General features: G+C 37.7%; 2 protein-coding genes, 1 long non-coding RNA gene and 1 other non-coding gene across 4 annotated transcripts; 2 read left to right on the top strand and 2 right to left on the bottom strand.

Moving 5' to 3' along the window:
* Positions 1-3,504: 3,504 nt before the first annotated feature.
* Positions 3,505-48,491, bottom strand: LOC139728472 (proteasome assembly chaperone 1-like). Its single transcript, XM_071639411.1, has 7 exons — positions 48,341-48,491; positions 27,476-27,570; positions 26,340-26,469; positions 23,813-23,894; positions 21,146-21,341; positions 4,503-4,639; positions 3,505-3,634 (listed from the first exon to the last, which is right to left on the bottom strand). Exons 1-7 carry the CDS (start codon positions 48,433-48,435, stop codon positions 3,557-3,559), a joined length of 813 nt encoding a protein of 270 aa, XP_071495512.1. The 5' UTR covers positions 48,436-48,491; the 3' UTR covers positions 3,505-3,556.
* Positions 39,479-43,448, top strand: LOC139728471 (uncharacterized). Its single transcript, XR_011710811.1, has 4 exons — positions 39,479-39,765; positions 40,369-40,475; positions 40,893-41,041; positions 43,339-43,448. It is a non-coding gene; the product is annotated as an uncharacterized lncRNA (long non-coding RNA).
* An 8,530-nt stretch (positions 48,492-57,021) lies between the features above and the next one.
* LOC139728470 (protein fem-1 homolog A-like) lies at positions 57,022-59,613 on the top strand. Its single transcript, XM_071639410.1, has one exon. The coding sequence runs from the start codon at positions 57,022-57,024 to the stop codon at positions 59,002-59,004; it is 1,983 nt and encodes a 660-aa protein (XP_071495511.1). The 3' UTR covers positions 59,005-59,613.
* A 57,749-nt stretch (positions 59,614-117,362) lies between these two features.
* Positions 117,363-117,436, bottom strand: Trnat-agu (transfer RNA threonine (anticodon AGU)). Its single transcript has one exon. It is a non-coding gene; the product is annotated as a tRNA-Thr (tRNA).
* Between the last annotated feature and the right edge of the window lie 4,460 nt (positions 117,437-121,896).

Genomic DNA, 121,896 nt, shown 5'->3' with positions numbered 1-121,896 from the left:
CAATCAGTTGTCTCACAGCACAGGATACTATTATTTATTAGATACTTTATAGACAAAAGGTGTATTTCTTCTCAAGAGAAAATGAAAGCATGTTAGAGAATACAGAGTGCATGGTGCCTGTTGACAACTAACTTGTAAACAGACCCAGTCAACCTAACATAAGTTACATTATAAGTGACATTGCGTAAGCACACTATTAAACCACTGATTAACTTTAGTATGAGACTTGTGACTGCACACTGCTTTCATTTTATTCCACAGGTCTCTGTCTTGCAGTCAATTTTCACAACATTTGCAGTCAATTCTCTATCTAGATCCACTATGGCACACATGTTCATCAACAACTTCAGGGGATTTAGTATTGATGGAGATGAGGATTGGGCTTCTAACTTTCTGCGAGATACCAAGAAACCACTTATGAAATAATACAGAGCATACCATTCTTCTCATTTATCAGATGAAAATTGGTTTTGGAATGGCTGAGACAACTAAAAACAAAGTAAAACAAAATGATCCTGATAAAAGGTGAGACCCACCTTTTATTAGGATCATTTTGGTTTACTTTGTTTTTAGTTGTCTCTGTTTTGGCTATCTCAGCCATGAAATAATACAGAGCATACCACTCCAAGAGGAATTCAAAATTTATCAGATGAAAATTGGTTTTGGAATAGCTGAGACATCCAAAATCAAAGTAAAACAGAATAATCCTTGTAAAAGGTGGGTCTCATCTTTTATCAGGATTGCTCTGTTTTGGGTATCTCAGCCATTCCAGAACCAATTTTCATCAAATAAATGTTGAATCCCTTGTTGAATTACATGCTCTTCCATACTTCATAAAGGGTTTCTCATTATCTCTGCAAATAATGTTAGAAACCTGAAGTTAGGTCTCAACCAAAACAATATTATGATCCCTTTAATACATTAAAGTTAGCATATCCCTCAGCATGCATGAATTTTCTCCATGTTTTTTCATATCCAGTGCACACTGATGTAAGTAATGCTTTACCATACACATATTCCCATTTAACACAAGTCCTCAACTTGTCTAGGAATTGTGATTCCTTCATTCTTACAGCACTAATTTTGAGAATCAGCCTAATAAACACAGCAGCAGCTTTCATAGCAACTATAGTACTGTAGGACCATTCACAGCCAAAGATTTTCTTGACATTCTCATGATATTATGTACACTTAAAAATGTTGTAAAGAAATATAAACAAACAGGAACACGCATTCATCATTAACAATGCAAAAAAAAAATCTTCAGAAAAGTTTATTTTCATTTTTTTTTTCTTTTTAAAATTTCTTCCATATTCTCCATTAAAGGGGAAAGAAACCGTATCCGGGCAATTATCCCCAGAGGGCAATTACCCCCCGGCTAAATACTGGTTAGTGGTAAGGTTAGAGTTAAGATTAGGGTTAGGGTTAGGTTTAGTGTTAGGAGTTTGGGTTAGGGTTAGGATAAGGTTCAGGATTAGGATTAGGATTAGGGCCAGGGGAAGGGCCCGGGGTAATTGCCCAGGGGGTAATTGCCCTAGACCCAAAGAAACCTCAGGCGAACTTCACATAATTATGAGAACTCATGGCTAGTAACTGATCAGTGGGAATCAGTGGGAATGCTGGGGATGGTTGTTCCAAGCCTTGTGGGATTCATTTACGAGTACATGTACATTATATATTTGTGTGAAAATTATTTGCTTAAGATAAATGGTCTCATATTCAAGTAATGTGCAGTTCAATGTTTCCAGGTTATCATGGCTGTACAGTGACGGGGCGATTGTTAACAGCCTGTTAACCCGGAAACATTAAACTGCACATTACTTGAATATGAGACCATTCTGAAGCAAATAATTTTCACACAACAATAGATACATAATGTATTCTTAAATATGAATCCCACAAGAATTGGAACAATCATCCCCCAGCATTCCCACTGATCAGTTACTAGTCATCCCCTTTAACCCCAAAATCTTTCATCATTTCCTTGTCTCTTTATTGATTGATTCTATGATGACAGACAGGCAAAACACTACATGCATGATGCACCCATACTTAAGTGCAAAGCATTATCAACAACACTCATTTGTCACTCATGTATAATACATATCCTCACACCACTCTTGACTATGATAGTATGTCAATATTGCATTAGAAGCTGAAAGAGAAGATTTTGCCTTGTTATGTTTGCAGTTTCCAATATGCCTTTTGCCCATTAGAAAAAGAAACAAAAACGAACAAATTCCTTTGCATGAGAAAAGATAGCACTGAAGTAATAAAAATGAAGATTTGGTTGGGAGGAAAAGAGTTTTAAACATTCACCATGGTGTTTCTAAGGTGATACAGGTAGCTCTTAACCATTACTTCCTGTGTAAATAGAGTGAACCTTCACCACGGCAGAAGCAAAGGAGTTACATAGGATCCTTTCGATATTGTGGCAGAAATACCTTTTCAACAAATACAATTCAGCAAGACTTTAAACATCAGGATGCTAGTGGTATCAATAGTGCCATGTCATACCATTCTGACTCTTATCCTCAATAGAGTGACAGACATGAAAACACATTATAAGTTGATATTTATGAATCTCCTAAAATGATGGTGGTTCAAAGGCCTTGGAGATCATCTCATCCTGGAAAATCTATTAATCCATAATTCTTCCAGCATAATGTTTAATGCATCCAATTTCCTGTGGAAATATCAGATCCACATAAAGCTGTTAACATTGAGGGACACTATTAAAAGTCTCTCCCTAACTCATCTTATCAGCTGAATTTACTAAATGTAACATCAATCACTGTTAAACGCTCAAACACTGTTTATATGCATATTAGTTATCAGGTCAAATGACCAAGAATACCATAATCATAATTATATGCAACAAAGTCTAGTCAGTTTATACACTTTCTGATATTGCAGCAAAAGCGATGAAAATGAAGTTTAACCTGACTGGCTACGAGATATCTACATGCGAGATGTACTGCCCAACTACTTCCACACAGGGCTCGATTCTACTGAAACAATTTTTATGTCTGGGTGAAATTGGGCCTGACAGTTTGGCTGGAGGAGACTGGTAGATGAGACTATCAAATTTACAGAACTGTATTCCCATGCACTTGACTGGCTGATATGCTGAACTCCACAGGAGGACAGATATCAAACAGTCAATTTTCCACGCTGAAAAAGTGAAAAATAACCGGCAATTTTGACTGCCATTCTCCCATTAGGCACGAGGTGCGGGGGAGGGGCATTATTCTTAAGTCCCCAATCACCTGCTTCCTTTCCTACTGCCCGGTTAGCTGCCTCCTTTCCACGGCATCAATCATCGGGATTTACCCGATACTTTTTTTGCCCGACAGCAACCTGCTCGATCCCCCTCGTCGGGTCCATAAACAGGTCCATAAACAGGAAAACCAGTGCGAATGAAAGTATCCGTATTGAAGTAAAGTAGCCACAACAGGCATTGGAAAACCAATGCGGGTGAAAGTAAACGCAGAAGACAGACAAACAGACAGACGGACAGATGGACAGAGATTGAGGACAGGAGAGAGATATGCCATCACAAGTAGAGAGAGCCTGTGTCTTTCATAAATGAGGCCAATTTCTTGTGTTCCGCGGCAAGCTGTTGGGACACGTCCTGTGAACAGAAGTGGGGGAAAAAAAAAAGGAAATAAGAAAACTGATACATGACAAATGACCAAGCTCACGTTTCACAGAAATGCCACCGGGCAGCTCAGCTTGCAGCATTTCTCACTTGTTTGTTAAACTTTTGATGAATATATTTATTCACAAAAAAAACCCACCTCAGAATATTGCTGACCATGAAACATTGATACCCAAGTCTACAGTGTTCCTATGAGGACTGGAGTGTGGTAGTGGAAACACTTGGGGCAGAGAGACAGAGAGACATTGGGGAGAAAAAAATAAGAGGAAAAGACGACCCCAAATCAATCTGCCTTGGGCAGTCTTATTGGCAGCTCTATGAAAACATTTCTAAAAACCACAATGAGAACAAACTCTGTAAAGAGCATACCCTCAATAGAGGACAACCACATAAAAATCCTACCGACCTCACACGAGCTAGTACATGTATTACGATACATTGAGAACAGGAAGGTGTTAACTCCATGGACATTGCACAGAATTTGTGTCCTTTTGGTTCTAAGGTACGGTGTAATGACAATTACTTGAATGAACATTGCAGAGGTTGCTATGAGCAGACCTTCTATTGCCTAAAGGTGACAACCATCTCACCTCTCCTTGATCATGATTGCTTCGGAAAGAAAACTTTGTAGGCTGTTTTCTCGAAACGCTGATTTCCTAGACCACTCGACATGATCTCATAAAATCATGCAACCGAGCACTTTTATGAGTAGTGTCAAATAAAAAAGTACAGCAGAAGAGTAAGTGCATAATGTCATGTCATTTTCAGAAAATCGACCTCCTTCGACTTTTCAATTCTTTTCTGGTACATGTAGCAGGTCACAAATAATCAATGAGCTCACCTGTATGTAGGGCTGGATGATTGAGCAGGCGAGGATGGGTGTGAAGGCAGCTATGAGCTGTGTCAGCGGGTCTCTGTCCGATACGTAGGCCACGTAGAGCACGGCGGGCACATGCTTCACTTCACAGTGCGTCAGAACTGAAGGAGGAGGCAAAGCAAAGAAAAGGAAATTTTGACATTTCATATTCCTTTCTGGTTTTTTTTTTCTGTCTAAAGCAACATGATAGAGTAGAGAGCATGAAACAATTCTGCATGACCCTACTCAGTCGCACCTGGAGGACATGGCATTTCATCTGAGGAGTCTGTCAAAAAACAAGCAAACAAACAAACAAACACTAAGCAAAAAACAACAACAACAACAACAAAAACGTCAAAGTATCACTGTCTTGAAATTTAGTTCATTTTATATGGTTGCTTGGGTAGCAAACCAACAGCTTTTTTAAATTCCTTCTGAAGGACTGTTCATATGAGACATAGAAAAAAATCAAGTTTTTTTTTCCCTGCACAAAACAAGGAGTGAGGAAAAAAAACTTACAGAAAGAAAAAGAATGACATTATACATATGTACACTCCCACTCCCCATACTATTAGGATGTTGAACATAAAAACACACAAACAGTGAGCGATTACTTGTCACAAGAAACTCTCATTAATTTGTAAATTTACGAGTTGAATAGTCAGAAAATATTTCTGTCGACCTTTCAATTCTTCACACAATTCTGACAGGTGTTTGAATTCTACGTAACAAATGGACGCAGCCCCTCCCCCCCCCCCCCAACCTTTTTGGGTTTTTAAAAGGACAAATAAGCCAGTTCGTAATTAGCTCATGGGCACGTTGGTACAAATGACCTTTCTTTTTTCTCAATTGGTTAGGCACTTTAATCGTTTTCAAAGAGACATTATTCGTACCTGGAAGCTTAATACCAGACGTAACAATTCATGGAATTCGTGTTCAAATAATAAATGAACTTGCATAGATCAGGTGACCAGAATGGTCCGTCAATCAGCCATCGAATCGGGGAAGCATCCATTTCATTGTTTTGCTTTGAATGCATTAAAAAACTGTTTTATTCATATTGCCAAATACCATGTTTACTGTCAGGTGGATGTACTGGCAGCAACATTTACAAGGATGACATGAATAATCATTATATGACAGATGCTTATCTCAGTGAATTTAAAAACCAACATGCCTCTTGGTACAAATGACCTTTTACTGCTCATGCGCAAAGTGGAACTACGAACTGGCTTATTGAAAGAAATCACAACACCACAGATTTTCCAGAAGGTTCTGTCATTAGATTATTTCCATATAAGTGGGGTGGTACCATTGACTCTTGTTCCTTGGCCCAAGGGAATGATCTGTGGCCCCTGCATCATATGTGTATAATTAAAGCATTGTTTCTGTTTATCTTCACAGTGCAGTTAGCAGAGAATTCTACCTGACATCAGTGCAAAGAATTCACATGAACTTGCAATGTATGATGACAACACTCTATATTAAACAGAATGAAATTCTTGTTCTATGATTTCATCTAAGAATGTTCCCATGGGAGGAATGCTTCTTGTCTTGTGAAGAATTTGATTCAAGTACCATTACAATTGAAATGTGTTTATCCTGGCGCATACTTGAGGCACAATGCAGACGATGCGATTTTCACTCTTGTAACTGCATGGTTGCAGAATACATATTGTATGTCCAAGTACGTATATGAAATGTTGTATAGGAGTGCTTGTTGTTCTTAATGTTAGTGTAGATAACATACTGCACAGAACATGCACTGGTATGAAAGATCTTATCTTCAGTTATTATTAAGGTAACACCCCCCCCCCCCCCCCTTTCTCTCTTTGTCGTTCTCTTTTTGTGGTTTTCTTTTTCTCTCTGCCTCTGTCTATGCAACCAGTATGATGATTGATTGATATACATCATGTCTACCAAAGTACATTGTACAAATTTTGTTGTAAATTCAAATCTTGGCCTAGATAAGTTCAAGTCTTAAGCATTGGCACACACACACAGAAAAAAAAAATCCTTACAAGGAGCAAAAGGTAAGGTAAAGTCAGAAAAAAATGAAATAAAAGCAAAATTAATTTCATCAAACTATTTTTTCCTTTTTCCTTTATAAAACCTATACTGTGATATTTGGAACTCGATTGTCAATCAAAAAAGATTACATCAGAATCGAAGCAATATTGTGTCAATCCAATGTATTACCTTCCTTTCATCAATTCATGAGGTATTGCAACACTAGTATGTAAGGTGGGCTGTCTGTCTTATCACAGGGCATTTTGGTATTTTTATTGCTGCTCATTTGTTGCAGTTGTTGTTGTTTTGGTTTTGTTTTTTTTTTTGGGGGGGGGGGGGGGGAGGGGACTAAATGAATGCTTGTGAAACACATTGGCAGGTGGTAGATTAAAGTGCCTGTTTATGAGCACATGAAGGGTAAGGATTAAAGAAGGGTTGGGGAAGGGGGAGGGTTATGGCCAGGTTGATTGCTAAGGAGAGCCCACTGTGTTTGGTATAAAGTGGCAAAAAGATCACCACCCCACCTGCCTGCTACATCACCTTTCACCATCGATATCAAACTGACATGACATGTATCTCGATGGCGAGAGAGCTTCCACTCCATCTCTTGCTTAATTTAAACATACCAATAACATCTCAGCAGGAAATATTGAACTGCCGCTCACATTCTACAGTCATCAAAATGGTACTTGCACTTTATAATGACTTGGTTTTCTACTACCTGCAATATGAATTAAATTGACTGATAAAAACTGGTGGGGGGGGGGGGGGGCTTCTGTACCACCCCCCCCCCCCCCCCCCCCCGAAAGATCGGCTGTCGGATTGTGGCGAAAATTGGCATGCACATTGCCTATCATATAATCTTCAAGAATGAATCATTAATTTTTTTTCAACAATATGATCGTTGGTTTTTTTTTTTCTAAATTATGCAGATTATGCTAATCTACAGTATGCATTTTTTTTTTGGTGCATCAGATTTTAAGCTCTAAATCCATACACAAAGCTTCAAACGGGCTAATTTGTTTTTTCTCAAAAGATTTCTTTTGCAGTATCATTAATGCATTTGCACAAAAAAAAATACAGTATCAAAATGAATCTCTTACGTTTTTCATTGTTTTTTTTATTTCTCATGTATTTCTTGGTTTTTAATTTGTTATGCATTTCTTTGTTTTGTTTTTCATTGTTTCTCTTCACCTAGAGAAGTGTATGATAACAAAACAAAAAAAGAATGCTATCTATAACTGAGAGGAAACCATTGATCTCACACTTCTTGCAAAACCCATAAGCCTACATTGTACACACAGAAGTCATTGGAATCTACAGTTTTTGATGACATTGGTCACATACATGTGCCATATCTCAGAAAGCATAGCATCTATTTTTGCAAATAAGGTCCTCACAATGTTGGTAAGATGTGACAGAAAAAAAGTAATGAAATTTAAGCTCAATAGACTCCCACATTAAGAAAAAAAAATTATCGTGAAAAAGGCTACCTTTCATGGCACAGAATAGATGCCTTGAATACCCACACTTCGAACCCTCAAGTGTGAGCAACCTCTGGCGGATGTGTAAGCACACGCTTCTTTACACTCTTTTCTTTTCCAATGTACTATCTCTTTCTCATCCCCTCTTCATCGATGTTGTTATCCTCCCAAAGCAAAATGTATTCAGAGTCAGCACCGAGTACAAAGATTGTATGATGGATCTGACGGCTGAAACAGACACCATCCATTTTCCGCAATTCCCCCAGCAGCCCCCTGGGGACGGTAAGTGGCTGTCGGCAACAAGGAGTCAAACGCTCCCTAAGGCTATCCCTTGAGCTGCTCAGGTGGGCCACAACTTCACCTCTTGGCTTGGTGCATTCACATCGTGCAAACTTTCTCAAATTATCTTTTTGTTGCTTTTTGTTTTGCTCCATTCTCCTTTGTCGACTTATAAAGTTTCCAGCCTCTCTTCCTGCTTCAATTCAAGCTCCTTGCACACAAACACACAGACAAACAGACAGACACAAACACACTATTCAACTTTATAATTTTGATAAAAATGCAAAATATCTAAATTTGAATCATGGCAGAAGACTAAGTAAACACATTATGAATTTTCATCTAAAATTCACAGGAACAGGAGTATCAAATGCCTTGAATTTTCAACAAAATCACAAAAATACCACAAAGCACCTAAAGATGAAATAAGATCTTCCCATTTGCACAATGCCATTGACTAAGACAAAGTGTGCATAATATTCAGTACACTGATGAAATTACAGAATGGTAAGAACATATTTTGACACTGGCTAGTGAAACGTAAGTCACATTTTTAATAGTATGTAAGTTTTTTTCTGAGCTAGAAACCTATCAAAGTTTAAAAAAGAAGCCAGTTTCCTTTACATTGTATGTACAACATTGCCCGGAAAAATAAAGGAAAGTCTGTCATCATCCTTTCAGAGGAAGATATTGTACCTTTAAGAAGTGGGTGGCTCAACAGATTCCATTCAAACTTTAATCTGCTAATTAATGTCATATCATGCTATAAAACTGACCCTGTGAAGAGGTTCAACTCAGTCTTAACATTTTTTTTTTTCTCTCTGAAATAAACTCTGGTTTGAGAACCAACCACTTTGCCACAGTCAATTGTAAATTGTTGATTTAATAAAGATATTCATACTGTTATTCATACACCTACATGTATTCATTCATTCATTCATTCATTCATTCATTCATGTCTATGTATTGTTTTCTTGATGGTTTGTTTGTAGGAGGAACATTGTCCGTTAAATAATTGCTTTTTATCATATCGTCATCGACAAGTAATGTAAAAACATTTACATTCCTAACACATAGTCACATGAAGCTGGATTCCTGGTCATCAGTATCCAAAATGGCACAAGATCATTATAAAATTATAAAAATATCATGGAAAATTGAAGGGCTGAAGCTGTGATAATCTTGGAGTGATAATCTGATAGAAAACTCTATCTTCGTGATTAAAATGTAACATCCAATGAGCAATCTTTTTTTCCCATGTTTATAACATGCTTCAGTGCCCACAATCAAATTGTGTTTGACACTTACACTAAGGGGATGGCTAGTAACTGATCAGTGGGAATCAGTGGGAATGCTGGGGGATGATTGTTCCAATTCTTGTGGGATTCATCTAAGAGAACATTATTGTTGTGTGAAAACTATTTGCTTCAGAACGGTCTCATATTCAAGTAATGTGCAGTTTAATGCCCTGTCACTGTACAGGCATGCTAATCTGGAAACATTGAACTGCACATTACTTGAATATGAGGCCATTCTGAAGCAAATAATTTTCACACAATGTACTCTTAAATGAATCCCACAAGGATTGGATCAATATCCCCCAGCATTCCCACTGATCAGTTACTAGCCATCCCCTTTAAGCTTTTCCGGATTGCATTTCTCGAGTTGTTTAGTTTATTATCTCTAACATAAGTTGAGAGGAAGGTCTTGTAACTGCGCGAACCCATTGTGCAGATTGACCCAAGGAGCAGAGATTGTGAAGTTGGTATGGGCAGGCCTGAGCTGTTAACACGTTTCTAATGACTTAATGCGTTTATAATCTCCACAGAATGCATTTCAGGCTCAAATACATAATTTACAATCACACATTTTTTCTACGTTCCAGAAACATGTTTAGTAACTAACCCCAATGATAAAAACAGCTTTGCGATTATCAACTGTCCACATTTCCCTGAAAGTACTTTGGAAACCTTGCGCCAGCAGTGAGTGAATAAAGGCACACAATGTCTGGTGTAAACTCCCTCCTCATGAAATGAAACAGGTGGCAGCACTGCTAAAATAGCCAAAAATCCCTATGAGAGGGGAATTTGTACTCATGATGGATGGGGCTCAAAGAGACAGAGACAGACAAACAGACAGACAGACAGAGACAAAAACAGACGCTGAGTAGGTCGTGTGCTGAATGTGGGGGTGGGGGCAGGGTTAATGATGGCATATATGAAATGTTAGTACGTTGTAATTGCTGAAGACACTTTAACTCCCTATGTGCCACGTTCGCACGTACGACTCAGTCAACAGCGTGCCAACTTCGCAGATTCTGCTTTATCCCACAAACCCGCCCAAACCGATCAACAAATTGCCAAATGCCGCAGTACGTGTACAATGAAAGCTTTTCTCACACTTCCGTTCGTCTCACATTTAGCTTGCATTTTATGTGATGATTGACCATCAAGCAGGGTTCCCCATCAAAGATTTGTGTGTAAATTTTAAGTTTCTGTCACTGTTTTGTCTGCAGAAGTCATGCCTTTACAGTAATGTAGCTACTGGTCATTTCAAAGGAACACAATCATCGATCGATATTTACAGATCAGCAGTTGCGATCTTAACACATTTGATTTATAGAGGGAGACAAAGTGAAGAAACTCACACCTGAATCATCGATTTGTCATTCGATTTTCATCATAAGCAAAGCTTTGCATTTTGCTCACTACAGGTCCAGCTTTAACAGAACTCTATAGAAGTTACATAGATTAGGAAAAACAGAATGTTTTCTCAAAGCATGACTACAGTGGTATCTCAGAATAATGTGGCACACAGGGGGTTTCCACCATGGTGCATAACGAGTTAAATATCTGCACTCTTTCTCAGCTGGCGCATACATGTACCAATGTTCTCCCTGTAATAGTTGATTGTGGATGACCACCTGCCTTTCCTCACTTCAATGTACTCTAAAAGCTACAAATGTCTGCTGCATGAAATTTTCGTGAATTGGAGCCGACAGCATTTTTCACAGCATGAAATTTTCGCGAATTGCCACTGGTATTCGATACACATGTAGTGTAGACAAGAATTTTTACATGCATCATAATTTCACGAATCTACTTGGCTCTCAGAATTTTGCAAAAATAAAGTGCACGTGAACGCTTCTAGTTTGACAGTAACACTTATGCTAACAGCACTTATACATACCCAAGTACTTGTGTATTTGATTGTGAGAGTGAGATAGACAGATAGAGGTAAAGGAGACATGATATAAATACATAGTAGGCCTACATTATAACACTGAAAACTATCAAAAAGCAAATTGCAATGCAATTTAAAATGATTATTGCACACCATCAAAGAACATGCTTGTTGATAAATATTCACCCTATGAAACTTTCTCATATTAAACTATGTACACTGTAGAAAAAGGTAAATTCATTTTGGCCTACTGTTTGCAGGTTTTGAGCTGCCTGGGCAGTCAAAATGATGAAATCAGTGATATTCCTGGCAAAGTGAAATTTACAGGTGTCAGCCACAACCCCTCCCCCCCCCCCCCCCCCCCCCAAGGAAAAAATAAATAAATGTGTGTTACTCTGGACTATGTGGGCCATATGGAAGTCAATCACAAGTTAACTTTTACTATCAGAGAATAAACTGTGAGAACTCTGTTTGCAATCATATCATACATAGCTACATGTATTTGCATGAATCAGCACTTTGCTTATAAATGCCTTTTTTTATTATGTTTATACTGTAGGTGTGCCATGGTATGTGACATTTATGATCTCAATAGGTCTTATACCGATGGATGAACTCGCCATGAGGCAAACACTAATGAGTGACCTGACAAGTTTGAGCAGATGCATGACCTGTTACCAGGGGCAACATCAGCAATCACTCTGACTGCCATTTCAGAACATCAAAACCATTGCACATTTCTTCTGTGTGTGTGTGTGTGTGTGTGTGTGTTTTGTATGTCATTTGCTTGCTTGTAATACTATATTAAAAACCGTATACGCAACATGATGTGGAGAAATATGCAAAAGCTATCGACCCCTTTATGTCCTCTCCCTGTGGTGAAACTGGCTCTTTTGAAGGGAATGAAAGAAATATAACTTGAAGAAAAGAAGAAAGAGACAAGATATCAGACAAGAATTTTGCACACTTACAAGAACAGGAAACAAATGTCTGTTTGTTGCAAACTGGCTAGATGATTGCAAAAGAAGAAGAAGAAGAAGGAAATAAATATGACATTCAGGTGGAGCAGAATTAAGAGTTCCAGAGTGAGGACTAGGCATGTATTCTAAAAATCAGTCATTATCTCTGTGGAAAATTAGAAAACATATTTAGAGATGAAAAGCAGTCAGCTCTTTAGCAATGATCTTGATTTCACTCTTCCTTCCTGCTGCCCACCCCCCCCCCCCCAGACTCCACTGCCAACTATCCCATTAAATTTGACTAATAACATTCTTCTTCAGTTTTCTTGACTAATGCAATAATCATAATTCATTAAATAACAAATGTTTTGAATAACAGTGACCTTTATATATGACTCACTGCATGTTCCTGATGACTAAAGGGACTGTACAGTACTGGTTGAGGTGGGGATTCAGGTTTTTAACATTCCTAACCGAGATCCAAATGAGAAACCTCTTATGAAATATGAAAGAGCATGTAATTTTAAGAAGGATTCAACATTTAGTTGATGAAAATTGGTTTTCAAATAGCTGAGATATCCAAAAAAGTGATAATAATAAAAGGCGACAGGCCACGCCTTTATTAGGATCTCTTTTGTTTCACCTTGTTTTTGGATATCTCAGCCATTTCAAATCCGATTTTCATCAAATAAACTTTTGATACCCCTTAGAATTGCATGCTCTTTGACATCTCATAGAGTGGTTTCTGAATATCTCGCAAAACGTCAATAGCTAAATCCTCACCTCGACCAGAATTGTACACACCCTTTAAGTTCAATCTCTTTGTCATGTTTTTTTTTTTTTATTATGAAAGAGAACATTAATCTCTGAAGTATATCAATTGATGCCTTTCATGTGTTTACTCCATACAAATCTGTACAGTCTACATTTCACTGATATTGTTGCAACAGCAAACCACAATGTTAATTGAACTGAATTGAAAATAGCTTGGATGAAAGAAAGGTATAAAGAATCCAGTTTTAGGTAAAATAGTCATGAAATTCAGATGTGGTCAAGCAGAGGAAATAATAACAAATGCATGATACCCAAACTTTCTACTAATATGAATTAATGTAAATTACTTCTTTTTTTCAAGTCAATCTCTTTTAATTTTTGGATGAGTATTTGAATCTCACCTTCCTTTTAAATAGTCAAATTACTGTGAATTTCTGTGTTTAAAAGAACAAATGAATTTTTATTCTTTTAAAAAAGCACATTGCTTTGAATTTTTGAATGAGTATCATTCATTTTCACTTCCACAGCCAAATCAGTATGCATTTGCATTTTCAAATGAATGTAGATCTTGACCTTTTTTTTTCAAACCAAATCACCACGTTTATCGCTGGTTTTCTGGGCAGCAATTTCTGCAACTTTGTCTGGCTAACTAAGGGGACGAGTCCAGGCCCTCCTGTTTACTTGTTTGTTTGTTTTGTTACCTCCCCCAAGGAAGGAGGAGGTTAAGTGATCATTAGCATTGGTTTGTCTGTTTGCAAAATAACTCAAAAAGTTGTAGAACGGATTTGAATGAAACTTGCAGGAAAAGTTGATAATGACACAAGGAAGAGATGGTTCAATTTTGGTAGCGGTCTGGGAATTTGAAGCATTTTTGAAGGATTTTTTATCTTTTTGAAGATAGGGTCAATGAACCTGGAAGTTCAAGCTGCACGTATTTGAGGTTTGCATACACGCTCTAAAGCGTGTGCTCTGCTTAGGCGAGGTGCCACCGCGTAGTTGGAAACTGATGACGTAAAGAGAAGAAGTCCATACTAGTACATGTACAATGTACAATTGTATTAGATTGGGAATTGGGCAATTTTCAGCATGCGTGTATGTGGGTGGAAATGAGCTGCTTGCCGGAGGTCTGCGCTCTACGAGTGCTTTTCTAGTTTCGTTTTTGTTTCCTGTTTTTTTTTTTTGCCATTTTGTTGTTGCTGGTTTGTTTGTTTGTTTGCTTGTTTGTTTGTTTTGGGATGGGGGGGGGGAGGGCATTTCCAATGCTTTATTTTTAATCTCATATCACTACAGTATTACACTTGCTACACCTTTGCTACTTTTTTGTACACCAAATATTCAACAGGAAATGCTTGCCCCATATCACAAATATATAAAAAAAGATGTATATGTACATAGCATCTCGCACAGCAAAAAGTAAAAATCTAAATTCCAAAAATCACACTTCCAGCGAGTTGTAATTGATCCACAGTGCAGTTTTATGACACACAAGTGTAAAATGATAGCAATTGATTTGAGTTGTGTACATGTATTGCATTCTTCTGAGCCTCACTAATACTAGTGATATGAAAAAATCTGTGAAAACTTTGAATTTATAGCTAAAAATGATTTTGCATAAATGAATGCTTCTTGGCCTCTGTGAAGGGTTCATTTTTAAAGAGGTCAGATATTCATAAAAACAAAACATTACCCAGGGGAAATATAAAGTGAAAAAGAATACTTCCTGATAATCTTGTTTTTAAGACTGAAAATGATAGCTTGTTTCAATTGCATAATATTGCATTGCCTCACAAACAAATTCCAATTAAAATTTGACATCTTTGTTTTATTCAAAGTGCATTTTTTTGGTGATAGTGTATTTATAGTATTCTGAGAATACATATGTACGGTGCACAAGTGCATACTGTAGCTTCAAGGCATTGTTTACCATTTGCAGATGAAACAAAAACCCAGCTTTAGTTGCTTCAAAATGTAAAGTTAGGAATAAAAACAACTGTTAAAATGATAATCAGGTATAATCAATGTCAAGAATTGTTGAAGTTAAACAAAATGTGAACAATAGTTATAATAACATCGTTTCTAGAATATACCATAGAGGTTACGGTTTTTTGAGAAAAACAGTGATATCTCCTTATATCTTAGGCTTTATTACGATTTTTTTTTTTTTATATGCAGGATGTTTTGTGACACCACTGACCTACATATATGCATCAAATGTGGTAACTCAAAAATTTATCAAAATCACTGCTCCTAATGGTAAACAATACCTTTAATAATCATTTGAACTCGTATTTCAAACATTCACAATCTAAGGGGAAAAAAAGAAAACGTTCCTGTGTCATATAATATATATATATATTTTTTGTAAACACTGAAATATTATAAAAACAACACCATATTTTTGTATATTTGATTTCCTTGAAGGTGCTGATGGCATTCACTATTAAGTTCACCTGCTGTACATGTGTAGGTTGAAGTCACATGGAAACACTGACGTCTGTTTTACTTTAAATGTAAAATAAAAATCATTGAATGAAATGAATGTTCTACACAGGATGTTATCAGCATATCAGTGCTTAACCCTAAATAGGGCGGGCTATTCCGGTAGATGATAGAGCTGGGGGGAGGGGGGGGGGGGGGGGTGTCGATAGCGTGATCGCAACGAAAATTACATGTAGCACACACATTGCCTGTGATGTAATTTAAGAAAACTGTAAAGTTGATTTTTCAAAAAAATTATCATTCATGCTAAATTATGCTAATTTATGCATAATGATGCATGAATATCAGACTATTTGTGACCGTGCACCACAAAACAAACAAAAAGTCACACCCCTTGATTTTACGTGAGGACTGAAAACAGGTGAAATGGGTCAACTATGTCAATCTTGAGTTTTTCATTTTTTCTGAAAGAGCTATCTTTCTTCTACATTATTCTTTAGTTTGGGATCATAACACGAATGGGAAAGTGTGTTCTCAGCAGTTTTTATACAACCCTTTTTGGGGGAGAATATGGAATGATCAGGTATGTATTAGAGGCCCCTTTTCATTTCTTGAAATCCTTTGTACATTCTTCACTTTTCGAGTCTAATAACTTTTGAAAGGATAATGCTACTGCTTTGTTAGTTGGCATTAATCATGGACAGAATGTTTTGATAGAACATGCTCAATTTCAGCTTAATCTGATAATCCCTTCATTGTTGTTGCTCCAGTGGTTGACATCCTGTGTTTTGTCCCTTTCATCACACAGCTAGCACTGCTTGGTGAAAGATTAAGCGCTTGAATAGACCTTGTACTTCAGAGCCTCTTTTCTCAGTTCACACTTTTCCAGAGTGTGTGCTTTCTTTCCAGTATTTGTAGGTAGGTTAGGGGAGTCCATTTGAATTGAGTTATACATCATTTTAAAGCTTAGAGTCTGCTCTTTCAGAATCTGCCTTCAACTAAAAATCCATGTCTGGCGACGTTGGTTTTGAGATGCAGTGTCACATTTGGTATAAATCACTAAATAAATCTCAACAGGCAAATTTTTTGTGTAAGTATTCTTTCTTGTGTCCTTAGCAAATGTAGATGAAAAAAGACTTTGCCATTGTTTTTTTTTAATTTCTTATGCATTTCTTTGTTTTTTTGACTTTTTGTTTTTTATTGTTTTTGCAATGAAATTTGTCCGCCCCATTGTTCCGAACATGAAAATGTGTTTTTCATTGATTTTAATCTTTAAAACCCCAAAATAATCATGTTTTTACAAAATTTGACTGTAAGCACAGTTTGCATTGAAATTGTACAAGAATTCATGTTTTTGAGCAATTTTGGGTCTGACATGCATGTACATATTTATGCGTAACTTTGGAACCGCATGCCCGGGCATCGCAAATTTTGTGTCAAATGATGCGGGAGACCCAAAAGAAAAAGTCATGAAACATCGCGACTACGATTCATCACGCCGAATGTCGAGGGGGGCCTCTGAGGTCCCCCCGGCCTAGTTAGGTTTAAGCTTTAGAACATTCTTTGATATCGAGTCCATATATCTGTACTTCATATTATACTCAAACTCATTACATACATTGTACTTGTGACAATATGATGGACAATTTCAGTGACTGAAGCAAGATGACCAGCTGAACTTGTGTGAATATATACAACTGTACAAAGTAGTTTATATGTGACCCTGTACCTCAAAACAAACAAAAAGTCGTGGGACATGAATTTTTAGTTAAGACCATATTCTGAAAGAGCAGATTTTAAGCTTTAAAATGATGTATAACTCAAATCAAATGGACTCTCCTAACCTATCTAAATATTGGAAAGAAAGCACAAACTCAGGAAAAGTGTGAACTGAGAAAAGAGGCTCTGAAGTACAGTGTCTATTCAAGCGCTTAATCTTTACCAAACCGTGCTGGATGTGCGATGAATGGGACAAATAACAGGAAGTAAACCACCAGAGTAACAACAATGAAGAGATTATCAAATTAAACTGAAATTAAGCATGCCTCATTAACACATTCTGTCCATAATCAATGCCGACTTTCAAAGCAGTAGCACTTCCTGTTCAAAAGTTATTAGAGTTGAAAACAGAAGAGTGTGGACAAGGTTTTTCAGAAATGAAAAAGGGATTCTAAAGACACACCTAATCACACTATTCTACCAAAAATGTTCGAGATAAACTGCTAAAAAAACACAGTTTCCTGCCCGTTTTATGATACCAAATTTTAGCATAATGTATAATAAAGAAGACCCGCTCTATCAGAAAATATGAAAAAGTCAAGTTCGGCTAGGTTGACCCATTTCACTTATTTTCAGTCCTCACGCAAAATCAGTGTGTGCGACTTTATGTTCGTTTTGAGGTGCACGGTCACATACATGTATATGCCCTGCACTGAGATAATCTAGTTGAAAACACAGATTCTGATGGGTGATAGCATTTGTTTTTTGTAATAGTAGGGGCAAAACAAGCAAACAAACAAAACACACACACACACACAGTGCTATTGCTGCCCCTGAGGAATCTAGTGGCTTGAAATAGTGCATGATATTGTCGGCTGAGAATGAGAAGGGTGTTCAAGTTGCCTCAAACGCTATGGCTTTACTGGTCCACTCGACCTGCCAACTGCTGTCTAATGGCATACTGTAAAAGTGGAAATTTTCGCGGTGTTGAAATTTTCGCGCATTTCGTGCAACCAAAAACTAGCGCGAAAATTAAAGCACGCGAATATTTTTGCTTGCCATATGTTCCTGTGCGTGATGTCTTTATTCTGCGGAATTAAAAACACGCGAAACTCTTCTTACCCGGCCAAGCGCGAAAAATTACTCGCGCGAAAATATCCACTTTTACAGTAATCTTGCCAACCCAGCTATGTACGTTTAGCAGGCTTCTCAGCACAAAGGCCTAGGCCATTCATATACACGGAGGGCAGGTGGAGGGTGCAAAGATATCAGAAGCATTACTCCAAAAGAATTTAGCTTTTAGAATAGTCATGTTTAGAATAGTCATGTTTCTTGCCTCAAAACTCTTATAAAACTTTGAAGCTACAAAACGATAAAGAAGAGCACTGACACTCTTGGTGCTCATTTTGTGTGTACACTGTTTGTCAACTGATGACTTTCTGATTTTGATAAAGATCAAGGCTCTGTTTAAGACATTTGAAGGTTTGAAAGTGAGATATACTGCCATTATAATTCGTGGTATCGTCAATGCACGGAAAACTTTTGCGCACGCTACAAAGCCCTGTCACAGATGCACTACGGGATTCCTTGATGCCATTGTCGCTTCTGGCTGTCTTGTGCGTGTCTTAGTTCCCATGTGATTCAATGCAATTTTTGTCTGCTTTTCTTTCATTGCTGCTTTTTTCTTTGTTTAGAATTCAACTAAAGAAGAGTTTCAAATTTAAAAGAAATTTAATGATTTGCAGTCAACAGAGTCATGGTTCAGTACTGCAAGGCTTCAAAGTGCTGGTCACATGATGGAAAGCAAAGAAATCTTCAACAAAAAATACCCCTGGATAAAGACTGAACATGACCTGATGAGTGCATATGTGACCCTGCATCACAAAACCAACAAAAGGTTGCGAGACATGACTTTTAGTTAAGGGCAGATTCTTAAAGAGCAGACTCTATAAAGCTTTAAAATGGTATATAACTCAATTCAAATGGACTCTCCTAACCTATCAAAATAATGACAATAAAGCACACACTCTAGAAAGTGTGAACTGAGAAAAGAGGCAGTGAAGTACAGGGCTTATTCAAGCGCTTAAATAAATTGCAATCTTTACCTCACTGCTAGCTGTGGTATGAATGGGACAAAAAAAAAACAGGATGTAAACCACTGGAGCAACATCAATGAAGGCATTATCAGATTAAGCTGAAATTGAGCATGCTGTATTAACACACTCTGTTCATGATTAATGCCAACTGTCAAAGCAGTTAGCATTATCCTTTCAAAAGTTATTAGAGTTGAAAGTAAAGAGTTCGCAAAGGATATGAAATGAGACCTCTAGAAGACATAAGTGTACCTCATCACACTACTCTAAAAAAAAAAAAAAGGTTGTAGAAAAACTGCTAAAAACACACTTTCCCATTCATTCTCCCCCTCGACATTTCGCGCGATTACTCTGCAACACGCAATGCTCTCGCCGCGATGCTCAATGACTTTTTTCTTTCGAGTTTCCCCCACACAGCCCATTTTGACACCAAATTTGTGACGCCCAGGGGTACGGTTCTGAAGTTACATAACTTTTTGTACATGCACGTGAGACCGAAAATGGCTCAAAAATGTGATTTTGTGTACAAAGTCAATGCAAATTGAGTTTTTTCACATGGTTTATATTATGCTTATTTTTACTCTCAATGGCTAAAATTAATTTGTTTTAGGAGTATTATGCTTCAAAAAGTGTCTGCCACAAATTTTGTTTTAAAAAAACAACAAAAACAAAAGGTCAAAAAACAAGGAAATACATAAGAAATTCATAAAACAATAAAATAAATAAGAAATCAATTTTGATACCGATTTTTTTTTTCAAGTACATTTGCTAAGTTACATAACTTTTTGTACATGCACGGGAGACTGAAAATGGCTCAAAAATGTGATTTTGTGTACAAAGTCAAAGCAAATTGAGTTTTTTCACATGGTTTATATTATGCTAATTTTTACTCTCAATGGCTAAAGTTAATTTGTTTTAGGAGTATTATGCTTAAAAAAGTGTCTGCCACAAATTTTGTTAAAAAAAACAACAAAAACAAAAGGTCGAAAAAACAAGGAAATACATAAGAAATTCATAAAACAATAAAATAAATAAGAAATCAATTTTGACACCAAATTTTTTTTTCAAGTACATTTGCTAAGAATGCCACAAAGAATAATTAGACCAAAAATGAGCACTTTTGGAGATTTATTTACTGATTTAGATCAATGAGTCTGATTTCTCGCATAAATTAGCATAATTAATCAAAATAAAATAAAGAAACACTATTTTGGAAAATTTAAATATACGATCTTGTAGATTACATTGCACACTACCATTGTGCAAATTTCCGTGACGATCGCGCGATCCACGACCAAGATCTTAAGGGGGGGCCCTTTAGGCCCCCCCGCAGTTTTTCGAGCTACCAAAATAGCCCAGTCTTTTTAGGGTTGAGGATAATGTAGAAGAAGAATAATTCTTTCCAATAATATTTAAACTCAAGACTGACTTGGCTGACTGGTGCCACCTTTTTTGAGTCCTCACATAAAATCAAGGGGTGCAACTTTTTGTTCGTTTTGTGATGCACGGTCACAAATGCAGCCAAACTGGGGCAAGCTTGTCCCCTGTTAAAGCTATCCCATATTGCATCTAAAACGTTGCTCTGCGCATGGCACTTACATTTAATGCCGATACCAAGAATTGTCCCCAGTCTGTCTTTCCCCAAAGCAGTATGGATGTCAACTGGAGGAAAAATTAAGCACACTTACCCTCAGCACTGAGTCCCCCTATAGTGTTGGGTGGCTCTAGGAAGGGGCAGCATGGCTGGGATGTGAGGGCAGATGACCGCAGGGCATACAGTGGGAAGAGATCTCCGCTGGTCAGGAATTCTGACCCAGACTTCAGCCGGCTAACATTCTGACTATCGAGGATTATGACTGTGCTGGGTTTGATTGTTGAAAACAGCTGGAAAATAAGACAAAGAAAACAAATTTTAACAAGAAATAATATTAGGGTACTTGTATGTTTCAACAGTTTTGCTTTTGTAGCTTACAAAGCACCTGATATTGGGTGCTCATTTCATTGAGGGCTGCAGCAAGCCCACCAAAATGTACTTCAAATAGCATGATAGATTGGAAGCATTAATTATGTAAACATCCATTTCTCCAATACCTACATATTAAACTAAATGTTGTATGTTTGTGACAATTGAAATAAAAGAACATTCTTAGTGCATTATCCTGAAAGACGGAGGCAGCAAATATGCTAAAGATTGTCATGGTTTCTATCATACCCTCTTCTTACATGTACACAGACACAGCCAACAATCATTAACCCTTGCAGAGCTTTATTTGCTATTAGGCACACACATTAGTGTGATTACGTGTATTCCTTTGGCATATGGTATCATTAACGAATAGAGACTGACTAATCCCCCTAATCTCTTTTGTGTCACCATGGCAATGACAGCAGCTCTTGCTGGAATGGCAATTGTTACGGTAATGACAAAAATCCTGATAGACTGTTGCTATGGGAAGTTGCTATTCCAGCAAGAGTTGCTGTCATATCAACTTTTATAAAATGGGGCCCCGGTTGGACAGAGTACTGTATACGCCATATATTTCGCGAGTCTAAATTTTCGCGAATCGGGAATTCCCGACGATTTCGCGAGTGGTTAAATTCGCAAGCGTGGAGTCCGGTACTGAACGGAAAAATGTACACGCATACGTAGCATTCACATCGGGGTCAGAGTCAATATTTTCGCATGTCTTTAATTTCGCGAATAGCACCTGACTCGCAAAATTCGCGAAAATAAAAACCTCGCGAAATATTCGGCGTATACACTGTACAGTATACAGTGTACATTGCTTCACCCAAATTAGACCTGCTAATCTGCAACACTATGGCCCAAATTCACGAAGGTGGTACAATTGAAACCATGGTTTAAACCATGGACAAAGACCGTAGTTTTTTATGGGGCGCCAAGTGTCGCATGGCCTTTTTTTTTTAATGAAATCAGACATTACGTCGACAAAATTACCATTTCGTAATTACCATTACGAAATGGTAATTTCCCTGCAGAACTGACTGATTTCATATTAACGAAATAGGCCATTCGACACTTGGCGCCCCATACAAAACTACGGTCTTTGTCCACGGTTTAAACCATGGTTGCAATTGTACCCCCTTCGTGAATTCGGGCCTACAAGTTGAACATCAAATTTGAAATGATTATGGAATGCTGACGCTTGACAAGCTAATCTAAGTGCTTGGGCATGCAAAGGGTTAAAGATAATATAAAGTTTTGGTACCTCAAAAGTTTCCCTGAGTTTCCTTGTCTTAGTTTGTGTTTCAGGTTAAAGTACCTTTCATATAACTAACACTGTGAGACTTACTCGCCCCAAAGTGCTCTCATGTCTTAGTAATCATGCAATAATGGTTTCGTACCAGAGCAGGAGAGCGGGCTCTGAAAAATTCGAACGAGCCGTTAGTTTGACTCGACGCGGTACCGCGACAATCAATATACACATATTGTACGAAACCATTATGCATGATTACTATTACAAAAGACATGAGAGCACTTTGGGGTGAGTAAGTCTCACAGTGTTAGTTATATGAAAGGTACTTTAACCTGAAACACAAACTAAGACAAAGAACTCAGGGAAACTTTGGAGGTACCAAAACTTTATATGTGACCGTGCATCTCAAAACGAACACAAAGTCGCACACACTGATTTTGCGTGAGGACTGAAAATAAGTGAAATGAGTCAACCTAGCCGAACTTGACTTTTTCATATTTTCTGAAAGAGCGGGTCTTCTTTTACATTATGCTAAAATTTGGTATCATAAAACGGGCAGGAAAGTGTGTTTTTTTCGAACATTTTTGGTAGAATAGTGTGATTAGGTGTGTCTTTAGAATCCCTTTTTTATTTCTGAAAAACCTTGTCCACACTCTTCACTTTCAACTCTAATAACTTTTAAAAGGATACTGCTACTGCTTTGAAAGTTGGCATTAATTATGGCCAGAATGTGTTAATGAGGCATGCTTAATTTCAGTTTAATCTGATAATCCCTTCATTGTTGTTACTCTGGTGGTTTACTTCCTGTTTTTTGTCCCATTCATCACACAGCCAGCACGGTTTGGTAAAGATTAAGCGCTTGAATAGACACTGTACTTCAGAGCCTCTTTTCTCAATTCACACTTTTCCTGAGTTTGTGCTTTCTTTCCAATATTTAGATACATGTAGGTTAATAGGAGAGTCCATTTGATTTGAGTTATACATCATTTTAAAGCTTAAAGTCTGCTCTTTCAGAATATGGTCTTAAATTAAAAATTCACGTCTGGCGACTTTTTGTTTGTTTTGAGGTGCAGGGTCACATATTATCTTTAAAATGTTATAAACCTGAACATGAATGCAAGATCTGTTGATCCCTACCTGATCGACCCAAGAGAAGGACTGCTCACTTGACACCTTTTCTCTGCACTGACACAGGGCTACCTCTGGCCTCCCCTTGCGTCTGTGAAAATCATAAAACAGTTAAAGCCAAATTTAAGAAGAAATCCACTCCAAAATTCTGTCAATTTCATAAGAAAGAGAAAAATTTTCCCTGCAGAACGGTGCAAAAATGATCGAAATCGGATAATAAGGAAGTTATGACATTCTGAAATTTCACAATTTTCCGGAAATCACATCTTGACCGGGCGCTATGGATATTCAAATCATCAAGTTGACGATGTCGTGTTCTCACACTTTCCTATTCATTTCAATTACATTATACAGAAATGACAAAAATCTCATACAATTTCAGCTGATGAATATAAAAATTGTCTTAAAACTACACAAAATAGAAAAGAACAAATATTACCTCTTATATATTTTAGTATGAGAATAATGCATTTATTTCAAATTGTTTTTTTATTTCATATTGAAAATGCAAGAAAACTTGTGAGGGCATGACATCATCGTCACTTAAATTTGAATATTCATAAGCACTTATCAAGAATTGTTTTCCGAAAAAATGTGAAATTGCAAAATGTCATATCTTCCTTATTTCTTGTCTGATTACTGTCCTTTTTGAAACATTCTCTTCTGTATTTTTTTGTCTTTCTTTTAGAAGTTAATAATTTTTTGGGGTGGATTTTCTCTTTATAAAGAAAAAAAAACCTAGAAATGTCGCTATGGCGACTGGTATGCTTCCGCTATAATGCATGATTCTCCTAATAGGTCTATAGGACGTCTTGACAATGTGTGATGACAGTTTAAAATAATTAGCAAGATATTAAAATGACATGATTGTCACAAATGTGTTGAATGTTCACTTTCCTTGAACTAAGTTTAATTGGATGATTTGAGGAATTTTACTTGACTTTTGAGTCTTGATAAGTTTTATATGCATTGAGTAATTTTCAAGGGATAGAGAAAGAGCATAATTTCAGTATTAAATAGTAAATTGTTAGCATTTTAACCTGGCCTTTGACCCTTGACCTTTGACCCTAATATCCCAATAAAATTACTGCCAGGCAGAACATGCATAAATATGTACTAAGTTTCATGATGGTACCTTGAGGCACTTTCGAGATATGGAGGAAGAAGTGAAATTTACCACTTTCACATGACCTTTGACATTTTGACCTTTGACCTTTTTAGTGAAAGACTTCCCAGTGAATCTCTATTGTGTAATACATGTATACACTAAGTTTCAAGAAAAATCCTGCAGGCATTACATAGATATGAGGGGAAAAAGTAAAACTTTAAGGAATTAACCATGACCTTTGACCCCATGACCCCCAAATTCCCTACATAATCACTTCCAGTCAGTACATGCATATAACTTATAAGTTCCATGAAGATACCTTGAACCACTTCCAAGATATGGAGAAAAAAAAAATGTAATTTTAACATTTTCACTTGACCTTCGACCTTTGAACTTTGACCTCTTGACTCAAAACTCTGTCTAGAGAATCTTCATTTGGTAGTACATGTATTCACTAAGTTTCAAGAAAATATATAGGTATTGCACGGACATGGGGGAAAAAGTGAAATTTTGAGCATTTGACCTTGACCTTTTGACCTTTGACCTTGAGCATGTGCCTCCAAAAGTTGATAAACACAACTTCGCCCACTCATACATAATGTACACAAGCCAAGTTTTATTAGGATACCTCAAACGTTTTTTTAGTTACGCTGTCCACAAAATCGATTACGAATGGAAGGACGGACGGAAGGACGGAAGGACGGACAGCCCGAAAACATAATGCCTCCGGCGACACTTCATGGCAGAGGCATAAAAACTGCACTGTCTGCAATACATAACTACCACAATTTATCATCGCTACTTTCATCAATGCTGCCAAGGTGGTTCTTTTCCTAATTCTTGGCAATTGGAGCACCACAATATTCCCCAACATTGGTGCTATCCTCTAAAACTCAATTTACCAGTCACAACTTGCCGATTCCATATACATAGCACAGTTTGAAATAGTTCTGCCCACAAAAATTCAACGTTGGCCCAGATTGTATGCATCATGTTTTTATACCAATTCATCCTTTTCTCCTACTGGAAAGTTTAGATTTCAGGCAGATAGTATTACAGCATATTACTCTTTCTTTAAAGAGAGCACCGAGGACAAATTCATAACTACCCACTAGTATACCTTAGGCAAACTTCATTTTTGTGGGCACATTAGGCATGACTTAACCCGTTGAGGACGGTTGGATTTTGCTACAACACGCATTTTCCATAGACACCTGCCCGAGTATACTCGAGACTCGTTCTCAACAGGTTAATATCAACAAACCTGATGCTAAGAATGTTGAAATAGTATATTTAAAGGTACAGATTGAGAATAGAACAGAATACGCTTGGTACTCCTAACTGACAGTTTTTTGGTTGGCTCTCTTTTTTTTTTCATTTTTACGACTTTTCTTCTTTATGTAAGGTATTGTTTGTCCTTCATCTTACCGCCAGACGAAGCAGGAAGAGTCTGAGGGCGCTGTTTGACTCCAGCTGCTCAGGAGAGTGCTGCTGCCCCCACAGCACACGCTGCATAGTATCTCCCTTTCATCCGAACAGAACAGACTGTCTACAAATGCTGGATACAATCAAGGAAATGGGATAGAGCAGAGAGGCAAGATCAGATATGGACTGGGTCAGAAGACATTAACAATAAAGTGCTCTCAACCTGGATGAAACATAAGCACTGTCTTTAAATCATGCTCATGATAGGGACAGGGTACTCACTTGCGCATTTGTCAATTATATTTCGGAAAGAGAGTAACAACACATAAGAAAACACACTCACCTTTCAGTTATCCAACATCACAATACTTCTGACATCTAGAAAATTCAGTTCATAATCACAATTGAATAAACTTTTAAAACTTGACTCAAAAGAATGTTCAAACCTTCCTCTATGACCCCTCCCCTCCCTATAGCAAACACCTGATGTACCGCTGTTACATGTACTTGTGTTCATGAGCTTGCTCTTTGAACACAACAGTCATAATACACTTTCAGAATAAATTTTGTATGCATATTTCACGAATCAAGAGTTGTCTTAACACAATTACACCAAGAGCTGAGGGATAATATTTGATATTTGAAAAAAAAATAAATCAAATTGACTCGCAAAATTCACAATCATTTCACAACATTTAAGTTTGATGCATAATTCCTCAAAAATGAAAGTCTAGAAGCAAACATCATCATCATACAGGTGTGAGCAGGTGAACTTTCACTCCTCTGAATAACATCTTTCTTTCATTTAATATGCCTTGTCCGCCTTGGACTACTAAACATAACAGTGTTGGAATTTCGGAGCTTGGGTATTTGTTCCAAGTTCACCGTGTCACTGCCGGAAACCAGGGACAGCCTGGGGGTAGTGTTGCTGCCCGGCAAGCAGTAGATGACAGGTTGAGTCCCACTGGTCTCTTTTTTTTCTGACATGTTTGTTAATTCACAGATCAGCAGACTACTTTGCAATCTTAACAAATTTCATTTGTAGAGGGAGACAAATTATTGAAGAAACTCACATCTGAACTTTCACCCCTCTGAATGATTGATCTTTCTTTCATCATCATCATGTGTGGCTCACTCACCTGCTGCTACCTGACCCACTGCGATGATGAGACACTGGCAATTCAGTTTTCCCTCTCCATCCAGGAGTTTCCTGTTCCACCTTAAGACAGGAATCCTATGGGAAAGAAGTGCAGACAGCAGTGAAATTGAGAACAATTCACAGAGAAAGGGAGAATGAGCATGGCCATAAAAACGTAGTTGAACATAATCATGTGATCTCTCACTAGACCCACCTCCTTAGGTGCATGTCTGTCCTGGGACCAAGCTACCTGGAGAAAACAGGACCCAATATAAACTGAAGTCCTCCTGTTCTGGACAAGAACAGTCACTGTTAAACTGCAAAATATGGCCAGGGTCTAGTGTACCGTATGTCAAAAAAAAAAAGAGAGAAAAAAAAACTACAACAGGAACTCAGCAATAAAACTTTAAAAATAGTGAATCAATTCAAACACAGTTTCAGGGTATGACACTATAACTTATTACCCACATTTTACAGAAAATCTCATCTGATTTGCTTTAGTGGTCAAAGAGAATTATGAGGAATTTTGTAGAGCATATATCAGGAATCCCTTCCCTCCAAGTTCTGCCCATTGTGTTCACACATGTTATATGCAGTTTCCAAGAGCATCAAAAGTGCCTAACTTGGATGAATCAGACCCATGACATGCATTACAATGATCCACATTCCTTTGTGACCGAATGGGGTTGTCTGCATACGGTAATATACATGTAGCTAAGATGTTGTATTTTAAGACCCTGAAGTAGCATTTAGATGGTTTAATCATATTGGCAGTTATCAATGCAAAAATCTGATTGTGTTTTTTTTTTGGGGGGGGGGGGGGTTGGGGTTTTTTTTTGTGTTTTTTTTTGTGTTTTTTTTGTTTTGGTTTTTGTTTTGGTTTTTTTTTGGTTTTTTTTTGGTTTTTTTTGGTTTTTTTTTTTGGTTTTTTTGGGGTTTTTTTTGGTTTTTTGGGGGGTTTTTTTGGTTTTGTTTTGTTTTGTTTGTTTGTTTGTTTGTTTTTTTTTTTTTTTGGGGGGGGGGGGGGGGGACATACTGTACACTGTACAAAGGCTCTGTCTGCATTGTATACCCCTATCTTAGATAATCCGTCTGTGCTGATTAATGTGGCTATTAAAACAATACATGTACATTCATGTTAGATTTCCAGTCACACAAACACACACACCAACACACATAAGCACCAGTCAAGACAGTCTAGCAATGTCAGTACACAGTAGACTTCAGTGTCAATTTACCTCAATAACATAAAGTTAGATATAATTGATCTAATCTAACAATACTAAATAGTTAGACAAGACTAGAATCTAGAGTAGATAGAGAATTCTAGACAAGATCTTGATCCTATTCCTACATCCTAGATCTTTGATCTAACCATTAGAGTTCTACATCTCTCATCTGATTTATTCTAAAAAGTTGTGAAGACGTGGGGTTTTTTTGTGTGTGTGTGGTTTTTTGTTTTGTTTTTGCAGTTTTTTTGCTTTGCTTTGGCAATTGAGAGCCACAATTCAGTTGGCAGCATAGAAGTTGAGGACCTTTTTTTATATTTTTTTGCTTGTCAAAATGGGAGGACAATTGGGCACCACAATGCGATTGGGCACCACAATTCAACTTTATTTTTATTGGTTTTTTGCTTGTTAGCCAATCGGGCACCATAATTTGTAGAGGTATAGCAAAAAGAAATGTGAGGACCTTGTTTTCTTTTCTTTTTTTTGCTTGTCAGCTGATGAGGCACCACAATTATTTGACTAGATGTGATATAATTTCATGGCAATTTAGCATAATTTCAGGCCGCTTCAAGCACAATTCTGTGTTTTTCACTGGTCACACTGCCTACATGCAGCTTGAACTCCTGAAGTCCATAGAGTTAGACCCTTTGATTATCTGCATAAAAGGTCAAAATCCTTCAAAAATCCATAATTTTTGGATCACTACTACCCCGACCAGACGCCATGCGACACCCTTGCGAAGCACGGCGTCAGACAGGCGGAGCCTCGTCATCACATCAGGGAACCACAACACAACTGGGTAATTCCATGAAGTTGGGGCAGTGTCCATGTAGCATCGTGATATTTAAAAAATACATTTCAGCATAACTCAATATTAATTATGCTATACATTTATTGTTTGTAGGCTTTACATTTGCATTGAGGCCACACATTTTCCTGGAAATTTTGTGCCATTCAGACTCAATTTTGATGAATTTATTAAACAATAATGTAGCAGTGTCCTGTAGCATCGTGACGTGTCCATGTAGCATCGTGATATTTTAAAATTTGGTCCTAAGAGACAAATTATGGCAATTAGCTTGACCAAAATTTGATGCAATATATATGCATATTTACGAGATATGAATGAGATAGCTAAATATCTCAAATTTCCTGTACACAGTTTTGATTTTAAAAGAAAATTACAAAATGTATAACGATGCTATGCGGTGTCCTTTTTTGTGACATTTGGTGGACACCGCGTAGCATAGTGACACATTGTGTAATTTTCTTGTAAAAGTAAAACTGTGGAAAGGAGAGTTTAGATATTTAGCTATCTGACTAATCTAGTAATTATGCATATTATATCAAATATTGGTCAAGCTAATTGCATTAATTTGTCTTTTAAGACCAGATTTTAACTATCACGATGCTACATGGACACGTCACAATGCTACAGGACACCGTTACATACCGTTTTAATAACTTCATCAAAATTGAGTCTGAATGGCACAAAATTTCCAGGAAAATGTATGGTCTCAATACAAATGTAAAGCCTATAAACAATATATGTATAGCATAATTAGTATTGAGTTATGCTAAAATGTCACACTTTGTGCCCCAACTTCACGGAATTACCCAACTACAAAATTTATAAAAATTTATACATTACTTATAGAAATTTATATGTTACTCACGTAAAGTGTATGCTTACAGATGTATATTACAGAAGGTACACAGGTCAATAGAGAGCTCTCGCAATTAGTCTATGGAACAAAAAAAATGGCACTTTCTAGCGCAATCCCCGACCGTCGGGGTTCGTTGTTGCAGAATTCAAAATGGCGCATTAACCACTCTGTAAATTATGCGCGCGCCTGCATGGCTGGAAGTGCAGTGATCTATTGCGTGCGTGCGCAAGCACGGTCGACAACATGACCTTTAAAGGCGCATAGTCCCGGTAGTATAGAGGGCGCTGTTGATGATAATGCCGATCACCGTTAGCATTGATACGAAGATTGCCAAAGTTGAGCTGTCATCAAGAGTAAAGCGCGTAGGTGTTGCAAGGTAACGTCGCCTTCGTTGTCTTCTCTGCGCATCATGCAGTCTGTGGTAATGGCACATGCCAGGGTGCATGCATAGTTATGTGCTTCTTATGCACTTGTCAATGTAATGACGCACCCCACTACCCCCGGACATGGGTGCGTCATGGTCATTTTTTGACTGACCACACAGGGTTTTTGACGGACACCACAGTCACTTTTTTGACGGACAACACGTTGAAAGTGACGCACACCTCGGTCACTTTTTTGACGGACATCCTCGGTACATTTGACGCACCCCCGTAAATACTGAAACGATTTTTGCATACATTTTATTCAAGCAATTTCATTTTCTTTTGGTTCGTAAACATAATTTGTAAAAGTTTCGGCAAGTTTCCCTTACCATGGCCCTGTAAGCACCGTACCGTCATTCACCGTACATCATGCTGCTGCTACGATATTCCGTACAGTAGTATATATTCTGTGCATGCAATCCATAGTATGACAATCACATGTGTGCAGATGCGCTGTGTGTGCGCGGCCATTGTTAGTGCGGTGGATGCATACTGCTGCAGCGCAGGTACACACCACGCCACGGCATTCCCGCGAGTAACTACATACAGCCTAGTCGCTGTACGTAGAGATTCGCACAGCTAACAGCGTCGCGCGTCGTCTGGTCGGGCTATCCCGCGAGCAGAAAATGGCATGCGTCAGGCTGTTTCTTCTGCTGCCGCTTCTTTTACTGTCAAGAATTCGCCTTTGTCACCATAGATTTCATGGGTTTGTTGGAGGGAAAATGTAAGGAGAAAGGGTGGCTTTTAAATTATGTGCTTGCCAGATTCTAGCAAGCATTTTTCCCTCTTATTCCAAAACACTTCCCGAATTTGATTTTCACTTGCCGCGGGACAGCGCTCACTGTAGTTTCACTCGCGGTACGGTACGTGTATCCGGTACTGGTAGCGTGCAAAAATGCGTGCAGTTTTCCATAGCCAAGTGACGTACCAGGACGCACCCCTCGGTTTAAAATAATGCGTGTTATTTTCCATAGCCAAGTGACGTACCATGACGCACCCCTCGGTCAAAATTTTGACCGACAATGATGGGATTTTGACGCACCCCTCGGTCAAAAATTTGACGGACAAAGCTGGTAAAATGACGAACACCTGGGTCACAAATTTGACGGACCAAACGAGGAAATGACGCACCCATGTCCGGGGGTAGTGGGGTGAGTCATTACATTGACAAGTGCATTATACATACATCACAAAAGAAGTTTGCTAAAGCTGTCATCCACCTCAGCCAAATCATGAGCCGAACTGTGATCGGACCACTGACTACAGTGGATCAGACTTCTTCGGACTCGGCAAAATGGGTCACAGCGTAGGCACTAAAGAGGAGTCGATAGCATAGGTTTCTATTATAGGAAACTTGCGCCGTGCGCCCGCATATATGCATTTGACTAAACCATCGGGACCATGTGCCTTTAAAAGTGCCATAAGTATCTTTTAGGTAGAATGAGCACTTTATAAGAGTCTCTCTATTATTATCTTTATTAATAGAGTCTCTCTATTATTATCTTTATCCTGTTGTTGTCCATTTTCCATCTGTGAAGATGGCTGGATAGCCCATATTCAGCTACATGTGTATAAAGCTGGTCTTCCATGGGGTCCAGTTGGATGTGGGGTGGGACCACTTCACCGGGTTAGACACCCTGCTCTTTGCGATGAATGAATGAAGCGGGATCTTTTATGTGCATGAGCTGTGACTCTCTCATACACGGGACCTCCATTTTATGTCCTATCGGAGGGACAGAGTGTTTTGCCTCTTGCTAGAGGGGACGGTATGTTTACACACAACATTGGCTCTTGCTCAGTCCAGACTCGGCTTCGAACCCGGGCCGCGTGATCGTGAGGCAGACGCGCTACCGACTGAGCCCACTCAGATGCGTTGTGAAAAGTGTATCAATATCGATAACATAGATATGTACATAGTGTCATAAATGAAGATTAATGAATTTGAGGTGATAAAAAATGATGTCAAGTATCAAAACTCAACGCGACTGTAAAATTTGCGCTGAGCTTGCTCTGTGTTGTGGGCCGCTCCGGTACAGCCCTGTCGCTATTTAGATCTATACAGCGACTGGGCTGTGTATAGTTAGGATCATTACTCTAACAGTTAGACACTACCATTAGTACCAAGGCAAAAGTTCTTTGTGTCATTCAGATTTTCCTGCATGTTTCATCCAAATCTGTCCACAATTTTTTTTTCAGTTATTTGCACTCAGTCTCAGACTGACAAATAAACAAACCAACCAACGGCAACAAAAACATGTAAACCTCCGCTCCCGGCCTCCTTCACCTTCCTTGCTTGGCGGAGGGGGCCGGAGGTAGAGTAAAGTTACAGTAGATCCGTAGTCTGGTTAGATCGAACTGTTGAGTGTTGTTACAAAGATAGGTCTACTTGTAGACATTATACTATGTTAACTAACACTGTAATGTTCATGTTACTACAACTGTAACATTAACGTTACAGTGTAACGTTGTTACACTTTCTGGTTAATAGACTATTCAACCGGTAATTAGACATACAGCCTTACAGGTATACACCCATAACTGCGATTTGTGAATGAATGCTCTGTAGTTTGTGCAGTCTCACCTGAACAGTTATCCAAGGAGCTTTTAATGACCCACCTTAAAGGGTGTGTACAGTTCTGGTTGAGGTGAGGATTTAGCTTTTAACGTTTTGCGAGATATTCACAAACCACTCTATGAGATGTCAAAGAGCATGCAATTCTAAGGGGTATCAAAAGTTTATTTGATGAAAATCGGTTTTGAAATGGCCGAGATATCAAAAAAACAAGGTGAAACAAAGAGATCCCAATAAAAGGCGTGGCCTGTCGCCTTTTATTATTACCTATTAGGCAGTGTATACAACCACACGCGTGTGTCTTTACCATCCAGCCACATGAGTGTGGTTGTAGCCATGGCCTGAGTCGCTGGATACAGCCACACTCGTGTGTATATTGTACATGTACTAGGGATATACACACACGGTACGCTGATACGGGAGAAGATGATCGCCGTGCGTGCATGTCAAACACGTAAACGCCACACAATCAGCCTGCTCACAAAATGATGAAAGTAACCCCATTTTCATACCTTTTAATATTGTTATTTTACAAATAAATTTATATTTTTCGCTCCGTTCTCATCGTGTTTGCTTGATTTTATGGATTTAGAATTAATAGCAAAGTTACAACTGCCGCTAAATTGGGGGACTTTGGATTGACATCGCTAAACTGCTGGTGCGTTGTGCAAGCGATCGCTCAGCACAGTTGATTGTGCCACCCGCCCGCCCCAGCGGGGACTTGGACCCGCGCGTCGGCTGCCTGTGTACGCTGGATCGTGGATGCGCGATTTGCGAGTACCCGAACGAACGAAGGCGAAGTCTCAATAACGACACAATGTATCAAAATCAATTGTAACTTTAAATTCACCTCATCAAATCAAGAAAATGACAATAAAGTTAAAAATGAAAAAGTAAAATTGTCTGACAGTTAGATGGTGTGATTAAATGGGATTCATATAGGAGGCAGGTTCATGTTCATCGCTTTGTTACGCCTTTGCGGTGGTGCATGATCGCGTGTTGATGCGGCCGGCCACACACACCTTCCCGCTACGCAATAGCTTTTTCGTGTGTTTGGATATGTACATTACACACGAGTGTGGCTGTATCCAGCAACAAGGGCCATGGCTACAACCACACTCGTGTGGCTGGATGGTAAAGACACACGCGTGTGGTTGTATACACTGCCTTATTGGCATCACGTTTTTGGATATCTCAGCCATTTGAAAACCAATTTTCATCAAATAAACGTTGAATCCTTCTTAAAATTACATGCTCTTTCATATTTCATAAGAGGTTTCTCATTATCTCACTTAAGAATGTTCAAAACATGAATCCCCACCTCAACCAGTAGTATGTACAGTCCCTTTTAAGCCCACACCCGGCACCCCTCATCTCATCGTGCACACAAGTTTAAAATTTTATTCATCATCATCATCATCATCATCTGGTACAGGAATAAGGCGTTGGCCTGTAATTCCCGATCACTACTTCTTGTTTGGCCTGTGCTTAAACTGAGTGCGACAGAGTACGACATGCGCAGGAGTGGAGTCATGGGAGATCAAAATGATGCTCCCACCAATATTTGTCTATATAAATATCTTTTAAATTTTTCAGTTGTTGGCAAGACCACTATATGTTCCGGCAAGCTGTTCCAGTCCTGTATTATACGTTTGCTGAAAGACTTGCTTCGAACATCCAATCTGCAATGTTCTCTCTGGATCTTGAAACAGTGCCTTCTTGTGGTTCTACTTGTAGGTTGGGAGAAGAAGTGGTCCTGTGAGATGTTGAGAAGTCCGTGCATGATTTGATGGACAGCAATCATGTCTCCTCTTCTTCTTCTGTAGAACAGAGAGTACATATTCAGATGCTTAAGTCTGCCTTGGTATGGGAGGTCCTTGATTTCGCGAACCAATTTGGTTGCCTTCCGCTGGACTCTTTCAATTTTCATTGCATCTTCTTTGTACCTGTTGTGCCATAGAACACTCCCATATTCTAGGTGTGGTCGAATTAGGGTCTTGAACAAAATTGGTAGAGTTGTCTTATCTAGTTGTGAGAAAGTTCTCTTTATAACTCCCAGTAGTTGATATCCCTTACTAACCGCTGATGACACATGTTGATGGAAATTCAGCTGGCAGTCAATTATCACTCCAAGATCCTTTTCGGCTTTTACTGGTTGCAGATTTTTCCCTTGCATGTGGTAATTTCCCTCAGGGTTTCTCTTACCGATGTGGAGTACTTTACATTTGTCCTCATTAAAAGGCAATTGCCATCTCTCAGACCATCTATGTAGATTGTTTAGGTCGTCTTGGAGGTCATTGATCTGTGTTGGTGTGTTCACTGTACTATACAGTTTTGTGTCGTCAGCAAATAGGGCTACTTTACTCTTCCTCACGTCAAGTGGTAGGTCATTAATGTAGATCAGGAAGAGGACTGGTCCGAGTACACTGCCTTGCGGTATCCCGCTTGTTACTGGTGACCAGTTGGAAAATTCTCCATTTACGAAGACTCTCTGTACTCTTCCTGTCAGAAATGCTCTAATCCAGTGTAGGAGTTTACCTCTGATTCCATATGCCTCTAATTTGAGTAACAGTCTTTCATGTGGGACACTGTCAAATGCTTTTTTGAAGTCGAGATAGAGAACATCAATCACCTGTCCTTCATCCAGCAACCGTGTCCATTCTTCTAGTACATATAGTAATTGAGTTGCACACGTTCTTCCAGGGGTAAATCCATGTTGACTATGTGAGAGTAAGTCATTACTAAGTAAGTGAGTAACTATCGCATCTCGAAGAACTTTCTCCATTACTTTTCCTGCAACAGAGGTGAGGCTTACTGGTCTATAGTTAGAGGCTTGTGTTCTGCTACCTTTCTTGTGAAGAGGTATTACGGTGCCCTTTTTCCAGTCCAGTGGGAGTTTACTTTCTTGCATAGATTTACTGTAGATCAATGTCAAAGGTTCAGCAATAGTCTCCGCCAGTTCTTTCATCACCTTAGGATGCATCCCATCTGGACCTGCTGACTTGTTAGCGTTGAGCGTTTTTAGTTTGCTTACGACATCATCCACTAGTATTTTTACTTCACTGAGAATAGATGAGTCCATTTGTACAGGTATTTGTATGTCAGATATACTTTGCAGGTCTTCTTGTGTGAATACGCTAGAGAAGTATTCATTCAGAATGTTTGCAATTTCACTGTCGGTTTGAGCAAGTTGACCATCCTCATTCACGAGATTCACAATACGACTCTTACTCTTCACCTTACTGTTGCCGTAACGCCATAAGGCTTTGGGATTTTTGTCAATGTTCTCTACGAGGTCTGCTTCAAAGTTACTGCTAGCTGCTCTTGTAGCTTTCCTCAGTTGATTTCTTGCTTGTTTATAATCCTTTAAATCTTGTTCCCTTTCCTCTCTTGTTCTATTCGTTTCCAGCAACGTGTCTTTGTCTTAGATAATTTCAAGATGGGTCTTGTTATGTAGATATTTCGTCTTTTGTCTTTACTTAGCCCCGGAGACCCGCCGCTCTGCGGCGGGGTCCTGGCGGCTACCCCGCAGTTTCGTTCAAGTGAGAATCACGAACAACTCCCTATTGCCACATATACGGCAACTTCACAAATAAACCATGGCTAAATGTCCATCATAAACACAGTGACAATATAAAATGAAATATACACTACCCCATTGCCTTGGTCCTTCTCACCAATTTATCTGGAAACTGCATAATTTTCCACATTTTTTAGGAGTAGGCGGTCTGCCCAATAGTAGACCAGCCAAACCTCAAAAAAGGCTCTAGATAAGGATTCGACGGCATTTTTTGTTAATGCTCCGTTCTCATACTGAAAGTCTTGCAAAAATACTAAGGAATAGCGTACGGCCGGATGTCACGCGCGTTTTTGCCGAAAAATGTCATTTTTAGCACAAAATTCAGAAGCATGTCAAAAATCACGATTTTTATTTTTTGCTTGCATTCAATTGATATTTGAAAGATCATGAGTTTCAATTGTCCCTTTTAATGAAATTGCAATTTAAATGTGTTTCCTTAGCATTTTAAAAAGTCATTTTGTACAGCCATATATGGGGCTCTCAAATGTTTGGGTGTTGTTTTCTCGAAATAATATTCACAGATTACTTAACGTTCTGCAAAGTTTGCTTTTCCAAGCTAATTAGATGATCTTCCAAAAGTACTTTAATGTTTTATAAAACTACAAGTGCTTCTTTAATTGAATGTGTCAATATTATTTCTAGTTTTCTTGAAGAAATCTTTACTTTTAATCAAAACTCTGAACTTGCAGGAACTCAGAAAATGCATTTTCCGAGCATTTTCCAGTAGCCCCGCGCAGCTTGTGTGCGCGCGAATACTTAATACGTGTGCGTACGTCTACCACGCACTACCCCTACGATCTAGCTACATACAGGTAAAATCTCTCGCGCGAGAGCTGCATGTTTCGGTCGTTGAGTTGGAAACGTGGTGACTGCATGGAAAAGGGACTATTTCCTTCGAATGTAAGTAACTTAGTAAATAAATACATAGTTCCTTATTGCACTGCATAACGGAACTTAAAAATCTGTTTTGATCTATTAGTTAGATATACAACTTTGATCTGAGACTTGGTTAATATCAAGGTTCAAGCGCTAGTACTACGTTAGGCCGATGTCTTTAATTACTGTATTTCGCATCGATCCCGTGGGCGCGGGCATGCCTACCAACCCCCGGGCCGCCACCCGACCGTGCCGGCGGTGTTTGTTAGTGGAACAGCGATTATTCCGTAAAGCACGTCTTGACACGGTGCGAAAAGAGGCCTAACAAACATTAGGTCTACGTCTAGATTTAGGTGTCTTGTTAGTTCGATCTAGGTTTGTAATTTATGGCCTCATCACATGCAGTTGGACTGAATCCTCGTCTACTGTTAGGTCTAATCTATCTAACGGTAATACACTCTCTCTAACTGTTAATACTAACGTTAGTGTTAGACATTCTAGCTAGTAGGGGTAGTGTTACTCTAACGACGAATGTTAGTGTTAGTGCTAGAATGTACGGCTACGCCTGTTATTATGCCAAAACAATTCAATCGGGCTAGGCCCTATGACACTAGTAGTATAATCACAATGAACTTAACACCTAACGTTAGCACATTAGCAGTTGTATAACGTGGACAGTACAGGTCCACTACTACTAACGTTACTGCGCTGGTTAGATGTATTTCTATTTGTAGGGCTAGAGCCAGGTCCAGGGCAAGGGGCTGTAGACTATACAGAAGATGTAGATGTACCTACCAACGTTTAGAGTCTAATAGTAATATACTAGACCTACAATATAAAATCTAGGGCCGGGGTCTGAAGCATAAATAGCTGGCGTCTGGAATTAGGATCTAGGTCTAACCGTAGTCAAGATCTGGACCACTGATTCTACCTAACGTTAGAGGTTTCTAGTAATCTACTACTCATATCTAGGCAGTTTTGTTGTAAAGACCCAGCTTACTAGGCCTAGCTAGACCTAAGTTTAGGCATCTAGAGGTTCTAAAATCTATGCATAATAATTATACTATATATGTAGGCTAACTTTGATCAAAAAGTTCATGTTAGATCTAACATTAGAAGATCCTAACATTAGCTCTAACGTGAATCATCTAGGCTAATATTAGTCTCTAGAGCAGAGGTCTAAGGTTGATTCCACTCTTTCTGGTATTTGTAGACCTGTGGGTTCAGAAAAAGAGTCTAGGATTTAGGCCTAGGTGTTTTATATAAAAGCGAGTCTACAACCAAGTGATCTTGCCATTCGAATATGCCTGAAAGAGAGAGAGAGAGAGAGAGAAAGTGTTCAGTCCTGACTGCCAACCTCTCCTAATCTGTGAATCATTTACATGTACTCTTCTAGTTTACAAATAGATCTAGTCAAAGAGAAACTATTTAGAAATGTCTTTACTCATAAGTACCAAGTTCTTATGTTAATGTCTCAAAGAATAAAGGTTCATTTGAAAAAATGTAAATATTACATTTTTAATGGATCATTTATATCGACTCACTGAAACCTAAATATCTTCTTCTTTTTTAACTTTTTAAAAAGCTAAAAAAAAAAATATAATCTTAATGAAAGAGATATATTTTTAGTTATAATTGATTTGCATGGGAAACAAAGAAAATTATGTCAATGTCAAGATGCCTTTTCAAAACAATTAAATTTCAAATTGATTTTATTTTTTGTTCACTATTAGCTTATAATGCTCTGCTTTAAAGATGAAAAAAAAATTATTTGAGTCATGTTGATTTCTGTTTTCAGCTAGATGTACCAACAAGTGGACAGACTGAGTCTTGTCTTCAAACTTCACCAAAGAGAGAGACATATGCCTATTCTGACTTGCCAAAATCTAATTGTAAAGACTGAGCTCTTTCTACCTGCAACAAATTGCAGAACAACCAGAAGGTAAGAAACGGTAAATGTCTTAAATAGCGGTCTAATTTGAAATATCTTTTAAATACTAACTTACTAAGTGTTTGATTATCAAATGTATCACTTCAGTGCCCAGTTGAAAATAATGCCAAATCTAAATACATTGAGTATCAAATATTCCTATTCCATTTGAATAAATTGTAACAAGCATGTTTTCGCTTTGACAGTTGCATTACAATGCAGTGTACAAATACTTTGCAAACAAAGAGAGGAGAATAATCTTATACACGTGTATCTCCATTTATATAATAAGGGGAGCAAATCTATGATCGGATGTGTATTCTTGTTTTCTTGTAAATTCATTGCATGTTCTATTGTAGAGGATCATATGAAAGAACGGTATTCTATCTACTGAAGATGAGATCATATAAAAATCAAACATAAATGTAATCAAGTAAGATATTATATGTAATGAAATATTTCTCAACCATGTCAATTGGCACAAGTGTTTAATGTGTGCACAAATGAAAATACGTCTGTAGTCACAGATCAATTAACTTTCCATTGTTATTATGTTGCGTTAAGTATGACGTAAGGGTGATATGCTGTGATGTATTGTTCTTTATTTTTATCAAGGTGTCACCAACAAATGGACATGCTGAGTTTGAGATCACATCCACTAGAGTGAGGGGGAGATAGAAAGATGTCTTGACTGCGATGTGAATGCCCTTTCCAGCTCAGAAGTAAGTGTCATCGATTTGAAATTAGGAATATCATCTCATGAATACAAATCGATTTATGCAAGGAAATCATATCCTAATCCACATACAAATGAGAGCATGATACAATCAAATATTTGTGTACAGGAATTACAGGTGTCAAGATGACTTCCATCCTACATAATTCATTTTCAGTAAGATATGGCTTTAGAGCATCAAAGATGATAATAACAATGACATGATTAATGTATTACATGTAAGACAAATTAATGTTGACAGTGACCTGAAGATCCAAAATCTCATACTAAGGGATTCATGAGATCGTGATGATTAATTCTAATTCATGATGAATGTGTTTGTTTATGTTGCAGTATGATTATCCTGTTTCACTCATAAAAATGATAACTTATTTAAGTTTTTGTTAATTGTATTTTCGACCAGAATTAGCACAAAGTGGACAAAATGGACCCTGCAAACCACAGCCAACTACGGACAAGAGAGAGAGAGAAAAAAAAGAAAGAGAGAGATGTCCTGACTACCAACCTCTAATCTGTGCATCCTGCACTCTATTTCGAAAGGAAATGTGGGAGGTAAGCAATAATACATGTACATGTAAAATGTAAACCCCAAATATGTTGGAATATTTTGTCAAGCCTTTGACATCTTGACCAAATTTTTGACTGTCGATCGTTCATTGGGCAGAAAATTAACGCATGTTTTGCTAAATGAATGCAGTACTGCATATGCATGTAGTCAATCACTCCAACAACGAAGATTTACATGAATTAACGCTGATTATTATTTTTTTTTTAGCCTCTGTCAAAGATGGTTGCAGGAGTTTTTATGTTGTTGCAGTCATCATTCACACGCACATCTGTCCTATTCTCATCTTGCAATAACTTAAATTTACTCAGCAGATCATCTTCAACTTTGGTTTTATACAGAAGAGATGATTACCTGCTGAGCCTTGTACAAGTAGCATTTTAGTTATTGTTGTGATTTTGCTGCTGATTGTAAATTACAGGGAAACCCTGATTTTTATTGACTGTAGAGCATTGCTACCATGACATTATATTTACCTTCGGATGGTAAAGTTACCATAACCTCTAAGCAATTTGACTTTGATTAGTTATGAGGGTATTGATGTGAAAGGTCACAGGGACATTATATGCACGAAAGTGATGAATGTATCCAGTTGCAGTATCAGGCAAGCACTACCTTGAAATTCTTCTGAATGGAATAAAAAGCTTAATGGAAAGAATTGGATATTTGGATCATGAAAGTTTCCTACATCAGGCAAAAGTCGCAAGAGCAAATTCCCTCCTAGGAGGGGTACAAAGATTTTGACCATTATTTTTGTCGATTTAGTTTTTTTGCAGAAATCGAATCTTTGGTATGTTTTCTACATCTACATTAAATTTCATAGCATAAGACTAAGTTTTTCCTATCGAAAATGGAATTTTAAGCACCCTATGTTGGATCGCACTCGTCAGTTTCGAGCTTCTTTCGAATGCCGCGCCAATATCCCCAGTGTTGCTACGGCGCACGGTCTCGCATGCGATTGGCTGGTGCGTCGCATACATTTACATAATTCGGCTTTCGGAGACACCAGTTGCAGCGTGTGGGGAATGCTTTGTCCACGCGTGCACGATTACATGCTCCATTGTTCTTGCTATAGTGGTTTATACGCTCGCTCGCTCGCTCTGTAGTGCGTGCTCTTCGTGTGGCTTTCTGTCCAAACTATTCTACCGCAATGTTCGACAACGGAAGTGAAACAAAAATCGTGTAGCATGACATAATCGTGTGAAAAGAAAACTAAATATTCTCAAATGTGTCTACTTGTACATGTAGTAAAGATTATGACAGCAGACTGACTCAATGGAAGGCAGATAAGAGGAAAGGAGCAGTCACATGTGACCAATTATATTCAAATACTACACGTCAAAATCGCACCAAACTAACGAGTTGTGTTTCTTTTTTATTTAAGCATGACCCTTGCCAGCACTAGCAATTCTGCTTTCAAAAAAGGGTCGCCAATGATAAAGACAAATTAACCACAATGAAAACGCGATTTGTAAATGTGTGGATTCGCCACCGCTCCTGTTACATATGCACATTGCACAGTCATGGCGTGTGGATGCCATTGCGTATACGTGCACCATACACGTCATGTACATGTACACCATACGTGCAATTATCGTATTCGCCATCTTGAAAGATGTACTGGTAAACAAACCCGAGCGAAACGCATTGTTTTTCGGCTCCATACGCTGAGCTCCGAGGAAGGTGCCCGGGAAATTTGACTCTCTCAGGGAGCCAATCAGAAGGCGATGTGGTTGCTAAAGGCGGGGCTTAACATCGATTGGCACCATCGTACGGATGGGTGATTCTCCCCTCTCATCGCCGCTCGGACATTGTCCTTGAGAAAGAGGTGAATCTTCAAAGCCTGTTTTCTCGCTATTTTGTGGGGCTAACAACTTAAAAAGTGCATTTTATTTCTCTTTCTATGCCCACTTATGGTGCCGAAGAATACAAGTGTTTTATATCAATGCAAAGCTTAGGAAATGAGCAATGTGATTCAGTGAAAAAATGAATTTTCAAAATTCCCGACTTTTGCCTGAAACCGTTGTCGCCGGTCACATTTTATATTTCATCGTGTACTCACGGTTAAATTGCTACAATTAGGATCTACTGTATAAAATAATATACTTTACAGTTTCAAGGAAACACTACATATAGAGGAAATCAAGTAACCGTATGTCTTTATTAGCCTATATGTCACTGTGTCTTCACCAAAGATTAAAATGCCCATGTCACTTTCCTCATCAAGTAAAGACAGATACACCATTCTTTCTCTCTCTCTCTCTCTCTCTCTGTCTCTCTCCAGAAACAACCCTGCCAGGCTATCCGGTCCGCATCCAGATTCCGTATGAAGGATGTCATCAGAACCTGAACTTACATGTGGAATGCATCCATGTAAACTTCTGAAATATAATCACAATGTGCTTTCAGAACTATTATAGAAGTTGAATATATAAAAGACATGTGTATATATTAGACATTTCTACTAATCCAGATTAAATGCTTCTTTTCTAATGTTTTTTTTTCTTTTTTTTTCCCTTAGTGATGAAGTAAAACAAGACCTGATATCAAAATGTGCACAACACTACTTGGCAAAGAGCATTTACAATATGATTTGATGTAGATCTACTTCCAATTTTGATGGCAGCATTAAAGGGATGAGGGATGGCCTACTTTTGGTTGAGATGGGGGCTGATATGGAGATTTTGTAAAATAATGAGAACCCTGTTACGAAATATTAAAGAGTAAACAATACCAAGAGGAATTCCAAATTTATTTGTTAAAAATTGGTTTTGAAAAGGCTGAGATGTACAAAAACAAAGGGGTCCTAATAAAGGTGGCACCCACTTCTAATTATTATCATTCTGTGTCACTTTTTAAAAAAATTTCTCGGCCGTTTCAAAACCAAGAACTTTAATCAAACAAACTTCAAATTACTCTAAGAATTTGATGCTCTTTCATATTTCATAAGTTGTTTTTATTTGCTTGCAAAAAGTTAAAGTCTGAATCTCCATCTCAACCAAAACTATACCATGCCTTTGAGACTCACAGTTACAAGCCGCATACTAGTAGTTCATGGAAATTGATCCTGTTATTTCCTTTGAAGCCCAAACGCCAACATTTTAATCCTGTCAGATTGGAATGTCTTTTGTTTTTGTTTTTATGGGGGGGGGCAGCAAAAGGGAAGTGAACTTTGCCTTTCTTCATCAGATGGAGGAAAATATGTGACATGTTAGTCAGAAAAAAAACAACTGCACGTTGAAGTGCTTAAAAAGAGAAAATTTCACAAAGTAACAGTTGGTGAATCTGAAGGGAAATAGCATAGAGCATGTTTTTTCTTTTCTAGTTTAAGATATAAAAGAATAGTATGTAGCTTAAAGGAACGAACATAAGTAAAATGTTTCAATCCAAACGCCAAGTACAAGAAGTAGTGAAAAGAAAATGTACTGGTCAAGATGTATGTTTTGCCAGGTTTTCTTTCACATGTGCCATAATTGTCATGATGTTGGTAATACTGTAATATATGTTAGCTATTCAGGGCCCCAGCAATGTATTCTGGTACTTGGAATGAGGGAAAGTATTAGAGGGAAATACCGGTACCATGCATTTTGGAGAGGTGATTTTTTTTTCTTCATTGAGAGACGAGTATTCAGTACAGATACCTTATCACACTGGTCTGCAGAACACAAAAATAATATCAGACTAAAAGTAGATTTTTAAAAATTTGGCAGTCACCATTCTAATTTAGTTGTACATTGACGAAAGTTCAATGCAACAGCGTACAGTCATAATTAGCTAGGATATGTAACCACAAATTTTTAAAAAGATAGAGATATTGAAATATTGCTTAAAGAGAACATTTTGTTTTTCTAACTGGTGTAACGTTTGTGATGCTGGACACATTATAGTATATGTCACATTAAAAAAAAATTGAGGCTGTCAATGCAGTTACTGTAGTCAGCGCAATTTGTATTGTTTTTCAAACTCTTTTGATGTATATCACAGAGATTTGTTCATGAAAGACATTTTCACTGAGGACTCATTCTTTTCTAAAGCTTTTAATCATTTAAGAAGATTGCTTTCAGATGGATTTTTTTGTTTGTTTTTAGATGTCCACAAATGGAGACTGAGGTTCTTTACCTTTCAAAACGAAATACTGTTGAAGAGAAATAATTATATATATTTTGCAGGATTCAAGCATGTTCTTACTGTGTATGGAATTCTAATCAGCATTTTGGTAACCAGCAACATAGATGTCAAGTGCTGCTATTCTAGTAAATGTACGCTAATGGCAAATCATTGCTTTAAAAAAGAGAAATTGCCTCGTTTACTGTTTACTGTATTTCATTCGTGAACGCTGTTTGAGACGGTGGTTGCGGGCGTGTGCACATTGTGTAGTACGTTTTGTTGGTTGACTGGGAATTTAGAGTGTTGGTGATAACTGAAATGATTTTTTTTTTCACAAATTTGTGATAATATAGAAAAAAAAATCGAATTGCAAACAAACAAGTTGTTACATGTCTGCTCCAAGGACATAGAACTTGGCCAAGGATTAATATAATCTGCAATATAGACTCGATGATATAACCGACTTAATGATGGGAAGGGGAAATAAAGCTGTTATTGCATTGTACGCATTTCACTTCTACTTCCTTTTCGCTTCTTATTTTCTCTTTTGAGGGTGATATTTGCCTTACTTTTTCACACAAATCCGGGATACATAATAACATTTTTATGTCGCCGACTAAGTGTGCGTTCCAAACAACGTTCATGTCAACAATCAACCATCATAAAAGAAACATTTAGTATAAGTCTTCTGCGGGAGAATAAATCAAAATAAAATGCAAACACCTCGCCTTAGAACATTACAAAAGTAAAAGTGATTTCGTGCCTATCCCTTGCAGGGCTCCGTTTCAGGGCCTGAGAATGCAAACTATATAGCATTACGAATTCCAAAGCATTCTCGGGGGAAGGGGTGAGTATGCAGGATGGGAGATTTGGTATCGTAATTTTTCCCAGTAACATGTGATTTGTTATCACGGTTTCCATGACAACCATTTCCGAACATAGTAAACAATTTTATATAACTCTTAGGTTTCATTGTTAAACATAGATTAGTTAGATTGACACATTTTTCACACACACACAAAATGTTTCAACACTTTCGTACGTTTTACAATTATGAATATTTGAAATTTTCAGGGAGTGACCTAATGATGATCAGTTGCCATGGTAACAACACTACTGATTTTATTTTTTTTGGGGGGGGGGGGGGGTGGGGGGGTGGGGAAGAAGCACATTTCAGTCATATCAAGGTGCCACAAAGGGTTTTGCAGTCAGCTATCCAACCTGTCCATTGACTTCGCCAATTATGTAAGATAAATACCTACACGCACTATACCATGTACAATATATATGGGCTTACGCTATACATTCGATTTTTCATTCAAAATGCGCGTCCGGTAAAAATACATCGTCCCATTTAGGATAACATAAAACGAGTTATCTTTCGCCTTATCTTGTAATTTCTTTGCTGCATAAGATATCAGAATATATATTATATTTCGGAATAATAAAAACTTTTGAATAGATTGATTTAGGTAGTTTAAAAAAACTTTGAAATATTGGTAGATTTTACAAAGTACAATTTTGAGTAAATCAAGTTTTTATGTTTCATTGCGCCATATATGTGTGTGTAAAAATTCTACATTCAAATGCATATTAGTCAGGTTCTAAACTTGAAATGGAAGATAACACATTTCTAGTTTGAAAGGTACTTATCAACCATTACTTATTTCGGTAAAAAAATAAAATCGTGATTTTTTACATTCTTTCAAATTTTGTGCTAAAAAAGACATTTTTCGGCAAAAACGCGCTTGACATCCGGCCGTACGCTAAACTTGAGTATTTTTGCAAGACTTTCAGCTGGAAAACTTAGCATTAACAAATTTTGCCGTCCAAAGTAAAAAAAATCGTCTTGGCTGGCCTACTACAAGTGGAGAGCTTTGCTGCTATTTTGAACGTGTATATCCATCAGTACACATCTACGCATGCGTAAACAATGACGTCAACGTTACGGACGCAAAAGGATATGAATAATGCATCATCGCACGGTGAATATGCATCATGTAGCGAGTAATACAGCTGTCAATGCACTGCACTGAATGCATTGTGTGCGCATGTGCAAGTGATTGTGAGTTTTAGTGAGCATCGGTGAGCTGAAGATATTTGCCTTTTTCTGCATCATAAGCAATGAAATGCATCAAACAGTCGCCGATGTGAATCATTTAGGTTTAGTCGACCCATGTAAGTATTCCCAGTAGTTTTTGTTGAAAAATTAAGGAAATACAGCGCCGGAACGGCACCCGTTTGGTACAACATTAAAATATCGATGCCAAAACGGCGCAGCCCCAACACTGTACGTTGTACGTTGGGGCTGCTGGTCGCAGTTAGTCTTTACTGTGCTTCCGTACAGGCACATGATTATCAACACACTCCTTTGTTTTCTGTAGAAATATATTCCATGCCTGTTCACAGCTCGTTTCTGTAAGATCTTTTTCCCAGTCCATTGTCTCCAGTGTTTCATTCATAGTTATGTAGTCTCCTTTCTGATAGATTACACGTTTTTTCCCCTTTGTTGTCTCCTCTGTTTTCTGCAGAATGTCTAACACTGCTAATAAACACACATGATCGCTCAGTCCTAGTGGAGGCAGATGATCAATTGAAGTAATCATATCGGCAGTACTAGAACTCTATAGGTAAATGCTAGATCAAGCACATTGGCACTTTGTCCATTTCTAAAACGTGTAGCCTCGTATACATGCTGGTGAAGAAACGATTCCTGTGTAGCAGTGAGGAACATGTTTGATGAGTTATTGAGAGTAGAGTCCACATGTGCTCTCTTCCAATTAATATCAGGATAATTAAAATCCCCCATCTTCGTGATAGGCTGCATTTTATAGCCCTTTGAAGATTATAGAAGAAGAAGAAGAAGAAGAAGAAGAAGAAGAAGAAGAAGAAGAAGAAGAAGAAGAAGAGGAAGAAGAATGACATTTAAAAATGCGGGACTGCGCCCCAGTCGGTTCTCCAGCACCGCTACCCCGCTGTGATCTGATCTACACTAAGTACCGTACTATACAGTAGGCCCGCCCTGACCGAAAACAGCTTCCCTTTTTAACTCCGTACCGGTGCGTTGAAGTGAAAGGGCAATCAATTAGCCATTCCGTCCGCGATAAAAATCCGCGCACAGATTTTTACGCCATAACCGTCAGGCGGCGCTGAAGATCATATGACTTCTTTTGACTTACGATTTTGACTTCTGAGTGCCTTCATTTTCTTCGTCAGAATCGTCTTCCGTTGCGGCCCGACTCTCCGGGAGATCATCTTCATTCAGACTATTCATTTTCCAGCAGAATGCAGAAACAGCCTAGCCAGAATCGGGGAAGGCCAGGGATCTTGTTGTTGTTATACTTTGACTTGGTGTGTAAATGACTGACAGCAGCTGCAATTATTAAATTTGGTCGCTAGAGGGTGTTCTCACTATAGTATTTTCAGAGCCTTGTAATCAAAGAAAGAGTATAGCAGCTAGCGCTTGTAATACGGGCTCTGAGTATTTTCGTCACAATTTTTATCTGTTGTTGTTGTTGCCCCTCCTCCCCCCCCCCCCGAGTTTCTGTTCTCTCACTGGTCAGCGAGGATCGAGGCAAGTCGTTCGAGCAGTTTGTCTGTAGGCCTACATGTATTATAAAGTTTTGAGTATACTTTCTGACATCACAACTTTAAAGGATCTCAGCCAACGAGAACCTCCAATAAGACAAACAGACAAACAAACAAATATAATTGCACATTTTGATATATAATTTAGCTATGTCTGATATTGCTGGTTGCCATGGCAACCGTAAACTGACAACCATGTTCGTCAGATTTTGCGTGATTTTCTGTTCCAATTTCAATTAACAATATAATAAAGGATGAAATGGGATTTTTCTTGGCTCTAAAATTTGCCGAAGGACCAAATGGTGAAGTGCTATTAATGGTTGTGATGTACCCTGAAATGGTCTTCTTATTATTTCCTTTATTTTATATATGACATAGGCATCACACAATAGATGTAATAGAAATAATCGCAAATACATCATCTTTCAAAACTATACCCTTTTATTTTGTGTTATCTTCACACAAGCTTTGCCTGTAATATCTATTATCATTCGTTTATCATATTATCAATCTGCAAACTCATAATTCAATATTTTGGAAATATGAAATGTGATACCAATATCATATACCCATTTCAAGCAATATGTCATATAGGTTTCATTATAATTATTTCTTTATATTGTAATGAATAGCGCCCCACATGTTGACCATGAGAAATTTCAACCATAACTAATAGTCAAGGTTGACTTGCTTTTCCTTTGTGGTGAATATCAAAATGATTGATATAATATAAAAACATATATACTGGGGATAAAGAAATACAAAGAAAAAACATGATTTCAGCGTATTTCCTATGTATTTCTTTACATTTTGGTAAATAGCGCCCTCAGTGGATGACCTTGAGAAATTTCAAAAGTTGGGTCATGCAGAGTATGATTTGCTCTACCCATGTGCCAAATATGACGGTCATAAATCATATAATAAAGAAGTTATATAGGGGGGCACAATGTGCCCCCCCCCCCCCCTTGGGCCTGGAAGGGGTCAAAATAGCTTGGGCTTTATAGGGTTAAGAAATCCAATGATCCCACACAAGCCTGTCGAACTTATGGAAAGATACTGAGTCTAATATAGGCCTAGACAATCCTGTCAAAAAGTAAGGTAATAGCTAGTTGTGAAAAATCAGCCATTCAACATCGCGCGTTATCTTCTGAATTCCAGGGCATAAACTGACACTGAGCTTGATTGCACATCTAATTATAGGCCCTATTATAATTAATATGTCAAAAAAATGTAGGCCTAGTTCAGGGGGGCGTTTCATCAACGTGTTCGTCGGAGGTTTTCACCGACAAATTTGCTATCAGCCAATCAGACCAAGGATTTCATTAGCTTTTAACAGTTGTCAGTGTAAATCCTTGCGTCTGATTGGCTGATAGCAAATTTGTCGGTGAAATCTCTGACGAACTCGTTGATGAAACGCCCCCCAGGGCCGATGTGGGAGCGTTTTCAAAAGTTGGGGGCCACTTCCGGGTTTCATGAGCTAACAAGCAAAAAAAAAAAATCCTCAGCTCATCTTTCCCCTTCCACTTCCGGTTTTCTTCAGCTGACGAGCAAAAAAAAAAAAAAAAAAAAAAAAAGAAGAAGTCTTTAGTTCATCTTTTTCCTTCCACTTCCTGGTTTCTTCAGCTGACAAGCAGAAAAAAAATCAAAAAGATCTTCAGCGGAAAAACATAACCTTAAAGCGGTCACACTTCAAGACCTCTCTTTTTAGTGCCACTTACGTAAAAAAAGTGAGGGGGGGGGGCAAAGTGATGACACCTTACATGTATGTATTCCTTTGTATGGTGCACAAAAGGTGAGGGGCGAGCCCTCCTGCTCCCCCACCCCGGTTCCGCCGGCCATGTAGTTAAAGGTCTGTAGCAATGACTGCAAGTTCTATTACATAGGCCTACTATTTAGCTACGCTTTTGTATAGATATTCATCTGTGTTCATCAACTAATGCGAACACAACATCTCATTAATTTTATCCGATCGTTCGTGACGTTGTTCCGAAGGTTCGTTTTTTCGAAGGTTTCAGGAAATGAAATAAGGTTCCTTGATATAATCCGATCGTTTAAACTTTCAGGCGTTATTCCAACTGGTTCGTTCTTTCTGATTAAGGTTCATTCCAGAAATGAAATGAAGTTTATCGTATAATCTAATCGTTTGTGGCGTTATTCCGAACTTCAAGGTTCGTTCTTTCGAAGCCACTTCAATAATCCGGAAATGAAATAAGGTTCGTTTAGTCATTTCTGGGGTTTTTCCTATAAGGTTCGTTTTTCCGAAGGTTCGTTAATCCGAAAAAGAAATAAGGTTCGTTCATCTGAAAAATAACAAAAAGAAGGTGCGCAATTATTGAACCTTCGGAATTACAGACCTTTTATGTCGTTTTAAGATCAACGAATCTTCGGAATAACGAACCATATTTCATAATATTTTCGTTGATCCTATAAAAGGACATACAGGTTTGTAATTCCGAAGGTTTATGTGTTTGTGGTTGTGTCTTTCAAATAGTTCAGGAGGGTGATCTTTTTGTTTGCTTTAGATTTTGTTTTTGTTTTGTTCTTACAGAGTTAACGTGTTTTGTTTTGTTTTTTGTAAAGAGTAGTCAAACATTATGTAAATTGATAGCAAGTACATTATGTAATATACTTATTGTTTAAAGTATATTAATAATAATATTGGAAAAAAAATTAAAGAAAACCCCGGTAACCACCAGTAGTTTTATTTTCCACCAATCGTGAATATCGGCGCGCGGTGATTGTAACGGACTATATTATGTTATCTCCATTTTTTATTTTTCGTTCCAAATACCCATGGTTACTCAGAGCACATTAATCAGACCCTTTATTTCAAAAACTTTTTTTTTTGTACCCCTCTCTTTCTCCCTCTTTTCTCAAAAGCAGCATCCTATACAAGATGTTTGATTTTGCAAAATCATTTTGATGAGTTAGGAACATCCAATTTTGATGAATTGTCATCAGAAATCTCTTTTTTTCTAAACATGTTTCTTCAACTGAAACAATCTTATCCAAGAATTTTGCACAACCATGCAGCCTTCTCAATAATGTATTTTAGAAATAACGATTAACCTTACAATTTAGTGATATAGTCAACTATATCTATGAGAATTAAATGACTTAGAAACAAAAAGAAGAAGAAGACTTTTGCAATCACAATGACATACACAATATAAAATACGGATGGACATAGTCAACTACTTATGTGAATGTTAGTTACATCTATCCACCAACAACAGTTAGTCTTGCATCGACAATGGCATTTTGTTGCCGTGACGCTCTGAAAAATCGTCGGTTGAGAATTTATGGGCTGCAGAATTACCCCTGCTGCGGCCTGCATGCATGCCTGCCTGCGAGAATAAGCTCGCTTTCCTTTCAATGATTATTATGAAGAGATATCGGTATAGTTGTTGTTTTTTTTCTTTATAAAAAAAAAACAACGACTATACCGATATCTCTTCGTAATAATCATTGAAAGGAAATGTTGTTGTTTGAATAATGATATTTGGCGTCCCGCTCATTCCCCTACGGAATAATGTACGTCAAATCTTTATCATACAATTTGTCTCAAAATTTGAACCTTCGTATTATTATTAGTTTTCATGGGGTATACCCCCACCCTCACTGTGGGTACCCTTCACCTCCTCTTTCGTGTTTACTCTTTTCCTTTCATGACGTGACACAAACTTTCAAAGTATGATAAATGCATCTAATGGGAATGCATCTACCAGTACGATACAATAATGTAATTTCCACAATCTGTTGGCCAACCAGTCGCGTCATTTTTTTTTTTTTTTTTTTGCTTTTGCGCGGCGCGTTAGGCCCAATAGAACAAATTAAAAACAGGTCAGAATCTCGACTAGGTGTATACACACATGGACGGTACTGATAATGCCAGAAGAGGTGGGAACACCACCCTGATACTTGAGTATTCAACTTCTCGCCACGCATGCTAAATCCCAAAGTAAATAAACAGCGGATGCGTCCTGACAGCAGCGCATGCACGAGTAGCGAGCAGCTGCTTTGATACACAATTCTATACTCTTGATTTTTGCTTTACCACCGCAGGCACAGTAGAAACCACTTGATGGTACACATGCGGCTGTAGAAGGTGTGCGGTGATCGGTAATGGTGAGTACCACCACTGCACTTAATTTACTGGTACTGATTGTTCAGCGTCCTAAGCTCGCTTAGGGTATAGAAATAATGAGGCCAATAATGATTCTGGCTTACCCACATATTAATTGCAATATCAGTAAATGACTCACATTTTATTGGAAGATATAACATGAGTATTCTAGGCCAGTTGTCATCAACGTAGATCTAGAACCTTTTAGTCCATGACATTGAGAAAGCTGTTAGCAAGTGGTTAGTGTTAGTTGAGTAACGTTACAGTTAACCGCAGCAGCGACCCCATACGGACAAATACGTACCGTAAAGGGTTACTATGTTACAGCGCCCCGCGACGGGGTTACGTTACAGTAAATGTTCTGTTGTGCGGAATTAAGATAGATTCTAGCCAAACAACGTACGTGGTATCTGCATCCAACCTCATATCCAGTAAATCGAGCTTGAGTTTTTCACAAACCTGCAGCTCTTTTTCTGTTTCCGTTCAACACTTAATATAATCTCTTTCATCCCTACCTCTACTTGGCTCTAGCTCTAGAAGGACCAACAGTAAAATTATGCAGTATCAATCAGTATGGTTGGGGCACCACCTATCAGCAGGGCACCTTCCCATCGGCACCCTGCGTATCATGGCTGTTTGCGTATAGAACGAAAAAGTACGCGCGGGATTAAGTGTCATTAGCTATAAAAACAATAAAAACGAAGAAACGAAAATCAAACTCAAACAAACCAAGCTAAAAATTACACATCCGCTCAGTAATGACGCATGGCTGTGAAATTCACGTGTATTACCTATGGCCTGTGAAATTCACGTGTATTACCTATGCTGTGAAATTCACGTGTATACCTATGGAGGGGAGGGGGTGCCGATCGCAAGGTTCCCTTTTTAGCTGCGCGAAGAAAACGGAACGCACGCACTAAAATTGCGCTATTTTAAAACGGAGATTCATAATCAACGAGACGGCCACGACATTCAAAACTGCAGTATTTATGGCATATTTGAGGTAAGAATTAGGCGGATTTGTATTCTCATATTTTTAGAATAAACAAGCTACAGATCCTTAGGGTGACGATACGTGGTACCCCCAACCCTACCAGGTAAATGTAAGGTGATTGTTTCTGCAGCAGTGCATGCAAATTGATTTCAACAGACCCTTTGCTTTTATTTTTATTAATTTGCTGCATTTAATCATTTACACTGTATGGTGCTCAACCTTGCTTTGCTGTCTCAACATACACTGTAACCAACATTCTATTGCTATTGATACGGCAAAACAATGTAAAGGTCTTGAATACTGGCACACACATAAAAATGTCAATATGCGCTCCCTTCTTGTGCAGCTACCTGCGACCAGCCCGAATGCAAAGCGTATCGAATGTAGATACATTGTTTTGCCAATAAAATTTATACAATTCCCACTGGGAGGGAGCATCAGATCTCAGTAACAGAATGGGCTCTGATTTCAAGATTTTGTCGAGAGTTTAGCCTACTAAATTAAGCTGAAATATGTGACATAGCGTGTTAAGTCAATTTTCATGAATTTTCGGCATACATTGTTTTGCAATCTCATGGCCGAATTGTGGTATTAGATCACTGTAAACCCCGGGCCGCCAGCCGGGGTGCTGTTACAGCCTGACACCGTGGACATGAACGCGTGCTGGGGTTGCCGGTGCGGTTAGCTTACAGCTATCGACAATGGTCATTAACACACATGTAAACATCACAACAAATGAAATGGGCTGTACTTAGATGCAGAGAGTGATTGTACAATTGTATGCAGTCGTACTCAGATTGAGATCCTAGTTCCTGTTTCCATGACGTGTTGAATCAACACTCAGAGTCAGACAGCAGGGATGGCTGGATGGCAGTATGGTAACCAAAATCTCACCAATACAAGCACTTGAATTCTGGAATTTCTGGTAATTATTTATTGCCAGAGACTTCTGCTTAAATGAAGTATTTAGTATTTTGTGCTATGCAGCAAAATTTCTGCTACATTGTTTAATATTAATATAAAACAAGGTACACTGTATTAACTTCAACTAGGTAAATCAAGGTAAATATAAGTGACCACTCTAGTAAAGCTGTTTTTACTTTTTGTGTTCAGTCCCTTTTGATACATCCTTGTATATGAAAGTCATGTGACAATGTATTGTTTGAGAGAACAACATGCCCCCCTTTTTTTTTCGTTGAATTTATGTGGAGCTCTCGATATACATGTAAGCATGGTCCCCATAGATTTTTATTGAGCATAAGTGTCAGTTGCAACAACACTGGACCAGTGATAAATCTTCCCCAGGTGATTAAAGGCAATTGTTCTGTAAAAAGAGGAATTAATGTTCGCATGCACTGTAATTTCTTAAATTTTGTGAGAGTCAAGATTCATGAAATTAAAATGCATGCAAAAGTTCTTGTTTACACTACATTGTACAACCTTAGGCTTGTACATGCATTGAATGCCAGTAGGCCTACAGTAAAAATTCATGAAAATTATATGCCATGACAAAGGCTGTCGGCTCCGATTCACAGAAATTTAAAACCATGAATATAGTTTGTTTTACAGTTCATGAGTGATGTACATCTGTGATAATAATAATAATAATGATAATATGATACATATAATTGTCCGTTCTTAGTACGCATGATACCATAAGATAGTCTCTATGCTTGTACAAAATTAATGAAAACAAAATCTATCACATATATCTCTATTCAAACATATAATGTCATGTCATCGATAGGCTAATTGTGACTAGCCCGAACATGCAGCCTTCCAGTGGAGGCAATGGAATGCCTAGGGTTAGTCATACAAGTACATGTACAACTGTAGGCCAGATATGGTCCGTACACAGTACACTGGGGCCACCATAAACGGGGGCAGATCCAGGAATTCTGTAAAGGAGAGGTGCCTTTGCAAAATTTAATGGGGGGGGGGGGCACACGCCCCCTTTTTTATTTTTATTTCTTTTAGAAATAAAGAGGGGGCGTGCGCCCGGTGCGCCCCCATCTGGATCCGCCACTGATAAAGATAATAGTTTGGATGGCCTGATTGGGCCAAAAAAAAAAATGTTTCTATCATTTGTACTCATAAAAAGAAAAAAGCTGATAATAAATTGTGGCTCAGTGCTTGACAACCACACTGGCATTTCAGCTAGCTGCCACCGACCAGGGTTGCTCTCTGTGTGGATCACCGCCTGTCTTCATGGGCAAACACAGTTCATTTGATAGCCAAATTCAACCAGACTTTTTTTTTCTCCCTCAGGGCATAATTTCGTTGCCAAATACATACTATCTAAAAGTAGAAGTATGTATGGTTGTAGTTAATCTCATGCTAGAAAAATCCAAGCTCAAGCAGTCCCAAAGTAAAGTATTGCTTCACTGGCTTAAGATTTTTTAAAAAGCAATGTGTTTTCAGTTTCAGACTAACTTCAGATTCAGATTCATTTATTGTCCATTTAGGAAATTCTTTTTGTTGGCATGTAGGTGCACACAGGAATATCTACATACATACATACATTGTATACATATTCATGTACATAAATATAGTATACACAATAGATAACTTTAATTGTGCAGGTTTTCATACTCTAGTTGGTTGTACAATGGTATTTAAAGTACATTGTACTTTGTCATTTACTGTACGGTACCTGCCAATTTCACACACAAGCAATTATCGTTTCGGGTTGTATGATTTTTCTACTGCATCAAATAATTATTTTTTTATTGGTTTTCTTTTTTCATGACTACCAAATTTCATTGTCTGGCCTTGAAAAAAACAAAATCTTATTTGATGATGTTTGCACATGGCTTAATTGGTCAAAAAAAGAAAAAGTTTAGCATGGAGCCTTGACACTAAAGTGTCATGTTGAAGATCGTGAGGAATGATGGCTTATTGCTTGCAATATTGTCAAATAAGTTTGCAGTATTGAGAAGACAGCAAGCTGACACTTGCGAACAGTCATTGTACAGTGTGCAACTACTTTTATGCAAGTTATATTTTGAACAGTTGTGATACATATGTGTCATCTATGTAGCATAATTGGACAATGTCTGTGAAAAAAGATTGTTACGTAGCATAATTGGACAATGTCTGTGAAAAGATTGTTCTTATGTTTTCTGTCTTTGTCTGCCATTATTCAGACAAAGATGGCATCTGGTCGTGAAGATAACCTTGGTCCTGCCGTCTTTGATGCCGCAGCGTCGGGGAATGTGAGCAGACTGAAGGAACTTGTCCGTTTCAAGCGATTTTCCAAAATCCGCAGATGTCTGTCATGGCGCGATGCATTTGACCGCACCCCTCTCATGGCTGCGGCTGCTGCCGGCCATATGGAAATTGTGAAGCTGCTTGTTGGAGAGTACGGTGTCGATGTTGAGGAGTCAAAGTTCAGCGAGGAATTGGGGGAAGAATTTACACCCCTGGTATACTCCGCCAATGTTGGGCATCACAAGGTTGTCAGTGTCCTGCTTCAGCATGGTGCAAAGGTTACTCATGCCTTCCCGCTACACAGGGCATGCTTTGCCAGCTCGGAGGGGAATCTTGAGTGCGTGAAACTCCTCGTCGATCATGGTGCTGATGTGAACCAGAAGTACAGGAATGGGCGTTTGGGGAGCGAAATGACTGATGAGGGTACTGCCTTGGCAGTGGCCTGTGAAACCATCTGCCCTCAAATCGTCCAGTTTTTGCTAGAGAAAGGAGCTGACCCTAACATTCCAGACAAGAAGGGTAACTGTCCATTGCACTCAGTCTGTGGAGCTACCTGGAATGCCCATTCTGAAAGGAAGTGTCGTGGAGCTTGTGTGAATGATGGCAAGAAGATTGTGCAGATGCTTCATGACCATGGAGCCCAGCAGACAAAGAATGGCATGGACCTCACACCTTTCATGATTTTGGCCCTAACAGGCAACCTTGCATGGTTTTCGGAGGAAGAGTCGATCTTCAATCCATCGGCCACAGAAAACGTTGAGGCACTAGAATTACTGGCCTCACACTTCTTGCTAGGGTCAGGAGACAATGTCCAGAAGGGATACAGAATTCTCTTCAGAGCAAAGGAGCTGTCTCAGTCTCATCCCAGTTCTGCAGTAATAAGTGAGACTTCTCCGTATGGTGATTACAAGGAACCATCAAATTGTCAGGAATTGGAAGAGTTAAAGTCTGGTTGGATGCACTTAAAAGTGGTGGCTCTGATGATACGTGGAAGACTGCTGTCCATGGAAGCCAAGAAGTACTATCTTTGGCAAGCGATCCGCGCATTTGCTGATCACTGTCCTCGCACTCCAGAAATGAGACAGCTAGCTCTCAGAGCCCTGAAGTACGAGACCGAACTGGAAGTAGAGTCTGGCTTCTTTTGTGGCTTTGCAGTGGAGAGCCTGCTTCGCCACCTAGATCCTTCACAGGTCAGACTTGCAGACAGCGTCTTGGAGGATGTGGTGATCTTATTGAAGTTGGCTGCAATCAATCTGTCACCGTATGTCACCGAAATGGATCCTGAGAACAGGATGGAGGCCATCTGCTACCACAGGTTCAAGACAACAACCATTGCACACTTACTCTCCATCTATGCCAACTACCCAGGACTTCCCGAAGAGGACAAAGAGCCAATGTTTGTGTTGATCCAGCAGTTTGTTAGTGCATTCAACATGGCTTCAGATATCATCATAGAACATCGCAGGGAAAGAGGAGAAGCTAGTCCCTCTCTTGGCTTGACACTGTTCACTGTTTACTTCCCGGTTGTTGCACGACGACGGCCTGGTGATGAGGGGAACGTCACTGAACGCATGATAACAATCCTCCTTAAGTGTGGAGTTGATCCATGCCAGGTCACTCCAGACGGCTACACTGCCCTTCACTACTACGTCAAGATGTGTCCAGCCTCTGGGCAGACGGAGACCTTCCGCCAAGGGATCGTCGTTCCTCTTGTAGAGTGGGGCTGTCCAATCCTGCACACGAATCCACACACTGGCCAAAACGTCATTGATGACTGCAGGAACCCTGAAACCAAGAAGCTCCTCATGGACCTGGTCCTTCCATCGCTCCTGCAGCTGACAGCCAGAGTAATCCGGAAGAAGCGGATTTCCTACAAAGATAGACTGCCTGCTTCTATCACCACCTTCCTTGATATGAACGTGTGACTATTGTAATATGATATCTGACTAGCCCCTGAAGTGCCATATGCAGATGTGTAATAATGTTTGCGCTGGCCATGCCTTTGAGCTTTTGTATTCCTCATTCACAGAAATAACAGTAGCGTGTGCAGTACTTTCGTCTGGAGAGGCAGTCTTCATATTTTCTGTATCGTACACACAAGTATACAATAGACATCATTGGTGGAAATTGTCACTGCTATGATTATTTTTCGAGACTGTCCAGCTGTTCACATGTACAAAATGTATCTGTTTTGGATGTCTGTCTTTGCATCTGAATACATACTTCAGTACAGTACAGTGTACCTCACTAATAGTGTCAATAAGTTTATATTACAGGTGTAAATGTAAAGATTGTTGTCAATTACTAGATTTCACAGATTATGCAATAACTGAAGAAGTGATTTCATGCAATAACAGGAAAGGTGATTTAATATCCTCAAAGTTGGTGCACAGTTGTACTATGATAAGGCAATTCTTAATTAGATGTAAGGAAAAGTATGTTGATGGCTATAAGAGGTATAACTGAGGCAAACCGTGTTTTACGAAGCTTTGTGACTTCTGAGATGCCCCAACATTGATTTGACACTGATCTTGAGATATAGAGAATGACCTGATAGATGACCCAATAGATTTGAAGCAAAATGTGAATGCCAGGACATCAAACTCAACAGTAAGAAGAATAAAAGAAAATTATCGATATGAATGATTGTTCTGTTATTGCAGCAAATCAAGCTGTACATGTACACAAACTCATCAAACACTAAAGAGGGATGTACATGTACAGTAGTTAACTGATGAGATACTGGAGGATTAGCTACATTGATCCTTTGAAGGTGAGAAAGTGGGATGTTAGAATATGATGTTGGAAGCAGGTTGGGAAGCATGAAGGTGACTTTGTGTGATACTGTTCTCTGGTTCTTCTCATGATTTTCCCTGTTTGTATGATGAGGAAAACAGTTTTATATTGGGGGATGCTGTCCTTTTCCTGTGAAACATGGCCTTTTCATAATACACATAGTGTGCTTCTGAAATAGCAATTTTTAAAGGCGCTGAATTCAATGCGTGTGTCTGAGCAAAATTTAAAGAATTGAGGGCAGTCCTTGAGATGTGTGGAGGCCAGAGTCTTCCCTATGTGAACTCTATACTGTACAGACATTACTTGATTAAAAAGTGCGGATGTCAAATTCTTTCTTAAAAGTGCCTCCATCCTCCAATATGAAAAGTGAGGACTTTATTTTGTGTTCCTACATTACTTAACCCTGTACTCTTGTTCTGAAGAAATCTTTGCTTGATAATATACAGTAAGTATTAATCCCCTCACAAAAAGCTATCCTCAGCTGCCTTGGATTTCATCAGCGATAAGTATGAAACCTTTGCCGTATTATCAAGATACATGTGACTGATGATATAGTAGTACAGTGGAAACTCGATATAACGAGATGGTCGGGACCGAGTCATTTTCCTCGTTATAGCCGATATCTCGTTATATCAGTAGGCATAAAAGAAGGCATAAAATAAAGACATTAATTTGCACATGTGGGACTACCCATCATATTTCAATCAGTACTGATAACTTGATATTGTGTGTGAGGGAATTACTCACCTTTATGGGTAAGAAGATGTTTTTCGCCAAGGAAATCCGGCATTCCAATATCAAGAATGTGTTTCTCATTAATTGTAGATGTTTGAATTTGTAAATTCATATAGCTTGCGATTGTATCAAGATCGTCTGTGGATTGGTATGTGGTTATCGTATGGGTGTGTGTTGTGTGGAAAGCTTGAATATGGTCTGCACAATGCTGTGTGTGTATGTGACACATTCTGTATGTACATTATGACTGCGTGTGTGTGTGAAGACGGGGAATTCCCTAAGTAGAAGGCCAATCACGGCATCAGATTGCCTCACACCTGCTAAACGTCATTCGATGATGTCATGTATACACATGGCCGTCCCACCACATTTTCTGCATACAGTGTGCATGCACACACACACTTCACACGTACAACATGCAGTGCTAGCTGGAGTGCACGGAAGAAAATGATTATGTGTGTACAAGACAGTTTTTGGCGCATCAAGCTTTACAATCTCGGAAGATGATAGCACAGGCGAAGTAAAGCTTTACCGAAGGCATTTTGCTTTACCTCGCTATAGCAGGTTTGATTTACTATGTTTTTCTTTGTTTGGAAGTCACAAAATCTATCTCGTTATAGCAGTTATTTCGTTATAGCCGATCTCGCTATAAGAGTAGCATTTTACATAGACTTGTGTGGAAGGAAATTTGGGACCGAGAAAATTTCCTCGTTATAACCGATATCTCGTTATAGCAGTGTTCGTTATACCGAGTTTTCCCTGTATAATGTGTGTACAATGCGAGAGTGAGTGATAGCAGAACAATTAGGCTATTTTAACATGTTACATACATTTCAATTCCTGATGAAGGAATGTCCATTGTGAAACTTGTGTTTACATGAACGGTAGCATCCATCTCTTTGCCTAGTGTTTCAATTGTAAACATAGACTTGATTCAGAGTCATCAGTTATAAGTGTTGTTGTTTGTGTTGTTGTTGTTGTTTGTTTGGTGTTTTTTTTTAATTGGGGGGGGGGGTTGTGAAGCCCCATGGGTGTCTTTCACTCTCGTTACAGATTGAAAATGTTTTGTAATGAATGACAACAACATTGTTTGTGGTGCAGTGTACTATATACAATGTATGCTGTTTACATGTACAACTGTATGTAGGGTTATCACTTTCGGCTCCAAAATTTTGTTTGTGTTGATTTTCCTATCTAGAATGACGATATAATGTATACAGCTGTAGGTGAAAAGTACAATACAAATTTGTAGGGATTGAATGTTGTTAAGCAAATGTTACCTTTTAAATTTTTTTCCTACAAAAATATAATACATCAGTGGAACTTGTAGTATTTGCATAATTTTGATGGAGAAACAAGTTTCTTTTTGTTGATTCTTACAGAAGCTTTAAAGAAGGGGGCAAAAAGAATGCAACGTTAAAGGAGATACATGAGAGAAACTGGCCATTATTTTTTGTTTTGTTGGATATTTCTCAGCAGTTGACTTGGTACAGTGTTACTTTCTATTTTCTTTTAGTGCAAGAATCAGCAATGTCTAACAAATTTGACAACAACAAAAAAAGAACAATAAGTTTGTACACTCTAAATTTCAGAATAATCATATCAATGAAAGTGTACATAATTATGTTTGATGAGCTTTCACATGTGCTGTTACCATGGGAATTATCCATTTCCATGAAGAGTTGTTGAAGTTTTTGTTTCAACTCACATTTCTTGTCTCTTCCTATTACACAATGTACAGTGTTCATACAAATAACGTTTAGAGGGGAATTTAATATTCCTTTCACATAATTGCCAAACCAAGAGCAAAATTAATGTTTTCAGAAATTTATTCAGTAATGTAAAAAGAAGTGTCTAAATGAGGACTTTGAAGCTGTGTTTATACTGATGGAAAAAGTATGAGCTATTCATAGTTTTACCTTGTTTCAGTTGATGATACAAGTACATTGTATGTGTAGTTTGTCTACACCATATGATTAGCATAGTTTGCGTTCAAAGTACAACGTACAATATTTGTCATTGTGTAGACTGCCTCTCAAGATTGTTGTGAGAATGGAATTATTCCTCAAATTTCTCACAGGTTTCTGTGAGTGTTTTTGTGTAGAAGTGTTCGTTAGATTTGTTAACTGACGTTATCTTGATACATTATGATCTCATGTGCAAGTTTCTGTAGATCCTTCAGTGCAAAATGCTCAGAAAATTCTGTTTAACACACATTTTGGAGAAGGCCTATTCACACACATCTCAAAGTGATGGTTTTGATGAATTGATTTTTGAAATGCGATGCAAAAACCATAAACTCTCATGTTCAACTCCATGACGTGAAAATGATTCCATTTTGATTTATTTCTTCTTTTTTTTAAATCTCAAATGAGCCAAAATCTCAAGTGAGCAATTGCTATCACATCACTCATTGTCCTGCATCCATTCCGTCGTCCGTAAACTATTAATATTTTCATCTTCTTGAAAACCCAAGATGAGTTTTCATCAAACTTGGCAGGTAGCATCCCTCGGGAAATAGGGTCTCAATTTCTTTAAAACGGCACCATCCATGCCCCTACCCCCATCCATCCCAATTAAAAAAATCTTTACAAAATCTTCTCTAGATACAGAAGTCATGGAGATAAGTTAATGCTATGAGTAAGTATATCGATGAGTGTAGTTTCATTTTTTCTTTAAATGATGTTTTAAGATTATTTTTATAACGATCCAGAAACAAAACAATAATTCTTGTGTGTAAGTGGGTCTAGAGACTTCAGCAGATATGCCATGTACAAATGCATGTATAAATACATGTACTGTACCATACACTAAGTAGCTCTACCTGCCGGAAGAATTATTGTAGTTCCATCTCTGCCGTGAGAAATTTGTTAAACATTACACTTCTGACTTTTTTGTATTTTGTGATGGATAGAAGCAATTCGGATTTCTGCTTCTTTTTTTGGTTTTATTTTCTCCTGCCATTTGGGTCAACTGCTTACCACTGTTTCTCTTTGTTGATGGTTTAAAAATGTTCACATGGTAGAGAGCTTTACAAAATGAGTACACAATACAGTAGCGTTCCTTAAAAGATTTTTTCCTTCTAATAGCATTATTGTGTAGTGTGTACAATAGTTGTACAAGTATATGCATTTATCATAGTATCAACTCTAACATTTCTTGCCACTTTCTAAGTTGATCGGTTTTGCACATTAAATCCACATGTGCAGTAGTTTCTATTATATTGTAGGAATTCCAGTTGTAGATAGCGAGTTACTTTGTCAGTACTGTTTATATTTTGCATGCACAATACAATGTATCCTCGTGCACAATAGTTTCTGTTGAAGAATTCCAGTTGTAGATAGCGAGTTGCTTTATCAGTACAGTACTGTTTATATTTTGCATGCACAAGGTCATTCATACTTTCTATTGTTGTAGTACAACTTTTCTGTCCAACTATACCTTGAGTCTAAGAAGCCTTGTTAGTCTTTTGAAAGCATGATTCTGTTCATTTCTTTGCAGCAAGCTTCTGCTTAAAACAAGGCAGTCTTCCAAGCATCTTACGAGTCTCGTGGTTCCCTCTTTCCAACATGTTTGTTGAATTATACATCAGCAGTTGCGATCTTTCAAATTTCATTTGTTGGAAGGAGACAAATTAACGAAAATCCACAGCCAAAGCAATCTTAGATCAAGAGTTAATTTGCTTCAACGTTTCCATGGTAGAGGATATTCATGAATATTTTGAGGATGTATTTTTTTATACGTACATATACATGTATAATGCCATCAACTTGTACCAGAGTTTGAATAATCATCCAGCAGATACTGACAAAAATAACTGGTTTTTAATGATACTAAATGACATTCCAAAATTGTACTGTTCATTTAATAACACGAAAAAATCTCGTATTTGAAGCTTGACTTCCAAAACCCCACCCTTAAATACATTTATAGGCACGAGTAGTTGCACCAATAACACTTCACCCGTTACCAGCAAATGTTCTATAGTTCTGGATGAATTCAAATCTTTTGTAGGAAAAGTTTCCATGAAAGCAAAACAAATTCATAAGAAATTTACCCCAGGCTTTACTCAGTGTCAGTCATAGTGCGCTTTGGAGACCCACCTCTTTTTACCATCTTTCTTTTGCGACTGCTAGTGTGTCAGCTTGTTTGTATGACAGTACATTCTGTGCAGTAATTACAGTTAGAATTGCTGATGTTGCTGTACCATGCCGTTATATTTGTTACTGTATTTCCAAAATGTACAAAAGATGAAAAAAAAAATTTGAGGAAAAACCTGTTGACCTCATCATTAAAACGAGATGCGTTATGTTTACTTGATCAGTTTCAAGAGTCTGTTTCTGTTGAATACTTAATGTGTGCAATGTTTCTCTTGTCTCTGCCTGCAAATCAACACTGTGTATGCAATGATGATAGGGCATTTTTTTTTTAGGTATTGCATGATACATTTATGTGTGTGTGTTGTGTTGTGTAGTTCAAGTTGAGATTCACACTTTTATTATCAAGCTTGAGTTCCTCCAGATTTTGGTGAAGAATACACGCAAGCAACATTCAGTCAAAGTACGAACAATTACCTAGGTTTTATATATATATATATATATATATATATATATATATTTGTATGTATATATATATATGTATATATATATATATATATATGTATATGTATATATATATATATATATATACACATAAAGTTGTATATGATACATACATTATACATGAATACGTTATCATACATACTTTCAGAATTCATGATTTTATATCATTGCTCATGATAGTCTTTACAAATATTTTTTTTATTTACTCTATTGAGGACTTTTGAAACACTGGGTAGGAATTCAAATCGGGGGGGGGAATTGCTATTTTTGTATTAAATTTGTTTATGTGAATAGAATAATTCATACTATTATACTGAGACTTTGCTAAATTCTGTTACATTCTATTGAAAAAGGTATGATGAATTAAAACTTAACAGAACTGAATTATGTGAGAGTGTTGCTTGATGATATATTATACAACCGACAAACACCGAACATTGTGCTACGCCGTTGTCAATGGAAGAAAACATTCGTCAAGAAAATGCTGATAAGAACTTATTTTGCCGCATGGAGCTCGGAAGAGCTTCCAATCTAACAGCTATATGAATCGTGAATCGTAGATTACAGAAATGCTAGTAAACAAAAACACCGATTACTGTCGATATCGTGAAAAAAAAATAGTGTCAATACCATTATATCGTTTACGTTATCAAACGTTATTACCTCTTCAATCCCCATAATACCATTATGATATTCCAGCATAGTGTTTCAAGAAACATACTCTTAAGACTCTTAAAAAAATGTGACCGGCGACGACGGTTTCAGGCAAAAGTCGGGAATTTTGAAAATTCATTTTTTCACTGAATCACATTGCCCATTTCCTAAGCTTTGCATTGATATAAAACACTTGTATTCTTCTGCACCATAAATGGGCATAGAAAGAGAAATACAATGTACTTTTTAAGTTGTTAGCCTGACAAAATTGCGAGAAAACAGGCTTTGAAGATTCACCTCTTTCTCAAAGACAATGTCCGAGCGGCGATGCGAGGGGAGAATCACCCATCCGTTCGATGGTGCCAATCGATGTTAAGCCCCGCCTCTAGCAACCACATCGCCTTCTGATTGGCTCACTGAGAGAGTCAAATTTCCCGGGCACCTTCCTCGGAGCTCAGCGTATGGAGCCGAAAAACAATGCGTTTCGCTCGGGTTTGTTTACCAGTACGTCTTTCAAGATGGCGAAAACGATAATTGCACGTATGGTGTACATGTACATGACGTGTATGGTGCATGTAGTACGCAATGGCATCCACACGCCATGACTGTGTGCATAGAAATATGTAACAGGAGCGGTGGCGAATCCACACATTTACAAATCGCGTTTTCATTGTGGCTGATTTGTCTTTATCATTGGCGACCCTTTTGAAAGCAGAATTGCTAGAGCTGGCAAGGGTCATGCTTAAATAAAAAAAAAAAAAAAACACGACTCGTTAGTTTGGTGCGATTTTGACGTGTAGTATTTGAATATAATATTGGTCACATGTGACCGCTCCTTTCCTCTTATCTGCCTTCCATCGAGTCAGTTTGCTGTCTTAATCTTTACTACATGTACACGTAGACAAGTTTGAGAATATTTAGTTTTCTTTTCACACGGTTATGTCATGCTACACGATTTTTGTTTCACTTCCACGGTTGTCGAACATTGCGGTAGAATAGTTTGGACAGAAAGCCAAACGAAGAGCACGCACTACAGAGCGAGCGTATAAACCACTATAGCAAGAACAATGGAGCATGTAATCGTGCACGCGTGGACAAAGCATTCCCCACACGCTGCAACTGGTGTCTCCGAAGCCGAATTATGTAAATGTATGCGACGCACCAGCCAATCGCATGCGAGACAATGCGCCGTAGCAACGCTGGGGATATTGGCGCGGCGTTCGAAAGAAGCTCGAAACTGACGAGTGCGATCCAACATAGAGTGCTTAAAATTCCATTTTCGATAAGAAAAGCTTAGTCTTATGCTATGATATTTAGTGTTGATGTAGAAAACATATCAAAGATTCGATTTCTGCAAAAAACCTAAATCGACAAAAATAATGGTCAAAATCTTTGTACCCCGCCTAGGAGGGAATTTGCTCTTGCGACTTTTGCCTGAAACCGTTGTCGCGGGTCACAAATAGTCAGTGATAACTGCCAAAAAGCAATGTCGCTATACTTTGAAATAACATCTTGCATAAGTGACTATAATCGATTATGAACCATGAACATACAGTAGAAAGGTTTAACAGACGATTCAACCACAGAGGTGCAAGATTAATGTTTTGGAGCTGCTATGTTTCCATAGTAACGCGAAACATTCTATGATAAGCACAAAGCATAACGCTAAAAACAAGCAGGACATTATGAAAAATCACCTGTTGCACCTATGGTATACGTATGAGGTGTGTGTATAAGATGGTATCAATATTACCATAATACGGCAGTGCTCTTTGCGTTTTTGAGCGTATGTCTGTGCCATCGTTCAATGTTTTAAAGCCATTTGAAGAAGACTCTACTTGCTAATAATCTGTAGACAGAGCGCACGGAGGGATATCAGTTTAATTAAACGCAGAGACTTTTTTCCAGTTTCAGTTTCATTTTTATTTTATTTCCGCATTTTGCTATGCAAATCATACATGAAGAAACAGTAAACACAGCCATGTATTTGAACAGAAATATACACGATGAATTTACAGCATAATGATCACGGTATTCTTGTTTTAAGTATTTTGAACAAATAATGAAATTGAAGAAGTCAGCGATAAAATACAAGAGTCTGCCATCTTAAGCAGGTGAGAGTTGATAATAGTCTCAGAAAAAAATACAAGTACATATAGGACGTGAGGAAGACGTTAGCTTCCTGTTCAGTAATGTCTCATTGAAAAATACTTGACGATGGCATGTCAGATTTCATATTAATTACAGAGATGAGCATATCTGAAAAATGAAAGGGTGTTAATTATAATCTAACCTGGAGAATCCGCACATCGGAATTAATGACACTGATAAACAGCACTTATAATCCATCATTATTCTCGTGTTACTATTGTGAGGATCAGACGGATACCAACATGAAAAATTAATAGCCATGTATCAAAAATTAATCATGTGTGAAGGAAAAGATTTCTTTTTTATATAGCTGCCCTATAAATGCACCGTATGAGCTTATCGAAAATTTCATATCGGGAGGAGAGCGGATTCAACAAGACAAGAGCAGCTGCTGCAAATGCTCACACTCTTCTTCTGTTATATCCTAAAGATTTTATTCTTTGTCGAACCAACGGACTATACTCCTCCGAGATTGAAGATTTCGACTGGGTACATCATTCTGAAATTAAATGAGCTAAGGTCTTGGGAGCAGAACCATTGGCAAACAGCTTTCCAAGCCAATAACAGAATCTGAGATTTAATTCTTTGACAAACTCAGGTAACCCCTGCAATATCGTTTAAGAATGGGAGTGATGAGAGAGAATTTAACGACGTTTTCTAAACACTGCTCTGTCATTGAATATACGTATACATACAAAATAACCTAAGTTTAAATCTAAGTTTTGTTAAAACGCACCCAAATCCCCCAAATAAGCCGATTTCACACAAAATCAGCCCATGCAACTTTTTCTGCTGTTTTTTTTTTAAGGAATCGACATCTCCTCTTTTATGTATTTTCTCCGCAGAGTGAAACGAAACTAAAAAACCATACCGTCTAAACATGGAATAAAGAAAACATAACAGAGTTGTCACTCTTTTTAGATAGGCAAGTATCGTCTACTCACAGGTGTTAGTAAAGTTCGTAGAATTTCACAGGACTAACTTCTTTACATTACATCTTGCCCATATAATCCGTTTCCTGCACACTCTGATGGGCCATGTCATCCGTTCCATGTGCGGTCAGGTCACATTCCACCAGCTTGGGCTAGAGAATAAAAAACAGGCGGTATGAACTATAACAGAAACATAGGTGCTTGTGCCCGACAGAGAGAGAGAGAGAGAGAGTGAGAGTGAGAGATCCCACTCTTCAAAATATTATACCTGCCCCCATCCCCCCCCCCCCCCCCCTCCCCACGAAAGGGAAATTTGCTAGATATGTTCAATTAATCATCATTTGGGCTTACAGTGTAGATTCAAAATGTAAAGTAAGGACGCCTATCCTTGTCAATCAAGAAACGTCCTCGATGGCGGATCGGGGGGGGGGGGGGACCAGGTGCGCGCCCCCTCTTTATTTTTTGTTAAAGCAAAAGAAATAAAAACAAAAGATCGGGGTGCGCTCACTCCCCTTTAATTTTGTAAAGACGCCTCCCCTTTACGGAATTCCTGGATCCGCCCCTGGTCCTTGCAAAAGCAGCAACAACAAAACAAGACAGAAGAATGCAAGAGATGAGTGCTACTACTTTTTTGTGTGACAATCTTGTCAAAGTTTCTAGACGCACAGCGCCATCTCTGGCGAGGTTTGAACAGTCAACCAGTATTTTTGATAGTCAAAGGCGTGTATTAGGGAATTACATTACGTTACTGTAAAAACACTAATCAGCTTCAATGCTGATACCTATAGACCTATAATTATAAAAGGCATATTAGGGACTATATAGCATTCTCTAATTTTAGTCTTTAGTGCTAATAAAAAGGCGTATTAGGGAATTCCATTAGTGTAAAAACACTGATGATATGTTTAGCTTTATAGTGCTTATAATCTTATCAATTGCGCATTGAGAAATCACATTATATACAATGTAAAATATTAATTTAGCTTAAGTGCTGATACGTATATCAAAGGCGTATTAAGGAATACATTAGACATAATTGTAAAAACATTAATAAACTTAAGTGCTGATACTTTCATCAAGGGCTCTTTATAGAACAAAAACCTAAAATAAAACATAATACTATTACCGTAAAAAAAAAACACTCGACATTGATATAACCTTAGGGCTAATATCTCTATCTAAGATGTATTAGGGAATTACACTATACATAACTGTGCAAAGGGGTGTAAAAACCTTTGTATTTAACTGTGCAAAATTAACTCAGCTTCGGTGCTAATACATAATTATATCAAAGGCGTATTAGGGAATTGCGTTATACATTAATGCTAATACATTATACATAACTGTGCAAAGGGGTGTAAAAACCTTTGTATTTAACTGTGCAAAATTAACTCAGCTTCGGTGCTAATACATAATTATATCAAAGGCGTATTAGGGAATTGCGTTATACATTAATGCTAATACATAATTATATTAAAGGCGTATTAGGGAATTGCGTTATACATTAATGCTAATACATAATTATATCAAAGGCGTATTAGGGAATTGCGTTATACATTAATGTAAAACATTAATTAATCTTAAGTGCTGATACCTTCATCATAGGCTAATATCATGGAATGACATTACTACTGCAAAAACATTAATATAGTTGTAGTGCTCATCGTAATACCCAAAAATTTTCATTTTGTTTTTAGCAATCAGTCGATTTTTTTTTAAATAAATATGATTAGTATTGGCAGGGCAAATGATATCAAAGGGGCCGTTTTTTTGTTTGTTTTTTACTAAAGTAACAACAACAATAATAACATGAAATATGGAACTCCTCCATTAAAGTTAGAACGTCTCATTTAGAATATGAATACATTTCTTTGCAGCTATACACTAAACTTTAGTACCCACACCTTTTAGTAGACGCCCTTTCTCTTCATGAGGACAGTGAGATAGGTGACGATGGAGAGGATGAAGATGCCGACGAGAAGACCATACGTTGTCGACGACTTCTGCAAGATGCTACGACTCGCTATTGGGCCCCCTAGTGACAGAGCATAGACACGATATCAGCGCGCGCCTTTACAAACATTTCAGATCTATCATTGTTTTCGCCGTATGTGAATTGGAGTTACTGCGAAGTTTGTTTCTACAACTAGCGAAAAGTACGTTTTAATCTATTCGTCTTATTATTCCAATGAAGTCCTTGTGTTTATAATGTATGGGTTCCATTCTCTATATGTTTTATTGCTATTCAGTGATGAGTAATTGCGATAGAGATATTGAACAGGAGTAATTGCGACAGAGATATTGAACAGGAGAAATTCGACCTCCATTGTGCTAAAAATCAACGCGTTCATAAATTTGAAAGTTCGGATTTATAATGTTGGCATAAAAGCCAGTGAGTATCCATATATGTTAGATGGTTTCCCTTCATTTGAAGTGTTGGGTCATATCTCTCCACACCCCAAGGAAATATGGTATTTTCTATAATCTTATGATTAAAGAATTTGATATTGTTGCTGGCCATTTTAAATGCTACAAATGAAATTCAGGTTGTGACTATGGTTTTTATGACAAACAATGGCTTACTTATCTTATCTTTATATATACATAATTATATGCTATGAAACAATAACATAATACAAAGTTTGATTGAATGTCAACTAATATGAAAACAATCTGAAGCATGCCGCGGCACCTTTTGATCTGCTTACCGGTAGATATGTCCTCGCGACAGTGTTCTAGCTGCGTTACCGTCTCCCCGTACCCGTTGGTCGCCGAGCACGTGATGTTGACGCACCCGCTGGCCAGAGGCGAGAAGATTGGCGAGCCGCAGCTCGACGTCGACAGCTTGCTGTTGTTGACTACGATGTCGTAGGTGTGGAGATGCGGAAAGGGCTGATTGGAGAGGTCGACGTGGCAGGTGATGACGAGGGTCACAGTGTCACCTTCTCCCTTGATCTCCCTGGTTCGAATTTCGAGGATATTACTTCGAGGTTTTTGAGGACCTTCCTCTTTAATGATTGATTCAATGAAGGAATGAATAAGTGAATGTGATAGATAATCAACTTCACACAACTCAACCAAAGCAACTGCAAGAAAGTAGATGAAACGTATGTGATTGTATGCAAATGAAAGTAACTATAAAAACGTATTATAATTCTAAGCATTCATGTACACCTGAAATGAAATCAACACATGGAAGAGTCAAAAAATGTATACAAATTTAATACTTGTGTGTTTGTTATGTGTATAAATCAATTTACTACTAAATAGATATCATGGCAACTGATTGACAAATTGCCCTACATCGACGTAAATAGGCACTGAATTGATCAGTGTTTTAGTAGTAGCCATGATAAAAAATTATGGACGTACATACTCGAGCAGGATTCGAACCTACGACCTCCTGATCACCGGACGTCGATGTAGGGCAATTTGTCAATCAGTTGCCATGAAAACACCTCGATGGAAGAACTTCATGAATTTGAATAAATAGATATCGTAATCGGGAGAACACATCGAAAATGGACAAAGGACTACAATCATTCGCAACAAATTGAAAGATGTCAACCATCACACGGTAAGAATTCCTTTATTTTTTGTACGTTTAGTTGCCTTCCATTTCTACTGACAGATGAAAAAGAGAAATCGATTACACAGAAGAGCGAAAGACACTTAATCGTTTTTCTAAGAATTATTAAATTCAGTTTCAGAGTAAGGCTGTTATGAATATCTCCGAGAGATCTACATGATCTACATGAATACTAAATGTCTCTGTCTCTTTACTTTAAGGACGGATGTATAGCCTGGGTGCAATGTGAAATCAATTAATAGAAACTATAGAACACGTGGAGTGCTCTAATTCATCTTTTCAAGAAGCTATATAGTGTACTTTAGCATGTTTAGAAAGGGAAGGAAACAAAAGCTACACAATCTGAAGTGATCACACTCCAAAAGACAAAATTACACCTTACATTGGTCTAATGGTACTCTTTGAATCATAATTATCTGAAGGGGGTAACCAGTAGCAAAATGTTACCAACAATACGATGAACAATGTTCATCACCCACCATTATTATCCGACCCAGGGAATGTCGGTCGTGTATAAGATTCCAATCCCGGATCTCCTGTGATGTAAATCCAGATTTTCCCCCTTTTTACGCCAGTGCCACTAACTCTTCCATTATAAACTTTTATTACCATTGGCAAAGACATTTTGTTAACTTCAGTTGGTAGCATCACTGCTTACCCCTTGGACAGTGCCAGAGTGAGGTCGAGGTCGAACCAACTCCATTTGTAGCAGAGCATGTGAGGTTGGTGCAATCATTTGGGCGTGGCGAGAGGATGGCTGAGCCGGAGCTTGATGAGGAGAGAGTGGTATCCCCGGTCCCGATGGTGTAGGTGTGGAGGTACGGGAACGGCTGATCGGTGAAGTTCACGTGACACGAGATGACGAGATTCGCCACGTTATTTTTTCCTCTCAGCTCCACAACGTCGATGGATAGGATGTGTGGTAGTGGAGCGACAGCCTGACTAGGTTGACCACCTTCGAAGAAACAATATTGTGGTGAAGTTTCGAAATTCGATGTATCATTTGCGTCTAAGGACGAAGTCGTAAAGTTTCAACAGTGCACTGACAGGTCAGTGAGGGGGATGTAAAGAGGTTCTTTTTTTTTTTTCATATGTCATGTCAGTAGTGTTCGCCATACAGAACATTGCGATAAGTTATGAGTCTTACTTGGATCAATGTAGATGTGTACATAACGTACTAAACGATGATGATGGAGAGTAAATTTCGAATTCATCGCATTTATTTTCATCTGCCTGTGCAATTAAGACATGTCAAAGAATGATGGCATAGAGTATTCACATAAATCATTCGACGTATGGATATAGGGCGTATTGATTCGATAGCGTTCGAGCATCCCGTTCATTATAAAAACTACAGCCGTTTGAAAAGACTCGGAATCAAGCCGCATGATATGCTTATCTGCAAAGTTTTACAAACTAATCTCACTCTTTCCAAGTATGAATCTTGATCAACTCTGCGCAAATTTTCAGTTCCCACATTCAATCCGCCGTATAAATGGTAAAAGAGTGCCCATAAGCCCCTTTCACACTCCCACGGATCGCTTCACGGATAATCGTGGATCGTATTACGTGGTGTTCCAGCGTCCGACATCACGATTTTCCTCTCAATGCCGATGTGGACACGATCCCAACTGCATGGGTGACTGCAGTGACAAGAATGACGTCTATACCGACAAGTACGGTGTCTACACGGACAGACACGGTAGCAACGCGGACCACACCGGAAATGTATACGGAGCTATAAACACGGACATCAATTCAATAAAAGAAAGAGCTTTGAGGCAACTGGGTCTCTTCACGGTCCGTACTCGGATATGTACGTTGTGTACACCTATATCCCCGAAATTTGGACAGATGACGCTCATATGAAGATTTAACCTTCTCGGGCAACAACATATCTTCAGAGTTAAGTATGGCAAGCACAACTGAAAGTCTACAGCACATGATTCTGCTTTGGACACCATAAAGGCAAAACTCCTTGTGGCATAAGCTCTTATTTTGCAGCAACCTCCCTCATGGCATATTAAGAAAAAAACCCAGAAAACAGCGAGGAGACAGAGTGTGTGGGTCAAACCTTGTGGCTTCCAAGGTGACCCACTTTACCGACAGTGTATACTAAGAAGTTGATGATTTAGGAAGTAATGGGTGAAGATGTGAATATTTCAAGAACTTTATGAAAGTGGACCCTGACATATTGCATGAAATCTTCCCAAGAATTGTAGCAAAAAAATTGAGAATACGGATACACTTTTTCAGGAAAGCCGATCAGAAAGGTGCAAGGCTGGTACATTATTGCCTGACACTTCTTCTGACACTGCTGGTTTGCAGGTTGCTTTTCAATTGATATTTCTAGTGTGGGCTCCTCCTCCGTACCTTCATCGGACTCAATATTGCAGGTGCAGATGGCTTCGGTGGACTTTTGTTGTTGTTGGTGGTGGTGGCGCCCTTCGAATGTTATTCGTCATACAGCCCATGTGTCATACAGCCCACGAGTCATATCGGGAGTCATACAACTCATCATGGATCACACAGCCATACGGCCCACGAGTACGACACTGGACAAGCAAGGCCCACGAGACCGACACATACAGCCCCATGACATAGGGTAGAACTTCTGGGTTGTTTTTACATGGTGTCGAACTATTGGGCCTATTCTGTTTAGTGTCGAGCTCGTGGGCCTTGTTTGCCTATATAGTGTCGGACCTATGGACTTTATTTGCGTAGTGTCGAATCCATGGGGTGTATAACTCGTGGGTTGTAGGCCCAGATGACTCTGGACCAATTTATTCAATATCGGACTCGTGGGCAGTATGACTCGTGGGATGACCCCTAAGTGATGATGGGGGGGGGGGGGGGGGGTAAACTTAAATACACAAGAGCTGATGAGCAACTCACCGAGAAGCTGAAGCGTCACTGACCGCACAACACCAAACACGTGACATTGGAGAATATCACCATCGTTGGCGGAAGTAGGGGTAAAGGTCAACTCACTCCTTACGTCATAATATGTGTAACGGTCAGCGCCGTAGTCAAAGCCTTGGGAGGAGAACACGTTCTCGTAAAACGCATCCACAGCGCTTTGGTTTCCTGCGAGATGTAACAAAGCGCGTATTCAACATATTCAAATTCAAGATGAGATTCAAGACAATTTATTGTCATGTTTAAAATATACATACAATTTGTTTTCGAATATAATAGCAAGTCCAGAACGCATACTTGTTACTTACAGTACAATAATGATTCATATATACAAAACCACATGCAAGTATATACAATAATAAAAATCCGTACACAATGCATGCAAGAAAAAAAAAATCAGTTTCGTGAAATTGCACAGGATGTGTCATGAAAAAAAAAACGCTGAAAAGCTGAAGAGGTATAGAACGAGGAATAAGAAAATGCATTATTCAGCTTCTTGTAAAACTTTTTATCAAAGATCTGTCCCATTCAGACATCCATGCGCCAGGGCACCCTTCCAACCGAACTCATTAACGCAAACACAACACACATGTACATCACCCTACCCCAATCTAGAACACTATTCACAACACTCAACCACACATGCACGCATACGCCAGCCTAGTCATTCTTATCTGAAAAGTCCTCTAGTAGCACAGGCATGTCTGGATGGCATGTTGAGCAAATTTGGCAACTTACGATAGTAAAAATTGTGAATTAAAAAAAAAGAAAAAGAAAACAAGAGCACACATTATCACACTACTAGTGTCCCACTGAGTGATTTACAATGTTTGTGTATGAGTGAATATTCACCAGGCCTATTAAAAAAACAAAACAAACAACCGTCATCTCATCTTTACACATAATGGGCACGTTCACTTCCAAAATCCGAAATAACAGTTTACGTAATATGAATAAACTGTCTTATACAAAAGAATTGATCCCTCATAGTCTATAAACAGATTGGTTGGGTACTAACCATATTAATATATTATGTGTATAAGATATAATCCCCGGTATTACAAAGCATAATGCAATTATAATAAGGCATGTGTGTGAGGCAAAATGAAATTTGAATACGGGAGATACTCAGTTAATCGTTGGGCATTGCATACAAGGAAACAGTAAAACAGGAACCCGACATAATTAGATACCACATAATAATTATAAGAAGGAAAATGTCATTCGTTTGAATGCAAATTGTTACTTTGTGCTCTTTTCCAGCTGATTTTGTAATAAATTTAGTACAACAAAAATGATAGCATGCATTGAACCAAATTTTTCGTTTTCAGCTCTTTTATACTTTTCTTTCTTTTCTTTGTTTTAAGGGGAGTTGTTTAGTTTGGTGGATGTTCGAACTCTACACAACAAAGAGGGATTATTGTTTCTCTTTTACTGAATAGAAAGTCGAATCAGCCAAGATACTTGTAGCGTACAAACAGTGATGAAGTCGATGATTTCAATCACCCCTCTTTGACGTACACTCATATACACAAATCACAGAATCAAGAACGCAACCTCAATTTAGCGCTGTCCGCCAAAAGGCAACGCGTCCGTTTCTAAAACCGTCGAAATAAGGTCAATAAAGATACACTAATATTTAAAATAACTTCTTATCAATCCTTTTTGTAGTATGAACTGTGGCATTATGAATAGTTGAAACATATTTTTAATCGTTATATAATGCTTATTACGTAACTAGCATGAACTACGATATCATAATTCTTAATGACGTCCCATTAACATGTACTACGGGGATACGTAATATTCAGGAAGTATAAAGTAAATTTGTATTACCTGAGAAAAAACAATATTTCTCAAAAAGGGCAACAAAGAACAATATGCAAGATTTTACATACGCTGTAGGCCCCTTTCTATCAGAGACCCTATATCTATGCCGAACGTTTTCAATTCTTTTTTTTTCTTTATTTTGACGGTTTAATTGTTTTGGGTGTACTCCTTGTGTTGCATTTTGTCAGAGTTAAACATTGATAATAAACTCATTTCATGACTTTGAAATATACATTTTATGTTATATCATTTGATATGAAATGTCCATTATAAGTATAATATCACAACAAAACAGCCTAATGGTGCGATCAGTAAGATCGGTTGATTTGTTTGTTTGTTTGTTTGTTTGTTTGGTTATTTTTCACGAACAAGGAAAAATGATGTACATTATAATACACATGACAGCAGACGAAACTTACGTTTCCCTTCACAACGTACTCCAACGTCGTTTTGATGACCACAAGATGTCCAACTAGAACCATCATAATAGGGGTAGCAACCCCACGCATATCGGTAACATTCCAGGAGGGATTTCTCGTTTCCAGTGGGGCAATACGTCCAGAAATCAAGCCAGATTGGACCGGTACCCTCCCCGAAGTGTGCGTCGATATGCACTGATGCAGCTGACGTGTAACCCAGCTGTCTGCAAACTGCGTGAGCTTGTTTGATATCCCACCCTCCGTCACACACCGTACCCCACTGTCCGTCGCAGAATATCTCAACTCGGCCCTCTCTCTCATCAGTCCCACCGACAAGGCGCACTGCCAAACATCAATAGATAAATTAATGACAACAATGAACAGATGATATAGATACAAATGTCAATAAATAGAATTTAAAATTATATGCATTTAATCATCAAAGTGCTGAGAAAAGTTTGATTGATGTATATGTGCGTGTACATTTTATGTGATGCCTATGTGGATTATTACGTATAGATACTTGTGAGCCTAAGGAATAATTATTAGAAGAGCAGGGAGCCTGTTGGAAAAGATACGAGTTGCTCCTCGGAATAAACCCAGTATTCGAGTAGCAGTGATTACCGGCAATCTAAATCTTTCTACTAGTTGACCAACTTATTGAGCCTATCTCTAAAATTCTTATAAATCACAAAACTGGAATGGAAACCTACGTAGTGCGACGTTTCACCGATTAACAATCAGCTTCTTCTGGCGTCCTTATGCAGTGGAAGAATGGTCCTTGTATGTGTGAAGTCGTGCAGGAATTTCACGCACTGATGCGCTTTCAGTGCTAGATTTTGTGATTTATAACAATTCTGGAGTTACACTTCGACTGGATGACTGATAATCTACATCAGTATATTAAAACTATATTATGTGTAGGTATGAATGCGTATGTGTGTGTATAATTAGTTTCGCTGTGTGGAGTTTCATGATTAATGTGATTATTCATGTGAAGCCGGACCTCTCGGAAGACCAGCACGACCATGAAGGCCCAGCTGAGCAGGGCAATCCATCCGTTTATTTTCAGTTTCATAATCTAGTTATATTGTATCATTGTTACTTTGTGATTTTACTGTGAATAAAAAAAAATAAACAAACAAACACACTTGGGCCCCGAAACGATCCTTCAGAGGGCCTGTCTTCAACTTTGCCAAATAGTCGGTTATTTTTCTGTTAATAGGGAAATTAACTCATATCACCAACGTTCGTCTTCATTACCTCGAAAGAAGTTTAAACTTGTCTCAGTCATAATTCGGACCTTTTAGAGATAGAACGCGGTTTCCTTAGTACTTCTAAGGGAAAAAATGGCTATAATTCTTCAAAAACTAACTGAATGAGATACAGAAAGACGGACTAATAGTATAATTCTTTCTAAAAGACTCATTATGACAGTAACGATTTATTGAAGTTCATTTGTCCTGTATAAACTCATACGCCGTAAGAACAAGTCCTAGGCTACGGGACCTGCAAATATATGAGTTTTCTTAAATCAGTGCTTCTGCTCTTAAAGTTCATGATTTTAATATGTAGGCCTTAAGTGTCCTAAATCGTATAACATCATCATCGGAACCTTAAGTCTATATGCAAGGATCCCCGGCACCTTCTAGGTTTTCGTATATCAATACAACCAGGTAAACCTTTTTCATTTTCGGATTACAGAACCTTCTAAATAACCACATTTGATCTTCGGAATTACCAATCATCCGAATAACGAATCTTCGGAAAACGAATTGTGGCATAAAACGGGATAAGAATTGATTGATGTCAACGTAACAAGCTGCTAAAGATAAGAATTGTAAGCAAGTTTGTACATGTGAGAGTATGTCAGAGACGAACGTAGCCTCTATGAAAAGAAAGAAAGAATTTATTAATGCTGGATAATTGCTACAAGTTCATCGTGTCACTGCGGGCAACCAGGGATAGCCTACAGTATGGTAGTAGTGTCGCTGTCCGGAAAGTAATAGTTGACAGATTCGAGTCCCGTACACTGGTTCCCCGTTTCCGATACTACTCAGCGTTCTGACGTTTGTTTGTTTTTTAGATGTATATTCTGCAGTTGCAATCTTTGAGCGGTTCTATGGCATTTGATCCTGATGAGACAATTGCGCCCATGAAATATCTTCACGCTAGGCCAAACATAGATTGTTATCCACGAGCATAAACCTAACCTTAATCCTAATCCTCGCAGTTATCAAACCAAACTTTAAACTCTATCACAACCCTAAACATAAACCTTTGGGAGAAAAATAAGATCGAAATAAGACCCTTTGAAGAGAAGAGAAGATGAAAATTTGATTAAAGGAAATAAAAGTCATAGCGTATTATATTCGTGCGCATGTGTGTGTGTGCGCGCCCTTATAATACTGCTGTTTAGAATATAAGTTATATCATAGTTAGAGGGACGAGTTGAGTTAGAGGAAACAGGGAACGCAAATTGCAGTAAGTATTTTTAAAGAGTTTTTGAGTGGTTCATAATATACAAGCATGACTTTTAGTGGACCTCTCAGTTTGTTTTTCTTCTAAAACATAACTTTTTTTGCCGGTATGTCTCACTGAGTGAGAAAACGAGAGAAAGAGAGAGGAGCTGTGTCAAGGGAGACGTAGATCGGATCGAGTAAATAAATGCAGTCGACACATTCAACTTGTTCCCGTTTTAAAAGTGAAATCTGGAACGATTCCAAATAAATCATGTTACTCACCAGTCTTGCCATCACACGGCCTCGAGCACTGGGTGCCTCGGAACTCATAATTCAGGCAGGTTGTTATGCGAATAAAACAATCTGCCTTTTACAAGAGCGTCATGTAGAATCTCGAAATATTTTACTACATGTAAATTTGAGTATGGCCAGAGGATCTGAAGGTGGGATTCAAATATTATGTGCGTTTTGATACGAGAATTTCGCGTAGTTTCCAATTGTGCTAAACTATCTCGTTTTGTGTACGGTACATAGCGTTAAATCAATATTTTTAATGAAACGGTTACGAGATAGGTGTACCTCACTTCCGTCCGAGGGAAGAAAACCCATTACTATTACTTTCCGGCTTAATATCACGATACAATATTCTCGTTGGCAGCACTGAACATGAAATATGTTCAACGGAAGTCAATGGAAGACCATGCGACGTTATATCTTCTAAAATCAAAAAGAGAAGCGAACGTTGATAAATTGACAAGTCTTTGATATTATTATTCAGCATTATTGTGTATCTTTTTAATTATTGAGGAGCTAAATTGCTTCCAGCAATCCAGTATGTGTTTATTTCAAACATTTTTATCTACAGGGTGTTATAGATCGAGTACTGCAGTGTCTGTTTATACATGGAAATTAATAAACCGTATAAAATGTGTAATTTAGCTGTAGGAGACAAAGTGGTGCGGGAAAAAATATTCACAATTACTTCGAAATTTTCCTTATTTCTTTGACCAGTATTGCTGACAATAATCAGTTTTGCTTTTATGGAGTAAAGAACGATACCAAATACGTTTTGCCCTTCTATCTCTTGTATTTGACAACACAATCTGGTCATGTGTGGAAAAAGATTTGGTTAATGAATCACTCGACATATGGGAAGAAGAAATGCTCTTATTTTCCGAGACTTTTTCGAGCTCGTGTCTTCACACATAACGTGTGGATCTTGAAATGTCCGTGATTGATGAATTCACTTCATGATTATGACATATATGTGTCTCCGCAAGCAAATGTCTGTGATCCAAGATTGTTCACCGTATCCCTAGGTATCGTAGACAGTCCGTTCAAAGCGTTGAGTTTTCATCCCTCTTCATAAAGAGAACGCCGCACATGCTATGTCCGTCGTGTCTGGTCTTAAAACTCATACATTTCTTGAATAAAAACATTGCTTAACATAATACCTTCAGTACCACCAAACATTCCCTTCAGTGAGAACAGAACGAATTAATTTCATGAATTAATTAATTAAATATCTGACTCCGAGAAAGCTGGAAATCAGTCATGATATCATAGAAACAGGTGAACATTTTCATCGGTTTTAACGTTTGGAATCTCAGTATAATTGTTCGACATTTCTTAGATTGAAGCGAAAGCAAAAAAGAAATAAATTTTGCTTTACGAAGTCGAACACTTATATCAAACATTCCTTTGTCCCTGTAATGCTGTTGAAGCCAAAATCATTTCAGAATGATCTTTAGGTAGAAAATAGAACGTAATGTATATGTTGGTGCTTAAGAAGACAGCATCCAGCTACACTTACCAAGGGCAGAATGAGTTTACCAGTAACTCACTGCATTCCTAAGCTTGAGAGAAAATGTTGTCACTATTCTTAAACCAAATACCATGGCTGTACTTATTGACACGATAACAAATGAAAAGTGCCTATTTTGAAACATTGAGAGTAGATAAATATAATTTCGGTTCACTCTACTCCAACTAGACAGTCCACTGTTAGCAGATCCGTTTCTGTCAATTGTCTTGCTCGTGAAACGTTGTAAAACACATCATCGAGTTGTTGCTGTCATCGTCGAAAAAGGATCAGACGATGTATTTTGGGGAAGACAGAAGTCTTCTCTCCTCCTTCTGAAGTTATGCGGTGTGACATGCTTGTTCTTCAGTTTATTTGGAGGAAATTCATCTAATTCACATAGTTCTGAATCTCACCCCATTTCCGTCTTGGGTGTACTCCTCGTCCATTTCATTCTCAATGGGACAAGAAAAACATAACACACTCAAATTGTATAACCTTTATTGCTCTGTTGAATTAATCGCAATGTAGAAGAACAATGCTGAAGAAAAACATGAAAAGAAATAATAAGAATTTGTTACAGTAACCTATTTCTGGATGTTAGAGGTGAACGGTACTATTGACATCAAATATTGCACCTAGTGAAGAATTTGAAGAAAAAAAAATCACTTCATAGTGATGACTCTCTAAACAGATGAAGGAGACAACTCAAGAAAAAGATGATAGAGTGCACATATCGCCGACATTTTTCTTTCAATTGGAAATCAAGTTCCGATGCATCTGATATTGAATCATTATGAGTGTGCTAATGTGTCAACGTATTAATGATGCGTACAAGCAGGACGAAATTTAAAGGCTGTTTCGTCGGTTAGAATATTATTTTATTGGTAGTGCATGTCAGAAAATACAATTTTTGTCGAATTGGTGTTTACCTGGTTGTCCGATCTTCCCATCAGAAGCTTCATTCCGTTGGTATCTGATTTTTGAAAATTCTGCCGGTCATTCTAGGTAGGGTGTCTGCTGAGAAGCGAGTCCGTTTCTGCCAATTAGGCTGTGCACCATGGGGTGATAAGTGACCCGAATCAGTCTCCATTTCTGGTGTGTACGAGTCCTCCTACCCAGCGACGTTCATGCACATCCTTTCATGCATATCTCCTGCGTGTTTTACCCTTCATTTATGGCTGGAAACGCTAAAGACGAAATAGTGGGAGCGAAATGAAGGAAGGCTGTATGGTATTGGTGTCAGAGTGCACTTCCGTCTTATGCCTGGGTACAATGTTATCATCCGGAAGAGGGTAATGCCCTTGACATTGCATGAATCACATCCGGTTGCAGGGAGTTTCGTTCTCTTTTGATTTTGGTATCAGCTGTCTATAGATTAAAAAGAAACTGTCCAGTGCGTTGTTGAATTTGTGTGTGTTGACGTGGGTGTGGGCTTGTCTGTATGTGTGTGTGTGTGTATTTGTGTGTGTGTATGTGTGTTTTTAATTTGTATATCTTGTACGATTAAGCAGAGGTTTTTCAGTTTGATAACGTTGATTTAGTTGAATGTTTGCATTCGTTTCATTGTGAAAACGATGGTGACATCAAACGGAATTCCAATAAAAGTGTCAAAAAGTGTGTGTGTGTGTGTGTGTGTGTGTGTGTGTATGTGTATAAACTTATGCAATGACAAAATAGCCTGCACCTAATAATTTGCGGTTACAAATGATTAATGATTTAATTAATGTCACAGTGGTGCTCATACACTTTCACAATTCATTCATTAGTAATGAAACTGCTTTTCATAATTCGTTGAAAATGCGATTATAATTTGCAATTTCAGTGTCATGCTGATGTTTTGATTGCCAACAATATGAAGTGAAAACTGACCAAAGTGTAACTATATGATATACAAGAATCATCCTCCACTTTCCATTTTTTCTATTTTGATAGCAGCTTACATTACTTTTAAAATCATCAATTTGTGTTTGCTTTTATATATATATATACATATATATATATATATATATATATATATACAAACACACACACACACACACACACACATATATATATACATATATGTGCGTGTGTGCGTGTGTGTGTGTATCAATATATATATATATATATAAATGTATATATATATATATATATATATATATATATATACATATAGGCCCGACATTATTTTCGATATGTATGTAAGACGACTATATGTTCCTATAGCTCATAAGTATACGGAATGTCAAAAAATAAGGACTCAAAGAAAGCTGCACATAAAGGAAATGGAAGGGGATGGGACACGATACACTTTAATCTTCTTTTTCTTTTTTCCTTTTTGCATTTCATTTTCATCAGAGCAGCAATCCCTTCCAGATCTGGAGATGGGATTTCCCCTTGTCGTCTGACGTCACAAGCCGGAAGAACATTGAGTATACCTTGGTAAAGCTCCAAGAGTACGTTGATGCAAAAGAGGGCAGAAAATGGTATCGAAATCGTGACATGCATTGTGTAATATCGCCAAAATTTTAAGCGTTTACTTTATTTAAGTATGATTTTTGGAAAATGCATGTCTATATCAACAAGATAACAAAATTGTGTAAGGTTGACGCCTTGTTCCATTTTATCTTCAGACCATCTAAATGGAAGCAAGCTATTCACAGAACTGGTTGTGTGCACGCCATTTGTTTTCCTAACGCCGTTCATATACCAAACTGCGTCTTCAGATCCGAACACCTCCTCTCCAGTGCACACAGCTGTAACTTCCACGTCTGGTGTTAGAGGACTTGGTACCTCTAATGTCACAATAGTCCCGTCTGCAAGAACAATATCAAAAGAAATTATAAATAATGGAAACTGTTGAAAATAAAAATCAAGTATAGAGCTATACTTTGATTAGAGCTAACAAGAACAACTTCAACAGCAACAGAACTAAGATAAACCCTTGAATGTTCGATACCTGCCATTGCTTTTACCTTTCGTGTCGCTCCAATGATTTTCAGGCAATCTGCATGTTATCACATTTTATCCGATATTTGAATTAGACCTTCCTGTCTCCATTTCGTTACTTTTGACTGAATTTCACAATTGCCTACAAAGTGATAAAGTCTATAGAAACTTAAGTTTTGTTTGTACATGACGAAACGTTCATTATTTCAAATGTTTGCAGTTTCTACAAGATATCAGTCAAATCCATATCATTAGCTTTAAACGTCTGTGCTGTACTGCGGAAACAAAATATCCTTCACATGTTCAATGTATACATCTCTCACCAGTGTAATGAAGTGTGAAGGAGAATATTCCAAGAAGGTAAACATCCGTTGGTCAGTCATCGTGGTCAGCAGTCCACAAGATCTGAAAGGCAAAGATGAATGGAGAACTCTTTTGACTCTTTTATTTTAATAACAGCTTCAAAACATCACGCAACAAAAAATGGTAGCATTCAGTTTTTTTTACGAAAAAAAAACTCGAACAGATCTCACACTTTTCATGACAAAGATAATAATTTGTATCAGTTATATCATTATCACACCAATAAATAGATTGCTGTTATCATCAACCGAGTCTATTATTATAGATGTGATAATATAAGAAACAGAGATGTTTTCATGCGAGAATGAAAGACAGTCATCATTCATGAAAGCACCTTTGACACACGAGATTGTTATGTTGACAATAACACTGAACAGGGAGAAAGGAAGTCGCCGATGAATGTCATAAAACACAGATTATAGTCAAATTGGCACTAACGACTTATCATACTTATAGGTCTGGTCAGCAGGCTTTATGCAAGTTGATGTGCGAGTATGATGTGTATGTGTATGTCCTCACCAATTAGCGGACAGTTGCTTTTTGATAACAGTCAGTCGTTGGTAGTATCAATCCGCGTCTGACTCGCATGATTTTCTCCTAAATTTTTCCTGCTCATCCACCCTGTACCGCATTGTTCTAATACAATCAAATCTTGAATTATTGTATTTAAAGAAATAAAATTACCCAAACAACACTGTATTAATTAGCCTGTTGTTTATTCCATTCACATTCTCGTGGAACTATCTCTTATCATCTCGCGATGATATCTTATAATAATATGTTCTGTTGTGAGACGCCTCATTTACGTACTCTTCCGTGATGTCATCGCTATACATCCTGGTTTCAATAGAACGCGATGTCAAAACTGGCTTCTAAGGTTTCATTCAAGTCGTTGTATATATTGACGTAATAACTAGAATAAATGAGATTAGTTTGCTAGGCAAGGCATTTATGCAGAGAAGGAAGAAAAGATAGGGCATAACAATACGAAATACAGTGTAATACAATACAATACATGCAATACAATATAATACAATACAATATAATACAATACAATACAATGTAATACAATACAATATAATATAATACAATACAATGTAATAAAATACAATACAATGTAATACAATACAATATAATATAATACAATGTAATAAAATACAATACAATGTAATACAACACAACACAATACAATACAATACAATACAATACAATGCTATAGGAATGATAAAACTTCATGCAGAGCAATTCCTTTGCATTTTTTGCAGATTTTTTTTCGCTTGTAGAGAGATCAGATATCGACGCATGGTTGATATTAAAAGCCCATTTCCTATCATGACACATTGGCAACGGTTCCCCTCTGTGTTTACTAAGAAAACAGTGTGCTCGGCTAGTCGGGTATCAAGCAGATCCATCTGACGTGTATCAGTCTATGAACTTCCTTGTCTCCATGTTATCTGACTCTGTTCGGATGAATCTTCATTCGTTTGAAAGCAATATTCAAGGTACACATTACACATCCAACCCAAAAAGCGTTATATTTCAACATCAAATTAGATGCACTGAATTGAGATAGGTAATGTAAGCTATGAACAGGTGTTTTGGTTTGTTTGTTTGATATATTTTCTTCATCATAATTTCATACATAAATTAAGTTGTAAGAGTGGGGTTATTCTTCAAATCTCTCACAAGTTTTGTGGATGTTTTAATGAAGAAGTGTTGATTATATGAATTCTAACAGCCGGTGTTAGCTTGACACATCCGCATACAGTTAGTGATGGTGTATCTCGCACAAGTTTCTGTAGTTATTTTTAGGAGTGAAAAAGTCTCTTTCTGAATTCTGTTAGTAGTCGAGTAGAGGAGGTCATAAACCATGTACATGACCTGGAAAAGTTGCTAAGTACAAGGTTTTTGTTGTTGTTGTTGATTCGTGTTCTCGAAGGGTATTGAAGTAGATTTAGCTTGGTTGCCACCTTGGCAACATTGGGCAACTTTTTTTTTCTTAGCCCAAGTAGCATAATTACATAATCAGCATATGTAAAATATATTACTAATTTTAATATAAGAAGTCTGAAAACATGGGGAAAAACTTTTAAAGGGTCTTCTATAACGAAGAATCCATTCGTAACACAAATTTCAATTTCCAAGTGTCTTAAATATCGTAATTAGCAAAACGTGCTAATTTGCATACGCAAAATAGTGAAGTAGATGGCAATATATACAATGATATACCATGTTTATGACTTTGAAATGTTAAGTGCAAGGTTTTGTTGTTGTTGTTCTTGATTCATATCTTAGAGGGGTATCGAAGTTAACTGAGCTTGGTTAAATTGGTACGTTGGCAACCTTAATCAATCATTTTTATTAGTTTTATTCAGCTTCTTAGCACATTATGTAATATATAGGCAATTTCACCGCAGAAAGCCCGAAAACACATGTATAATACGACTTTTCAATGGTTTTCTATGACCAGGCATCCATTTATAACACCAGTTGGTATATTCAAACCATGAAAGTGTCTCGACATTAGCATAATAAGATAATTAGCATTTATATGTACAATAGTCCAGTAGATGGTACCATACATCATGTAGTGTATGACCTGGAAAAGTTGGTATGTGCAAGGTTTTTGTAGATTCGTGTTTTAGATGGGTGCTAACAATGTGGTAAACTAAGCTTGGTTACCAACCTCTCAACAGTGTGCGGTTATCTTTGATGATTCTGATTAGCATATTTAGGTAATTGAACGTAATATGTATGGAAGCCTGGATATTGCTAATTTCAAGAAAGGAAACCTGAAATCACACTTCACAAGAAATACAGTTTGTTATTTGATTTTCTATAACAAGGAATCCATTTGTAACACTAGTTTCCAATTTCAAATGATGCAAGTGTCTTAGTTATCATAATTTGCATTATGACCTGATCAGCATTATCATAATGTACAAAAGTGAAGTAGATAGCACCATACACCATATAACCTCAAAAAGTTGTTAAAGTATACAAGGTTTTCTGTTGCTTCATTTGTGTTAGACGGGTATTCAAGTAACTAAGCTTGGTTGCCTCCTTTACAGATCAATTATTTTTATTAGCGTAATAGCATAGTCAGCTAATTAGTACAATATGTTACATGTTGCTGATTTTAATGCAGGAAGCCTAAAAACAAAACAGTACGGCTTTTCAAGGGTTTTCTATGAACAGGAATCCTTTTTTTAACATCGTTTTCTACATATTTTCAAAGGGTGCAAGTGTCTTAAATCTCATACTCGGTATAATGAGCTAATTTTGCATACTTCCGATAGTCCACATGTTGGGGATGCAACAAGAGAAATAGGGTAGGGGATCCTCTCTTTGCGGACTTGTCGCATCTGGTTCAGGCTCTCAAGGCGTTTGTCCTCGAACAGTCTAATACCCTGTTGGACAGCTGGACGCCAGGCGCTGCGGTCAGAGACAATCGATTCCCAGCCACGGGCTGAAATGCCTCATGCCTCAAAGGAAGTTTTAAGGCTGTCCTTGTATCTCTTCAGTGGCCTTCCAAGGTTTCTTTCTCCAGACGCCAGCTCAGAGAAGAAGATCATCTTTGGAAGACGCTAGTCGTCCAATTCGTAATCGGACAATGTCCGACCCACCGGAGCTGGGCCTTCATGATGAGGACTTCGATCCCAGGCATTCGCCTCTGCGAAGCACCTCAGTGTTGGAGACTCTGTCCTCCCAGGAAATTATAGTCATAATTCGTCGCAAGCAGCGGAGGTGGAACTTGTCAAGGACACGGATTTGCCTCCTGTACAACGTCCACGTCTCACAGCCGTAGAGCAGATCGAGAGATGATGATGACTGCCTTGTAGACTGTTAACTTGGTGGACAGTCTGATGCCTCGTTAGCCCACACACTTGTCCATAGTCTGCCAAACGAAGATCCTGCTTTTGCAAGCCCCTTCTTTCTTCATGCTGCAGTTTGAAGACAGGCAACTTCCCAGTTATTTAAAGCTCTCCACGTTGTGCAGTGTTGTGCCCTTAATCTCAATCTGAGGCTCTGGAGTTGTCAGCCCAGGTGCAGGCTGAAGCATCACTTCTGTTTTTCGCAGGCTAATGGCCAGTCCGAAGGCTTTTGCTGCTTCTGCGGATCAAATGGCAAGTTCTTGCAGGTCTGATTCATTCAGTGCTGCGAGAGCACAAACGGTATGCAAACAGAAAGTCTCTAACTATAGGGCCTCCGGGACTTTGGTTTTTGCCTTCAGATGTCTAAGGTGAAAGAATCGGCCGTCACATCTGTAGCGAATATAGTGACACCAGCATCACACTTGGACAGGCCGCATAGAATAGCATGGTAGCGAACATGAGGCTGAAAAGTGTAGGAGCCATCACGCAGCCTTGCATCACACCATGGAGACCAGAAATCGGTCAGAGACATCTCTGTTTTCCACTATGCGAACCACCATGCCATCATGAAATGACTGGATGATCCTGACGAACTTTGGTGCGCAGCCCAGCTTGGACAAGATGACCCACTGGCCCTCTCGGCTGACAGTGTCAAATACCCTTGAAAATATGTTATTCTTCTTTTCAAGCTTTCTTTATTAATAAACTTAAACAAGATATCAAGCTAAAGATATTTGTGCTAATTAGGCTATTAAATCTGAGCTTATTATCTGAGTTTTCAGGGTTTTTGATCAAGATCAATAACATGCATATTACATATTATTCTAGTTAGGTAACTTTGATCATTAGGTTAATCAAAGATAATTGTATAAGGTTCAGAGATCGGCAACCAAACTTAGTTTCCTGCGTTGGTAGTAGGCCTACCCTTCTAAAACATGAATCTACGAAAATCTTGTATATTAATATACCAACTTTTCCAGTTTATATACAATACATGTAATTTGGAACCATCTACTTGGCTATTGTACACTGTACAAACATGATATGCTAATTATCTCATAATGCTCATTATGATATTTGAGACACATAACGTTTGAAAGTACATTGTACAAACTGTTGTTATAAATGGATTCCTGGTCATAGAGAACCCTTGACACCCTTAAAAAGTTGTTTCCCCATGTTTTTGGGCTTACTGCATTGAATTAGAAATTTGAATTTAGCAATTTTATTACATATTGTACGTATGCTAATTACGTAACTATGCTAATCAGGCTAATATAAAAAGTTGTCCAAGGTTGTCAAAGTCGCATAAGCAAGCTAGATTTTCTTCAATCCCCCTCTAAAATATGAATCAAGAAGAATAAAGAAGAAGAACAACAACAACAAAACATTGTGCTTAGAATTTTCAGGTCATATACATGGTATATATTATCATCTACATACTTAACTATTGTACATATGCAAATTAGCATATTATGCTAATTACGACATTAAAGACAGTTGCATCATTTGAAATCAGAAATATGTCGTATGAATGGATTCCTGGTTAAGAAAACCCTTAGAAGTTGTTTTCCCATGATTTCAGGCTTCCTGTACTAAGAGTATTATTACATATCTAACATAATTATGCTAATTGCGTAATCATGCTTATTAGGCTATCAAAAAAGTTCCAAATATAAAAAGTTGTCCGAGGTTGTCAAGGTGGCATAATCAAGCTACATTTACTTCAATCCCCCTCTAAAATATAAATCAAGAACAACAACAAAACCTCATGCCTAGTATTTTCAGGTCATATACATGGATATATTATCATCTACTTCACTATTGAACATTTGAAAATTAGCATATTATGCTAATTACGACATTAAAGACACTTGCATCATTTGAAATCAGAAATTTGTGGTATGAATGGATTCCTGGTTATAGAAAACCCTTTAAAAGTTTTTTCCCATGCTTTCAGGCTTCATGTACTAATATTATCATTACATATGTTACATAATTACGCTAATTACGTAATCATGCTTATTAGGCTAATAAAAAAAGTTGCCTAGGGTTGCCAAGGTGGCAACCAAACTAATTTACTTTATTCCTCTTCTAGAACACGAATCAATAACAACAAAATAACCTTGTACTTAACAACTTTTCCGGATCTGAAAATTTTCTACTGGACTATGGCAAACGTTTACCTTGATACATTATAATCTCTTACCAGTTTCTATAGCGATTCTTGTGAAGAAGTATTTGTTAGTTGAATTCTGCTGAACCGACGCTTTCCTTGATACGTGGAGAAGGTCCGTCCACACACATCTCAGAATGAAGGTTTTGAAAATGTTATTTTTTTTTAAAGTGAGATTCTAAAACTAGTAGTTCTTTTGTGTGTATCATGATCCACGCATCGCGATGTGAAAATGATTCCATCTTGATTTTTGTGGCTCCGCCATCAAGTGTCACAGGAGGTATTAAAGAAAACCCAAACCCAAATAGAAATGTGGATTGAGTGAAAGCAGCAACATTAGTAGAACACTTCAGTGAAAATTTGAGGAAAATCGGACAATCGATGCAAAAGTTATGAATATTAAAAGTTTTGGTGTCAGAACCGCTGGATGAGGAGACTACTAGAGGTCATGCCGCATAATGTGTGTAAAGAACATTCCACAGAAATTCACTTTTCTAGCATGATGAAAGAACAACTGACTAACCGCTTTCAGAAAGCAGGGGAAATAATTGCTACCCTTAAAATGTGTCAGTATCAATTTGATGGAATGTGTAATTTTCATGAAAATGAAAGTGAGTTTTCGATCATTTGTAAATGTTAGGGATAAAAGTTGCTTTTTGAATCACAATTCAGTAGTAAACAACAAACAAACAGTATTTTTTAATGGGCCTAGAGACTGCTATAGACGTGCCATGTACAAATATAAATACTATGAATACACTATGAAGCTCTACCTGCCTAAAGAATGTGTAGTTCAATCTCTTTCCGCAGTTTGTTAAACTTTAGTATCTTGTGATGAATAGAAGCAATCAAGATTCCTGCTTCTTTTTCAGTTTTATTTTTCCCCTGCCATTTGGATCAACTGCTTACCACTGTTCTCTTTGTTGATGGTTTAACAATGTTCACATGGTAGAGAGTTTAACAAGACGAGTACATGATAGGGTTCCTTCGTAGATGTTTTTGATCGAATAGCATTGAATAGTGTGTACAATTGTATGCATTTATCATTTTATTCACATTTCTTGATCGGTTTTGCACATTAAATCCACATGTGCAGTAGTTTCTGTTATACATCTTTAGGAATTCCAGTTGGAGATAGCGAGTTACTTTATCAGTACTGTTTATATTTTACATGCACAATGTCATTCATATTTTCTATTGCTTTAGTACAACTTTTATGTCTAACTACGTCTTTCTCTCTTTTCTTTCCTCTTATTCCCTTTCTATTTTTTCTTTTTCTCATAGCGCTTACATACATTTTGTGTAATAACGCGCTATATAAATGTTGTGAATTATTATTATCATTAACTATACCTGGAGTCTAAGAAGCCTTTTCTGTCTTTTGAAAGCATGATTCTGATCATTATTTTCTTTGCAGCAAACATCTGCTTTCTTTTTAATCAGAGTAATCGTGCAAGCATCTTTCGAGTCTCGTGGTTCCCTTTCCGATATGATGTTCAATTATACATCAGCAGTTGCGATTTTACAAATTTCATTTGTTAGGAGACAAATTAAAGAAAATTCACAGCCAAAGCAATCTTTGATCAAAAATTATTGCTTCAACGTTTCCCTGCGGATGGAGGTTTTGGCTTTTATATCAAGTGGTAGAGGATATATATTTTTTGGGGGGATGAATATTTTGAGGATGTATCTTTTTTTTTATAATGCCATCCTCTTGTACCAGAGCTTTAAAGGGGAAGGCTAGTAACTGATCAGTGGGAATCAGTGGAAATCCTGGGAGATGATTGTTCCAATTCTTATGGGATTCATTCAAGAGTTCATTGTATATCTATTGTTGTGTGAAAATGATTTGCTTCAGAATGGTCTCATATTCAAGTAATGTGCAGTTTAATGCTTCCAGGTTAGCGTCCCTGGTCAGTGACGGAGGCTTTACTCAGTGTCAGTCATAGTGTACTTTGGAGACCCACCTCTTTTTACCATCTTTCTTTTGCGACTGCTAGTGTGTCAGTTTGTTTATAATAATGACAGTACATTCTTTGTAGCAATTACAGTTAGAATTGCTGATGGTGTTGTACCATGCCGTCATAGTTGTTTTTGTATTTCCAAAATGTCTATGAGATGAACAAAATCGAGGAAAAAACCTGTCGACCTCACCATTAAAACGAGATGCATTATGTTTACTTGATCAGTTTTAAGAGTCTGTTTCTGTTGAATACTTAATGTGTGCAATGCTTCTCTTGTCTCTGCCTGCAAATCAACACTGTGTATGCAATGATGATGGGACACTTTTAAGGTGTTGCATGATACATTTATGCGTGTGTGTTATGTTGTTCAAGTCGAGATTCACATTTTTATTATCAAGCCTGAGTTTCTCCATATTTTGGTGAAGAATACACGCAAGCAACATTCAGTCAATGTACGAACAATTACCTATGTATAGCAAATATGTATACTGATATATGCACATACATACATATACATATATACGATATAATACATACTCCAAAACTCATGATTTTATATCATTTGCTCAAGATAGTTTTTACATTTTTTTTTATTTACTCTAATGAGGACTTTGAAACACTGGGTAGGATTTCAAACCAGGGGGAAAAATTGCTATTTTTGTATTAAATTTGTTTTGGTTCATAGAATAATTCATGTTATTATACCAAGACTTAGCTAAATTCTGTTATATCGATTTGGAAATGGAATGATGAATTAAAGCTTAAATGATCTGAATTATGTGAGAGTGTTGCTTGATGATAAATTATGCAACTGACAAACACCGAACATTGTGCTACACGTTCGTCAATGGAAGAAAACATTCGTCAAGAAAATGCTGGTAAGAACTGTTTTTGCCTCATGGAGAAGAGAGCTTCCAAATCTAACAACAATGATTCATGAATCATAGATTACAAAAATGCTAGTAAACAAAAACATCGATTGTTATCGATATCGTGAAAAAAAGTGTCAGTACCATTATATTGTCTACGTCATCAGTGTGATTACTTTTTCTATCCCCATAATACCATTATAATATTCCAGCATAGTGCTTTAAGATTCATACTCTTAAGACTATTAAACAAACATTAGTCGGTGATTACTGCCAAAAAGCAATGTCGCTAGCTTTAAAATGATACCATCTTGCAAAAGTGACTATGAACCATGAACATAATGTATTAATAGAAAGGTATGACTGACATTCGATCACAGAGGTGTGAGATGAATGTTTTGCAGCTATTACAAAGGACAAGTTTACCTTAATATACAGGTGGATTGAGATAATGCAGCAATATACAGTAAGTACAACACATCAGTGAGTAAAGGTTGAGGAAAATCAGACAATCTGTTCAAAAGTTATAAATTTTTGAAGTTTCTGTGCAGTCAATGCTGGATGAGAAGACTACGGCACTTGATGAAGTCACATGCATCGAACCAAATAAGTGTTGTCATAAAGAGAATTCCACAAAATATCATTTTTTTGAAAAAAAAACACATTCCGTCAACTGACATATGTCAAGGGTAATATTATTCCCCCTGCCTTTTGAAAGAAGCTCATTATGTGCTCTTTTATTATACGAGGAAAGTGAAAATATGTTGAATTTTATTTTTATTTTCTTCATATCATTCTACACATAAGTATGACATCACAAGCTGTAGTAGTCTTCATACCCAGCGATCGAGGGATTGAAACTGCAAAAATTCATAACTTTTGTATGGATTGTCCGATTTTACTCAAACTTTCACGAGATACATGTATATGTGTTCTACTAATATTGCTGCATTCTCTCTATCCTCATGTTTATGAAGATGGCAAAAACATTCCAAGCACACAGCATAACGCTATACAAACGAACAGGATATTATGAAAAATCAGCCGTTGTATAGGATAGTATACGTATGAGGTATGTCTAATGATGGTATTAGTATAGTATACATCATAATACGGCAGTGGTCTGGCGTTTTTGAGCGTATGTCTGTGCTATCGTTCTATTTATGTTCAGTCATTTGAAGAAGACTCTACTTGCAAATAATCTGTAGACAGAACGCACGGAGGGATATCAGTTTAATTAAACGCAGAAACTCTTCTTTCAGTTTCAGTTTTATTTCATTTCTGCATTTTGCTATGCAAATCATACATGAAAAAAACAGTACAAAGCCATGTATGGAACAAAAATCTATACAATGAATTTACAGTATAATGATCACGGTATTCTTGTTTAAGTATTTGAACAAATACAATGAAATTGACGAAGTCAGGGATAAAATTCAAGAGTCTGCCATCTTAAGCAGGTGATTGATAGTTGATGGCAGCCTCAGAAAAAGAAAATATACTCGAAAATAAAAATCTATTAAAAACTTTAAAGTTATTAATTTTATTGAATATTTCTATAGGACGTGAGGAAGACGTAGTTTCCTGTACAGTAATGTCGTATTGAAAAATACAAAACGGTGGCATGTCAGATTTGATATTGACGATCGATAAAGAAATACCGGTAAACATATCTGAAATATGAAAGTGTGTTCATAAACGCAACGGAATTTATGATACTGATAAACAGTAATTATAATGCATCATTATTCTAGTGTTACTATTCTGAAGAGCAGACGGATACCGATATGACAAAATTAATAGCTATATTTGATATTAATCATATGTAAAGGAAAAGAAGAATGTTTTCATAGCTGCCTTTAACTACACCTATGAGCTTATTACAAATTTCATATCAAGAGGAGAGGAAATTCAACAAGACAAGAGCAGATGCTGGAAATGCTCTTAATCTTCTTCTGTTATATCCTGAAGATTTTATTCTTTCTCAAACCAACAGAATACTCCCACAGAATTTAAGATTTCGACTGAGTACTATTCAGAAATTAAATGAACTAAATTCTGGGGAGCACAACCATTGGTAAACAGCTTTCCAAGCCAAAAACAGAATCTGAGATTTAATTTTTTTTTTGGACAAACTCAGGTAACCAGTGCAATGTAATTTAAGAATGGGAGTGATGTGAGAGAACATAAAGACGTTTTGTAAACACTGCTCTGTCATTAAAGGGGATGGCTAGTAACTGATCAGTGGGAATCAGTGGGAACGCTGGGGGATGATTGTTCCAATCCTTGTGGGATTCATTCAAGAGTACATTATATATCTATTGTTATGTGAAAATTATTTGCTTCAGAACGGTCTCATATTCAAGTAATGTGCAGTTTAATGCCCCGTCACTGTACAGGCATGCTAACCTGGAAACATTAAACTGCACATTACTTGAATATGAGACCATTCTGAAGCAAACAATTTTCACACAACAATAGATATATAATGTACTCTTGAATGAATCCCACAAGGATTGGAACAATCATCCCCCAGCATTCCCACTGATTTCCACTGATCAGTTACTATTACCAGCAACACACACATAAAAAATAGTTAACCTAAGTTTTAAATCTTGATCTTAGTTTGTTTGTTTGTTTCTTTCTTTCTTTGTTTTTGAAATGCACTCGAATCCCCAAATAAGTCGATTTCATCCAATATGTTATTTTCAGGTCTATTGAGAAATTAGCCCATCCAACTTTTTCTGTTCTTTTTTAAGGAATCGACATCTCCTCTTTTATGTATTTCCTCCGCAGAGTCAAAAGAAACTAAAACACCGTTTATTTACCATTTAAACACGGAATAAAGAAAGCATAACAGAGTTGTCACTGTTTTTATATAGGCAAATATCGTCTACTCACAGGTGTTTGTAAAGTTCGTAGAATTTTACAGGACTAACTTCTTTACATTACATCTTGCCCACAGGTAATAATCCGTTTCGTGTACCTGCACTCTCTGATGGGCCATGTCATCCGGTCCATGTGCGGTCACATTCCACCAGCTTTGGGCTAGAGAATAAAAAACAGGCGATATGAATTATGACAAAAAGATATATACACTTGTGTGTGAGAGAGAGAGAGAGAGAGAGAGAGAGAGGAGAGAGCCCACTCTTCAAAATATTATACCTGCCCCCACCCCCCGTGAAAGGGGAAATTGCTAGATATCATCATTTGGGTTTACAGTGTAGATTCAAAATGTAAAGTAAGGACGCCTATCCTTGTCGATCAAGAATCGCCCTCGATGGCGGATCGGGGAGGGGGGCACCAGGCGCGCCCCCTCTTTATTTTTTGTTACAGCAAAAGAAATAAAAACAAAGAATGGGGGTGCGCGCACTCCCCCCCCCCCCTTTAATTTTGTAAAGGCGCCTCCCATTTACGGAATTCCTGGATCCGCCCTTGGTCCTCGCAAAAGCAGAAACAACGAAACAAGACAAAAGAATGCAAGAGATGTATGCTACTACCAGTATTTCTTTGTGCCTTGTTAGCCGATGTTGTCAAAGTTTTTAGAAGCACAGCGCCATCTCTGGCGAGGGTTGAACTGTCGACCAGTATTTTTAATAGTCGAAGGCGTATATTAGGGAATTACATTACGTCACTGTAAAAACGGCTTCATTGCTAATACCTAGACCTATGATTATGAAAGGCATATTAGGGAATATATAGTATTCTCTCATTTTAAGCTTTAGTGCTAATAACTGTATAAAAGGCGTATTAGGGAATTCTATTAGGCTAGTGTAAAAACACTGATAATATATTTAGCTTTAGTGCTTACAACTTTAGCAATTGCGCATTGAGAAATTACAATATATATATAATGTAAAATATTGATTTAGCTCAAGTACTCATACGTATATTAAAGTCCTATTAGGAATTACATTAGACATAATTGTAAAAAATAAATAAACCTAAGTGCTGATACTTTCATCAAAGGCTCTTTATAGAAAAAAAAACCAAAACAAAACATATATTACCTTAAAAAACGACATTAATATAACCTTGGGGCTAATATTTCTATCTAAGATGTATTAGGGAACACATTATACATAAGTAAGCAAAGGGGTGTAAAAACCTTTATATTTAACTGTGCAAAATTAACTTAGGTTTGGTGTAATAAATAATACATCAAGGGCGTATTAGGGAATTGCGTTATACATTAATGTAAAAAACATTAATCAAACTTAGGTGCTGATACCTTCATCATAGGCCAGTATTATTGACTGACATTACTACTGCAAAAATATTGATTTAGTTGTAGCGCTCATCATAATACCAAAAATGTTTCATTTTATTTCCAGAAATCAGTTGTGTTTTTTTCTTTTCTTTTTAAATACGATTAGTATTGGCAGGGCAAATGATATCACAGGAGCCGCATTATTTTTTTTTTTCTACTCAAGTAACATCAACAACAATGATAACATGAAATATGGAACTCCTCCATTAAAGTTAGAACGTCTCACGTAGAATATGAATATACATTTCTTTGCCGCTATACACTAAACTTTAGTACGTACCCACACCTTTTAGTAGACGCCCTTTCTCTTCATGAGGACAGTGAGATAGGTGACGATGGAGAGGATGAAAATGACGACGAGAAGACCATACGTGGTCGACGACTTCTGCAAAATGCTACGACTCGCTATTGGGCCCCCTAGTGACAGAGCATAGATATATAGGAAATCAGCGCGTGCCTTCAAGGCCATTTCAGATCTATCATTATTTTCATCGTATATGAATTGGAGTTACTGCGAAGTTTAAATTGTTTGGACAAACTAGCGGAAAGTACGTTTTGATTTATTCGTCTTATTATTCCGATGAAGTCCATGTGTTTAGAATGTATGATTTCCTTTCTCTGTACACATTATCGTTATTAAGTGAGGAGTAATTGCGACAGGGATATTGAACAGGAGGAATTCGACCTCCATTCTGCTAAAATTCAACGCTTTCACAAATTTGACACTTCCGATTTAATAATCTTGCCATGAAAATGAATAGATATATACTCCAGCATAACATTATCAATTCTTTCGTTTGAAATCTTGGTCTATCCTCCACACACACCGTAGGAATTATAATACTTTCTATAATTTTTGTAATTCAAGAGTTTAATATTGTTGTTTACAATAAATGCGATAAATGAAATTCAGGTTATGACTATGATTTTTATGACAAACAATTTAATGCTTTACCTATCTTATCTTTACGTATTATACAAGTAATAATCACACAATATATTATACAATCCGCGTGAAAGTCGAAAGTCCTTTTTGACTTTTGACGATAGTCTTCTGCATTCACACTACTAATACATGCGCCATTATTCAGTTAGATTTTGTTTAACTATACCCCGAGTGGTTACCAATCGACGTGTTTTGTTATTCTTTTCTTCAATCTGTACACTTAAATCTTAATTGAATTCGGATATACACATTGTATACTTTATCGTTTTGAAAAAATAGAAGAAAGGACTGTATTTCATTTGTAGTATACAATATTCAATGCAGAAAATTTCTAATAAATTCATTTGAAATTGAATTTTTTAATTTGAAAAAAAAAAATCAAATGATAGACGCAAACACGAGCACGCCGAGACACCTGCAGAATAAGTATGCTTACCGCTAGATATGTCCTCGCGACAGTGTTCTAGCTGCGTTACCGTCTCCCCGTATCCGTTGGTCGCCGAACACGTGATGTTGACGCACTCGCTGGCCAGAGGCGAGAAGATTGCCGAGCCGTAGCTCGACGTCGACAGTTTGCGACTGTTGACTCCGATGTCGTAGGTGTGGAGATGCGGAAAGGGCTGATCGGAGAGGTCGACGTGGCAGGTGATGACCAGGGTCACAGAGTCCCCTTCTCCCTTGATCTCTCTGGTTCGAATTTCGAGGATATTACTTCTTGGTATTTGAGGACCTTCCTCTTTTAATAATTGATTGAATGAAGAAATAAATAAGTGAATATGACACATAAACAACTTTAAACAAATCCACCAAAGTAACACAAAAAAAAAGAAAATAAATTTCATATGATTGTATACAAATGAAAACCTTTTTTTGTGTATGTATATCAGTATTCATGAACAATTAAAGCAAAAACAATAAACGGAAAAGATATATGTTTCTTATTAATATTATTAGGTATATAATGTACTAGCGAATAGATATTGCCATGGGAGAACACATCGAAAATGGACAAAAAACGTAATCGTTCGTAAATAAGTAAAAGATGTCAGACATACACGACAAGAATGCTTGTAATGTATTATATTTTGTACGTTAAAGTGCTTTCCATTTCTACTAGCAGAAGAAAATAACATAGAAAAGACAGTCAAGTGTTTTTCTAAGAATTTTCTATTGAATTCAGTTTCAGAGTTATGGATATCTCCGAGAGGTAGCCATGCACTTTTTAGTTTGGTGCAGATCTAAATGAAAACTAAATGTCCCGGTCTGTAATGTATAGCCTGATGCGTGCAATATCAATTAATAGAAACTTTAGAACCCGTGGAGTGCGGCTGCGCTGATTCATCTTTTCAGTGTACTTTTTAGTGTACTATAGCATGTTTAGAAAGGGAAAGAAACAAAAGCTAAACAATCTGAAGTGATCACATTCAAAAATACAAAGTCACCCCTCCGAGAGTCCAATGGTACTCTTTGAATTATAATTATCTGAAGGGGGTAACCATGTATCAAAGTAATACCATATCAATACGATCAATAATGTTCATCACCTACCATTACAATTCCAATCCCGGATCTCCTGTGATGTAAATCCAGATTTTGTTTCCCTTTTTACGCCAGTGCCACTAACTCCTCCATTGTATAAACTTTTATTACCATTTGCAAAGACATTTTGTTAACTTCAGTTTGTATAGCATCAATGCTTACCCCTTGGACAGTGCCAGAGTGAGGTCGAGGTCGAGCCAACTCCATTTGTAGCAGAGCATGTGAGGTTGGTGCAATCATTAGGGCGTGGTGAGAGGATGGCTGAGCCGGAGCTTGATGAGGAGAGAGTGGTATCCCCGGTCCCGATGGTGTAGGTGTGGAGGTACGGGAACGGCTGATCGGTGAAGTTCACGTGACACGAGATGACGAGATTCGCCACGTTATTTTTTCCTCTCAGCTCCACAACGTCGATGGATAGGATGTGTGGTAGTGGAGCGACAGCCTGACTAGGTTGACCACCTTCGAAGAAACAAAAAATGTGGTGAAGTTTCGAAATTCGATGTATCATTTGCGTCAAAGGACGAAGTCGTAAAATTTCAACAGTGCACTGACAGGTCAGGGGGATGTAAAGATTCTTTTTTTTTTTGTTTTGTTTTCATATGTCATGTCTGTAGTGTTCGCCATACAGAACATTGCGATAAGTTATGAGTCTTACTTGGATAAATGAAGATGTGTACATAACGTACTAAACAATGATGATGGAGAGTAAATTTCGAATTCATCGCATTTATTTTCATCTGCCTGTGCAATTAAGACATGTCAAAGAATGATGGTATAGAGTATTCACATAAATCATTCGACGTATGGATATAGGGCGTATTGATTCGATAGCGTTCGAGCATCCCGTTCATTACAAAAACTACAGCCGTTTGAAAAGACTCAGAATCAAGCCGCATATGCTTATCTGCTAATAGAAACTTCTACAAACTAATCTCACTCTTTCCAAATATGAATCTTGATCAACTCTGCGCAAATTTTCAATTCCCACATTCAATCCGCGGTATTATGCTCACAAGCCCCTTTCACACTTCCACGGATCGCTTCACGGATAAATAGTGGATCGTAATACGTGGTGTTCCAGCGTACGACATCACGATTTTCCTGTCAATGCCGGTGTGGACACGATCCCAAACCTTACTGCATGGGTGTCTACAGTAAAAAGTACGACGTCTATATCACCGACAAGTACGGTGTCTACACGGACAGACACGGTAGCAACGCGGACTACACCGGAAATGTATACGAAGCTATAAACACGGACATCAATTCAATAAAAGGAAGAGCCTTGAAGCAACTGGGTCTCTTCACGGTCCTTACTCGGATGATGTACGTTGTGTACACGGATATCCCCGAAATTTTGACAGATGACTTGTGCTTACAGACGCTTATTGGAAGATTTAACCTTCTCTGGCGACAACATATCTTCAGAGTTAAGTATGGCAAGCACAAGTGGAAGTCTACAGCACATGATTCTGCTTTGGACACCATAAAGGTAAAACTCCTTGTAGCAAAAGCGCTTATTTTGCAGCAACCTCCCTCATGGTATATAAAAAAAACAGAAAAAAGCGAGGAGACAAAGTGTGTGGGTCAAACCTTGTGGCTTCTATAAGGTGACCCACTTTACGGACAGTGTATACTAAGAAGTTGGTGATTTAAGAAGACCGATAATGGGTGAAGATGTGAATATTTCAAGAACTTTATGAGAGTGGACCCTGACATATTTGTATGAAATCCTCCCAAGAATTTTGGCAAAAAAATTGAGAATACGGATACACTTTTTCAGGAAAGCTGATACGAAAGGCGCAAGGCTGGTGTATTGTCTGACACTGCTTGTTTGCAGGTTGCTTTAGTGTGAGCTCCTCCTCCTTACCTTCATCGCACTCAATATTGCAGGTGGAGATGGCTTCGGTGGATTTTTATCATTTTCTTGTTGTTGTTGGTGGTGGTGGTGGTGCCCTTCGAATGCTATTCGTCGTACAGCCCATGAGTCATACAGCCCACGAGTCATACAGCCCATCATGGATCATACAGCCATACGGCCCATGAGTACGACATTGGAGAAACAAGGCCCACGAGTTCGACACTATTAAAGCAAACAAGGCCCGCGAAACCGACATATAAAGCCCCGTGATAAAGGGTAGAACTTCTAGGTCATTTTTACATGGTGTCGAACTATTGGCCCTATTCTGTCTAGCGTCGAGCTCGTGGGCCTTGTTTGCCTAGTGTCGGACTCGTGAGTCTTGTTTGCATAGTGTCGAACCCATGTGCTTTATTTGCGTAGTGTCGGACCCATTGGGTGTATGATTCGTGGGTTGTTGGCCCAGATGACTCATGGACCATTCAATATCGAACTCGTGGGCAGTATGACTCGTGGGATGACCACAAAGTGATGGGGGGGGGGGGTTAACTTAAATGTTCAAAATACACAAGAGCTGATGAGGAACTCACCCAGAAGCTGAAGTGTCACTGACCGCACAACACCAAACACGTGACATTGGAGAATATCACCATCGTTGGCGGAAGTAGGGGTAAAGGTCAACTCACTCCTTACGTCATAATATGTGTAACGGTCAGCGCCGTAGTCAAAGCCTTGGGAGGAGAACACGTTCTCGTAAAATGTTTCCACAGCGCTTTGGTTTCCTGCAAGATGTAACGAAGCGCGTATTCAACATAATTCTAGATTCAGGACAGTTTTATTGTCATGTAAAAACATATACGTAACGTACTCAAATCATATACAAAGTCCAGAACGCATAGGCATTACTAACAGTACAATAATGATTCACATAACAATATACAAAACCACATGCAAGTATATACAATGAAAATCCGTACACAATGCATGCAAGAAAAAAAAATCAGTTTTATAAAATTGCACAGGATGTTTCATAGAAAAAAAAAACGCTAAAAAGCTGTAGAGGTATAGAACGAGGAATAAGAAAATGCATTATTCAGCTTCTTGTAAAACTTGTTATAAAAGATAGGTCCTATCCAGATATTCATGCGCCAGGGCGCCATTCCAACCGAACTCATTAACACAAACGCAACACACATGCCCATGTACATCACCCATCCCCATCTAGAACATTATTCACAACGCACAACTACACATGCACGCATATACACCAGCCCAGTCATTCTCACTTGAAAAGTGCTATAGCTTTATCAAGGAGCTGGGGGGTGTTTCATAAAGCTGTTCGTAAAGTTACGAACGTCTTACGAGCGACTGGTGACTAGTTCTTGTGCTGAATTATAGAAATTCTGATATGTATAGCACATCAGAACTGATCACCAGTTGCTCGTAAGTTGTTCGTAACTGTACGAACAGCTTTATGAAACAGCCCCCTGGTATTATAGCGCAGACATGCCTGGATGAGATGTTGAGTTACCCAAATCAATTTGGCTAAGTACGATAGTACCGTGTAAGAATTGTGAATGAGGAAAAAGACCAAGAGTACATTATACCACACTCCAGAGATCTCTAGTGTACAACGAGTAATTCACAATGTTTGTGTATAATTGAGTGTATACGTTATCATGTAGGCCTGAAAAAAAAGACTATACCCTATTAAAGTCATCTCATCATTAAACATAATGGGCAGTATTAGGCACGTCCACTTCCCAAATCAGAAAAAAATGTTTACAGATATAAATCAACTGTCTTTTACACAAAGAATTAACCCTATGGTCCACCTACAGACTGATTGGGTAAACGATGCAAACAGCATTTATTTGTGTATAGGACATACAGTAATCCCGGGCATTATAAAGCATAATGCAGTATATTACAAGGCATGTAATTATGTTAGGCAAAATGAAATTTGAATACCGGAGATATTAAGTTAATTAGGCATTGCACATGGGGAAAGTAAGTAAAAAGCAACCCGACTTAATAAATACGACATGATTACAGGAAACAGCTCTTTTGTTCTAGTGCAATGGTTTTGTTTTTGTCTTTGTTTTTGCTCTTTTTCTACCTAATTTTGCCAGATTTTACAATGTAAGATGCATTGAACCAAATTTTCCGTTTTCAGCTCTCTGCTTTTCTTTTCTTTATTTTGAGGGGAGGGATTTAGTTTGGTGGAAGTTCGAACTCTATACCCCACAGAAAAATTGATAATTTTTACTGAATAGAAAGTCGAACCAGCCAAGACACTCACAGCGTATAGTCGATGATTTCAATCATCCCTCTTTGACGTACACTCATACACAAATCACAGAATCAAGAACGTGACCTCAATTATCGCGCTGTCCGCCAAAAAACAATACGTCCGTTATCAAATACAACCGTTGAAACAAAGACAATAAAGATACAATAATATTTGAAATAGCTTATTATCCGAACTGTGGCATTATAGCTGAAACATTTTTAAAAATGTTTATTACGTTATTGTCTAGCATGAATTAGTATATCACAATACTTTGATATAATGCCGTTTTATTTACATATGCTGGCATATGAAATATTCAGAAAGTAAATTAAATCAATATCACTTGAGGAAAAATTATCAATAAACAATATTTTCAATGAAGGTAACACATACACACACACAAATGCAGTATTTTATACGCACTGTACCTATCAGAGACCCGATGTAGATCATTTTCATTTTTCCTCTTAGTTTGAAGGTTTGATTGTTTTGGGTGCAGGCCTACTGCTTGTCCTGCATTTTGTCAGTGTTAAACTTTGATAGAAAACTTATTTCATGACTTGAAATAAATATTTTATGCCACAATATTTGATACGAAATGCCCATTATATCAAAACGAACCAAAGTAAAGGTGTGATCAGGAAGACTGGTTGATTTGTTTGTTTGTTTATTTGTTTGTTTGTTTGTTTGTTTGCTTGCTTGTTTTTCACGAACAAGGAAAAATTTCCATTTCAATTTCAATTTTCAATTTCAATTTATTTTCGTATTTCTCTATGGAAAATACATGGTATATAACAAAATATAATACAGAATGTCCGGCTTGGATATATACATGAAGAAATAGGAATACAAAAGTAATACATAACGGTCGATGTGTCATTTTCAATCAAAGTAAAGGATGCGAAGAGAAATACGATGGAACCTACTAAAAAGCAAAGCTTGTTGAGTGTAGGTCCCAACAAAAGCCTAGTAAGGGGAACAGGATGAGGAGCACGGGTACAATTAAGACCAAAAGTAAGGATAAACAAAAGAGAATGACTATTACTCGGGGCACAGAAGATTCTTCTCACATGTATTTATGTGTGTGATAAAATGAGAACAAGTAACCACATGCTGCACACTACAGCAGTTGCTCTAATAGCAATTTTGACATGGGAGTGATAATGACGTGAATACTTAAATACTATATAATTTTAGGGTTTAAACATTCCGGCTTCCATAGACACGGGGAAAGATTTGAAAAATGGAGAACATGAATCAATTGCAATTCCTATATGTGATATACCATCCAGCTGCAATGACGCATAAAAGAAAGGAAAGAAAGAAAGGAGGGGAAACTATGCGACACGACCAAGGTCTAATAATAGAAGTGGAAGGAAAAACACCGATGGGCAGGAATTTGAGAGAGGATGCAACTAAAATGTATATGCATGAGTCTGTTCACATGGTAACAACCGAGTAGTATAACAGAGCAGCCATGAGCATAATAAAAAGGAATGTTAGTGCACGTGTGTGTGTTGTAGCTATTCAATACATGCTGTCTGAGTTTACGCTTAAAGGATGATAATGACAAACAGCTTTTAACCTCTGTTGGGAGATCATTCCAATATTTAGGACCTGTATACATAATTGTGTTTTTAGCGAAAACTGTTCGAGTTCGTGGAAGGTGATAAGGGTCACTCTGGCGAGTTGGATAGTGGTGGAGAGAATTGTTTCTTATGAACATCTGTAAAAAAACACCAGGAAGATCATTTGAGGAAAATTTATACATAAAAATACCTAAGTTATAAACAAACAAATCTATCAGTTTTAAAATCTTATTTTTCTGAAATAAGGCGTTTGTGTGAGATAAATACCCAGCATGGTTAATAGTTCTGATCGCTCGCTTTTGAAGAAGAAAAAGCGAATCCAGCAAGTATTTAGATGCGTTACCCCGCGCAAGAATTCCATAGTTAAGATATGGGGAAATCATGGTTGAATATACAATCTGCAAAATATGGTTGGGCAAAAAATGTTTCAGTTTGTTTAGGATTCCTGTATTTCGTGACAAAATTTTGCTTAAAAAATTAAAGTGAGTTTTCCAGGAAAGGTCGCTATCGATGTAAAGTCCTAAAAACTTGGTACTATCTACTCGGGTTAGGTTAATATCATTAATCTTAACATCATCAGGAATAACTTGCAAGGAATTGCTAAATAACATATAATGTGTTTTATCAACATTTAATGATAACTTGTTAGCGTAAATTCAGGACTGAACAGATTTCAATTCATTATTCATTATACTTACAAGGGTATTGGGATTGCGGTGAGACAGAAATAGATTTGTATCATCAGCGAAACAAATAAAAGAAAGAATCTGTGACGAATTTTGGAGATCGTTGATGTACAGGATGAATACAAGTGGGCCAAGAAGAGAACCCTGGGGGACACCGCAAGAATTTGACGTCATACCTGACTCATAACCATTTATGTAAACAAATTGTTTTCTGTTTGTGAGATAGTCTTTAAACCACTCTAAAGCCCTCCCACGGATACCGTAATGGCTTAACTTATAATGCAAAATATGATGGTCAATGGTATCAAAAGCCTTCGAAAAATCGAGAAAAACACCGATGGTGTGGGAAGTATCATCTAAAGCATGAGCTACTTTATCAATGAAGGCTAATAATGCGTGAGTTGTGCTATGCTGTTTTCTGAATCCAAATAGGAAATTGGAAAGAATATTGCAATTAACAAGAAATCTAAGAGTTCGTTTATAAACAAGCCTTTCAAGAATTTTTGAGACTGAGGTTAAGAGAGATATCGGGCGGTAATTACTCACAAATTCTTTTGGACCCTTTTTGTATATGGGAACAACTCGAGCGATTTTCATATTATCTGGGACTTTGCCACGAGATAAAGATTGATTGAAAATATAAATGAGTGGAGAAATTATTTCATTTATCATATTCTCCAGAAGAAAAGCCGAAATACCATCATTACCTATACTTTTCTTAATATTTAGGTTATCAACAATTTCTTTGATTTCTTCTTCAACAATAGGAATGAAAAACATGGTTTGTACATTCCTGTCTTTTAAAAAAGAATGAAACGTTGTCTGGGTATTTGGTATTTTGCTAGCGAGATCAGGTCCTAAGTTAACAAAGTAATCATTAAATACATCGGCCATTTCCTGTGGATCATCAACTTGATGACCGTCATTCAAAATATGAGTAAGGGAATTTGTAACAGTGCTGGATTTCAAAACTGTGTTTATCACTCTCCACGTACTCTTAATGTCAAACTTGCATTTTTCAAACTGATTTGCAAAATACAGTTGCTTGGCTAAGCGCAACGAAGAAGTAAGTACATTGCGGTAACGAATATAACGGGATTTAGTTACATCATTTGGAGATTTTCGGTATCTGCAAAACAATTTATTTTTCCTATTGATAGACCTAAGTAGGGACTTTGAAATCCATGGTTGTTTTGGTACTCTCTTATAATTCGATCTGAATCGTCTTAATAAGGGTATATAACAAGTATTTATAAGGATGTTCATAAAAACATCAAAGGACGAATTTACATTTCTTTGGTTATAAATAGAGAACCAATCAACTGACCTCAATCCCTCTCTAAGTCTATCAAGATTACATTCGGACATATCACGAAAACCTGAATTAAGGGTTGGCATTTTCCTAGTTGAAAACTGTGGTACAAGTGCATATATCGGGAAATGATCGGTGATATCAGAAACTACAATACCAGAAGTAACATCAGTAAAAACGTTATTAACGAATATATCATCAATGAGAGTAGAAGTAGCATCAGATATCCGAGTAGGTTTCCTGATAAGAGGAATGAAGGATTTTGACAACATGAAATTAAGAAAGTCTTGACTACATAAAACGTCATTACAATTTAAAAGATTTATATTAAAATCACCCATAATGAAGCATGTCTTATTATCAAAGTAATCATTAGAGAGAAGATTGTGAAACAGCTCAGTGAATTCATTACGGTTGGAATGTGCAGGTCTATAAATTTCCCCAAAGATGATATTCCCCTTATTAGGGGTCATGACCTCAATAAAAATACTCTCAAGGCATTCAGGCATGATACAATATTCATTTAACAGTTTATGGTTTAAATTTTGCGTGAGGTAGAAACCAACACCACCACCTCTTTTGGTAATCCTGTTGTTGGTAACTAATTTGAAACCGTCTATGGTAAATAGAGAAGATGTATATTATATTAGACATGACAGCAGACGAAACTTACGTTCCCCTTCACAACGCACTCCAACGTCGTTGCCATGACCACAAGATGTCCAACCAGAACCACCATCATAATAGGGGTAGCAACCCCACGGCCATCGGTAGCATCCCAGGAGGGATTTCTCGTTTCCAGTGGGGCAATACGTCCAGTCATCAAGCCAGATTGGACCGGCGCCCTCCCCGAAGTGTGCATCGGCGTGCACCGATGCAGCTGACGTGTAACCCAGCTGTCTGCAAACCACGTGAGCTTCGTTGATATCCCACCCTCTGTCACACACCGTACCCCACTGCCCGTCGCAGAATATCTCAACTCGGCCTTCTCTCTCATCAGACCCTCCGTCAAGGCGCACTGACAAACACCAATAAACATATAAATAAATGAATAACAATAATGAACAAAATAGATACAAATGTAAATACGTATAAAACTAAAACAGTATTTTAATGTATATGTGCATTGTGTGTGATGCCTATGTGCATTATCACGTATAGTCGTGAGAAGGAATAATAAGAGCAGGGAGCCTATCGGAAAAGATAGAGTTGCTCCTCGGAATATACCAAGTATTCGAGTAGCAGTGATTTACTGCAGTCTAAATCTGTCTACTAGTTGACCAACTTATTAAACCTATCTCCAAAATTGTTATAAATCACAAAACTTGAATGGAAACTTATGTAGTGCGACATTCCGCCGATTTCATTTTTTTCCGTAGAATCACATTTCATTTCATTTATTTCATTCTTTCTTTCTTTTTGGCAAACATAACACGAAATGAATCAGAGGATATAACATAGGCATTTATTCGACTTTACATGGTAGATAATGGTTAACAAACACAAAATTATACATGCATACCGGCAAAATACAAAGTTATGTCTGGAGAAAAAAAAATGAGAGGTCCACTGAAAAGCATGCTTGTAAATTGTGAACCACTCAAAGGATTCCTGTGAACACATTTGTTTACAATGACAGGACAGAACAAGACAGAAGAAACACTGAAAGTAATAAAGCACAAAAGAATAATGGAAAGAAAGAAAAAATGAAAAGAAAGGAAAAGCCCACACGCTGAACATTGGGATCGGAAGTTCAAATTTTGAAGAGGGTATTGAGGTGCTTCAGAGCTCGAGCAGCTGAGCAAATTTGTACAAATAAGATGATGTAAAAATTACACAAATTCAATGATTGACGATGAACCCAGGCTTTAGGTTGTAGAGACCAGCTAGATTAACAATCGGCTTCTTCTGGCGTCCTTCCAGTGGAAGAATGGTCCTTGTATGTGTGAAGTCGTGCAGGAATTTCACGCACTGATGCGCTTTCAGTGCGTGGTTTTGTGATTTATAACAATGTTGGGGTTACACTTCGACTAGATAAATGATAATCTACATCAGTTTATGAAAACTATATTATGTGTATAGGTATGAATGCGTATTTGTGTGTATAATTAGTTTCACTGTATGGACTTTCATGATTAATGTGATTGTTCATGTGAAGCCGGATCTCCTCGGAAGTCCAGCACGGCCATGAAGGCCGAGCTGAGCGGGGCAATCAATCCGTTTATCGTCGGTTTTCTATTCAAATTGTATTTTATGATTGTTACTTTGTGATCTTAAGGTGAATAAATAAATAAACAAACAAACACACTTGGGCCCCCAAACGATCCTTCAGAGGGTCTGTCTTCAACTTTGCCAAATAGTCGTCTATTTTTCTGTTAATAGAAAATTAACCTAGTGTTACCAACGTTCGTCTTCATCACCTCAAAAGAAGTTTACTCTTGGGGTAATTGCCCAAACTTGATTCATCACAAATCGGACCTTTTTGAAATAGAACGCAGTTTCCTTAGTATTTCTAAGAAAAATGGCTATGATTCTTCAAAATCTAACTGAATGAGATACAGAAAGACGGACTAATAGTACAATTCTTTCTCAATGACTTATTATGACAGTAACGATTTATTGATGTTCATTATTCCTGTATAAACTCATACGCCGTAAGAAAAGTCCTAGGCTACAGGACCTACAAATATGATTTGATATATAGGCCCTATGTGTCCTTCTAAATCGTGATATAACATCATCATGGGAACCTAAACTCTACAATGCAAGGATCCCCGGCACCTTCTCGGTATTCGTATATCGATACAACCAGATAAACCTTTTTCATTTTCGGATTACCGAACCTTCTGAATAACCGCATTTCATCTTCGTAATTACCGATCATCGGAATAAAAAATCTTCGGATAACGAACTGTGGCATAAAACGGGATACGAATTGATTAATGATGTCAACGTAACAAGCTGCTAAAGATAAGAATTGTAAGCAAGTTTGTACATGTGAGAGTATGTCAGAGATGAACGTAGCCTCTATGAAAATAAAGAAAGAATTTATTAATGCTGGATAATTGCTAAAAGTTCATCGTATCACTGCGATTAACCAGGGATAGCCTGTAGCATGGTAGTAGTGTCGCTGTCCGGAAAGTAATAGTTGACAGATTCGAGTCCCACTGGTTCCCCGTTTCCGACACTACTCAGCGTTCTGACATTTGTTTTTAAAAAAAAATGTATATTCTGCAGTTGCGATCTTTGAGCGGTTCTACGGCATTTGATCCTGATGAGACAATTGCGCCCATGAAATATCTTCACGCTAGGCCAAACATAGATTGTTATCCACGAACATAAACCTAACCTTAATCCTAATCCTCGCAGTTATCAAACCAAACTTTAAACTCTATCACAACCCTAAACCTAAACCTTTGGGAGAAAAATAAGATAGAAATAAGACCCTTTGAAGAGAAGATGAAAATTTGATTAAAGGAAATAAAAGTCATAGCGTATTATATTCGTGCGCATGTGTGTGTGTGCGCGCCCTTATAATACTGCTGTTTAGAATATAAGTTATATCATAGTTAGAGGGACGAGTTGAGTTAGAGGAAACAGGGAACGTAAATTGCAGTAAGTATTTTTAAAGAGTTTTTGAGTGGTTCATAATATACAAGCATGACTTTTAGTGGACCTCTCAGTTTGTTTTTCTTCTAAAACATAACTTTTTTTTACCGGTATGTCTCACTGAGTGAGAAAACGAGAGAAAGAGAGAGGAGCTGTGTCAAGGGAGACGTAGATCGGATCGAGTAAATAAATGCAATCGACACATTCAACTTGTTCCCGTTTTAAAAGTGAAATCTGGAACGATTCCAAATAAATCATGTTACTCACCAGTCTTGCCATCACACGGCCTCGAGCACTGGGTACCTCGGAACTCATAATTCAGGCAGGTTGTTATGCGAATAAAACAATCTGCCTTTTACAAGAGCGTCATGTAGAATCTCGAAATATTTTACTACATGTAAATTTGAGTATGGCCAGAGGATCTGAAGGTGGGATTCAAATATTATGTGCGTTTTGATACGAGAATTGCGCGTAGTTTCCAATTGTGCTAAACTATCTCGTTTTGTGTACGGTACATAGCGTTAAATCAATATTTTTATTGAAACGGTTACGAGATAGGTGTACCTCACTTCCGTCCGAGGGAAGAAAACCCATTACTATTACTTTCCTGCTTAATATCACGTTACAATATTCTCGTTGGCAGCACTGAACATGAAATATGTTCAATGGAAGTCAATGGAAGACCATGCGACGTTATATCTTCTAAAATCAAAAAGAGAAGCGAACGTTGATAAATTGACAAGTCTTTGATATTATTATTCAGCATTATTGTGTATCTTTTTAATTATTGAGGAGCTAAATTGCTTCCAGCAATCCAGTATGTGTTTATGTCAAACATTTTTATCCACAGGGTGTTATAGATCGAGTACTGCAGTGTCTGTTTATACATGGAAATTAATAAACCGTATAAAATGTGTAATTTAGCTGCAGGAGACAAAGTGGTGCGGGAAAAAAATATTCACAATTACTTCGAAATCTTCCTTATTTCTTTGACCAGTATTGCTGACAATAATCAGTTTTGCTTTTATGGAGTAAAGAACAATACCAAATACGTTTTGCCCTTCTATCTCTTGTATTTGACAACACAATCTGGTCATGTGTGGAAAAAGATTTGGTTAATGAATCACTCGACATATGGGAAGAAAAAATGCTCTTATTTGCCGAGATTTTTTTCGCGCTCGTGTCTTCAAACATAACTTGTGGATCTTGAAATGTCCGTGAGTGATGAATTCACTTCATGATTATGACATATATGTGTCTCTGCAAGCAAATGTCTGTGATCCAAGATTGTTCGCCGTATCCCTAGGTATCGTAGACAGTCCGTTCAAAGCGTAGAGTTTTCATCCCTCTTCATAAAGAGAACGCCGCACATGCTATGTCCGTCGTGTCTGAATCAAAACGTTGCTTTACATAATACCTTCAGTACCACCAAACATTCCCTTCAGTGAGAACAGAACGAATTAATTTCATGAATTAATTAATTAAATATCTGACTCCAAGAAAGCGGAAAATCAGTCATGATATCATAGAAACAGGTGAACATTTTCGTCGATTTTAACGTTTTTAATCTCAGTATTATTGTTAGACATTTCTTAGATTGAAGTGAAAGCAAAAAAGAAATAAATTTTGCTTTACGAAGTCGAACACTTATATCAAACATTCCTTTGTCCCTGTAATGCTGTTGAAGTCAAAATCATTTCAGAATGATCTTTAGGTAGAAAATAGAACGTAATGTAAATGTTGGTGCTTAAGAAGACAGCATCCAGCTACACTTACCAAAGGCAGAATGAGTTTACCAGTAACTCACTGCATTCCTAAGCTTGAGAGAAAATGTTGTCACTATTCTTAAACCAAATACCATGGCTGTACTTATTGACACGATAACAAATGAAAAGTGCCTATTTTGAAACATTGAGAGTAGATAAATATAATTTCGGTTCACTCTACTCCAACTAGACGGTCCACTGTTAGCAGATCCGTTTCTGTCAATTGTCTTGCTCGTGAAACGTTGTAAAACACATCATCGAGTTGTTGCTGTTATCGTCGAAAAAGGATCAGTCGATGTATTTTGGGGAAGACAGAAGTCTTCTCTCCTCCTTCTGAAGTTATGCGGTATGACATGCTTGTTCTTCAGTTTATTTGGAGGAAATTCATCTAATTCATATAGTTCTGAATCTCACTCCATTTCCGTCTTACGTGTACTCCTCTTCGATTTCATTCTCAATGGCCCAAGAAAAACCTTACACACTCAAATTGTATAACCTTTATTGTTCTGTTGAATTAATCGCAGTGTACAAGAACATTGCTGAAGAAAAATATGAAAAGTAATAATAAGAATTTGTTACAGTAACCTATTTCTGGATGTTAGAGGTGAACGGTACTATTGACATCAAATATTGCACCTAATGAAGAATTTGAAAAAAAGAAATCACTTCATATAGTGATGACTCCCTAAACAGATGAAGAAGACAACTCAAGAAAAAGATGATAGAGTGCACATATTGCGTAAATGTTTCTTTCAATTGGAAATCAAGTTCCGATGCATCTGATATTGCTTCATAATGAGTGTGCTAATGTGTCAACGTATTAACGATGCGTACAAGCAGGACGAAATTTGAAGGCTGTTTCGTCGGTTAGAATATGATTTTATTGGTAGTGCATGTCACAAAATATAATGCTTGTCGAATTGGTGTTTACCTGGTTGTACGATCGTCCCATCAGAAGCTTCATTCCTTTGGTATTAGAGTGTTGAAAATTCTACCGGTCATTCTAGGTATAATAATCGTAGGGTGTCTGCTGAGAAGCTAGTCCGTTTCTGCCAATTAGACTGTTCACCATGGGATGATAAGTGACCCGAATCGGTCTCCATTTCTGGTTTGTACGAGTCCTCCTGTCCAGTGATGTTCATGCATATCCTTTCGTGAATATCTCCTGCGTGTTTTACCCTTCATATATGGTTGGAAACGCTAAAGATGAAATATTGGGACCCAAATGAAGGAAGGCTGTATGATATGGGTGTCAGAGTGCACTTCCGTCTTATGCCTGGGTACAATGTTATCATCCGGAAGAGGGTAAGGGCCTTGACCTTGACATTGCATGAATCACATCCGATTGCTGGGAGTTTCGCTCTCTTTTGATTTTGGTATCAGCTGTCTATAGATTAAAAAGAAACTGTCCTGTGCGTTGTTAAATTTATGTGTGTTGACGTGGGTCTGGGCTTGTGCGTATGTGTGTGTGTGTATATGTGTGTGTGTGTGTACGTGTGTTTTTTATTTGTATATCTTGTACGATTAACATGATTAAGCAGAAGTTTTTCAGTTTGATAACTTTGATTTAGTTAATGTTTGCATTAGTTTCATTGTGAATACGATAGTGACATCAAACGGAATTCCAATAAAAAAATGTCAAAAAAGTATGTGTGTGTGTGCGTGTAAATTTTATGCAATGACAGAATAGCCTGCACCTCATGATTTGCAGTTACAGATGATTAAGGTTTAAATTAATGTCACAGTGGTGCTCATACACTTTCACAATTCATTCATTAGTAATAAAATTGCTTTTCATAATTCTTTGAAAATGCGATTACAATTTGCAATTTCAATGTCATGCTGATGTTTTGATTGCCAACAATATGAAGTAAAAACTGACCAAAGTGTAACCATATGATATACAAGAATCATCCTCCACTTTCCACTTTTTCTATTTTGATAGCAGCTTATACACTACTTTTAAAATCATCAATTTGTGTTTGCTTTTATATATATATATATATATATATATATATATATATTATAATATGTATATATATATATATATATATATATATATAAATATTTATACATATGTATATATATATATATATATATATATATATATATATAAAATATATTTCGACCAGGAGCAGACGTATACCCTTGTGTGTATGTCTGCTTCAGAAACGGATTTTAATCTAACATCACATCGCATCCTGGTCGCTGATGAAGAATGCGATGACTAACCTGTTTGGTGTCTTGTTTCTATATCGTGAGCTTTCCTCGCCAGGATAAAGCGTTTTTAGTCTAATGCCATTTTAGGTTTTTATCACATTCACCTCTGTTCGTTTTTGATCAGTGACTACCAGGAAAGGCTGGTTGACTATCAGGTAAAGTCTGATTGACTATCAGGAAAAGTCTGATTGACTACGGGAAAGGACCGTTGACTATCAGGAAAGTCTGATACAGTATTCCATCGACCAGGAGCAGACGTATACCCTTGTGTGTATGTCTGCTTCATAAACGGATTTTGATCTAACATCACATCGCATCCTGGTCGCTGATGAAGAATGCGATGACTAACCTGTTTGGTGTCTTGTTTCTATATCGTGCGCTTTCCTCGCCAGGATAAAGCGTTTTTAGTCTAATGCCATTTTAGGTTTTTATCACATAGTGATAACTGTGAGCAAAGAAAATGGGTTTTCATCGGGATTCGAACCCGAGACCCTCCGGATTACTAGACCGGTGCTCTACCGACTGAGCTATTGAAAGCCCTATAGATCGCTGTTCGTCCCAAACCCTTAACTCTCTTTGCTCATGTGGTCAGAAGCTATAGTGTGTGTATGTGTGCCAGCACACAAACACACATTAACCTGACATAAACCCAAAGGATGTAAATCAACTTTGGAATAAATGCGAGGGATCGCCGAAGCGATGCAGCTTCTTTTTTTTTTGTGTGTGTAATATAAATTGAAACAAGAAAGGGAAAACTGACCAGAAACAAATAATAAATAGTGAAAACTGTGAGCAAAGAAAATGGGTTTACATCGGGATTCGAACCCGAGACCTCCGGATTACTAGACCGGTGCTCTACCGACTGAGCTATTGAAAGCCCTAGATCGTTGTTCGTCCCAAACCCTTAACTCTCTTTGCTCATGTGGTCAGAAGCTATAGTGTGTGTATGTGTGCCACACACACACACATTAACCTGACATAAACCCAAAGGATGTAAATCAACTTTGGAATAAATGAGAGGGATCGCCGAAGCGATGCAGCTTTTTTTTTGTAATATAAATTGAAACAAGAAAGGGAAAACTGACCAGAAACAAATAATAAATAGTGAAAACTGTGAGAAAAAAAAAGGGTTTTCATCGGGATTCGAACCCGAGACCTCCGGATTACTAGACCGGTGCTCTACCGACTGAGCTATTGAAAGCCCTAGATCGGTGTTCGTCCCAAACCCTAAGCTGGTATCTCACTGAGCGGCGAACGTTTTGCGAACGTAGCGAATTTGAGATTCGCCAACTTTTCTGACGAATTTTTGCGAAAAATCAAAGTTCGCTTCTGCCATTAGCGACAGTTAGCGACTTTTAGCGATGTTTAGCGACAATCAGCAACACTTTAGCGAATGTTAGCAAATGTTAGCGACAATTTTGCAAATGTTAGCGACAATTTTGCAAATGTTAGCGACAATTTTGCAAATATTAGCAACTGTTTGCAAATCCTTTGCGACAATTTTGCGAATGTTCTTGGACCTAGAAAAGTACCAGGCGATTGTGTATAGTAAGACCCATAAAACGACATAAAACCTTCAACTGAATTCAGATCTCTTGTGACAACCGTTCAAGATGGATTTCCAGAATATGGAAATAAATTTCTGCCAAGAAGAGGCTCAAGGTGTTGCTATCCTTGAAGAGCTGCTTTGTCAGGCTGCTGCTACAGCTATTCTCTCTAAAAAAGAAAGAGTGAAAATGTTCACTCTTGAAGAAGTGAATAACAGAAAAGAGTGAGTTTCAAGTAAGATTAGAGTGATTTTGGAGTGAAAATGTTCATTTTCACTCATTTTTGAGTGACCTCAGGGATCACTCCAAGATTTTCGAGTGATCCCTGAGGTCACTCCAAAATGAGTGAAAATAGATATTTTCACTCAAAATTCACTCCAATTTCACTCAAAACTCACTCTTTTCTGTAATTCACTCCTTCAAGAGGGAACATTTTCACTCTTTCTTTTTTAGAGAGTTGTGCAGCATAAGAGAAATAAAATAAAGAAAAACAAGAAAGGAAGAAGAAAAGAAAGAGAGTCTTTAGAGAGTGCTTGTTGCAGAGGACAGACTTTAGTCAATATGAAAAGCTTTTGAAGCAATTACAATCATGATGGAGATGTCAAGAGCTTCAAGAACTTTCTTAGAGTGGAACCTTGTCTGTTTCAGAAGCTTTTATATAGGAACCATGTGGTTACTTGTTCGCTAGCAGTGGCGAATCATATAAAAATGTTAGCGATACCGTATTACGACCGTTTGCGAATTCTTACGAGTGTTTTGCGAATGTTTGCGAATGTTTGCAACTGTTAGCGAAAATACAAATTCACAAAGGTTCGCAAAGAAATTTTGAACATGTTCAAAATTTCTTTGCGACAAGAAAAACTGTTTGAGACAATAAAAACCGTTTGCGAACTTTCTTGCGAATGTTAACGAACCTTTTACAACCGTTTACGAACCCTGGCGAATTCCCAAATTCGCTACGTTCGCAAACGTTCGCCGCTCAGTGAGATACTCTCTTTGCTCATGTGGTCAGAAGCTATAGTGTGTGTATGTGTGCCACACACACACACACACACATGAACCTGACATAAACCCAAAGGATGTAAATCAACTTTGGAATAAATGCGAGGGATCGCCGAAGGGATGCAGCTTTTTTTTTTTGTAATATAAATTGAAGCAAGAAAGGGAAAACTGACCAGAAACAAATGATAAATAGTGAAAACTGTAAGCAAAGAAAATGGGTTTTCATTTGCTCACAGTTTTTATTATTTATGTTCTGTTTCTGGTCAGTTTTCCCTTTCTTGTTTCAATTTATATATATATATAAGTTCCCCCCTAACATTTTTGATTATATCTCAAAAAGTGTTTACGGATTTTCATAATTCAAACGGGAATGGATAGGAAATTTCATTACTCATAACATGAATAGCATATCATTGCCACCAGATATCATTATTGGTGTAAAAAACGCATTTTATGTCAAAATGCATGGGGAAAAAGTTGCACTTTAGGCTATATGAAGCATATTGTATACATTTCCTATGTAAGTTAGCAAATGACCTTTTTGAATTGTGTAATTCTCAGGAATTTCTTCAGGTACAATGCGCTTCCCTATTAAACAGATGTTATGCATACTTTTTAAACAATATCCTTTTCAATAGGAAAATGTTGGGAGAAGCCATGTGATTTGTAATTCCAATTTGGGTTGATCACATTAATGTGCCTATGGCCATTTTGCATCCTACGCTCAAGTTGTAGATCAGTTTGTTGAGGGAAATGGCATCGAACGTATGGAGTGGCCTACAAGATCCCCTGACTGTAATCCAGTAGAGAATCTTTGGGATATCATTAAGCGGAAAGCAAGCAATGAGGTGAAAAAGGACACTTTAGTAAAATAATTTCAGCGCATCTTGCAGAGAGCATGGGCCAACATTGAGCAGCGCCAAGTACAAACTTCAGTTAACAGTATGAGGACGAGATGCCGGCTGGTCATTGAAGCGGATGGTGGACATATCAATTATCAAATACTTGACTGTATGCTCATGAAAAGAAAGAGATAGAAAAATATGCAATAAACCATGCTTAAATGTTCAGAATCATGATTGATTGTTTGATTATTTGTGTAAAAGTCACTGCAAATCACTAAAGTGCAACTTTTGTTTCCATGCATTTTGACATAAAATGCATTTTTTTCACACCAATGATAATATCTGGTGGCAATGATTTGCCACTCATGTTATGAGTAACAAAATTCCTTATCCATTTCCGTTTGAATTATGAAAATCGGTAAAATACTTTTTGAGATATATCCAAAAAAGTTAGGGGGGAACTTACTTTTTTGCTGAGTGTATATAGGCCCGACATTATTTTCGATATGTATGTAAGACGGCTATATGTTCCTATAGCTCATAAGTATACGGAGTGTCAAAAAGATAAGGACTCAAAGAAAGCTGCACATAAAGGAAATGGAAGGGGAGGGCACACGATACACTTTAATCTTCTTCGTTTTTTTTTTCTTTTTTGCATTTCATTTTCATCAGAGTAGCAATCCCTTCCAGATCTGGAGATGGGATATCCCCTTGTCGTCTGACGTCACAAGCCGGAAGAACAGTGAGTATAACTTGGAAAAGCTCCAAGAGTAGGTTGATGCGAAAGAGGGCAGAAAATGGTACCGAAATCGTGACATGTATTGTGAAATATCGCCAAAATTTTAAGCGTTTACTTCATTTAAGTATGATTTTGGGAAAATGTTTGTCTATATCAACAAGATGACAAAATTGTGTAAGGCTGACGCCTTGTTCCGTTTTATCTTCAGACTATCTAAATAGAAGCAGTCTATTCACAGAACTGGTTGTGTGCACGCCCTTTGTTATCCTATCGCCGTTCATATACCAGACTGCGTCTTCAGATCCGAACACCTCCTCTCCAGTGCACACAGCTGTAACTTCCTGGTCTGGTGTTAGAGGACTTGGTACCTCTAATGTCACATTAGTCCCGTCTGCCAGAACAATATCAAAAGGAATTATAAATGATGGAAACAGTTGAAAAAAAATCAAGTATAGTACTATACTTTGATTAGAGCTACCAACAGCAACTTCAACAGCTGCAACAGAACTATAAGATAAACCCTTGAATGTTCGATACCTGCCATTGCTTTTACCATTCGTGTCGCTCCATGATTTTCAGACAATCTGCATGTTATCACATTTTATCCAATATTTGAATTGAACCTTCCTGTCTCCATTTCATTACATCTGACTGAATTCCACAATTACCTACAAAGTGATAAAGTCTATAGAAACTTAAGTTTTGTTTGTACATGACGAAACGTTCATCATTTCAAATGTTTGCAGTTTCTATAAGATATCAGTCAAATTCATATCATTAGCTTTAAACGTCTGTGCTGTGCTGCGAAAACAAAATATCCGTCACATCTTCAATGTGCATTGCTCACCAGTGTAATGAAGTACGAAGGAGAATATTCCAAGAAGGAACAACATTCGTAGGTCAGTCATCGTGGTCAGCAGTCCACAAGATCTGAAAGGTAAAGATGAATGGAGAACTCTTTTGACTCTTGTTTTAATAACAGCTTCAAAACATCACACAACAAAATGGTAGCATTCAGTTTGTTTTATGAAAAAAAAATCGAACAGATCTCACGCTTTTCATAACAAAGATGATAATTTGTACTTGTTACATCATCACACCTATAACTAGATTAATGTTACCATCAATTGAGTTATAGATGTGAAAATAAAAGAAACTGAGATGTTTTCATGAGAGAATGAAAGACAGTCATCCATTCATGAAATTACCTTTTACACACTAGATTGTTGTGTTGACAATAGCACTGGACAGGAAAGGAAATCGCCGATCGCGATGGATGTCACAAAACACAGGCTATAGTCAGATTGGCGCTAACGACCTATCATGCCTATAGGTCTGGTTAGCAGGCTTTATGCAAGATGATGTGCGAGTATGATGTGTATGTGTATGTCCTATCCAATTAGCGGACAGTTGCTTTTCTTATAACAGTCAGTCGTTCGTAGTATCAATCCGCGTCTGACTCGTATTATTTTCGCCTAAAGTTTTCCTGCTCATCCACCCTGTACCGCATTGTTCTAATACGATCAAAT

This window comes from Diadema antillarum, unplaced genomic scaffold (assembly GCF_040938485.1).
Source record: "Diadema antillarum isolate AM-2024a unplaced genomic scaffold, OU_Dant_1.0 seq00000182_RagTag, whole genome shotgun sequence".
Classification (NCBI taxonomy): Eukaryota; Metazoa; Echinodermata; class Echinoidea; order Diadematoida; family Diadematidae; genus Diadema; species Diadema antillarum.
Note: the sequence above shows the minus strand (reverse complement) of the source record. Positions and strands in the feature narration are given on the sequence as shown.

Bases quoted from the DNA above. Each gene is read 5' to 3' on its own strand.
- LOC139728472 (XM_071639411.1), bottom strand. From the start codon at position 48,435: ATGAATAGTCTGAATGAAGATGATCTCCCGGAGAGTCGGGCCGCAACG. The intron at 27,571-48,340 runs GTAAGTCAAAAG...TCTTTCCCATAG, and splicing joins GGCACTCAGAAGTCAAAATC to GATTCCTGTCTTAAGGTGGA. The intron at 21,342-23,812 runs GTAGGGATCAAC...CTTATTTTCCAG, and splicing joins CCTTCTCTTGGGTCGATCAG to CTGTTTTCAACAATCAAACC.
- LOC139728470 (XM_071639410.1), top strand. From the start codon at position 57,022: ATGGCATCTGGTCGTGAAGATAACCTTGGTCCTGCCGTCTTTGATGCC.